Source organism: Colius striatus, chromosome 3 (assembly GCF_028858725.1).
Source record: "Colius striatus isolate bColStr4 chromosome 3, bColStr4.1.hap1, whole genome shotgun sequence".
Lineage (NCBI taxonomy): Eukaryota > Metazoa > Chordata > Aves > Coliiformes > Coliidae > Colius > Colius striatus.
In genome coordinates this window covers 79,502,142-79,622,187 of record NC_084761.1, presented here as the reverse complement: position 1 = coordinate 79,622,187, position 120,046 = coordinate 79,502,142, and the positions used below count along the sequence as shown (strand labels likewise).

At 38.3% G+C, this 120,046-nt stretch overlaps 1 protein-coding gene across 3 annotated transcripts; it reads left to right on the top strand.

Moving 5' to 3' along the window:
* Window positions 1-13,735: 13,735 nt before the first annotated feature.
* Window positions 13,736-83,677, top strand: STIM2 (stromal interaction molecule 2). 3 transcript variants are annotated; one of them, XM_061991994.1, is made up of 13 exons: window positions 13,736-14,080; window positions 50,546-50,676; window positions 61,753-61,867; window positions 66,828-66,939; window positions 67,561-67,676; window positions 68,948-69,125; window positions 69,712-69,889; window positions 70,479-70,646; window positions 70,838-70,938; window positions 71,190-71,428; window positions 75,024-75,225; window positions 75,504-75,652; window positions 76,032-76,167. In XM_061991994.1, the coding sequence occupies exons 1-13, from the start codon at window positions 13,885-13,887 to the stop codon at window positions 76,067-76,069; spliced, it is 1,923 nt and encodes a 640-aa protein (XP_061847978.1). In that variant the 5' UTR covers window positions 13,736-13,884; the 3' UTR covers window positions 76,070-76,167. The 3 variants fall into 3 exon arrangements, with proteins under 3 accessions (XP_061847978.1, XP_061847979.1, XP_061847976.1); XM_061991992.1 differs by lacking the exon at window positions 75,504-75,652 and having other exon boundaries at window positions 13,747-14,080; window positions 76,032-83,677; XM_061991995.1 differs by lacking the exons at window positions 75,024-75,225; window positions 75,504-75,652.
* Window positions 83,678-120,046: the final 36,369 nt, after the last annotated feature.

The following is a 120,046-nucleotide window of genomic DNA, read 5'->3' as shown; positions in this document are numbered from 1 at the left end:
TCAGCTGAACCTTCAATGACTCAATTTAAACTAATTGTTTTTCTTGATCTGTCCCTCCCTGTCTGAAATCAATATAAGCAGACATTTCAGTACAAGAACCAAGTGTCTCCATATTCATAGATAAAGATCAATCTTTTGCTGCTTACCTTAGGATTCTGGCTGTGGTCTGTCAAAGGTTTCTTGTAATGTCAAATAGGATGTTGAAAAAATGCAAAAGTAAATAGACTTGTCTAAAAATGTATCCAAGTTATCTTCTTTCACTACTTCCAAAAATATATTCAAGCTTTAATCTTGATGGCTGGGTAATGGAACAATTGAATAACTAGAACAGTTCCTACTTTTTAGTGGATTTTGTTTTTGTCATAGTAACAAATTTTATGATGAGAAAAGGAAAGAGTATGGAGACTGTAAAACAGCTGGATACCCCAGTAAAGTGAAAAGGCTGGAAAGAGACACCAGTGTTAAGACACATTTCTACTTGTTACAAGAAACCAGCAAAAAAATATGCCCAAGCATATGCCTCTTTTACTGCCTTCTAATGAATTTTATAGAACTCTTCCAACAAGACTGAAGAGATTTCATTAAACAAAATTGCCATATAAAGATCACTTAGAGGGAAGGCAATATAGTGAGCCACTTAGTAACACTAAATAAGCTTTTATTTAAAAGGTACTGAAGTATATTGCAAAATTGGAGGGCTATATCTTAAGCAAGGAAGGGGAAGAGCCTTTTGACATATTTTAACAAAATGGTAAAGTATTCTGTCCAGTATTTTATGTGAGGAAACAGAAGAGGGAGGGGTAGGATGCGGCAGGGGTGGTGGGAGCTGCTAGGCTCTTCCTTTCCCCTCCTTTCCTAAAGGCTGTTCCTGTCCATGCCTGGCTGCTGGCAGATGCTGCTGCACCGGCTGCTTTCATCCCCAAAGCACACACAGGAAAGGCAATTAGTGTATTTGAGATCAACAGAGCTTGTGTTTGGTCGGCCAGCTCCAGCTGGCTTCCTCTGGCCCTGAAAAGCTTGCTTGGTGTAGTTACTGGGCAAGGGAATGCAGCAAGGCCCTGGTCATGAGAAGGCCAAGGCCAGGGCCAGGACCAAAGTGAGGGCCCCGGTATGGCTGGCGGTGGGAGATCCTTCCTGTCCTCCTGGGCTGCATCAGCAGAAGAAACCACCCCGGTGAATAATTCTCCCTCCAGACAGACACATTAACGATACTAGGTTTCAGAAGAAGAGCTGAAAAACAACTGTAATGGGGTTGACTGAGGTTTTTTTACAGCTTTAGGACCCAGTATAGGAGGAAAAGAATATCCTTTCTGGGGGCTTCAGGCTTTTAGCATAAGGCCACACTTGTTGTGAGGGACTGAATGTCTGTAAGCAGTTCTGCAAGAACCATTTGTTGTAGTAAATAACCACAGAATAATCCGAAATCTCTAGGATCCAGAATAAGCTGTGCTGCTAATTGAAATCACTGAAAGCTTTTTTTTTTTTCCCCTGCATACTTCATGCTCAGCCTTTTCAGTATTGTCACAAAAAGCAGGAGGGTTGGACTAGATGACCTCTAAAGGTCCCTTCCAACACCTACCAGTCTGCAATTCTGTAATTCTGTGGAAACTGTTAATGCAGGGAAAGAGCACTGTGATCCAGCAGCACAACAGATGTGCTCTGCCTTAAAGTAGTGATACCATTTTTTTTTAATTAGGCAATTAATAGTACACCCACCAAATGACAGCCATACAGACCAGTTGTGCTTTTGAGAAGCATCTTGGAATACTTTTGTCTTCTGTGGATGATGTACAGTGCAACAGAAGATGGCAGATGTTAATGGGGATAGAATGAATATGTGGTTAGGATGTTCATCCTGGGTTCACCATCCTTTGTGGGACTGCAACATGGAAATAACTGTAACACAGTCTAACAGTGCTAAATACTGATTGGTGATCATATAGGGTATGGGGGAGAAACTGCTTTTTAGCAAACCTGTTTTTTATGTCTTTCTTTAAGCCCAGGAAGGTTCACTTGATTCTGTGTGTTGACAGATATCGCTGGTTACAGAAGGCAGATGTAGTAGGGCCTCTATTTGCCCCTTTCAAAATCAGTGTGTTGCTCTAGATGTTGGACTACTGCTTTGTGCAAACAATTATCTCTAGAGAACTGGCTTTCTGGAAGACCATAGTGCTTTGCCAAATGACATTGTGTTTGGCTGAACAGTTTGAACAAATTCTTTCTTTTGGGATTATGACCAAAAGAAATGGAATATTTAACAAAGAAGTTAAAGCTTGCAATGTGTGCAAGACAAAGCATGCAACCAGTTTCTGTGCTTTGTTTTAAATAAAAAACTCTGTACCATGTTGCTAAGAGACAAACTGGGATTTGATAGTTAAAGACAAAATATTATGTTTTAGCAACATAATATGTTTTAGTAGGTATCTGACAGTTCATTTCATTCAACAGTTATGTGTTCCATGAATGGTACATTCTATGGTTTGGTTGGTTTTTTTTTTTCAGAAAAGCTGTATTATGCTTTTCTGAAAAAGAAAAGCTGTAGAAAAGCTGTAGTTATGTAGCTTTTCAGAAAAGCTGTAGTTACGCTCTTATTAAGTCCAATTATGAATAGTAACTCAGCGTAAATATATATTGTAAAAAGCAATAATATTTTTCTGGTTAGAAGTACTTATTATCTAAATGTTTGATAGTATGTCTAGTATCAGAACATTTTCTCTTTTCTCTCTTTCTTTTTAAGTACATCTGGGTTACAAAAACACAAGCATTGCTTTGAAGCCCAGTCCTGGTTCGTTAATGTTAACATCAAGTTCTAACTGTGGAAAACTGGCATAGCTACAGTTTGTGCAGGAAGTTCCAGTTGCTTTCAGCACTCATGTTAGTGGTGAAGTAGTTGTCTTCATAGTTTCTGACATAAAAGACATATTTAGATTTTTTATTTTAGTTTATGATACATTTGAGATATTCTAATCATAACCAGTTTCTGAAGGCATTACAATTAACCAACAGATGTGGGAAAGTAGTGTTATCAGTATTAATACCTCTCACCATTAATATACAGGCAGGACAGTCTGTCTCCCACCTCTGCCTCACACTCAAAAAATGTACTTCCCCATGGGGAAAGTGATACTTGAAAAAAAGCCTTGTGGAAAAAGATGCTCTGACTCTGTAGGCTATGATCTCTGCAACACAGAAAGAAATCATTTGCTGTTAGTATATTTAACATAGTAGGTTTCTTCTACTGGCTTTAGATTGCATCTTTATTCAGCACTTAAAATACACATGTTAATTAAAAGGTAAAAAGGTGTTTCTGAATTCATTATTTTTTATTTTGAAAGCTTGAGTAAGCTTTGTTGGTCATATGAAAGAAAAAATGTCTTTTTTGATATGTTTATATAAATTTTGAAATTCACAATTTTACCACTGGATGTTTCTATTCCAGAACTTTATCTTTTCTCTTCTCTTTTTGCAATATTCAACATCCTTACATAGTTTTTTTCTAATCTGCTTTCCCTATCCTTGTGAATTACAATTTACAGAAAATATAAACACTTCTAATTATGACTCTTATCTTTCCCTGAGAAATATATTTCTAATCTGTTATGAAGAAAACCTGGAAAAAGATCTTTAAAGATCTTGTATCTGTCCATTGCTGCATTAGGTGATATGGATATAGGGTAAGTATTATAGTGGAGAGTCAGTTTACAGCAGGTATTATTTGCTTAGGCATGTAATCAATGTTCAGACGTGAAAACATGCAGTTAAAGGATGAAATAGTAGATGTTTGGGCTTTGCAACAAGCTAGGTTAATAAAGACCTAAATAGAAGTTTGAAATCCTAGAAATCCAAATCCATCAAAGACCTTCCTGTCAGTTCAATCCTTCCAAAATGGCAGGGAGTGATGCCTGGGATGTTTTCTTCAACATCCTATGTCATTGTTGGGCATGCAAACACTGGAGGATGTGTGAAGAAGTGTGAAGAACTGCATTATAAGAAGGGGTGTACTACATGCCTACCAGGTTTTCAGTTAGGAGAGATACATCATAATGAATGCAAATTTTCTCAGGCTGGATGTTAGTCTATGTGTTCGCTCACAGTTGGAAAAAAAAAAAAAACAAGACCTTATTGAGCACCTTGGCTTTGAAAGAAGTTACACACAGTGTTTTATGTACTAACTATCAAACAGGTAATCGAGTATATTCCCATTATTGTATGCTACTTGGAAAACTCATCACTACTGCTAGACTTTGCTTGAGGGAAGAGTCAAGACTGTAGTTTGTACAGACAGACTTCTTTGTGGCATTCTTCCCCAGAGGTTGACTAAAATTTGTTTAAGTAAGTCAACTGTGGCATTTTTTTTAATATAAAGAGTAAGGGTCTCTCTGACAAAGCTTTGTCCTTTGTCTATTCAGATGGAATTTTTTAAATCCATTTAATAAATTTATGAATTTATATAAATATGTATTTTCCTAGATTTAAAGCATGATCTCAAGGCTACTATTCTCATAGCTAAGCAATTCCAAATATTTTAATAAAATCTCAGTTCAGTCTGTACTTTTATAAAGGAAAATACCACTTTTTTTTTCAGCAGCACAAAGACAATGTACAATGTTAAAGAAGAAACAGCCCTTCATAGATAGATTTTTTTGTTCACAAGTTCCAAACAGTTCAACAAAGAATATTCTCAGTTAATCTGGCAGGTTTTGTTCCCTTTTTTGTGGCATTTACAGTAGATCTCTCAGAAAACTGAACACAATCCAGATGAAATGTGTATGTTCTCAGCGCAAATGTAAGCCATCTCCAGTTTTCTCTAGTCTGAAATTTTGCCCCTTTTTAGAAAACGCCATGGTGAGATTATTAAATGACAAGTGCAGGATTAATTTATGTTTCCTGACTTCAGTCCAGACATTTAAACAGAGAGATGGTTACTGATACTGCTCAGGAAATTGTTCCAATGCAAACAGGTCAATGCTGTGCACCCTGCTTTTGGTGGGACCAGGCCATTCAAAGGCAGGGTTTTTATGGAATAGAAACATTCTTTCAAGACTCAATGCTGTATTGCAATTTTAGTGAGAGTTAATGCTAGGCATTTTAGCTTTTGGTTTTCTTCATAACATTTATTTGAAATTTTCACTAGCCCCCTTTTTTCAGCGTGAGTTTTCAGGCAATCTGTTAGATCTGAAAGAGAGAGTTGTTGGAATATTAAGTACGCATTGTGCCCTTCTTTCCAGCTCCCAGGGCATGGCAACCACCCACTTTTAAGGAACAACTCTGACTGCCAGTTTGCTGCAATCTCTCTCCAGTAATTCTGAACGGGGATCACATCTACCACAAGCCTTTGTAATTCAGGAGACATGAGCAACCTCACTGTTTTGGTCTTGTAGCTGTTTCTTGAGCTTGTCCTTTTTCAGATTACAGAAATACCAAGATTGTGTAGAAGGTACCAGTGCTAGAGTAATATCAAAACTTTCAGTATTGAACAATGACAAACACTGGTTCCAGGTGAAGGGACACACTGCTGGTGTTAGCACTGCTAATCTCACTGGGATTACATTTTTGGAGACAAATCCTTCTCCAAGTCTCTCTTTAGTCCCTCAAGATTTGTTCTGGAGATATTCTTTGAAGTAACTGCAGTGTAAATACAATGGCAGGCAGCAATTCATTAGGAAAGGTTTACCCGTTGCTACTGGATGTTCGTTCCAACTCTTTATGCTTTTTACATTTCTGGGTCTTTTCTAGGTATATAATTTAAGGCCTAAAAGTTATTAAAATCCCTTGTGTCCCAAGGACATAAAATAAAGCATATGCAAAAGCATCAGGAACATTTTCTATGGGTCATTCTCTAGTAAATAAGAGACAAAAGATAATTCACTTTCTTTTTTTCCTGGAAGTTGATTTGCCTTGTCTCTTCTCTCTTTCATTTTCTTAAGTTCTTCTCAACTCTTTCAGTGTCAAGACATGTAGAGCAGGATCTAGTTTAACTTATTTCAGAAATCTAGCAATTAAATAGCTAACAGTTTTTCAAGGCACCCTTTACTGACAATGAAGAGAAATGAGGGTTTAAAAAGAAAACTTGTCTGATCTTAGGTGCTTATTTTAGTAGGAAATCAACAACCTTCTGGAAGTTCCCATTACTCTCTATTGATTCTAAAGGAATTGGGAGTTGACAGCCTGTGATTTAAATGTCTTCTCTGTGTTTCTGAAAGGGAGTTTTAGTAAGGTGGGGGTTGATTTCTCCAGTAATTAGTGACAGGACACGAGGAAATGGTTTCAAGTTGCACCAGGGAAGGTTTATATTGGACATTACAAAGAACATTTTTCCTGAGAGGGTTATTAAGCATTGAAACAGGCTGCCCAGGGATGTGGGTGGAGTTGCTATCCCTACAGATATTCAAAAGATGCATAGGTGAGGTGCTGAGCGATATGGTTTAATTAAGTGATGGGCTTGGCAGTGTGACGTTAGTGGTTGGACTTGATCTTAAAAGTCTTTTACAACTATTATGATTCTGTGATAATATTAATTACCATGAACAAGTTAAAAAACTGCTAAAACTCGTTAAATAGTAGATAATTAACTGATAATATGACCTGTGCCATACATATGATCTATATGGGACAGGTTATATCCGAGAAAGATGACAAGTGGCACTGAATGCAGATTTTTTTTTTTTTGTCCCACCCCTAACCAAAGTTCTCTCAATTTCATCATGAGAGCAGATAAAGTAATAACAGAAGTCTGGATCCAAGGAAGATCATGAAAGCTCATTCAACTCCAGTGCTCAGGGAAGTTCAGTACACTGCACACAACATTCCAAGTACCACAACCTGCAAAGCGAGCAGGAACAAAAATTACTTACATGCTGTTTCTGAAGATGTAAGCAATAGATGAAGTCTTGTTCTCATGTTCATTTTTTTCCTGAGAAATACAAATTTTTGTAGTAAGTCATAATGGCAAATGCCCGAGGTTGTGTTTGATAGTAGGAAGACAGTCTGTTTCCAGTGACCTTGTAACTGAGGATATGGTCTTCAATGATTTTTTTTCCCTATTACCCAAACCAAAACATTTTAAAAAATGAGACAAAGACAAAACATCTGTTATTTGATTTTCTCAGCTTTTTGGGTGACTTGAGACTAGCTGCCTCTGCAGAATGATGTTATTTACTAGTTGCTGTGTTGCTCACAGTACCTGGCAGCACATGCCATGGATCTAGAGAGCTTCTGTTTACAGGATGTGCAACTTGCCTGCAGAAATTCCAGGAAACAGTCTGCTTGCTGTGACCTCAGAGCAGCCATTTCAATCTACCACAAACCATCTGACAATAGAATTGTATTTACACGAGAGACATGTTCACTAGGCTTTTTATTACTATCTGTTAGTCACAGATCATGAGAAGATAATCTCCTGCTCTCTCAAGCTCTGGCCTCTAAGTGTGATTGCTTGTTCCACTTCTCAATCAACAGCTATTAAAACTACCAGAACCACACTCCAAGTAAAAGCTCTGGTCACTTCCTTCTTGCTTCTTCATAAGGTGATAAATATTCTTTGTTCTTACACCAAATATTTACTTAAAGAGGCAAATGACTTATAAATAATTAATCTGACAGCATTTTTCTGACCATGCTTATTCAGGTAAAGAGCAGCTCTAAATATTTGGAGCTCAGGGGGCTTTAGCTTCATATTTAAACAGGAAAAAAACAACCCTCTGAAAGTCACTATTTTAATGCAACAATTCCTTTACAGCCTCTGACAAGATTACAAGTGATTCCCCCAGAGTGTCTCTACCAGCCTGAATAGGCAGACTCCATCCTGACAGTTGCTGTTAAACACAAGTAGGACCTTTTCCCCCAATGAAAACATACCCAAGCGCACCCCAGGAGGCCCGTTTCAATACTTGCTGCTGTCACTACTATGTGCTGAATTATTATGTCCAAGTGATATATTTTTAAATTGTGATTGTTATTATTATTTTTCCCCTCTTCACACAGTTGGTCAGCATGCTTATCATAAGCTAAAAGTCGGTCACGTGCTGTTGTGACTCTCATCCCCTTGGAACTGAATTATTTTCCCTCGTTTCCTGTCTAGCAGGAAGGGAGGGAATAAGCAGACACAAAGCACTGACTGTCTGTGCTGTAGGTAAGGGTGGATTTAGAGATTTACTGAGGAGGTGAACGAAAGATTATGTACATACTGCTTTTTTTTTTTTCCATATGATGACAGAAGGATCTGTACTCCCTTCTCTCTGAGATAGCCTTTTTCAGTGAGCTGTCTCTATAGCTAGCACTTCTGTGTTAAAATGGGTTGAATTCTCACATTGCTTAAAAACTGAAAGAGATGGCAAGCAGATTATTTTTAGTGTTCAGCTCAGTTGTGTAGTATTGCTGTTCCTTAAACTTCAAGAATAGTTACACTGCTCATTTAAAGACAGCACGAACTACAAATGAACTGATTATGACTTCAGTGTGGATGCAAAATTGCCAACCGAAGTTTTCTTAAAATTTAGTAAGATGTCTGGACTTTTACAGTCTGATGGCTAATTTTGGAAAAAAAAAAATTAGGGAAGTATTCTCTCAGTAGATCAGATTAAGAGAGAGACTCAGCCACATCAAGATCTCCAAGATTGTCCTTTGGCAGTTTTCAAGATACTTCTGATCACCTTAATTGCTAATGTATTAATTTCCACAAGTGTTTTTCTGTGACTCTTAAATGTCCCTTAGCTGTAAAAACGTATATGAACCCATCACTTTGTTGTAATGTGATGTACCAAAAAACATTCAGTCAGATAGCAAGATTCCAGTGCTTCCATCACAAGTAAGATTGTGTCCTGGGAAGCTGTTTGGCTCCTACTACAGCTTCTAGAGCTCAAAAGTCGGCCTGAAATATTTTATTCACTCATTCTGCCATATCTTTTTGTCCAGATTCGGTATCTCCTGATGTGCTTCCAGATCTTGTATAAACAGATTGAGCCTTTGTTTATTTTTGAAATAAATAAAATCCAACCACGGGCTGCCTAGCCAACATCTTCTAGCTGGAATGGTATCTTTTTTCCCATAAAGAACTCAACAAATTGAAAAAAAAAAAAACCCATAAGCAAAGCTTCCATGTGAAGAGGAGACTCAGCTGCAATGAACTTTTGCTCAACATTCTCTATTTTTCAAGACTTTTAAAATATTTGGACTTTATTCTCTCTGTGTTATAGAAAAAATATTCTGCAATGCTAGTGACAATACCGATTGAAAAAAAATCTCTAAAATTAGGAGGCATCATCATAAAGTTCTTTGCAGAACTATAGCTGTAGTTTGCAGTTAGTGATTGCTCTTTCTCAATGATTGAACGAGATTTTTTTCATTTTAGTAACATTTTTGTCTATTACCAGGCAATTTGCTCACTTGAGAGATACCTAGACTTTTAGTCATAAGAAGATTGTAAGTGCTAATGCTCTCATCAGATAAGGAAAATGTTTAATTCTCTCAGTTCCAATTTCATTACTAGACAGAGGTAATACCTATGGCCCACAGTTTCTTAGTCCATTAAGAGCTGGGAAGACAGGACCACTTAAAATACTAAGCACAATTTCCTCGTCACTTTTCCTCCTCAAAACAAACTTCAGTTAACTCTGAAACAACCGGTGAGGGGTTCCTAAACTGATCCTCTCAACCTGGCAAATCTGAAGCCTACAAAATTCCACCTTCATTCAAGATTTTATCAGCACATGCAATCAGAGAACTAGAAGCTTGCAATTAGTACCGTTTTTTTTAAATAATTCAGGTGCAGATATGAGTAATTTCCCTAATCAAGAGAAGACATGTGACTTACTCAAACATTTTCAAAATGATTGTTTGTTTTCACAGCATTTGTAGAAGCAAACACTTTGGACACTTTACTGGTACTCCGGTGATCATCCTTTATTTGAATCTACAGTAACTTACTGTCAGGTTGTATTTACATTATTTTTTTCAGAAATGAATGACCTGTCCCATACAGGTCATATCAGAGATATTGTATTAATTTCCTCCTTAGGCTCTTGCCTGTTTCTGTTTTGTCCACAATGTGACTTCCCACTGTTTTTTTCAGCTTAGTGCTTTGTCTCTAGAGGTTTTGCCCACCAGGTTTCTTTCTCATCTGTTATCATCAGCCGATTTCTTTACCTGGTTAATATTTTTCCTTTTGAGTCCTCACATCTACTCAGAGCATTCACAGCTTGTAGTTTGTAGATATCATAAACAGCAACAAATACCACTATTTCCTTTCTCTCCTTTATTCTACTAATCAAACCTGCTTCCAGGGTTTTTTACAATCAGATCAATGTATGTATTGGAAGGAACTGTGGGCATTAAACAACTCCAGAGATTAATTCCTCTCCCTTTTTCTGTTTAGGTAAGTCAATGTGCACAACAAGGCTAGGCAGATAATACAGTTCCTGACAGAAATAGCAGCTCAAAGCAGTAAACAATATAATAAATTTTAAAAAAACCCACAAAACCAAAAAACCCTAAACAAATAAAACAAAGCCCCAAACTTCCTGCTCTGAAAAATCAATGGAAGGATGGAGGACAGGATTCAAATCTCAGGTTATCCATACAGCAAAGTTACACTCCGGAAATTTGACCAAGACTGTTGAAATGAAACATCTTTATTCTTACACCCTCAGGGTGTTCCCATCCAGCAGCAGGATACCCAAGTCCAGACTTGGATCCAGCATCTGTTACAATTACATGGGGATGATGTGACACAGCTGTGAAGCTCTCCTTTTCTTAGGCTTGGCCACCATGGGCTGATTTTTGGATGTGCCTCTGTTTAGCCTTGGGCAGCTGACAGTTATCAGTATCTCCATCCTGTCCCACCTCTGTGAGTCATCAGGATTTCTTCATTGCTCTTTTTCTCCAGATCTAGATGTCCTGTGAAACTGCATACAGGTGTTCTTGGGTCTTGATGATCTGGGGTCTGCTAATTTGGGTGCCATTAGCATAATCCATGCTGAGAGCCCTTTTGCTGAGTTTCATCCAGTGCTCCCAGGCCCAGACATTACCAGTCACTCTCCATTCACACCAATTCCAGCTGTCTACGCCCTACTAAGCAATCTAAAAACAATTTAAAACAATCTAAATCGTTTTGACTGCAAGCATACCAACCTTAAGAACCACAGGCTCTGCTGCTGAAGGGTGTACATGACCTAGTGAAGAGGACTGGGAAAAGCCCTCTTTTCTTTTCCTTTACTAGTAAGATCAGCCCTCGGGCTTGACAGATCTCTATGCCTCCTGGCAAAGTTTGGAGGAGACTACTAAGCATACCAAAGCATAGAGGCAGATTGAATTAGAGGTGCTTTGGCAAATTAGATGTTTACAGGTCCTTAGGGCTGGGCAGGAGGTGCTTGTAAATGTGCTGAGGAAGCCAGCTAATGTCATTGTCCTCCTTGCTATCACCTTGGAAAGGCTGTAGCAATTAGATGAGATTTCCAGTTACTGGAAGAAACCAAATGTCACATCTAATCATCAAAGCAAGGAGCAGGAAAGTACAGGACAGTCATCCTTACACAGCATCTCTCTCAGAGAAGAATGTGAAGCAAATTTTCCTGTGAGCCATGAATAACAAAGTAAATACCAGCACGTGATGGGCTCTGTGGGTAAGGTGATAAGAGCAGCACACATTTATTTTAGCAAGGCTTTTGCCATGGTGTCCATAGCATCTTTGTAGTCTGGGTAGGGACTGAGTAAGTGGACAAGGTGGGTGAAAAGAGTCTGAATCATTCTACTCAAAAAGTAGTCAACAACAGTCCAAAATGAAAGTGCCACATGGTTATGAGTGGCATTCCTCAGGGTAGAGTAGGATGCTTAAACTGTAGAGATCATACACTTTTCTTTGTGATTCTATGATCAAGCCTTGCAGAGCAGTATTTGGGTCTTTATACTGAAACCACAAGTCATTTAGGTTCCTGTGGATTGATGGGTTAGGCTGCAGCCCAGGGTAGGTACATTCCATGATTCTGAGCTGGTGCAGCTGAGCCTGTATGACATGAAGTGGCAATACATCACAAGTTGCTTCCATTAAATATGCTTTTCCCCGTGAGATCTTCTGCTGAAGTGCCTTGACCAGCAGCGACCTCTCTGCAACTCTGGAACACATGCACTGCTTGAAATCAATCCATCCCAGGCTTTCTGATTTGGGGATGAGTAGTTAAAAGCAAGAGGTTAAAATTACCAGACTTTGTAACAAGGATCATTTTCTGTTTCACACTGGCAGCATGGTCACTGAAGGGCCCTCTCTTAGCGTCCCCATCTCACAGCTATTCTGAGTTATGGCATTTCTGGACAGGGCTCACACAGTCCATGTGCTTTGACTCTGCTGGCCCTCAGCTAAAATACTCCACACTTGCCAGGAACTTTAATTAACTAATTAATTAAATTAACAGATGGTTTGTTTCCATTGGAGAGGGAGAATTTACTCTGCTCCAGCTCCCCTCCCTAAAGTTAAACAAAACTGAATCAGCTGTCCCAAGATGCAGGTATTTCACTGTTCTGTTTGCACAAGAGCTGATCAGATGCTGTTGGTCTTTAAAGGCAGCTGTATTCAGCAACAGAAACGATCAGGCTATGCAGACTTTCCAATGCAAACAGAATTAATTAGGTTTAGACACGTTTTCCAAATCTTTGTATGATAGATGAATACCTTTACAATTTGTTTGTTGTTTTTAATAAAACCACATTTCTGCAGGGATGGAGTATGCATGTTAACTACATTGCTAAAGAAATTATTTCCTGCTGCATTTAATAGTACTGTCACAATTTCGGAGCTTTCTGGATCATTCTAACTTGTGAAACAGCTTGTACCGTTCTGTTTTATGCTCTATCCTATGCAGGCAAAGGCTTTTATCTAGACCCTTTCAAAACACCATTTATGTTATTTCTTACAGGGCTGGAATAGTTAATAGTAAATCTAGTACTTGTGTAGCTTTTACCATCCATGCTGCCCTACTTTCTCAGGTATGGTGTCTCTGAGATAGTAGGTTGAATTTTATCTTCAAAGGCTGCGTTATTCTCAGGAAATGGCCCAAAAGCGAATGGTTAAAAATTCCACCTATTTGGACAGGACAAAGCACAAAACATTTTATTCCCATTCAGTGACTTGATGGAAACAAGCAAAAGTTTTGGGGGTTTTTTTTCCCCCCCCCAAGGTCTTAAGCACGATGAAATCAGGGGTTAATGTCCATGAAGCCTTAAGTTTTTCTGAGTTCAGTTATATGGGACTAGATTTAAACTATCATTAATTGCTGTTGTTTTGACAGGTCTGTAGTACAGGTGGAACGGAAACCTCTTTCATGCTTCCCCTCTAGAAAGCTCTCTTGACGGCATTCGTCGTAGCGTTGGTACGTTAAGAACAACTTCAACAAACTCCAGGGCCTCACTTCCCCCTGGCCGGTAGCTTAAACGTTTTGTTTGAAGATATTGCACCTTTCCCGAGTCCGGCAAAGCAGCCGGGCTCGATCCGAGGAGGGCGTTCAGGCCGCGGGCACACCTCCGCCCCCCGCCCGGGCAGAGCGCCGGCCGAGCCCCCCGGCACACTGGGAGGATGGAACGCTTGCGGCCGGGGAGCATCGTTGCCCCAAGGGGCCTAAAACTTCTTGCGGTGCTGCGGCGCCGGAGCGGACGCCCCCACCTGCCTCTCGCCGCGGGCTCGGACCTGCCGCCCGCCCCCTCCGCGGTGACGTCACCGCGCGGTGACGTGTCGCCCGGGCGGCTCGGCGGCGGCGGTCGCCGGAAGCGGCGGGAGGCAGCGTGGGGCAGGCGCTGAGGCGGGTTCGCGTCGCCGGAGCGGGCAACGGTGCAGCGGCGGAGCTCCAGCCCCTTCCTTCCTTCCTTCGCGCTCTTCGCTTCGCTGCGGCGGCGGTACCGATGAGCGGGCTCCGAGTGCCCGGCGGGCGGCCGGCGGCGACTCCGGTGCTGACCTGCCTGCTTCTGCTGGGGCTGCTCCTGCCCGCCGCCGCTGGCGGGGGATGCGAGCTGGAGGCTGCGGACGTCGGCGGCGGCCGGCGGGGAGGACGGGGAGGTGTCGCCGCCTCTGCGGCGGAGTCGTCGTCGGCTGTGACAGGTAATAGTTCCCGCGCGTGCCGCCGGCGGGGTGGGGGGGGAGCATCCCAACGGCGGTGGCGGCGACGGGGGCCAGACGCCTTCCTGCCGGGGCCCTGCCCCGCCGGGCGGGGTGCGCGGTGCTCCCAGGCGCCTCGGAGCCGCCCGCCTCCGCCGCGGGGCCAGGCGCGATGCGGCTCTGTAGAGGGCGCCGGGCCGGTCTGCGGGGGGTCCGGCTGCGGCGGCGGCACTGCGGTATTGCCCCGGCGGGGGCCCCTCCCCGCCTAGGATCCCGCCGCAGGATATTTGCAGGATCCTGTTGAATAGCGATATTGTTGAGATCCGGAGCCGCCGCTTCCGCGTCGGGTCCCGCGGTGCCGCCCGTGCGCGCCGGTGGGTGTCGGGGGCGCCGCCTGCGCGGCCCCGGCCCCGCGCCGCCCCCACCGCGCCGCGGCAGCCGGGCGAGGTGCCGGACGCCCTCCCGGCGGGGCTGGGGGCTGCGGCGGGGCGCGAGGTCATCCGCCCCAGCGAACTCGCGGGTCGCGCTGTGTCGCGGCGCTCGGGAGACACAGATGCCCATCCCATGCCCTCAGACGGATTTCATTCCTCCGGAAAAGTGGAGAAAGCCTTTTTACTTTCTCTTAAAACGTTTTTTAAAAAGTGAATGTGTTTTTGCCGCCGTGCTTATGGCACATGGTAATGCCTACAGTCAAAAACAGCATCTGCACTGAAACATTTAAAGTGTACTTTCAGCAGGCTTTGATGGCTATGAATTGCTTACACACGTTCTGAATCTATCTTGTAGTGAAGAGTGGGAATCTTAATAGTCTTTACTTAGAAAAATGGGATTTCTATGTTAGGAATTACTGAAAAACATCTTGGAGTTTGTTATGGCTCATAATACGGTTTTTGAAAAGTTCCCTAATTGGAGGGAGAGTGGAAGGTGGGAGAAAGAATGAAAAAGACAAACACTTTCTGAAATGAAGTAGTGTGCATTTCTTAGCCAAGAAAGCTTATGATGCTATTTGGAATAGTATTGACATCCTGATCTAAAATTACTGCTCTTCAGTAGATGAAACACGCCTGAGTCTTCATAACATAACACTTGAAAACCACGATTTTTAATTACAATTAATGAAATTTCAATGGTATTCGTGAAATAACTTTGAGATGGAAGACTTGTGATCTAGTGATCTTGTTTGCGGATAGAGTGTTTCTGAAATCTGAATTATCCAAACTGTTGGCATGCCCTGTCAACTAAGGAGGCTGGAACATCCGCAGTCTGTGAAGCAGCAGTTGTACCTCCCAAGGGTATTGTGAAAATGCTGTATTGGAACAGCTTCTTTTTTTTTTTTTTTTCCAGACTGTAATTAATCTGGTTGTAGGTGGTATAAAATGGTTCTTGCTCTGTATAGTGCAGATGCTGTCTGCACCTCAAGCTTAATCAATTTTGGTGTATCAATCTGTATGAAAAAAGTAATGAAAAAAAAAATTTCTGGACTGTAAAAGTACTGAGATGCTCGTCAGCTGTTGTGATGCCTTCACTGCCCGCCCAGCAGTGAATCTGGGGAAGAAGAAATACCTTTATTTGAGAAATCTAATGGGTTATAAGTGGATTTGTTGCGTTACATGACACTTTGATCTGGAAGATACACATGGCTACAAGCCATCTTACAGTCAGTTTTAATCCTCAGGTTTTTAACATAGTTCCACATTCTGCTTGATAAACATGGTGTTTCTATTGTTCGCGTAAGTTCTTTGCTGTCTAGTAACTAGTCCAATTAATTTTAAGGTAATCTTTGCAAAGCTGGAAGAACTATTGCAGGTTGGGACAAAATCAGATGACGTGTTCACCCTTAAAAGATAAACCTTGCAGATGTGTCATCAAGTTAGGAGGGATTGCCAACACCTCTCTGGAAAGACTAGAATAAACTTTTAGTTCAGTCATTTTGATGGGTTTGAAAAGCATAGAAGCTGCAAGTATAAAATGTTGTACTAGGAAGTGACTGTCAAGTGCTCAAATAGGGATGTATGGGGGGCACAGCTGTAGGAAATAATCCAGGGATCCTAGTCACAAACTGACGTGAGTAAGCAACATAACGCAGCTGGCAAAAGTGAGTGATAGCCTTGGATATGTCAATCCAGTTTAAAGTACAGTAGGCTTTTAATGTTTTTTTTCTGTTTGATTGCAGTTTTGTGTCCAGTCTTGAGTATTAAGCAATCCGAAAACTATAGAAGAAAGTAGCAATGTGGGTTGAGAAGCTCAATCTATGACCGATGCAGAAAAAACAATAATTGAAGTATTGCTTTAATTTGAGGAGTGAGTCTGCAGGAGGGGTGTATATGTGGGAAATACTTCACAGAACCACATGGATTTTTTTTGTTGTTATTTTGTGTTTTAGTCTTTTTCCGTTTTCGCTGTGGTTAGGGTGTAGGTTAAGAGGAAGTAAGTTGTAGTGGGCGAGATTTAGGTTAAATATAGACTGGAAAGTTTTTACCTATAACAGTGAAATTATGTAGATCATTCAACAAGTTCCCATTATTGGCACTTTTTAACGGGTTAGAGCAGGAGCTGGCAAAGATAATCTAGACACTTGACAGAAAAGGGATGTGTGATGAATTTTAGGACTAGGAAAGAGTCTAAGATTCTACTCCTGCCATATTTCACCGGAGAATCAGAGATTTAAATTCTTTACATAGATTATCATTATTGTTGTCTACCTGTGTATATATACCTTTTTAATGGTAGTTTTAAAGTGACAGCTGTACAAGTAACTTCTGACCCTGTGCTGAAGGCATTGAGTCACAGGAAAATCAGATCAACAAAACTGTGTTTGCAAGTGTATGGAACACCATGAGGCTATTTTCTATTCATTCTGGCTCTGCTTGTTCGCTACATAATTTGGTAGAGAGTTTGAAGGAACCTTCTGTTCTGAGCCTGACGATAACACTGGATTCGCACATTCAGTTTATTAATTGACTTTCAATTAAGCGGCTTTGTGATTCTAGATAATTGTGGATTCTTTTCTTGTTTAAAGGTCTAAATTTAATCCATGATCATGGGTTAATGTGGTTGCCTTTCAGGCGAGACAGAGAACCTGGACCTGTATTTGTCTAATAAATTTCTCTTGAATAATGGCTTATAATTTTGAGGTAGACCACTTTGAAATACGACACTACATTATATTTACTGAAGAAACAGTGGACAACATAACTTTTTCCTGAAAGGTGTTTTTTTGTTTTTTTTTTTTTTTCTCTTTTAATTGGGTTTCTCTTGTGGAACTTATCCATCATCTTAACACTATCATCTCTTGAAATTAATCAGACTTCAGCATTTGAGAAGTGAGGGTTTCTAGAAAACATGCATTTTTAGTTGCAACTTCACAATTGGTTTAAGCCATTGTCATATGGGTGGCTGTTGAAGGGTGGCTTTCTTCTTCGGAGTTGACCCCAGCTGGCCACACAAGCAATATCCTTATCACAAGGGAGCTAGTAGGAATAGGCATGCTCCTCCCAGTACTTGTAACCCACCAAGAGTGGGAGAATTCCTGCTCCCTTTCTGCATCCTACTTTGCATTGTGATGAGCACCTCAGTTGCTTTAGCTTGTGGGAAAGTGAAAAGTAAGCAACAAGAGAAAATAGTGCGTTTATCAGGCTCTTTTTTGCCATGCTTTAAGCACTAGCACCTGTGCAACCAAGGGGAGGGTGAGACCACGCAGGTAGGGTCAGCAGTGGGGAAGAAGGGTGGTCTGCATGCTGTGTTGGCAGTCAGTGATCATCTGAGTACCGCTGTCCATAGAATGGCGTCACTACAGTGGCTGTGAAGCTGTGGCAGTGACTTTTCCAGGCCTGTCCATTTGGAAATTGGTGGTTCTATGTGAGGTGTCGTGTGGCAGACTAATATGAACAGTGCAGTGATTTTGGAGACGTAGCAAAATGATTATTTGCATGATTATATTGGCATGCACTGATCTTAAGGTTGTGAGCTATGAGACTCCTTTCACTTCCCTCGCAAACTGCTTATTAAGGCCAGTAGATTTCTCTAGTAGTGAAAACTGAGCATTACAGGCTTTTTGTATTCCATCGCATCTGTTTCTCTCTAGTTAAGCTCTTCATGATCTAGTCTTACCACTTGTGTTGAGAGAACAGAAGTTTCGAGTCCTTTCTCTACTGAAGGATGTTGACTTCAAGTTATTGTTTCTGTCTCTGAAATCTACTAAAGTTTCGTGCTCTGCTCTCAGTTTCATTGAGGTTTTAGTTTCTTAGCTTATTCTCTGTTTTTAGTGATAAAGAATAGAAGAAACCTAGCAATAGGAGAAATCCAGCAAATATCTCAACCAGCAGTTATCGAGTTGTCCTAAGTACTAGATATAGCTAAAACACCTGTAGTTGGCTGGATTTATAGAGATTTTTTAAACAAATATTAAAAACCAGGGAAAATCTTGGCCAGAAAAATCTGCTCAGTGACACTGGATTTGCATTCAGAGATAAGATCTCAAGCACTTGTGATTTTCTTTACCCATAGATGAGTATTTTTGCCTTATAGCCTTCCATTGTGTTCATTGTAACTCTTCAGTGCCTTCTCTAGTGCGTTCTGCACCTTCTGGTGTCCTGTGAGATTTCTATTTTTTTGAATGTCAGCTTCACCTTTTCTCAAGACTTCTCTGGTCTCACTGTTGGGATTTAGCCAGATTATTTAGCTAGTGTTTTCTTTTTCTTGTCTTATAGTAGCAGTCTGTAGAGACCCTTTCTTAAAACCCTTCAGTGTCTTTCTCTGAATTTGACTCAGTATCATCTGTCCATCAGCAGGTATTTGTATCAGCAAGTATAAAAGTTCTGCTTTTCTGGGGACCTCCTACCAGATTCTGGCTAGCTGCTCCTACGCAGCTTTGGCCTGACTCACTTGCTTCTAACTAACCTCAGTGATAATTATCTATCATAACTAGGTTGAGCTGCCATTTACTTGGCAAAGGAGGACTGGACCCAATGGCAGAGGCAGTTATCTTGATAAGATTTCCCATGATGCTGCTGTCTCTATGAAAAACACTTAAAAATGTAGTTTCCTTTTAGAGAAGTTTGTATGAAGGAAGCAATTAGATACTCTTTTAATTGTTTGTCTTATTTATCAGCTTTCTGTGAGCGTCGGAGGAGAGGAACATACTGCAAAGTGCTGTACTGTTATAGGAGAACAAGGAAGTTACTACAGCTTTCACTTTCGGGGCAATTTTTAATGCATTGTCAAAACCTCCTCAGAAGTCAAAAATATGTTAGTTTGCATAAGAACTGACTCTAATTTACTGCAGGAGTGCTGGTGTATGAGGAGACTTCGTTTGGATTAGTTTGTTACATCCTTTCTATGAAACTGACCTTTTAAAATGCAGGAACTGGAGGCATTTATCTTGACAACACGTCTTGTTTTAAGAGTAAGTAACCACTCCATATTGTCCTAAATTAAGCACATATACATTTACAAATCAAGGTGAGTTTCAAGTTATTACATAAGTTACTTGGTATTCTGCCTTTGGATACTACTAAGTCTCTCCTGTTACCATGGGAACTATCTTTGCATATCTGAAAGGGGAAGAGGGTGAATAAAATGACAATGCGCTAAAATTTGGAATTGGCGTAAACAGAATGAGAGAATTGTTTGAGCACTGTAGAATTTCTATTTTTTTACTTCATTTCTGTGACCATTTCAAACTTAGCTAAAGAGGATTTATTTTACTATATATTTCGTGTTTGTTTTGTTTTTTTTTTTTCCCCCCCTGTTCTGGAACTTGCTTGTTTTCTTTCTGGTCCCAAAACCACAGCATTTTCCAGAGACCTGTTACAGAAATCTTTGCATCTATATAGTGAAAAGTACTCCAGAGTTATATCTAAAATCTGTCTTGGGAATTGAAGGTAATGTGCTTCAAGAGTTAGGAATTTGAGTTAACAGCACTAGTAACAGAACTGTTGACTCATTTGAGTGAATAGAATTTGAATTAGCAGCTAAGTACCACTGACCTTTCAAATCTCCTTCCTGTGGTGTGTAGCAAAGATTCTTAAGTATAACATTTCCTTTCTATGCAGGTAATGTTATGCTAATGCAAGACGAATCTTGCTTCTCTGGTGATTTCTGGGTGCAGAGAAGGGAGGGAACCTATCCTTAACTATTGCAGCTTGTATTGAAAACCACAAGCAGCAACACAGAAACTTGTGTAAATTGGCATGGTTCTTGAGGCTACTTGGATTGTTTGAAGCTTTAACTTTTGCAGTCACACAGGATTTGTAGGAACACAAAGATAATTTTGATTCGTTTCCTGTAGGCAAGGTATTATGTTTCTTACCTTTTCTTGTGTATCATGAAGCGTTTGAAAACTGTCAGTAGCCCAGCCCTCTGGTACTGTATCCCTTTAAAATTTTAATACCTGGTTTATGGTGGTTATTTTGTACCTTTTGTTTGTTGTTCATTTGTAAGAAATTTTCATGTGCTCAGATTATGAAACTGGGGTGAGCAAAAAGCAGTAGTTTGTCTGAACCTATCTGAAGTTCTGTTTAAAATCAAACTTTGTAGTAACGTAATGATTTAATCAAGGGTTGTTTTTTTTTTTTTGAATAAAAATCTGGTGAAGACATTTTGGATTTCTAAGCTCTGTGTAGTTTCCCCTTAAAAGGGTAAGTTTTCCATATGTCGAAGTGTGATACGAATGCTCTTTCTTGCTTTGTGTTTTAAAATAAGGGAAGGTGGTATGTAATGGTTAAGAATCTGTAATAATGTTACACACACAGAGGAACAGTTTTTCTCAGTTTCGTCAGATGACTGTGTGAACTGAATTAGTTGAAATTCAGAATTCTCTGCAACTTAAATGTTATTTAGAAACAAAATTGTCATATTAATGGATTCACCAAGGGGAAATCCTGTTTGACCAACCTGATAGCCTTCTGTGAGTGCATAACCAGCTGGCTAGATGAGGGGAGAGCAGCAGACATCAACTACCTTGACTTCTACCAAGGCTTTTGACACTGTCTCCCATAACGTCCTCATCAGTAAGCTTGAGCAGTGTGGCTTGGATGAGTGAGGTGGATCAAGAGCTGGCTGAATGACAGAGCCCAGAGGGTGGTGATGGCACAGAATGGAGTTGGAGGCATGTGACTGGTGGAGTTCCACAGGGATCGGTTCTGGGGCCAGTCTTGTTCAACATCCAGCAGGCTGTGCTGCCATTCAGCGGGATCTCGACCAGCTTGAGAGGTGAGCAGAGAGGAACCTCATGAGGTTCAACAAGGACAAGTGCAGAGTCCTGCATCTGGGAAGATGAGCAGCTCTGCAGAGAGAGACTTGGGAGTTCTGATTGATAATAAACTAACCATGAGCCAGCAATGTGCCCTCATGGCCAAAATGGCCAATGGCATCCTGGGATGCATCAAGAAGAGAGGCCAGCAGGTCGAGGGAGGTTCTTCTCCCCCTCTACTCTGCCATAGTGAGGCCTCATCTGGAATCCTGTGTCCAGTTCTGGACTCCTCAGCTCAAAAGGGACAGAGAACTTCTGGAGAGAGTCCAGCACAGGGCCTATAGGGCTGGATCTAAAGCAATTAAAAAGACTGTCTTATATTTTTTCTCTTTATAGCCTGGAAATGACAAACTTGATGATTTTTTCCTCAGTTTGAAACATCACTTAGAATTTTACTCTTAACAAATAAACCAAACCACCTAAACCATATTGTTTGTGATAATTTTGAAACAAAGATGAAGATAAGTTACTCTGTATGGGAGAGTTCCTTCTACTCTAGTTTTAATTCTGGATTGCTGTATGTAGAAGGTTGCAAGGTAACTTCTTGCCATAACATTGAATGCCTATATGAAGAAATACTGTTGGATTAAGTTATTGTTGCTTAAAGACTTGAAAATTATTTTGAAATGAAAATGACATGACTTTTTTTTTAGTGCCAAGTATTGTTTATCGGTTTACCAAATATAAAAATTAGACTATATTAGTGTAGCTTCAATACTTACGATGTTGACAGGAAGGGTGTATTTATACCCATTCTTACTTGGAATTTTTAGTTGCACATGGAATGCATCAAGACAACTACGTCATCTCCAAGGTATATTTTTACTTTTTCTTTGAAAGACTTAACTCTGACAGTTTGTGTGTTTGGGGGTTTGTGTTTGTTCGTTGGGTTTTTTTTGAACATGACTGATTCAATTTCTTCTCTCATACGTGGTTCGTGTTCCCTGAGCATACCTACTGAACTAGTGCTGTCAGAACCATAGAGGGTATTGTAGTTACTTTGGAAACAGCACAGTAATTTCTCAGACTAAAGTACAGATAAGAGATAATGAAATGAGTTCCATTGACTTCAGTCAGTTGAACTTGTATTATGTATTCACTGGCATTTCATTCTAAGATTGTTTTTTAAGTAAATGGATATTTTGGTTTTGATATTACAAAACTGCACTCCTAATAAATGGTCTTATTGTGGTTGTGTTGCAGGCAATGCAACACCTGTAGCTCCACAATGTTTGAAGGATGTTGCTTTGTTATTAATTTAAACTGACCTTGGTGTAGGCTGTTTCTGCAGAAAGTGGTGCTTGTTCTTTGTACTTGTTACTTTCTGTCCCTGCCTGTCTATTCAGCATGTTCCAGCTCCCTCAACATTACTGTGTCTGGAGGTGAGCTAATGGGGAAATTGATTGAGATGGAAGTTAGTGTTAATTTTTTATCAGGATTAGACCCTTACTTCAGTACACAACTGCACAAGGGCACCTGTGAGAAGGTAACAGTTCTGGAGGGAAAGGTAGTGTTAATTTCACTTTAGTAGAAGCCCCCCACATGTCAAGTGCATAGTGGTTGAGAATGGTAGGCAAGGAAGGTACAGCTAGTCATGAAAAGAGTGTGTTGCACACAGATATTGCCAGTGGTGAAGCTGAAAAATGCTGTTCAAGATTATTGTTAAGAATAAAATTGTAGAAGGGCTTCTTAAAGATATTAGTTAGTGTACAAGGTAGTAGCTTAGAGAAAAATCCATGTTTTGGAGTGAAATGTTTCTTTCAGGAGTTAATTTGTTTTTTACCAATTGATTTGTTGTAAGAGAGAGTTCACATGTTAAAATAACTTGCCTGGCGTAACTATTTATTTGTGTAAAGCAAAACTAATGAAATGGGATTTTATTAATACAGAATAATGAAGACATCTTCCATTCTGATTTAGCCGTAGATGTTTGAAAGAAAAAAACCTCCAGCTATCAGCTCTAAATGCATAGAGTTAACTACTTTTCAACTTTGTTATAAAGGAATCCAAGTAAAACTGGCTTGTTTCCTTTATGAAATAAACATCCTTCCTAAGAAACTATGCATCTGTGATGTGTTTCTTTTTTGTCACACAAAAGCGCTCAGATGCTTGTTTTATGTTGCCTCATGGCTGTTTATAGTATCCTATGAACAGTAGTCAAGGCTCTAATTTTAGTATTTCTTGATGTTATTGAGTGGTAAGACTTCCTAATTTCAGCAAAATGGAGGCTCTGTATGTAACCTTGGCTGTGGTCAGGTCCACAGTTTGCTGTTTCCATGAAGAAGAGCAAAAAGCAATCACAACTAAAACGTTGTCTTAATGGGAAGAAAAAGAATGCATCTTCCTGATACTATGTGGTTACAAATAGAACATATACGTTTAGCTTAGAAGCAAATAAAAGTTTGATGTGTAGTGGGATGATGAGAGGGGACTCGGCTTAAGCTGCTGTTGCCTGCAGAGATCTCTGATGTTATTTTGTGGTATTGTATGACAGAGTGCTGAGATGGTAGTGTCGAAGTACACAAAAATGGGTTAGGGAGAAAGGAAGCTTATTCAGTACTTTCATACTGTTAAGTGTATACTGGAATTGGATTTAACTGAATAATTTGCACACTGATTAGCTGTTATACTTGAGATTTTTGGGAGTAATAGTGGGTTGTTATTCATAAAGGGCTTGGTTGTTGATCAGGAAAAAATGAAGAAAGGGAAACAGTGGAGTAATCACTGTCCCTTGGAAGGATATGTAAAACTAGAAAAGATTTGAATAAAGCTTTCATGTGCTTTTGAATATATGTTTTTGGGTATGAAAAGAAATGAGGACTTATTTTTCTGTACTAATACACCTGCCCCGTGGTCATAGTTCTTAGGAAGCTAAAGCTAACATATTTTGGCAGTTGTGCCTTAGGCCTTCAGCCTATCCTCTTCCTCATACTGAGCTATTTCAGTTGTTAGGTTCATTTTCCACTGCAATAATTTGCTCAAATTGGCTAAGCAAAGGTTGAATGAACTCTGGGCTAGAAGGAAGGAAGGCCAAGAAGAGGGAAGGAAGAAGGGAGAGAGGCAAGGAAGAGTGCTGTGTCAGCTAGATGGATGTTAGGTCTCAGAAGGTGATAGTATTGCAAAGGAGGCAACTATAGGAAGACTGGTAGTTATTTTCACGTAATGAGACCAGGAAGCATTCATTGAAAATCAGAAGGTTTACAAGTAGATGTATCCCCCTTCTTTCCATTTTCCTGTGGGAGGAGGGAGAGCACAGTTGTCTGAACAGATAACCTCAGTGCATCATCCTTTGCACTGCACCATTCGCTGCTGACTGGTGCTGTGCAAGCTGAACTTTACAGGTACCTTTGAGTCAGGGTGGACAATTCATGTGTATTTGCTAGTTTTCTTTGAAACTGCAAGGTATGTTGTCTTTGAGACAAAACAGTTTGAGAAATATGTGCTGTTTTTAGTTAGCAAAACCATTTTTTGTTTTGTGCAACTGGTTAAAGTGACTACTAATGCAGAAGGAGTAAAATACTTAAAGGAGAATGTCATAATGATGATATGGTAAGTTTTTAGAGTGGTGTTACTAAGTTGGGAATTCCAGCTTGAGGACTGGCAAAATTTTTGCTGGCATTGACTCGTTTTGTAAATTCATTTTATTGATCTGTGCTGCATCTGCCGATTTATATTGGTTTGCAGTCTCTGAAATGGTATTCTAAGGCTGAATTTTCTTTCCTGCCAGCAGTTAGTAAAATTACAATGACTTTTTTGTTCTTGATGGTTATTTGAAACCAGTTTTAGTTTTCTGTGCCCAAAATACTGTTAGCAGCAGATTAACATTCTTACAGAAGCTAAAGAACAAGCCAGATATTGTCTTGTTCTGCAAATTATTGCTTTTAGTCTTTAAATGTGAAAATAGTAGTTGATTATTCATTTCAATAATTTTTTAATAAGTTTTAGCACAAATGTTTTAATAAGTGCTTCTTTAAATGTGGTCATTTCTTGTTCTCATACTGTATTTTTTGGGTCAGTGAAGAGTTTGAGAAGGCTTTAGGTAGAGGACTAAGCATATCAACTGAACTTGTTATCTGCTGAATGTATTGAATTTTCAGACAACTATAATAGTGTTAACTTGCCTAAAGTCTAGATGTAGTGCTTTGCTATCTGTGAGGAAAAAAACAGTCTCTATGTTCAGAGATCTGACTGTGGGTAAAGTAGAATTTTTTAGGCAGCTGTAGTGTTTCAGGTAGTAGCGTGGCAGTTTTGAAGATCAATCAACCCATTTCTGAAGTTCAACCCCATTTGCTTTGGAAAATGGGCTTTCACACTGTAGCTCCTACCAGGCCAGCCTTACTTGCAGGATGTTGAGAGAAAATAACTTGAAATATTTTATCAGACTTTGTGGCTTCTTGTATTTTTATTTTTTTCCTCTGAAAAGTTTTGAGACTTGTTGGAAAGTGAATTATTGTTTCACTGCTGCTTGTATGATAGTTTTGATTAAAGTACTCACAGTCTGGTCTTGCTATGGGTCCTGCTCTCAAAACCGATTACAGAAATGTTTCATGAGTGTGTCTTGTTCAGTTTGCCTTTTTCAAACTTCCTTGGTGTACACAGTGATGAAAGTGGACGTGAAACGTTGCTACTAACAAGGACATTTTGCACATAAAGAGCAATATGGCATTATGAGTCAAAACTCAGCTTGCTTTTCTAGGTCCATTCAGTGATCGTAAAGGACAAGCTTATTTTTGGTCTGTTTTACTGGGAGTCAAGCAAGAGACTTGTTAGAAGCAGGAAGGAGCATGTATTTCACTATCAAGACAGAGATATGGTTACATTTTCTTTGACGAGTTTTGCATTCAGAATATTCCTTGGTGCTTTCTGCACACAGATAAGAATTGGAAACATTAACTGTAAACTGCTGTGGAAAACAATGGCAAGTGTCCTGGGATCACCGCTGAGGCTGCCATTTGTACAGCTGCTTGAATATTCCAAAGTGCTCCTTTTGTTTGGCTGGGTAGTGAATTTAAGATCAGAACTTGACTGTAGAGCATTCTGTTGTACAGAACTAAAGCCTATAAGGCATTTCTCTGAAGGATTTTACTGAACACCAGGGTGGTTGGATACCTAGTGGAGAGCATACTTCCTGGATTTTTTTTTTTTTGTTACTAAAGTAAGTGTGAGTTTGAGACGTAGTAGAGGGTGAATTGTGATGCTCTTACTGGTGACAGGTATAGGTGCCAGCACTAATAACGAAGTTCTCAAAAGTATTGAAGTGTTAGGGTGAAGTAAATTATGTACTTTACCAGTGTGTCTTGTCCAAGAGTTGCAAGTAGTCTGTTACATTTGCATGAATAATGAGCCTTTGGCTCTAGCAGGTTGACTCATTTTGTGAAATAGACTCACCTGCTGGTCTTGGATTTCTCACTTAGAAGTATTTTGAAACTTGCTTCCTTTTAGCCTATCTCAAGCTTATGTTAAATTACTTCAAAGTGCAAATTCTAGTTAGTTTCTTAATTGAGCAAATAATCTTCATTTTACTGATTGCATGTTAGTCATTTTTTGGTTACTAATTAAAATGGATATGAAGTTTAATTATAATGAAAGCAACCTCAAGTATTTCTTTCGTAACCTAAAATATTTTAAAGATATTTGGTTATATGTAGATAGCTGAATATGGGTCAAATACATATGATATCAGAAGTTGTATTTTAAGGCGATATCATCCAAAGGACAACTTTGAGGCATCTTCCAGTTCTTGTCAGGTTGTTACTCCTTGCAGAGTAAATAGGGAAGTAACGATTTGCATTTGGCAGGGTAGGGAGGAAGCTTTGCTGTTGGCCTCAGTGCTGTTTTCAGAAGGGGCTGAAGCACGTGGGATGGTTACTGGTGGGATACAGGGCCCAGTGTGGACGGAAGCAGCCAGCCCCAGTAGCAGCTGTTAGTGCCCACACTGGATATTTCCAGCAGTAAGCCTGCTTCCTTCTGCTTGGGTTTTCTGCCTGGCAGTTACTCATGCCAAGGCTATTGTTATACTGGACTTTAGGAATGTGACATCACTTGGGACCTGGTGTTCAGACTGTGCAAACTTTAAGATGTGGTGGGAAAAATGTAATTGCTACCCAAGTACTAATTGCAGTTTCCTGCTTCATCTGTTCATTTTTTTCATGTGTTCAACACTGAGTTTGTAGGGCCCAGAGGTGTTAAAGTGCATACCCATGTTGTTACTTAATCAGAAGCTTTAAGGATGAGATTCATTTCAAATCCCTTGAGATATCGGCATCTGGGCTAGGAATCTGGGCTCCTTCTATGACAGAGTAAACTTGTTTTGCCATGAGATAGAAAGCCCTGTTTGGACATGTGGATTGCACCAGTAACTCTACTTGCTTTGACAGATTTCGTTGAGTGTGGACAGGGCACTTCAGATACAGTGAGAAAATGTTGCTTCATTGACTTGATATGAAAACTGTTCTAGAAACAATGCCTCATCCTGTTTGAGGAGTCTTTAACCTGTTTAAGTGCAGATATAAGTTTGAATGCTTCTTGAGTCAGCTATTTTTGCCATGTTTCTTAAACATGTTAAAGCTTTTTTGACTGCTACAGAAGGAATAATTACTGCTCAGGTTGGGTGTTGATTTGCTGTTTAAGTTTGTAGTGCTTTTTAAGTGCACTTAAGTTTTGTTTTCTATGTCATTTGGTTTTAAACTGTTGCAGGATTAGATTTCAGCCAATCAGTAATACTACCTAGGAAGCTATAATTAATATGTTACTCAGGGAGGGCAGAGTGATGTTAACTCCTTCTCCTCATCTTTGACAGCGTTGTTACCTGTAATTTATTATTTTCAGGGGGTTTGAGACTTCTCAGTAGATGACTTATTTACTGGAGAAGACGATTATGCTTGAATTCACTTCATCTTTTGCATTGTTTTACAGACTTGGTCTGAATGGTTGGATTGCAGTGTGAGAAAATGAATTTTTTTTTTTTAGGATGTTGTGTTTAATAGTGTTTTCTAAATATTCTTTTGAGTCTTACCTGTTGAGTCATGCTGTTGCATCTGTCTTGCCTTGCCGCTTCCACCCTAGCAAATCTTGTGCATTTTATGCTTATGTACCTCAAACTCCTTAACAGGCCTTCTCACCTCATTTGTCTCATCACTTTTTTTTCCAGTTTAAGATTGGAAAAGGAATATCGAAAAGCTAAACCAGCCATTCTCTATTGCCCAATTTTTGGTGCAGGAATTGTGTGCGTCTTGTGAAATTCTGTGTACAGCAGCCCATAACTGAAAATGCCATGTAGGTTCCAGGAGGAATCCCCATGCTTTATTATATTTTTTGTTTATTTGTTTAGATAAGATGCTCATCTGGTTTTAGACCTAGATCTTAGACCTATCTGCTTGTATTCATAAGGAGTACCAGAAGTAGACTGCCATCAGTTAATGTGGTTCTGTAAAGCTTAGCAGAAGTATTTTAGATGTGCAGATATGACTGGAGCACAGCTATGGAAAAAGGAAAGAACAATTCCACCTCTGCATTAATTGCATCTGGGAACTTCAAGTAACACGTTGTACTTCATAGCAGAATGTTGTGCTAAATTAGAAATTGTGATATTCTCGCCCACAATTGTTCAGTATCATGCAACTGTGATTGGTTTAGTCACAGGCAGAATACTGGTCTGCCTACTCAGGCTTTGCAAGCTACCATAGCATTTGCTCTTAGTGGTTCATTATTTGTAAGTATTTTGCAGTAGGAAGGATGAGGGTTGTGGGCAATGTCTTTTCTTTTCCTGATGGGATAGACTTGTCTTTGAAAGATATCAGAGACAGAGATAACCCAAAATCTTGGAATGCTTGGTGACTCATAATCTGCAGCTTGTTAGGAGGCTACAGTTGTCCCATGTTTGAGGATCTTTCAGTAGTTGTTCAGAATATCTGATAGGATTCTCCTGAGTTTCTGTTCCTTTTGGACTGACACTGAAATCTGTAGACAACTCTAACCTGTCAGATTTGATATGGAAGTTGTAATAAATCAAGAGCTGTGCTTAAGTTCTGTACTTCTAAACACGCCTGAATGTGTTTCATGTAATTAAGGCTTCTAGAAATCTGCAAGGTAGCTCTTCATATGCAAATCTTTTAATAACTAAATCATATATATAGTAGTGATTTGTCTAGTATAGAAGGACTTATTGCATCATGCAGTTTTGAAAATGAATGTCTTTTTTTCCCTTGGGCAAAACTCTGGCTTTGGATGCCTGTCCAAAATTACTTTTAGTTTTGGTCATACCTGTTATTTTCCTCCTCAGTTGACTGTCCAATGGGACTTTCTAGGTAATGTGTTCAAAAGAAAAAAAAACAAAAGCACAAGTAGATTTCTGTGCAGCTTTTGCTTTCATGTTTTTTGTAAGGTGGTTCACTTCAGATAGTGAATGAATGATAAGAGGGTGAGTCCCTGAGAAACCTATATTAATTAAGGCCTGATTACTATTTGAATTTATTTTGACTCTGTGTTTTCTGCCTAATTATTGAATACCTATATCATTGCTTTCAGAGTTGATGACTGACCCAGCACTTGATGTTAGTAATGAATTAGTTTTTTAACACACTTAATATATGCAAAAAACCTTTGTATGTGGTAGTGTAGTGTTAATGTCTCCTCTGAACTGGAATCCTTCTTGTCTATAGTGATCCTAGTAAATAATTGAGCGTTCATTGAATACGAAATATTCCATAATTAAGGTAGTCAAATTTCAGCAGAAGTGTGTCAGAATTAGCAACTCCTTTCTGTCCATGCATCTGCTTGGCATAGTGTTTAATGTGCCAAGCAGTTTGTAAAAGAAAAAAAAAAAAGAAAAAAAAAAAGAAATAGGAAAATCAGAGGCAAATAAGAATTATTAATGGGAGGATGCTAGTATGTCCTCATGAATGTTCAACAGATGATGGATACTGACTGTACATGGGTTAAAAAACTAAATAAAAGCTGTCAGGGGAATGAAGGATGGGCCAGAGAAATGCTCTGTCAAGGGAGGGTGGCAAAGATTGTGCATGCTGCACAGTGCGTTATAAAAATACTGCATCTGTCTAGAAAAAAATACCTTGGCGTTAATGGCATTTAGACATACAAGTCATTAAGAATAGCAGTGGTGACAGATTTGTTTTGTGTAGGGTGGAAAGGGTTGCATACACAGATTCCCATTGGTAAACAAGTTGGGGAAGCTGGAAAATGTTGCTTTGGGTTATTTATTGTGTCTCATTCTTTTGGTGTGTTTGTGCATGTAAGTAAACAATATTTTATCACAGCTGTTTAAGAAACAAGTATAAAGCAAAACAGAAATGCTAAGTTAAGGCAAATCTTGAATTATGTGGTTGGTTCTTATGAGAGAAGTCTAGTGATTCTGAAATTTTCCATTCTGAGGATGCCTGGCAGGTTACAGTGGAGATTCTTTATTCCACCCAGGACTACTGTCTTGCACTACTTATGTGATTGGAAGTTGGTAGCTTATTCACTGATAAAGCACTTTTAGTTTTTAGGGTAGGGTTTAGTAATTGGTATACTTTTTAATTCTTTTTTAAAATAAAAGCCCACCAAAAGAAAAACCCCAAATCAACAAAACTTGGTTTAGCAGAATTTGTGTTAGTGTATGCATAAGAACTGATTGTTAAAAAATGAGTACTATGAAAATTATGCCACAAGAAACACTAAAGGCTTTCTTCACTTTACTGGAAATAATTTAGCCTTACTTATGGTTACTTGGTTGCTTTGAAAGATTGGATAACAGACAAGGAGGACTGTATGCATGTATCACATTCATCTGTTACGTCTGTTTTTTTAAAAAAGAATTAATGGAATAAAATTTTGGATGTGGCCATAGATGTTTACAGACCGCTAAAATATTGTATTTCGAACAAAGTGATCATGGGCAATATTTTTTTACTGCTTTTATAAAAGAGCAAAGTTACTTGCACTTCTTCAGAGCTTCTGTCACTGTCATCTGTTCTTCGGAAACCTTTTGCTAAAATTTCACTTTCTGATAGGGGAGAGGATTCAGTTCCCGTGGTATCAACTTTTAGTAGAACACTGGTGTTGTCTTCTTTGAGAAAAGCCATATATATTGTCCCTGGTGGTGTAATGTGGGAATCCATGGAAGTGCTTTAGGGAGTTACATTTTTTTTCCAAAGACTGATATTTCAAACAATAATGATGTTATTATTCAGAAATATGCTTTTAGGCATGTTGTGTACTTCTTCCCCTCATTGGTCCAGAACTGACTGGTTAAAACCTTATTTAAGAACATCATTGTTATTGTACAAAATTGGAGAAGTAGCTTACCTAATGTCTTGAAGTAACTGTCTACTGGGGGCACGAGAAAAGATTATTCCAAGAAGACTAGCACAGGAATGATGCAGTATAACTCTTCCTGACTAAAAAAACCCATTTACTAATTTTCTAAAGTCCTGAAGTGTGAAGGCTTGTTCCAGGCTGATTGATTTTTATCTTGCCTAATATAAATATGGCTTTATGTTCCATCACATAGATCTCACTTTGAAAAAGATTTGTTGTCTTGGAGATGATCAGTAGAACTCATTGTCAAAACTGTATTTACACCATTTAAAGGCTATTTGTTTGTTTTAGCTAGTAGCTTTTCAAAATACTATCAGTTGGAAAAAAACCAAACCCATTCAGTTTATTTTTCTGTACTTTTCCTGTTGTATGCCTTTTGCAGATGAAGATCTGTCCTTTCCTCCTTTGGAATTATGCTCATGATGTTTGGAGGTGAGCAGAACAGCATGCAGCACTCAAACAAGGAAGATGTAATTACCTCTGTGTTTCTCTGTTTAGTAACTTTTAATAGCTGCTTATTAAGCAAATAACTTAATGGAGTTAACAGGGATTAGAAATCTTTCTGGTAAGAAGTTCTCTGCTAAAACATTCCAGTGTGTATAATTACCTCAGGTGACTTACTGCACAGATCAGCAATGGTCAGATTTTCTGCACCTTCCTCTCTAGATCTACCCATCTGCAGCTCAGGCTTGGATTTCTCTTCAGATTGTTGTAGATAGCATTTGGTGTTAGCATGCTCTACTTTGTCAACAGCAAAACTCATTAGGAAGGAAGAAGATTGTTATACTTAGTATTATTTCTGCAATTAAACCTGCAAGTATACAGCATTAACGGGGAAAAAAGGAAGTATCAGTTTTTGTTTCAGGTATAAACTGAGCCTCTGGGTATAAAAGGTCTGTGCCACACATTGTGTTCAGAATTTTTCTCCTTCATTTGTACCCTATTGGGTGCAATAGCTTATGAAAAGGTTTTTATACAATTTGTTAACTGTTGAATTTGCCTTCAGGTAAAATACTAGATTACCTGCAAGTAATAAAGGCAACGCTTTCAAGACATAAGCTGAATGTAGCTGTTTTTCTAGTTGAACAAATTTGTTGTATTGGTAAGAAAAGAGGAAACTTGAGGTGCTTTGGTAGGCTGAGTAAAAGGAAGATTTTAAGGAGAAGTGTAGTTCTTCCTTATTTGGTAAACATTTTATGTTAAACAACAAATAAATGGAGGACATTCTATCAGGAACCGACTGTCTACAAATAAACTTGAAATGAAGGAGGTAAAATGTTCTTGATTTATGGTAACAAAATGTTCTACCTACCGAATGTACTACCACCTTTTTCAGAGTAACGCCTATTAAGTAGCATTGGTTTGTTTACACATGATGTGCACATATTTTACACTTTTATCCACAAATCTTTGATGTTGCTTAGATTTTAATGAGTTACATTCAATATGTAGTTATGATAATTTTATTTTCTTTAGTTTCATTGCATTTCTTATCTCTTCTGTTCCCTTTCAGAAGGGAAAGTAGCTTCAAAAAAACCCACCAAACAAATGAAAACCAACCACATATAAACACATTTTCATCATGCAGACATGAAATTGTCGTTTTTTGAAAAAACAAGAACAAATAGGAAAAGTAAAATGATTACAGATCTTCCTGTTTGATATGGTTTCTTTTTTTGGTTACACTGTGGTCTGGTTTAATGGAGGAAAGTTCTAGGTGGGATAAACAACAGTCAAGACTGTGATGTACTTGTCTTTTTAACAAGAATTCTCATAGCATCTTTCACCAGAAACATTAATTTGCAATGAAAGAACACAACCACTGTTTCAGAGTGAAAAATAAGTGTATTAGGTTTACAAGGTATGATTTTGTAGCAGGGAGTGGGGTGTATAGGGGCAGCTTTTGTGAGAAGCTGCTATAAGCCAATGCCAGCCAGCTCCGAGACAGACCTGCCTCTGGCCAAGGGTGAGCCTATCAGCAATGGTGATGGAGACTCTGTGATTAACATATTTAAAATGAGGAAAAAGTTGCTCTGTGACAGAATTGCATCTGGAGAGATCAGTGAGAATGTGAGAACAGCAACTCTGCAGACACCAGGGTCGGTGAATAAGGAAGGTGGGAGAGGAGGTGCTCCGGGTGCTGAGATTCTCCTGCAGCCTGTGGTGCAGCCCATGGTGAGGCCCTGCCCCTGCAGCCCATGGAGGCGCAGAGATCCACCTGCAGCCCAGGAAGGACCCTGTGCCAGAGTAGGGGGATGCCTGAAGGATGCCATGACCTTGTGAGAAGCCCATCCTGGAGCAGGTTTGCTGGCCTCATTGGGGAGCCCATGCTGGAGCAGTTTGTTCCTGAAGGCTGCACCCATGGAGGGATCTCTCCCACCGGAGCAGGAGTGGAAAGAGTCCTCCTGTGAGGAGGATGGATCAGTAGGGACGTTCTGATAAACTGACTGCAACCCCAATTCCCCATCTACCTGTGCTGCTGGGTTGAAACAGGTAGAGAAAATTTGGAGTAAAGCCTGAGAAGGAGGAGTGAGGGAGAAAGGTGTTTTTAAAATTTGGTTTTATTTCTCATTATCTGTCTCTGATTTGATTGCTAACAGATTATTTTTTCTTGACATTGACAGCAATTGGTGAGACCTCTCTGTCCTTATCTTGACCTGGGAGCCTTTCATTATATTTTCTCTCTCAAGTCCAGCTGAGAAGGTCAAATGACAGAGTGCCTTTGGTGGGCACCTGCCATCCAGCAGGGTCACCCCACCACAATGACGAACCAATAAGGGAGTACTTTGCTGAGATCTTGGACCTAGTGTGAATTTCATAGAGGAACCTGCAGAGAACTAGGCAGTCCTAACTGCCTACATGCATAAAATCTTGAAAGATAGGGCTTTTAGTCCATGTACAGCACTTAGAGGTGAAAAACCACTGCGAGATAGCTTGGAGTATCACTGACGTTTTTGCCTTTGTTTTCATCAGTGTCTCTTGCATAAGGATGTTCCTCTGTCAGCAGTGTTGGTATGCTTGTACCAATTCAAGATGATCTTCCTTCACAATATATGACAAGCAAATGCTTATAAAATGAGAAGCTAACCAGAATGAACCACTGTAACATTGCTCCTTGTGAGAAGGATAAAGATAAATTGTTGATAGTGCTTTAAAAAAAATTGGTTCAGGAAGTCAAGAACTGAATTTTGAGAAGGAGGAAAATAACACTCTTTGTAATCAAGTAAGAGAACTGAGGTCACTACATGTGACAAATTATGTTTAAAAAAGTTTAGGAGGTTCAGTAAGAAAATGAATTTGATATAAGAACATAAAAACTATCTGACAATTGTTTAATAACACTTTTTTGACAAATAGGCAGATTGGTGAGAAACTGGAGTGGTAACCTTGTGACTGGAATTGGAGCATGAAAACATAGAAAATCTGGAAGTGGAAGAATAGGAAGAGCTAAGTAGGGAATAACCACCTGTGTGTGACGTAAAAGGGAAAAGTGACACAAATGGGGAATGCAGGAATTTATTGTAGGTACTGAAAACATTGAAAGCAGAAAGCCATATTATAGTTAGTTTCCTACTAATTTTTAGACGTTAAGTTTGTGTAGGAATAAGCATTGTGTGCTTTTCCCAGTACCTTGATTTAAGTTAGAATACTTGTCAGTAGCTCTAGCTATCTGGCAGTAAACTTGTATTTATACTACATAAAAAGTTCGGTGTGTGGAGTACTAAATAGTTCTGTAGTTTGTTCAAATTAAGCGGTTTTCCTGGCTGTGAATTGAGCATACAAAACCACAGGTTGATGGTTCTAGTCATAGACTCAGTGGTGTGCTAAAAGTGATTATGTTCGCTTTGTAAGTCCTGCCTGAGGCATGTGCAATCCATACAGAAAGTCTCAAGAGTTACAAAATCAGCTTCCTATTGTCTTCCTGATTAGTTAATGACATACCACAGAGGCTGCTGCTTCAGGTTGCACTGGGCTTGTGCTGCAGTTTGTTCTTCTATCTCTCTTGCTCATACAAGGGACATTGGGGTAGCTGAGTAGTGAAGCTTAGGTCGGTGAAGGAAAGATGCTAATGATAAGAGAGTTTTTTTCTGTCAGTTTGCCATCTCGGAGGCAGCAGGAAGACATGATGTAACAGATATGGCTGAATGTTTGGCCTGATTTCCGTGGCTCTGTTAGAAGCCACACCTCAGGTTTCAATCAGCCACATCTTCATGTGGGTGGATGTTCTGTAGACTACAGAAACTGATTGCTCAAAGTTGTGTACATTGTGCAGGCAGAGCTGGGGTAGCATGCTGAGGCTTGGATCAGGATAGTGGGGGCTTTGGCATTGTTTTGAGTAAAAATCTAGCATTAAACTATTGTCCAGATTTGTAATTTTCAAATGGCCACCAGGCTTTATTTAAACAAGGTTGGAAACATTCTCAAATTCTTCCTCCTTTGCAAGTTGGACAGGGCTACTGCTGGAGTAGATCAATGTGCTTAAGCTGAGTTATTAGAGGGTGATGGAGCAGTGGAACAAGGTTCCCAGAGGGGTTGTGGAGTCTCCTTCCTTGGAGGTCTTCAAGACCTGCCTGGACATGTTCCTGATCTAGGTTGACCTGCTTCTGCAGGGGGGTTGGACTAGATGATCTCTAAAGGTCCCTTCCAACCCCTACCATTCTATGATTCTATGAACTTAGCATATATTTATGTGGTCTGTTAGGTATCAATACGTATATGATTAGAAATAAAAGTATTGTGAGAAAAGGTAAAGTCATCATAAAGTGTTCTTTTATCACGGTGTCCCCGTGAAAAACTGTAGCTAAAATCTTACTTGTCTTCATTTTAATTTTATCTAGTTAGTTGCTTTTTGGTGCTTTGGATATCTTTTCTTTAGTAATGATGTACACACTTATTTGCTCTCATTTGAGTGTACTGTTTTTTGTGCATACAATTCTGACAAATGCTGATCTAATTTGAAAAGTGCAAGTGGGTGTTTCAGCATGTAAAAGATTATCTCGTTTTATGACAGCCCTCACTGTTTTGCTGTCTTTTTTTGGAGTCGTTTCAAATTGGCCTGCAGGTACAAAGCTCTTTCAGGGAAGAAAAGGGTGTTCTTGTGTTCACTTAAGTTGTTTTTTAAAAAAAAAGTGCATATATGATGTTACATATCATAGACTGTGGGCAGAAATTACTTGTTACTTGTTTTTAGAACAAATGAAATACTTGTCTTTAAAGTATGTGAAAATGCATATTCTGGAGCTGGGTATTTCATTTGTCATCTGGTTTGCATTTATGATATTTCTTCTTAATTGACATCTGATGGCAAAGCACACTTAAATGATGGTGAAAGGAATGGTTCTTTGCAAGTCATTGCTTTGGTAGGATCACTGGATTGCATTTTAGTAGCATAGATTGTTTTTTTTTTTTTTGTCTCTGCAGGTGTTTTCAGAATTCTGTTGTTTTAAAGACTGTATTTGTCTTTCGACTTGCCTGTTTTCAAAGTTTTGTTGTTTTGGGAGTGGTTTATCTTTGACAATTTATGTAAGTTTTTGGCATTCTGTTTTTGAAATAGTATATACTAGAGTTATACCTCAGTCTAGCAGTCTTGCAGTTTTGTTTATAGCTTTAAAATAGTAATGCAATATTTATTTTAATTGCTAAGCTAAAATAATTCTATTGATCAGATTTTGCTACAAGGTAATGCTTTGTAAGGGATCCGTAAATCAATTTCTCCTGAAATAAGGAAGAATTTCTTCCCTATGAGGGTGAGGGATGTGAGAAACAAAACAAACTTTCTCGTGAAAGACTCAGGTCAGACTCTGCAGTGAAGCACTTTTATTAAGCGTTCTTGCAAGAGAACGTCCTAGCTAGTAGGCACCCCTGACAGGTACAATATTCGGCTTTTTATTCCCTTGCAAGGTCCCTCCCTCGTTTCCCCATTGATTAGGTACTCCAAGATTTACAGCTTCTCGAGGCGCCTACAATCCCCTCAGGGGATGTCTGATTTTTGTATATTATCACCCATTCCTCACAGTCCTGAGATTTAAAGCTCTAGTTAACATTACAAACAAACAGATAACAGTCTTATGGTCAGTCCACTGATTTACATTACACAGAGGCAGATAACAGTCGAAATTCCTTGTCTTAATTTCCTTCTAATTCTGCAAAAGCAACATCAACATTTCTCACAGGGAGCACTGGAACGGGCTGTCCAGATGGGTTGTGGAGTCAGCTTCTCTGGAGACATTCAAAACCTACCTGGATGAGTTCCTGTGTGACCTACTCCAGGTGGCCCTGCTCTGGCAGGGGGGGTTGGTCTAGATGATCTCTCGAGGTCCCTTCCAACATTTAAGATTCTGTGATTCTGTAATTTATAGAATTATAGTGTTTGTTTATTAACACCTGTGTTGAAGTAATAATACTTTTTTTAAAAAAAACCCAGTTTCTACAGTGCAGAGATTAAATTTTACTGGCAGTAATTTACATTACTTACTGACTTCTATATTGTTATGACTTGTAGATCTAAAAAACCACCAGAATGAAACTTCAAGTTGTTTATACCAGTAAATTTAGTAATCTTAATATTTGATACATTGGTATATTTTTGTGTCAGTTTGTGGCTTGAGACATATTAATATTTTTAAGTAACAGTACTTACTCACTTTGCTTACTAGGTAAGCTATTCCTGACAAGTGTTTGAGAAAAGGTTTTGTTGCATTAAAGCCCATCTTGCAGTATAAAATTCTCAAGCTGCATAAGCAGTTACATGGAAGAGGTCATATTCAGAAAAGGTTGGAATGAGTTCTCTTTGGCATTCTGTTTAAACCTTGAATTTGCTGGAGGCTTTGCATCTTCTCTAAGGTGATGCCACAGGTGGTTATACACAAATTACCTTAAAATTTCTGCTGTTGAGGTACAACTTCTTTCAGTTTGTGAACTGGACTCTATTGGAATAGATCTGGATACCTTTCCAGGGTGTTGTCTACATTAATTCTTCAGATTTCCTGAATTTCACTTCAATTTATCTGATTTTTGTTTTCATACATACAATAATTCTTGCAGCTTTCCAATAAAAATAAGGGTAAAGACTCAGGTTACAAATTCTTTTTTTTTTTTTGGTGAATAAAATAAATGTTTTTTCTCCAAGGTGTTCTTGTTACACTGCTCTGAGTAGATCAATAAAATTGACAGTAAATTACTGTCTTATCTCTTTTTTCTATCATTTCCTTTTCTTTCCCTTCCCCCTGCTGTTGACTGCAACTTGGATAACAGCATCTTCATTCTTTTTTATGAAGATTGCAGTTGTAGTGCAGTAACTTATGTAACAGGTTTTTCCTAAATTACTTTTTCTGCTTATAAAAACATTGAACAGATTTTGAAAGAGCCTTGTCGTCTTCCCTTCTGCATATGAAGATTTTTAACCCTTCTCAAAACCTTACCTTTATGCTTGGCTCAATAAAGCCATGAAACCCTTTTTAGGTACTTGTCCCTAGGGAATATTAAATGCCTCAATTTTTATATCACTGAAAGGAAAGGTGAGGCTTCTTACCAAACAATACTGGATCTTACAGAAGTTTTAAATAAGTGACAGAATGTTCTTTGCTTTGGCTGTGGTACAAAGATGTAGAATTTTGAAGTAGATTCTTCACTTAAAAGTACAGGTTTTCCTTTATTTGGGGCTAGATGTGTCCATGTATATATAGTAGAATTTCAGCTTATTTGCCTTTATGAACTTATGCATACAAAATGTCTCAATGTATAAAGAATTTCTTATGGAGCTACAGGACATAATGTTATACAACATAATACTGTAGCTTAAAAAAAAAAAAATCATTCTGTTTTCAAGCTTTGACCTTCTGCAGGCATACCAAATTTTGACACCCTCTTGTCTTTATCAACTTTTAAAATGCCTTAATTTCTGCTGAAACTCGTATCTCTTCATTATATCCAATGTATTGCTTTGAACTGATATGATGGTAAAAACATACAGATTTTGCAAAGGCATTCCTAAGTAGTTTATTTGCATGCAGGAATATAAACATTCTTACTGTGGACGTGAGAAATACATACGTACATACACACATTGAAAGGTACTGAAACCAGTGCACAGATGTCAGTGCTGTAAGATTGTGTTTGGGATTTTATCAGGATTTTTAAAGGGTATCTTGGCGCTTGACTTGTTCTTTATTCTTTTGTCGCTAACTATTTACTTAATACTTTGGGTTGTAGATGTGATGGATTAACAACTTTTCCACAAAAATTTCTATGGACTTCACATTTTAGCAATGTTAAAATTTAAAAGATCTTTGTACTTTCTTTGAGCTTTCTATAAGCATGTTTCTGGCCGTTTCTTCTCTTCTGAAAACTGTTGTCTTGTGCTGCCAATAATAAAGAAAATAAAAGCCCCTAAACAACAAAAAAAAACCCCCAATAACCACACACAAACTCACTAGCTTTATGTAGCCATCTGTCATACATTGTCAACTTAGAGGCAGGTCCCATAATATTTCCTTTTTTATGGTCCCACGTATTGAATTCTTAGTGCATCTTTTGGCTCCTAGGTTTTGGGAACTGGTCAAGAAGTTTGAGCTTCAGATGAAGGGACTACACAAATTATTGCAATATTTGTGACAAACATGCACTTAGAAAACACCTTGAGCTTGCTGGTGTAAGTTTGTAGAGATGAGATGTCTCTGAAGACATACTGTTGACTGAATGCAGCCAAAGTAGGCTACATCAGGAGTTTGTGACTTCTCTAGACTTGTGAGAAGAGCTGAAGGACACATTCTGAGCTTACTGGAAGTCACTATTATAAACTGTTTTGTCAAATCTTGTGGAGTGTTTTATTTGTTTGCTCTTATTATGGCTAGTGCTATAATGTTACAAATGTCTGTTTTAGTTTTATAGGTTGCAAAATCTACTTGAAAAATTGCAGAATGCTTCAAGCAGAGAGTTCAATGTTGTATTTAAAGTCCAGCCATGATGTGAGCTTGTTATACATACGTAGTTTTTCCACTTGATAGTTGTTAGTTGCAACAAGTCATCTAGGACACAGCCCTGTCCTGTGCCTCCTTATAGAAAAAGCAAGAATCTGAAAAATTGAGCTGGAGTTTTCTATTCAACTAGCATGTTGTTCCACTGTATTAGTTCAGTTTTTCAGTTTATTGCTTACCTTTTGCTGTCTAGATTCATTTGTAACATAGGGCAAATCAGGACCAGGGTTTAGCAGCAGTAATATTGTGAACTGCAGTTCTCCCTGATTCTGCATGAGTTTCCTCCTCCCCTTGTGCTTTCATTGTTCCAAGTGTTTGTGTAGGCATATAGAGAACCAATTCAGGCAGAATCGGTTTCCTGATCCTTCCTGCAGCATGATTGCACAAATGTGCTTATGTTGGTACAGGGCAGGGAACAAATGGTGGGAGCGTGAACATTTAGGAATCCTTTTGACATTAATTTTTGGCGTATTCTGCTTTGGAACATATGTGAAATAATTATTTTGGCTCTTCCTTGCATTGTGAACTTGCTCATGTTGTTGGAGAGCAACTATTGGTATCTGAAGCCTAGTAACTGGTATTTGGCAATTTGTGGTGTTCAGACAAATGTACTTGGAAACTTTACTGTTTTCTATGTGGCTTCTTGAACTTTGTCTAGAGGTGCAAGTTGTATGTGACTCTCTTTGCTGATGAGATATATTTCTAGTATGATTTTTTTTTTTAATTGAAAACAAGCTAGTTCTGTCTTAACAATACAGGACTTACTCTAAATTTTGACGTTCTTGTTTCTTCCTGTTCCACATGATTCCAGTGCATGACTTGATGCACAGAGTGTGTGTGTGCAGTGTGTGCACTTTGTGTAAGTTCTAGCTTCCATTTTATTGACTAACAGATAAGAATATATGTGGAATAAGAATACAAGAAAATGACACCATTTGCTACCATTTTTATGGGCCTTGAAGTACAGTTATCAAAATGGTATCTAACAAGATATATCTGTGATATGTGCAACTGATTAATTCTAACATCATAATTTTAAATATCATTATCTGTGTTGATTTGAGCAGTATCTTAATTGTAGTATGTTATTTCCAAAGATGTACAATTTATGTCTGTTTTTGCATTCTGGGTTTTTCTTTTTAAATAAAAGGACTCTTTAGATTTTATTTGCATAAAGTAAGACATGGTGAACTGAGATACCATCAGTAGATTTGTCAGCCCGGTTTATCACTTGGTGAAATTCATCAGGAGAGAAATATTTAGCAGCATATTAGTAGGAGCAAAACTGTCAGTTGTGCAATCTGAAGTGGGATGTGAGTGCTAACTGCAGAGCAGTTCATGTAAGCCGCTGGAAGTAGGACAGGCCTTCACTAGGCAGCAATCTGCAATACTAAATCTCACATAAGCTAATATGACTATTTAAAGAAACTGGTATTTAGAAAATCTTAAAATTATTGATATCTTGAATGGTGCTAAAGGGAAGTGTTTCAGTATGGTATTATTGATGAAATAAAATGAAAAAGTGCACTCAGTGCCTTTGTGTTTCTGAAAGTCTAAACATGACATAGACTGACAAATTTAATACTCAACTGTTAGAATCTTATAGATTTGTGTATTAAAAAGGTGCTCTGATGCTAAACTCCATTTATTGTAAGTATAGTGTTATATCTTTTAAAATTAGATTTCAGTTGTTTAATTCTGATATGTTCTTTAAAAGTATAAATACATCCTGACACAACATGTTGTTACAGGAACTCTGAGAGAACCGATGATGCTACAGATGGTGCTCACAGAGGATTAAATTTGATTCCTTGGTTAGAACAGTTAATAATATACATAGTAGATCAGATGGTGTAGAAGACTGGAGTAATTCAGTAATGTCAGCAATGTCATGCTTACATGCCTGATTCATGGATATAGGATATGATTATGAATCACATGTGAAAACAAATATATTGGAGGAAAAACTGGTTGAAAGTAAAAAGTTCAAAGGTATAGGTAATTTTATAGGAAAATAATTAATATTAATTGAATACACTCCTCATGTATAATTTTAACCTGTTTCAGTTTATTTGTCTGAAAGCTTAAGGGTTTAGGTCTTCAAAGATGTTATTTTAATCTTAAAATCACATAAGTTAAACTTTTTATGCCTTTTACTAAATTTTTAAGTAATTACGTGGTAGAAGCTTTTTCAAGTGCTTCCCTTCCTTACGTCTGCTCCCCTTTCGTTGCTAAGAAGTTTTGAACTACCTTTTCATCATGAAAAAAAGATGATGGTTGAATTTAGCTTAGCTCTTGAGCCCTGTCTGAACAGGAACTGGTCCACTGAATGATGATTATATACTTTCACTAGGGTGCTGAGGATCAATCTTCTAGGTTCATGCACATCAGAGATGTTAACAAGGCTGGAATATGAGGTTTTATTTAGCAAACAGGTACTAGGAAGTTTGCTTCAGAAATCACATGTAGCTGTATTTTCAAACATTTGAAAGGTCACCTGTAATTTGTTTTTCTGATTTCCTGACCAAATTAAGGGAGTAACTTAAATGCTGGGCTACTATTCTTCCTTAAGAGCTGACAAATTCTTGGACAGGTTAAAGTGTATGATCAGAGATATGCTGTGTCTTTCCCAGCTTCCAGCTGTTAGAAGGAGAAAGTTGTTAGAATAGCAGTAAAGAACTAGTCAAAACTAAAATACATAAAAAGCTTGGATACATGCTGTTATATGTGCTTAGATGTATGTTTTGCAAGTAGTCCCTGAATATATATTAATGTGTTATTGGTCAGCTTAATGTTCTGTTGACAAATGAACTCAAAATAGTAAATTCACAGTTCTGTTTATTCAGTAGCTGTAACTGCTAAACATATGTTGGATATATAAGGCAACAGTACTGATCATCTTGTGCATTTTGCAAGAGTTAAGGATGTATTTTTATTACAGATGAAGTTATGAATTTAAGTCATCTTTGGACCTGTGTAAAATTTTTTTTTGAGATATTCTAGTTTAAGATATGATTAACTGCTATAATGTGCAAAGATCACATCTTCGATTTCTAAAGGTGCATTAAATAGTTCTCACTACCAAATCAAGATGTATGGATAAAACTTGGATTTAGACTGCATTAAGTATTTCCCTTCTTGGTGGTGGTGTACTAATATAAGTGAGACTGTCCTGTTGCTGAGAGTAGGTATCAAATGCATTTTTTTTTAACTGAACTTTTAGATGTGTTTGTAGGTTTGTATAGTAAGCATTGGTAAAGTATAAGTAAGGTTGGAAGGAGGAAAAAGTGAGAGTTTTTTGATGATTTGCATAACATACATCTCCCAATTTCCTCTCACCCTGCTTTGTTAGGGTTGACAGGAGTTCCTCTTCTACAGCAGTCTACTTGGTCAATTATTGTATACAGTGGTCAAAGTTCCTCTTCCTTTCAAACTGTGTCATTGAGGGAGGGTGTGACAAAGAGATGGAAAAGCCATAACTCTATCTTTTTTTTTTTTTGAGTCAGAGCAATGCTGTAATTTCATAATTTCCTATCGGTCTAAATGAAGTGTTTATACTGATATTTTGTCAGAATAATCCTCGACATGATTAATGTATTCAAACCACTTTTTGCAACTTTTATTTTACACAAGCATTGCTGATTTGAGAGAACTGTTTTTAATGCAATTAAATTCAAGTAAAATTAGATCCGACATCAAATTCAATTCTCTAGAGAATTCTTTTTATATCTCTTGAGTAAATGTTGCTGCTACTGAATTGTTCCTAAATAGTTTTGTAAGATAGTATGTGTTGTTTTAAGTGCCTTAACAGGTGATCTGAAAGTTGTCTGCTGCTCTTCAGTTTGTTTTGAAGCTTTCATCTAGGAAAGATTAGAAAAGCTTTAATCTGTGTCTTAAGTCTTGATTTTATTAATGATGTTATTTGACTTTATTTCTTAAGCAATGAACTGTGATTTCATTGATTATTTTTTTATTTCTCTTTTCTCTGTGTATAAAAACCCACAAATTTAAGTTCAGATTTAGACAGCTTTTTTGTGGGTGTGGAAGAAGGCAGAGAGATGAGCTAATGGTGATTTAAGGAAAAATCTAAGCCTCACTTGCTTCATCAAGTTTCTATGTGGGAGAAAATCAATTTACATACATAAAAAGATACTGAAATGGCAGAGTAAATGGACATTTCTCAATAGTGATTAAAACAGGTTTAGGTTTTTCATGCAGAGATCACTTATATACATGTTCAAGTGATTTGTTTTAACACACTTTGAAATGTGTTGGTTGGTTGTGTTTTTTTCTTAAATGAATTATGAATTTAAGAGAATTACAGCAGTTTTCATGGAGCTGAGACTGCAGATAGTTTTGTTTTTGTTACTTTAACTGAAGTGTGACCAGTCACTAAGCTTTCAGATTAAGAAGATGTATTCAGAACAGGTGCTTCAGAGACCATACTTTGGGTTAAGGACTTTGATCTCCGAGTCTCTACTGCTGTTACTGCATGCGTTTGTAAACATCATTTCAGAAATTACCTGTATTTCTAATATGGAGTACTGGAAAAGCCTGAAAAAAACCTTTACATTTTAAAATTTGTTGGAGACCGTGATGTCTTGAATATGTCCTTTTCCATTGTACCCCTTCCCCTTGCCCTGATGTATTATTGCATTTTCCTATTCAGGAAGCTCATTTAAGAAACATCAGTGTTGTGATTAGAAGATAAGTGTATTCTGCCATTTTTGTCAAAATTTTGTCTGTTTTTCAAAATGTTTTTAGTAGAAAGATGTGCTGCAATGGTGAACTTTATTTTCTCAGTCTAATAATTTAATAAATGTCACAAATGACGTTGTCAAGTTAACTGTTATATCCTGCTCAGCCTACTTGCCATATGGAGGAGTTTAATTATTAGGAGTAGGAGTGATTTACTTTAGAGCTTTTAATTGAAAGATTAAATGAAGCTCACTCTGAGACTGTCTCGTCAAGCATTTGAAGATTTTAATGACATCTTATGTAAGGATTTAAGGTAAAAGCAACATGTTTGTTGTCTTACTATGAATAGCTCTTTTGAACATCTGATGAAATTCTTGTAAACACTTGTTTTTCAGTAATTTCAATATCCCTACTGTAACTGATGCTCAGATTTGTATGGGTCTTTAAAAGTTGTTCTCTTAACAGGATTTTTTTTACCTTGAAGGGAATCATACTGAATTTGTGAAGAAAGTGTAATGTATGTATTTTAAAGTACACTGTAAAAGTAAAGCAGAAAAGAAGTGAAAGAGAAACCTAGTTAAATTAAGATGCATTTGGGGGTAAGGATTCCAATTGGAGATACTGTGGCCACCTGCGTTGGTTGTGAAAAATGCAAAGAAATCCTACTTCTGTCATCATGGCTTGCTGAAACATAGTTGTTTTATTTAAGCTGAGAGTATATACCAAGGAATCTGACACTTGAATGTTTCTTGCCTTTTCTGTGAGGTTTCCTTTTATCCCAGATGGCTTCTTAAGAATGAGGAATCATAGAATTAGCAGAACATGGTACGCTCCTGAATTCATCAGAAAAAAGCAGTCAGGGAAACACTGCAGGCTTCCATATGTTAGTGTAAAAAAGTGTGCTTCCTTCTTGGTGAACGCTGAACATCCTCACACAGAAGTGATGTGTAGTAGGTAATTTCTCTAAATAACTCTCAGCTGCTAAGTTGCTCTGAATGAAACAATGGAGAAATTTAAAAGCATTTACACTTAAAATTTGGAGGTGTGTATGTGTTTCCAGGTACCTGTGAAAATCATAAAGGTTTTCTGTGTTCCTGTATTCTTAAAAAGACTGAGACATCAAACAGATTTAAGGACTCTGGTGCTTTGGATGCCAGGTGGGAACTGCAAACGCCTGGCTATGGTCCCTCTGCCCCAGGCTTTGTCAGAATCATAGCTTTTATACTCCAGTGTCCATAAGCAAAAGGATGTGAGATAACTGCAGGACTATTAGCTATTTGTTGATCTGTCTGTCCTTTTCATTCTGAAGTCAGTCATGCTTCCAACAGTTTAGGGAAAAGTAAATGCAGAACAGATCACAGTGTGAAATGCATACAACCTTTTGGTTTGGAAACATTTCTCATGATATATTCCTGAAATAAATTTCAAGAACTTTGCTGATATGAATGCTTAACATATAGATGTAATTAATTTTCATTCCTTGCTCACATTGACAGTGTTACTTTGTAAGTTTAACTCCTGTTGCCTTCAGGAAATGGGCTGAAAAAGCTATGATTCTAAAGTTTAGGATAATTTAAAACTAAAGTTTTTCCCGTAGTCTTGCCTTATTTTAGCCTGATGGAAAAGAGGAGAGAAAGGGGAGGAGGAAAAAAAAAAGAGGGAGGAAGTGCTAAGTGTTACTCTCCCATTATCTGTAAATACAAAGTTTCCTCTGTACTGAGTTGGGTAACTCTACTCCATTATCAAACTGTCTCCCATATGACTGGTCTGTACCAGTGGTTTTGTGCTGCTCCCTGGACTAGTGAAGACTGCTTTCTCCTCTTGCCTCAGAGCTAGGAGGCAGTCACAGAGCTACTTAAGGCAGAGAGAAGGTTTGATTCAAAACTATTTGTAGTGTAGTTATCACTCTTTGGGTAATAAATTTAGATTTAATATTATCCTTAAAAATTCCCTCCTTATCATGGCCAGAAGTTCTGAAACTTTTGTTGTGAGCAGTGCTAGAAACTGGGGATGTAAAATAACTCCTGCCTAGAGTGACTTACCGTGTGCTTGTGTGTCTGTTGTCCACCTCTTCTGAACTGTCTCTCTTCTGTTTGCTTTGATAGTTCTTCTGTACTGTTTGTTAAAGGGAGGATCAAATTCTAAGCTATCTGTGCACTACCTTAGTATCATCTCTGTGCTCCTTCCTGTGATGATTTTGGACTAAGTGTATTTATTATAACATGCCAGACTAAGGAAGGAGAAATTGGCCCAGACATGAAATGAGGTTTGTCCTTAAAATACAGTACAAGGTTTGGAATTCTGAAACACCTTCAATAAGGTGGATTTAAAGTTGAAAAATAATCAATTAGTCTTGTAATTTGTTGCAGGACCTCAGGCCTGTATTTATGGTGTTTGCCATATCTTGAGACTTTTCCTATTGACTTTTATTTTAACTGATTGTCTGAGGGGTTTCTAATAATTTTTCATCTAGCATTAATTTGAACTGTTTCTGCCACGCAAATGTGGCAAAATACTGCATGTTAGTGTCCTCTGCAGAGCTCCAGATGATTCATTTATGTCAGCTTTTATTTTGTTTGGTAGGGCTTCATAGGCATGCTCGTGAAACAGTTTTTACTTACTCTTTAGGTTGTGGCTTGGTAATTTCTTTCAAGTAGGAGATTGTTCTGTGAAGAGGAGGATGGCAAATATTGTCAGTCTGGGAATGTTTTTATTTCACCATATGAAAATAAGCTTGAAGGTAAATCTGAATTCTGTTGAGAGTGAGTTCATTTTAGTTACAGTTGACATGTCGTCCTACTCTGTGTTTCTCAATCCCAGAATGAGCAGTTATTGTTTCTTGAGACTCAAAGTGTTGCTGGAGTCAGCACATGGGACGGAGCACAAGCAGCCTGTTAACTTTCAAGAAGAGCTTTGTCTTTTTAAAGTACCTTCATGATTAAATAACCCGAAAAGGCATGTTTAAGGTAAAGAAGTACTTGGCTAAGAAACTGATCAATATTGGTTTTAGAAAATTCCCTCTGAGAAAACCTTTCTGGTATGATAAGCTAGACTTTCAGCTGAACAAAATGGAAAAAATCATTTGAGTGGGTGCTTGCAAACTGTTGATACTATTTATCTGATGTTTTTGCCTATATAAGAATAGAATTAATAATAATTATTAGAATTAAACAAGTTGGGTGTATTTGAGATCTGTTTACCTGTTTTAGCAATTATGCTTTTTTCTTAAAGCATAGTATAGATCTAATCTTGCAGCACGAGATTTTTTCTTCTAGTATGTGACTAAATTTAATTAGTGTTATATTCTTTGTTTATGGCTGAAATTTAGTTATTAGCAGAACTTTGAAGTGTTCATTACTATTGCAAGAGAAGCATTTCTACACCAGGCCCTCTATATTGCAGAGATAGGTCCTTTAACCCCCAACAGTAATGATTTTTTCATTGCAAGGCAAAAATCTAAAGTCTGTGTATCATACAAATTAAAACCTTCTTGAATGAAACAAAAACGGATCAGTAAGACATTTTTTTAAAAATGTTAAAATATGTTTCACTTTTTTCCACAAAATATTAGGTGCATTGCAAAGTTGAAAATTGTTTTGTGATTGACTTCGTTCAATGTTTAGCACTGTCTTTAACTTATGTGAAGCTGGTCTACCATCCCTCTGTTCTGTGTCTGTGTTATTGTGGAGTGCTTTTGTGTCGTGATTTGTTTGTTTGTATTAGAAAAATCGCTACATGGGCACAGATAACAGGTAACTGTTAGCTTCTGCATAATAAAACTGGTATAAATTAAGACTCCATTGACTCATGTTTAATTGTAGGTACCAGTCCCGTTAATATGCATCTGAGTTTCCAGCTATGCTATGGTTGCTACCTTTGTACTTCTGCTTTGAAGAGTTATGCAAACTAAGTCTTATCGGCATCCATTATTTTTTATTATTGTTACATTTATGATAGAAGAGCAGAATCATGCCAACTCAATTGATATGGAAATGCTAAAACGATAAATTTATCTTTGTGTGCAATCTCTTGAGCCCCTGTTTCTCTATGTGCTTCCTTTTGTTGCTTACGATAAATTAACTTTTAGTAAATTCTGGAGTAACATGAAAGCTTAATCCTTTGATAGGCTATAAGCAACAAACATTACTTATATGCTGACTTAGTTTCTATTTGCATTTATATGATTAAAGTGGAGTGTACTAGTTTATGGCATAAGCCTCTGCATTATTATAACATCTATTAATGCGGGAATTCAGTGTCTTGTTGAAGTTAACTTTCGAAAAATGATGTCTGTGTCCTTCTACACCTTCTGTTCTTTGGTGTTTCAGTACATCAGAATTAATGAATTAATTCTAATTATTAGTTAATGTCAAGGTCTGTGAAGGACCAGTCTTTAATTATAGTTGATTATCACGCATTTTGGAATTTTGGAGCATTTGGCATGTGCCTTGTGGAAGGAAAAGAACAGAGATGTAACAATCTGATGTGGTGGAAGCAGAGCCATCAGATGTACACAAATCATGAGCCATCAGTAATGAATGCAAAAGAAAATGTACTAGTTTTGACCTGGAGTTCTTCTCACTGGTGACTCTACCTTTTTTGATCAAAGCATACAGGACTGATAAATCATGTAGTAATAATAATCATTAGAATTTTCTTTGCAATGTGTTTTCCTTTCTTACAGTCCTCAATATTTTGCACTCACAGTTTGAATTTGGTCCGCAAGGTGGTTACCATCTGTTGGTTAGCTCTTTCTGAAACTATGACTTGTAGGACATGATGGTTCTTTTTCTCTTCCTCCACCACACTGTATTTAGCCTTGGCTTTCAGAAATATGATTGGGAAATGCAATGACTTTATTTGCTATTGCAGTGGCTGCATTACTAAAGGTGGATGATAGATAGATGAAGATAGCAGCTACTGGGGTGGAAAAAAAATAATCCAAGTCTCAAACTCATCCAGCCTATTCTTTGATCTTTCTTCCTGGATAATAATAAAAAGTTGAGAATTTCCTTGCTCTTCACACATCCCCTCACCCACCCTTCACTTTTTTTGGGTAATTTTATGGCTAAATTGTAATATCTATGACCTTGTGGCTATGTGCAGTGGAGTACATATACACATAGAGAAATTGAAGCTCTTTCTCTTCCTGAGGAGCTTTATTATTCTAGAATGATAGTAGCTAATATTTCTATTTTGTCTTCTTTTTCCTTCCCTTTAATCTAGATCCCTGCAGTTCACTCAGCCCACCGTGCTTTACTGAGGAGGACCGATTCAGCCTAGAAGCTCTCCGCATGATCCATAAGCAAATGGATGATGACAAAGATGGTGGTATTGAAGTAGATGAAAGTGATGAGGTAGGAGTAAAAAGCCTTCACTTGTGCATACATGACTTCTGTCTTTTTTCCCCTCTTATATAGCTTCTCTCTAGCACTTGAGTAGTAGATGCTTTTCTTTTTTTCTTAATTCAGCCCTTGCCACAGCCACATGTGGAAGGAAAGTAAAATTTCTAGAATTGTCTGAAATGGAGTGTTACTGTCCATTGTTCTAGCCTGAAGGACTGTTTTATATGGCTGTATAAAAGCTGTTACTTCTGTGATTACTGTAAAAAGCAGGTAAATGGTGTTGGTTAAGCTTATAGGAAGGTGATTAAGAGTTTGTGATATGCCACATGCTATTTTAGTTTTTGTTCCAAGGTCTTCTTGCTTAAGGTGTTTCTGGGCTTTCCTCCTTACCTTAGATCTATTCCAGGCACTTCGTGGTGCAAAACAACACCTGCTACAGACAGTGGTCTAGAAAGCTTTTTTTTTTTTTTTTTTGTATTTTTGCTTGCATTTTAAGGGCAAGCAGTAAACACATCCAGATGTAGGTTAAATGGTTGATTAAGTTCTATGAACTGAAGAAACTTATTAGAACTACTTGAAGTTTTTTTGAATATGCTTGAATGAATTTAGGCCAGGCTAGCTCCTAGTGGTCCTGGCAAAGGGCTTGCCCTTGCATGTGCTCAAATTTGCCAACAGGGTTCTCAAGATTACTGAGCAAGAATGGAAATATCCTTGTAGTTTCATTGGTTTTCGTTGCTTATTTTGCCTTCTGGCTGTTGTATAGGCTTGAGAAAGGAAGTGAAGATGTCTCCTCATCTCCTGTCCCTTAAAAAATGAGGGTAGTGCCATGGGATTCTGAAGCTCGTTCTCACTGGAGGTGAGCGAGAGAAGAATCTTACACTGATTTATCTTCCCTGTTTTGGAACATCTCAGGGAAGATTCTTCTCCCTGGATGAGCTAAATTGTGAATTATCGTTGTCAAGTTTAACATGATGCTACTTAGTGTTCCGTGTGACTGTACAGACAGCATCACCAATGATTGATGCTAGGTTGATAAGAGTTTTCTGGAGGAATACAGTAAGTACAATGGAGAGAATGTACCTAGAATAATGTACCTTTTAACTTTGAAGGAAAAAAGTATGCTCTGTACTTCAGAGTGTGTCATGGTGAGGTAGTTCAGACACTGGAAATACACTCTGCGATAACCGAGCTAGACTTTGATTGTCATTAATGTTTGAGAAGGGCACAATTCTGTCTGTGAACTGAAACATTAAGAAAGTTAAATATTGCAATATTTATACATTGGAGACTTTATTATTTGAAAGATCTTGGTTTCCAGTGGACCATCTTTGTATCTAACCTTGATTTTCTTCTTGCGCCAGGGGAATGTTGAGATAAATCCAAGCAACAGAATCTACTTTTGAAACGTGTTAAAATGACTGAAATTAGAACAGTTCATGAGGGATGCTGTTATTGCTGGGATAATGAGAGGAGTGAAACTATGTACTTAAAATACTCTGTGCGTATGATAAAATTACTGTGAGGGTAGCCCTTTTTTCTGCTATCTTCTTTTTTTTAATGATTGAAAAAATATTTAAGACCCCCCCCCCCCCCCAAATTAGCTTTTCTCTACATAGTTTCCATGCAAATCAGTGAGTAATAGGTATTTGTGTAGAGTGCTTACTTTCTAAGACATTACAAACAAACGTGATATTAATGAGAAATGCAACTTAATTGCAATTTCAACTAGTAATGTGTATGTTCTTTTTGTTAGCGCTCTTACTGGTTCTTTACCATAATCCTAAAACATCTGACATTTTAACAACATAGTTACAAAGTTACCTGGTTACAGTAGGTCTCAAGGTATTCTAAATATGTCGAAAATTTTTTTTTTGTCACAGTTGGTAGTGCTGCTTGTTGTAATTAAGAATGAGGACTGATAATTAAAACCCCTACTTTATTAGAAATAAAGCTTACGTGAAATACAGGGATTTTACTTAACAGCGGGGTAATGGATTTCCTGTTTCATGCTGCCATGGTTTTTGCTGACAAGAGCACTGTATTGAGTATGTTAATTAGATATTCATCAGATTTTTATTTGGCAGGAAAACGTGACAAAGTACAAGATCTTTCTGCTATTTTACCAGCACTGAAACAGTTTCACAAATTACAAGTCTGTATTTACAGCAAGGAATTCAGTTTTTGTAAATAACATTTTGAGAGGAGAAGGTAACAAGGGCTAAAGATGTTGATCTATTTCAACTGTTTTAATTTGCTATTCCAGTTGAGAAACTCCCAACAGCGATCCAGACATTTCAGCTACATGCTGTCCTTTTCCTAATGTGCCTTATGCCCTGATTTATGTTGTAATGTGTTTTTCCTCTGTAAAATGAAGTCTCAAATAAAATCATTCTGAAGAGAGAGTTTCTCTAGGATATATAGAAATTTGAATAGTAGTAAGAAAATAAACTATCTGGTACTGGAAGTCTTTTGGATCCTCTGTGTGTGGACTTGAAAGAGGCTTGTATTTGACCTTGAAGAAGTTGATGTGGGGAAACTTGATCTAAGTTTTTATCATGGGATTTATTAGTCATTTGGAACACATGAGGGATTTGTTGAAGTCTTCTAAGGAAGCTACAGGGGCTCTAGTTTGAACATGGACTGGTTAGACATTTTTTTCATATACTTTTGTCTGTTATGTAACTTAGACTAGATGATGTAACTTACAAAGATGGAAAATCTTGAACTTTTGAATTAAAATACAAATTTTAAATTCACTTTTTTGATTCTAGTTGGTACAAAATATTTGGAAAAAGGAGCTTTTGTCATAGCTATTCATATGCATTGATTTTCTTTTTTTTTTTAAATTCAGGAGTCATGTAATTTTCTAGTATTTGCCCTGAATTTTCAATGTAAAATGATGCACTTCAAAACAAAAAGCATAACTTAAAGAAAAAATAAGTTTAGGTAATAGATTTGTGTTATACTACAGAATATATTTTACTGGGCAGCTACTGATTTCTGTAAGTAAGGCTATCATAGTGTGAAAACCGGACAATGTGGTACAGCAGAGAAAAGGAAAAAGGAAGTATGTGGAAAAGACTACACATAGTGTTAGGGCAGGCTAATAGGACTTTATCAAATCTGTCTCCTGCTATTATAACCTTATTGTTAACATATAAAAGATAGCAATTGTTTAAACTGGTTTAAATGGTAGGCTGTTAAAGGATAACTGAAAGAGAAGAATGTATTACTAACTGGGGTTTTAGTCATGTGTTGTGGGAGGCTATCTGCCTCAGGAAGCATCTGTTACACCACGTGTACATGATTCGTTTTAATGATGAAGAGACACCAGCAGTAAGGCAGACTTATCATATGTTCACTATTTTTACATTGACTTTTCTGGTTTCCAAAGAACCTCTATGTGTAGATTCCCCAACAAATAATTTCCTCAAGAAATCTCTGTGCGGAAACAGAATAAGTTGATATCTTTGAAATATTAATATCTTGTTGCATATCTAATGTCACAGAAAGCTAATGGCATGAGCTTAGAGCTTTGCATGGGATCCTTGAGTAGATCAGTTATATCTTGATATTTTCTTTGAAGTTTTTTGAGTGCACTTCCATAATTACTTAAAAAAACCCAAGCCAGCTAACCTCACATAAGCCCACTACAAAAAGGAGTCATACAAAAAACACTATGTGAAGAGCAAGAAACTGCAGGACTGCAAGCATGAAAGGATCAGAATATGGCTTTTAAGAGTGTACTGGAAGAAGTTGGAACCTCTGGGGTGATAGTGGCCTAAAACAAGGAGCATGTTTGTGTTTCTATACAGCAATTAAAGCAGAAAAATTAGCTGTTAGAATCTAATCTGGAATAGCAATAGTAATATAGCACTATGGCTATACTAAGTTTGCAGGTGCAGAATATTTGACAGCCCAAGATCTTCCTTTGAAGCAGCCATTTCTGAATGGATGAGCTCTATTAAGTTATTGTTTGAAGTCTTGAGGTCATATTTGCGTTCATGCTACATATAATCCAAGAGAAGTGGAACAAACATAATGTCTTGAGAGAGTATGATGTGTTTTTTGAGAGAAGATGAAGTGGAGTCCAAAATGAAAAAAGTTAAAGAAACCAGAAGGAAATAAAAATGGAGAAGATAAAGTCAAGTGTAAACAACTCAGTTAAAAATAACTTACAGAACTATAGTGAGTTTAGAAGTGTATTCTTCAGTATACCCTCTTTTTAATGCTTATTTGGGATTAAAAGTTTTGTAATAAAGAACAAGCTCATGCTCTTACTATTTTTATTATGGAATTATTTTGTTAGTTATATTTGTGGTTGTTGATGCATTCTTTAGGAATTAATGGTTCATGCATCTACATATCACAGTCTATGTTACAAGCTTGGGAAGCTATTATGCTTCAGTATGTTAGGGAAGTCTATAGAAAGACAAATTGACATGGGACTTTTCAATATGAAATAATTTTCTGAATTATTGCTGATGTAGAGCTGCCTATTCAATTTGTGTAAAGATTTGTTGAAAGAAGTCTCTGGGTAGCTTTGTTCTTCGGTTGCTTAAGAGAATGAAACATGATTTACTATTTTGGACCAGAGGGCTATTAATTTAAATAATCTGTTCTTGACAGTAATGAGTACTAAATACTTGGAACAAAATTGCAAGAAATTCCATGACAGAAGAGCTAAATGCCAAGAGTGCTCTCCTTTCAAATGTGTATATTTTGGATATTGGGAACATCACATGCAAGATGAAAATACACTTTAAGTATTTAATGTTAAACTCAGGAGGATGACTGATTAAAGAGACCTTCTGTATTCTTGAACAAAAGCAAATTTATGTACAGTGTTTCTCTTCCTTTTGATTGTCACATCTTTTGGAGGCTGTGAAGATTAAGCAGAAGATTGAGGTGTGGAGGAGAGGAGTACAACTGTGTATAGAATAGATGTTAAAAAATAATGGGAAACGTTGTTCAAAAACTTCATCTCCATTTAGTGCATCTTGGATCTTGTTAAACTTGAGAAGCATACCCCAGGTGTTACAATTTCAGTTGGGAGAGGTTCTGTTATAGATTGAACTCTTGCCTCATTTTGTTGTCTGCAAATACACATTCGGCAAGATGTTAAACATCCTTTAAAGTTCCCTTAGAATTCTGGCTTTGTCCTTGCCATTTATAAATGTCCTTAAACTGGTGTTCATATTTGTGTGAACCAGAGTCAGCTGGGTATGCAAAATTCTGCATGGTAAAGAAATATCTGCTGCAGTCGTTCAGAAACTGGAAACATAACTGTTTTGCATAATACTGGGATAGTTCCTCATGTGTTTTACATCTCACTGTGTGAGAACATTCTGTTATGAATGCTATTATGAATCTTTCAAACAAGGATTTTGAGCTTCCTAACCAGCGTAGCAAACCTTTTGCTCCAAAGCTATTAGATTTATTTCCATTCCCTCAGTTTATCATAGACCTGTTAAAAGATTTTTTTTTTTTTACATTGAATTTTTTCATTGAACTGTTAACATATTTGTCCCCAGGCAGAGTATCTTTTAGCCTCCTGAAGTTTAAGAACCTCTGAGCACGTCTACGTGCTCTTTTTTTCAGAGCAGGATAGGTAGGAGCCACGTCTTGTTTGGAAATATCGTGACTGGTAGTCTCCGTCTGTGTGCAAAGAGGTCTTGTAGAGAGATACCGTGTGTTATCATGGGTACAGTTGCATAGAAACCTGTTCCAGTGTGATTTGGATCAGACCTACTTCATGCCTTGCACCCTTGAAGGTGCTTAATCTAGTATGTAGCTGTCTGCATCTGTTTGTATAGCACTGCAGGCATTTAGTCTTGCTACAATGAAATGCCTTCTTGGAAATTCTGACTTTGTGACTTGGCTTAGAAGAGATTGCAGAGGTTACTTTGCTGTAGAATAGCCACAATATTGTTTTGAACATCAATAATATCTTTTTCAATATACTTAAGATATACTTGGTAACACTTTGACAGCCATGTTCTACATTTTTCTAGTCATGTTTTTACTATGCTTCAATGAATTTTCTTAGTTTACTGTCTAACATCTGTAGAAACCATTTCTACAAAGTAGAGAGTTGTGAACACTGTCATACCTGAGTCATGGTATGGTGACTTTTAAAAGCACATTTACCATCATAACTTAGTCAATAAATGTGACATAACAAGCTGCAACAAGTTTGGTAGCAGTCGATGGGAGGGAATGTACTAAAAGATTGTCTGGCAGTGACCAGCTATATCTGAAGGCAGGCTTAAAGGAAAACTGAAGTTGTAACTTTTGTAGATTTTCATTTGAAGGACTAAAACTGAAGGCAATAAAACTGTTTAAGGAATAGATACTCAAGGAACACAGTAGTACATAGCCAGGAGATGTTACTAATTGCTTGTAAAGTAAACTTGTCAGAGAGTCTGTTTTAAGTTGGTGAAACTGAAAATCATAAACTTGAGCCTTCATGCAGAAGAAAATATAAACATAGCATGAGTACTTCCTTCTGCACTTACTGAGTGTGGTTAATTTTACTTTTCCACTGGTGTTTGCAAAGGTATGCAATTGTTTGCAAGGAGAAACTGTCTTGGAGCTTCCATATTTTAACATATTTTTTACTTTATGTATTGTTGCACGTGGCTTCATTTTGTAAGCGCTTTCTCGGTGTCAAACCAGTATTGCATTTCGGTGCATCTTTTTTGTTTGTTTGTTTTGAAGGATTGCAATTTATTTTTGGTGGTTCTTCAGGTTGGTGTTTGGTTATGAGTTGACTGGATGTTGATATTACTGTACTACAGACTTTCTGAAGAGTAAGGTTGTGGCATACCTGACCTTGTAAATCTTTTCTAGGGCTCTACAAATCCTGTCTCCTCTGGGGAGATGAAAGTTTCCTTAGGTAACGAGTGATAGGACAGGAGTAAATAGCCTCCAGTTGTACCAGGAGAGGTTTAGATTGAATATAGGGAAGAACTTTTTCACCAAGAGGGTGGTTAGACGCTGAAACAGGCTGCCCAGATTGTTGGTGGAGTCACTGTCCCTAGAGGTATTTGAAAGATGTATAGATGAGATACTGGGGGACATGGTTTAGTGATGGGCTTGGCAGTGTTGGGTTAGTGGTTGGACTTCATCTTAAAGATCTTTTCCAACCAAAATGACTTTGTGATTCTATTACATTGCTGAACCTTGGTCATTGGGGTGTGAATCTTTGTAGAGGCACGATTGTTATGGTATTTTTGGGATCGCAACTCAAGTTTTGAGTCTAGGTGTGGTGGTTTTTTTACTCTATACTTGTTTTTTTAAGTAACTGACAAATGTTTTAGGTTTTTTTTTTTCCACAGGGAGTTCTTAGGTAACTAATCTGTTGCTTTCTTGGTTTAAAATTCATAGTCTTAAAAGGCCGTCTGTCTCTTAAGCAATTACGTTGGCTAAGATAATCCTTAGATGTTTTTCGTTAGAGCTTATTCTTTTAACCTCCCTATTTAGAATTATTTTTCTAACCTTTTCTTTGTGTACTTAATGACCAGGGCAACAGAAGAGAGATTAGCTGCCATGACAGGGAACAGAAAAATCCTCTCTTTTTTTACCAGGGTGATTCTGTTTTTATGGCTTACTTCAATTTAGGACACAATTCCTTTCCTTAAAGGAGAAGTTCCATATTAGGCCAGTTTTGAAACAAAAATATTTTAAATAAAAGAAAGATGTTTGATCATGTCATATCTCTTTTCATTAGTAAATACATTCAGTCTTTGAAATGTGACAGCATCTTTCAGGCTATGCATGCTGTAACTTTACTGTTGCCACTGATGGATGTTTGAGAACCTCGCTGAGGAAGTCATCGTGCTTATTCTCACAGGGTATGGGAGTAATATGGGGAGGATTGAACAGAAAAGAGGCACTTCTCTCTTCTTGGAGGAATTTCCATGCATGCATAATCTCTCCCCTCCCCTGAGAAGTAGCTGCAGACCTATTACTAAACGCACACTGCTTCCAAGTTTGTGTGTGGTGGTCCCCTTTGAAAAAGGGACATAGTCAAAGACTCTAAACAGTCCCTTAGTATACACCAAATCTTTCCACTGTCATCCTCATCTCCCGGGAAATCATGTCTTTTGAGCTTGAATTTGTTTTCTGTTTTTATGCCGAAATTTCAAGTCGAGCTTTTTTCCTTTTTGGCGCTGCCACCCGTCCGGCAGCCGGTTGTGTTGGGCAGCGCCGGGAGCGAGAGTCCGCACGGGAACGGCTGCTGCCCCCTCTGCGGGCGCTCTGCGGAATGACACGAGCAGCTGAAAACTCTTGTGTTGCTTTTCGGGGTGCCAAGGTAACCTATGTCCATTTTAAAAATCAGAACGCTTTCTTATAGTACTTCATAGTGTTTTGGGGTGAGATGTAACACCTTGAAGCTTTTTTGTTTATCATTTAGCATCTAAAATTTACTCCTTATGCTGAATGTAGTACTGTTTACAGGAATTGAGTTCTTCCTTGACAGCAGCTGCAGCTGTTCAGATGTTCTCACCCTGAAGTACTATACAACCTGAACAATCCTGAAGTACCATCTTTACTTACAGTGAAGATAAAAGCAAATTTATTTCTCATGAGCAAAACGGATCTGAGATACGAGTTTTAGCTGAGGAGATGCAAAATGTGCTGGAACTTTTACATACAACACGTATTCCTTTCTATATTTTTTTTCCAGAAACTTGATCAGCTTACAACATGTGTTTTTAAAACAATTTGGATTGACATTTGGACTCTCCAAGGGCAGTGTATCACCAGTCAGTAGAAAGCTAGGGAGTGAATTAAGATGCACCTTAACCCCCATATGAAGGGAGATGGTATTTACAGGGAGTGACCTATATTTTTCACTGTTGTCTTGGCACATTTTTCACAAGTTCCCAAAGGACACGTTGGAAATGTTACTTGATATAGTAAGTACTTAAAATCTGAAGGGAAAAGGTGAGATGGGCAGACACTTTTTTTCCCTACTGCTCTAGCTGTGAGACTGTACTTTAATCTGGAAAGGCTGAGTGACATTAATGAATAAGGTGATTTTTTTTTTTTTGTTTTCTTATTGTTTAGTTATTCTTCTTCATTTTACCGTTTAAAAAACAGGGAGTGGGAATGCATAAGCCAATCTGCCTTTGATTGCATGTTGCGTGTTAACTATGGATATGACCAGTTTCATGGTAGTTGGGCCAGTTTGAGAAGTACTCAGGAGTTCATGCTTGGACTATGGGATATGCAGCAAAGGTTATGTGGCAGATACTTTTACATTTGCATGTAATTACTCTGATCAGTCCTTCTCTATGTTTACTGTTCCTTTTTCTAATAGATGGTCCATGGTGCTTCTGCAGTTCTGAACTTGCTTTGCCCTGAACAGACTGTTATTTTCAACTGTTTTCATATATTTAATAAACTTGCATATTTCTTATGGATATACTATGTGTGTTTATATATGTATATTTATGCTTTTCTCATATTCATAGGGAAGAGGAGTTAAAAATGCTTGTGTAATTTTACAGGCTAAAAGGAACTATTTTAGGAATCAAAAGTCTTTAGAAAACCAAAGCCTGACAATCAAAAAAGTTTTGAAATGGTAAATTAAGGAGAGAAAGTTTGCATCCAATCTGTATTTGGAACCAAAAGACATGTATGGCTTCATGATTGGATTGGGGAAGACATCCAGCAATTAGAGGAGAAACTTGAGTATCTTCCTGTAGTTTTAGATTCCCTTCCTAGTAAGAGTTAAGTTTTTAATGAGGAGAAATGGATAAATGTTAGTGCTTTCTTGCATATTTCTGCTACTAGACACTATCTCTTTTTATGAAGAGTTAATGTCATGGTTTAATGTTGACTGCTTTGCAGTCTCTCCTGCAATTTCTTGAATGACACAATCTTTAGATGTGTTAAAGCGAGACCTACGCAAGAAGCTCTGCAGATGAATTATTACCAGGACAAGTGGGGTCTTCTGCAGCACACTGCTAGCTTGGCCTTCTTTGTCGCCTCTGTTTGAGGTGGTGATGACATATGACTAGCCAAATAAAAACTGCAGGTTTTTTTGAGCTAGCTGTCATGACTATCTGTAGCTGGTTTTGTTTGAGCAACATTGTTCTCCAGGAACTGAAGAAAGCAAGCAATCTACTGTAGGGGATTGCTTGGCTCTCATGTTAGTTTTCTGGTGCTATTATCAAGGTCTCCATCCACAGAGACTGGTCATGTCGTGCTTTTAGGCATTGATATCTATTGAAGGTTTACTCTGTTCCTGAGAGGTGATTTGCCTACCAGTGTTCCAACCTGTCTAGACTTGTGGGAAATAAAAATAAGATGGGCTTTAGAATTCCTTGCTTTTTTTCTAAATGTGTATTTAAGAAATCTGTTTGTAGTGACTTGTGAAACACTGCTATGTATGATTTAATTGCAGGATCTTCGTTTTTATCATGTTTACTAAAAGGAAAAGAATGGTATTTTGACATAGGCTCCCTCTTAGTTACTGAGAGCGAAACAGCTTTGTGTAATTCTTTGGAGTGTAACCACTGAGGAATGCTTAGCAAGAAGAAAATTGGCTCCAAAATGACTTTTCATCTGATGAAACACAAGTCAAAGTTCTGTCATCTAATCAAAAGACTTAATACTTAGTCAACACTTTCTCTCATTCCTCAAGCAGTTGAATTTAACTGGTATAGCAGGATTCAGGCATTATTCATAAAAGATTGGTACTTTTTCAAATCTTAATATGGTCTTCAAGTAGGTGAAGTTGGTTAAATGTCTTCAGAATAGAGAAATAGGCAGTGTGACTTGTGGTGCATTCTTGTAATAACTGTAAATCTAAGGCATTTTAGTAAAAGTTCTTAAACCTAGTATACCAACAACTGCACCCTCATGTTTTTCCTAGGTTTTAATTGTTGTGAAAGTAAAATCCTGTAAGAGTATTTAACTTGCTTTCTGAGTCTTTGAGGTGGTCAACTTACATGAATTGTGTGCTACTTACATGGAAAAGAGGTAGTTGAGATTCTTCTCTACCTGATTTCTTTGTTGTTTCTGTTAAGAAATTACTATTTTGGTGTTCAAGATGACGTTTTTCCCTTTCTTCAGTTTCTGAGGGAAGATATGCAATACAAGGATGCCTCTAATAAGCATAGTCACCTGCACAGAGAAGACAAACATATCACCATTGAGGATCTGTGGAAACGCTGGAAAACATCTGAAGGTATGTAAAGAACAACTAAAAATGATGGTGGTTGTTGAAAACAGATACAATTCAGTAATTCTTCCATCACATAGTTTAGAGTAGTAAAAGGATGACCTCTTAAAGCATCTTCATGAATCTGTTTTGGTGTTGTGGTTTTTATGTGTATGTAAGTCTGACAAAAAACTTCGTTAGTCCAGCTAGTGTTAATTTCCCGTTGATGTGCTGTGTGTATTGTAAGTAAACTAAGCTAGCTTACACAGTGGTCTGTGGGAAGCTTTTGAAGGTGACTGCTGGAAGTGCTGAATTAACAGTGATCTGGTGGTTACTGGGAAAGTGTGAAGGCTCTTAGATAATAAAGTGCCTTCATTTAATATTAGGTAACACTGGAAAATCTGTTTTTCCTTTCTCGGTGTTTTAGGAATTTTCATTTATTTGTTTGTGCTGCTGATTTATAGTGTCAGTTTAATGCAGTTTGACAGTATTAAACAAGAGAAGGGTGGTAGATAGTGTAAATGATGGTATCAGTAATTTGAAACTTTGTTAAGTAGTTTGTTGGAGTATCTATGAGAATCACAAGCTCTAAATAGTGCCCTTGACGGTGCCCATTAGTGCTTATGCAGAAACATCTTCTGGATCTATTGCTGCAGGGTGGAATCAGCCATTTCTTTCCATAAAGATTGATTTAAGTGTTTTTGTCGAATAATGTAAAGTTGCTTTATGTTTAAGATATTGGTGATATGAGACATAGGATTCAAGGGAAGAAAGTAAAAACACGGTTTATGGTATACTAGATGGGCTATTGCTGTTTGGTGTCTTTTAGGATTAAGGAAAACGGGTTATTTTTAAGTAATTGCTTGAGACAAATCTTGCACAGTTAATGGAACCATTAGGATTGGCTCCATTCAAAGCTTTAAAAATTACCTAATGAAACAAAAAATAGCAGCTTTGGAATATTGCTTTTTAATATTTCTGGCACTGGACAGGCTTTTGGTATCGCCACCTGGTGTAGAACCGTTAAGGTGACTCTGTAGTGTTGCAAAGTAAAGACTACTATAGGTTTTAGCTGCATGGAAGGAATTGTATCGTAGCTCAGATTGTCACCTTAACCTATCCTTGCTGTGTTGCCACATAGTTTCGATGAGTCTTTTAGTACAAAACAGGACTGTCACTTATTTAGGTGATGTTACTTAGCTTTTTGTGACCTTTTGGATTTTTTAATCTCAAAATCTAATTGTGCAGAGTTTAATTTGAGGAATGGCTAGGAACTATATTAGCTGTTTTAAGGCACAGAAAACACTGCTTTCTGAAAGTCCTCTGACTTACATTGTTGTGTATCGTTTCTTTAAGTGGCAGTATATGCTTCTTGTATGTTATTTGCTTTGACACTCTCCTTTTCTTTCTAACTAAGCAGTACTTTTCTATATACAGAGCCTTTCAGCTCTTCTCAAGTATCAAGCTTAGCAGTAAGGTGCATCTTCAGAGTTTTTTTTCTGCAAGGGCGTTGAAGAAGTGGTAATTGCAAGTGCAGCAAAGGGGACAAATGAACATTTGTTTTGATGTCTGAGCACAGCAGTCTTTGTACAACTATATTTGAAAGATCTGTGTCTCTAGAATGCCTATCTTCTCTTTTTTTTTGCCCCTCTAATAGGCTAAGAGTGTATGAATTTGTCTGAGGAGAGATGTGTAGGTATTTAGTCTCAATAGTAAGGGAGTCTGTAAAAATTGTTGCAGAGGTCTTCAGGTGGGTAGTTCTCTGACATATATCTTGATGAATACGTAGGGTGTTGCATTCTTAGTGATGTAGCATTGTCCTTTGGGACTTGATTTTGTAGCAAATTAAAATTCCAGTGATCAAACCTGAAGTTCATGAATGATTTATTATTGACAGACTAATCTGAGTCCTATAAAAAACTAGTTATTACAAACTACCTGAAAGGTAGTTTTCCTTTGACCCTTGTGGCATTTTGACCTTTAATGTATGGTATGTCCTGCAGGCTGCCCTATAATACAAAAGAGCAGCTCTCCTGTCCTGTGTGTGTCTGTTTTTCAAACTCTTCTTCCTTATTTGAGGAAAGTAGAAGGTGACCTGAAGTCTTTTACCTTATTTGAGAGAATAGATAAATAATGTCTTTATGTATGATAACTTTTTGTATTCTGAGGTAAGGTTACACAAGTGTTCTTGCAGCAGCTGGGACTAAATTGTATACCATAAAGATGTTATGATTACCCTGCAGTTTCTTAACTGTTTGCTGTTTGGGTTTCAAAAATCCAGAGATTGGAAATGCATGCTAGTGGAGCTTGGCTAATGAGCAGTCGTGTAACACTTGAGTGTTCTTCAGCGCAGTTCTGCAGACTGTACCGTCTGTGTGAGAGGAACAAGAATCATAACAACTCTTGAAAAGACAGTCCAAATCACTTTTTTTCACTTTTTCCATGCTATGTAAATGCAAACCTACTGGTGACAGTGTATTTCATACTCATGTTGCTGCTGAAGATTTTGCTAAAATAGAATGGACTTTTTTTAATCCTTGTGTGTGCTTGATACAGCACAGTCTTGGGTTTTTCTATATTTCCTGGTCAGCCTATTCTCAGATCTAAGCCTGACTGTCACTTCCTCCTTGCCTTGAAATACTCTTATCGAATGGAATTTGATTTCTGAAAGCAGTAGGAGGCATGTAGGAGTACTGAGGCTGATATTGTAAGGTTGTTTTACTTAACGCCTCTGTACCCTGAAGCATTGTGCTACATGATAAATTTAACACAAAAAAATGGATATATAGCCTGATCTTCTAATTGGTTCTTAATGTGGGTTAGTAAAGAACACCTTTCATGCAGAGCCAGTTGGAAGCTACTTTTGCTGTTCTCGCCTTCAGACATGTTGTTGTAGCTGTTGAAGGTAAAAAAATCCAAAACAACTCAAACTTGTGACCTGAAATGGAACAGTTGATGGAAGTTTAGAGAGTGAGTGCTGCACTGGGATGTAAACATTGGTTTCTATTCCAGCCTGTCCAAGGCATGCTGCTGACATCCTCTCACTCAAGATCTGTTTGTGAAAATAGGTAGAGAGGGAACACATGCTATATGTGTTTAACTTACAGTAATTGTCAGTTGCTACTCCACTGTCTGAAGTACTAAATTCTTTTTGGGTGATTAAAATAAGGGCAAGTTACACAACCTCAGCTAATTAGCAGAAGCTGTTGTAATATTCTAATTGATAATGCCGGTCAAGATGACTTTCAGCTGGCCTGTTTGTCTCTTGGACATCAGCTGAAACACAAAACGTAAATGGTTTATTAACATTCACTTAAACATAAGGAAAAGCTCTTTTACTGTAAGGATGAGGGAGCCCTGGCACAGGCTGCGCAGGGAGGGTATGGAGTCTCCTTATCTGGAGGCTTTCGAGACACACCTGGACACATTCCTGTGTGACTTGATCTAGCAGAGGGGTTGGACTGGATGATCACTAGAGATCGCTTCTAACCCCTACCATTCTGTGATTCTGTTTACTTAATAAATCAACATTTCTTCTGAAAACAGTTAAGAATCTTTGCAGTGTGAAAGGGATTTGTTTACAAATCAAAAGTCCAGACATTTTGCATAAAAGCTTAGAGTAATATGGCAGAACTACCTGTTGTGATATCAGTACCTGGAAAGAAGTGTCTCAAAAGCAGAGGAAGAAATGGGACAGCATGCTGGGAAGGAGTTATAGCCATTCATATGGATAGAATACAAGTGCTTTGAACTGTGAGTTTATTTTGTAAGGCTATAAGCAAGTCTGTAAAATGTGTTTTGTCTCTGGTTATCTGGAATGATGAAAATTTGAGTTATTTAAGCCTAATTTTCAGCTACGTTAGTGTAGACAAGTCCTTAGTTTCAGTGTCAACTGAAGTATGATTTTGAAGTCATAAAAAATTTGAGTTGCCTGCAGCTTACCTGTCAAGCCTTTAGCAGGTCTTTGTAAAGTATCATTGTCAAAATTTACCACTGAGAATGTGTCCTTGTGACAAGGTTTCTAAAGAAATCCCTGCCTAGTATTGTCACATGCAAGTACTTTTATTTATTTTTTTAAATTAATTTGATCATACTAAGATTTGTCTGTCCAGAAGGTGGCTGTTACTTCATTTTGATAATGTGCAGGCAAACTTTGGCAGGGTTCATAAGTGGAGGGAGCGATTTCCCTTCAACTTTGTCAGTGCAAAGTTGTGAGCTGTAACAGCTGGCCTGTAAGGGAAATGTTACTATTTATTTGTAAAATCAATGGGTAGTAATTCCTTAGTTTCGTAGAGCATCTGTAGCTATCAAAGGTTATCTAGACTGTTGTTGCTGTACAGGAAAACTTAATTATTCTCTACATATTTAAATAAGTTTTGTTAGTGGGAATATTATTGCGCATAATAATATGCGCTTTGAGTGTATTTTAGAGAGATTTAATTGTTTTCCTGGCAAACTTATTCTGTCTTTTAGTATTTTCTTTCAATCTCTGCTCCCATTTGGTGTTTAGGAGACATGAGCCTCTCTGAAGAGTCTTGAGAAAACAAGTTCTTAAGCCATCATCCTGTGAAGGATCTTGATGCATTGCCTTAGAAGGCTACACCACCTGCTGACTTGTGTTCAGTTCTGCAAGGGTAGCAAGGGCAAATGATCGAGGCTGAGATCAGTTTAAGCAGATAGAAGTCACAAGATGCTGTCCTGATTTCAGCACAAGCAAAACACTGAATTATTCTGTGGAATTTTTAATAAAGAAGTGTTTCTATTTGTTCCATGCTTATTTGTTTATAATTTGCCTAAACTTCCCCTGAGAAGCATATAATGAAAAGGGCAAAATGCCAGAAACACCTTTTGAATGTTAATTTTTCTGCAATTATATTTGGTTAAACCCTCTTGCTCACTGTAACCTGCTTTTCTGTTGCTTGTCTTCTATGTCTTGCTATCAATTTTTACAAAAATAAAGGTAATTAAACTGGCTTTTCTCTTCCAGTTCATAACTGGACTCAAGAGGACACTCTTCAGTGGCTGTCAGAATTTGTTGAACTGCCTCAGTATGAGAAGAATTTTAGAGACAGCAATGTCAATGGAACAACACTTCCCAGGTGAATGTTTCTTCTGGATTGGTTTCAAGTAATTCCCTTAGGTTGCTGCATTCGTCTATATGTGGGAACAACTATACCAACCTAAAGTCTAAGAAGATATGGTCAAATGCAGGAGAAGACAAGTGTCCTTGCAGTTTTGAAGAGCTGGCTGCATTTTTCTTGACAATTATTTCAAAATATAAGTGCTTCTTGCCACTCCGTTCATCTTAGTTTTGTCTCTTGTTTCTTTATGGTTGTGAACTTTCTTTTCAACAGCTTTCAATCTGTTGTACAGATGTACATCAAAAACTGTCTGCAGAACCCCTCTTCTTGAGCATAATTACTAAGTTGGAGTATTGCGTGTATTTCAGAGAGTAGATGTCACAAGTCTGCAAATACACCATTACCTTTAACTATGCCAAATGGATTTATTTCATGATTGCTCTAGAAAGAAAAGAACAGGGAAATGACTGAATGTTCTTCCTTTGCCACAGACTTTTTTTGTAGCACTACTGTCATTGCATCTCTCACTGTAGTTCCATAACTATAGGTAACTGTGGGAAATGCTATTGATGTATTTCTTTTCATAGACTGATTTTGGGTATAGCTTGTGGAATGGGTAATGTTTTGTCTTATTAACAGGATAGCCGTAAATGAACATGCTTTCATGATTTCTCACTTGAAAATAATTGACCGGAGCCACAGACAGAAGCTGCAGCTTAAAGCCTTGGATGTTGTTTTATTTGGACCTCTCACACGTTAGTATAATTTTGGAGTCTATTATTTATAAGAGAACCTTTTAAATTACACTTGATACTGTAGTTTCTGTTTTGTGGATGTACTGATTGTTTGGCATGAATTGTGGAACTGGGCAACGTATTAAAAAAGTTTATCAGGATGCCCAGATTAGGATGAAGGTTTAACTCTGTAATGTTACATAGAAATGTTAGTATAACCCCATTTGACAGATGAATGTAGGTTTTTGTGGCATAAGAATTAATTATTTAAATTACACTTACAGCTAATGATAAATTCATATCCAAATTAGCTTGGACAATGTAAGCTGGGATGCTGAAATGAGAGGGGAGTGGTGTTCCCCAAGGAAGGAAAAAAGAAATGGTGGTTGTAAGTGCAGTTGAATTTAATGCAGCAGTTCTACATCTCACCCAGTTTAGCATACACAGACACTTCATTACCACATCACCAATGGTCTGCGTGCTTGCTTGTACACAGTTACAGATCTGCTGTTGTACTGTGCATGTCATATATTCCTGAGCTAGGAGGCCCTGGCAGAGCTTGGTGGTCAGTTTGAAGATTAGTGTAAAACTTTGCACAAGTCTGACCAGATCTGAGCTGACCTGAATGATGTGAGTTAGCCTGAGAGCTCTGAGCATAAGATTTTTAGGGAAAAGAAAAGAGCACTTTGTGTTTATATTATGACTTTAATGCTAGTGTAACTGTCTTTTGAAAGCTTGTTTTGCAAAGGTGCAAGTGACCATAAAAGTTGTACTCATAACAAAGAAATGTGTGTGAATCTTTGATATCATACTTTAAGAATCCAGGTTTTGCTTTTAAAAACTGCTATTAGCTACTTACTCTCTACTTCATTTTATATAAGTGCATTTTTAACTCAACATAGGGTATTCCAGAGGGTGAAGACTGCGAAGAACTTAAACATAACTAAAGTTCCTGCTGGCCTGCTAAAGTGTAATTGGGGAAACTTCTTTACTTATTTAAATAAAGACAGAGACTATGTGCCGTAAAAGCTTAGTAAGCTTTCCTTAATCTACTGTGTGTTTTAGTACAGATTAAGTAGATTGTATTAGAGCAGATTTGCTTGTGTTGTGTGGAAAATGGTCTGTAGTTCATTTGAAAGGTTGAAAGGTAGTTGTTGGAGATAGTTTGAGATAAATGAGCTGGAATACTGTTGAACACAGGGTTTTGTAACCTTTTTAGGCTGTGGGGAGAAAAAAGTCCCCAGTCTGTTGTCTGCATCCATGAACTAATTAATGATTGTGTTTCTGCGCAGGTCCCCCTCACAACTGGATGAAGGATTTTATATTAACTGTTTCTATAGTTATTGGTTTTGGAGGCTGCTGGTTTGCATATACACAGAACAGAACCTCACGAGAACATATCACAAAAATGATGAAGGACTTAGAAAGTCTTCAAACAGCAGAGCAAAGTCTTCTTGACTTGCAGGAAAGGTATAACTATAAAATTTAATGTTTAGCTGTCCTTTAGTTTTGGGGTTAAATACGAATACAGATCCTTTACATAAATTGTTTACATTAAGCTGCCTTTGGATTTTGTTAATCTTAGTTTTTCGTTGTGCACTTTTATCTCATTACACCATTAATGAAGGTTCACATGTGTTGTCTGACATGGACATCACATAGTATAATGTAATTGCTGCTGATTTATAAAGTTTGCACAGTCTTTATTATCACAGAATGATTGAGGTTGGAAGGGACTTCTGGAGGTCATCTTGTTCAACCCTGCCTGCTCAAGCAGGATCATCTAGAACATAATGCCCAGGACCATGTCCAGGCAGCTTCTGAATATGTCCAAGGATGGAGACTCTACCACCACCCTGGGCAACTTGTGTCAGTGCTCAGTCACCCTGACTGTGGAAAAAGTGTTTCCTGATGTTCAGATGGAACCTCTTGTGTTTTGGTTTGTGCTCATTGTCTCTTGCCCTGTTGCTGGGCAGATTTTCTTCTCCTGAGGACTGCAACTTTTAACAAATGTGCTGTGTATTTTCTCATATTTTTTTTTTGTTCGATTGTGAAGGCTTGAGAAGGCACAAGAAGAGAATAGAAATGTTGCTGTGGAAAAGCAAAATCTGGAGCGCAAAATGATGGATGAGATCAATGATGCAAAACGGGAAGCTCATCGCCTAAGGGAGTTGAGGGAGGGAGCTGAATGTGAGCTCAGCAGGCTCAAATATGCCGAGGAAGAGCTAGTACAGGTATCTCCGAACTGCTTATAATTTTAGTCTTGACTTTAAACTGGTCCTAGTTTCATTAAATCTTTATTAGTTTTTAAAGCAGCGTTCTTATGCTAGATTTGATTGGAAAAATTCATTGAACACTTAATGACTGTCTGTCAGTCATACCATTATCTAATAAAATCCTGAAACTATACTTTGTATAAAAACTGTTGTTGGTTTCATGAAACAGATAGGTACAAAAGGTTTTCTTCCTTATCCTGTTAGGTGAGAACCTTGTTGCTTTGTCTCACTCTTCTGAGTAGCAATAATAGGGTTTATTTTAAATATTTTATTTATTCTAAATAAAAATGCCATCTTACAAAAATATTTAAGCTTCAAGTTAGGGACTATATAAATCGTAGGAAAAGACTCTCTTGAGTATAATACGGGATGTGGAAATTCATAAGCTGTGTGGCAGATCTGCCTTACTGGCAGCAATTCATGCACACCAAAGCTCTATAAAGCCGTAGTATGTTGCTGTGGAGTATAAAGATGGTTGTATTTCACTTCGTTCTGTTGTTAGTTCTGATGATACTCTTGGTGACTTTTATTTCTTCTTGATTGCTAGGTTCGCATGGCTTTAAAAAAAGCTGAGAAGGAGTTTGAGCTGAGAAGTAATTGGTCTGTTCCTGAAGCTTTGCAGAAGTGGCTTCAGTTAACCCATGAAGTTGAAGTACAGTACTACAATATCAAAAGACAGCATGCAGAAATGCAGTTAGCAATTGCCAAAGATGAGGTACTAACTTTTTAGCTAGTTAAAGACTCTTTTGTTAGATTTCTAGATATATGAAATGGTAAATACAGACAACTCAGATAAGCATTTGGGTATTTATTTGCTGCTTGTCAATATTGCTTAGTAATCTGTCATCTGTGTTAAATATATAACTCCTACTAGTTTGAGGCATATCATTTTATCTTTCTTTGTAGGCAGAAAAGATAAAAAAGAAGAGAAGTACTGTATTTGGAACATTACATGTTGCACACAGCTCCTCCCTGGATGAAGTGGACCATAAAATCCTTGAAGCAAAGTAAGAATATTACCAGGATGCATCTTGTTTTATGATTATTTATTCCTGGAACAATGGAATTTTTTGAGAGTTTGGGAATTTAGTCTTAGTATTTTTGTGCTTTTAAATAAAACAGTTACTCAAGATACTTAAGTGCAAATATTTGGACAGTCTTAATGGATCTTCTGGTGTTCTGGAACGACTGCACTTGTGTTGCTTTGCTTTGTCATTAGTAACAGTTGTATGTAACTTTAATATGTGCTTTTCTTCAGGAAAGCGCTCTCGGAGTTGACAACATGTTTGCGAGAGCGTCTTTATCGATGGCAACAGATAGAGAAGATTTGTGGCTTTCAAATAGCACACAATTCTGGACTACCCAGCTTGACCTCCTCTCTCTACTCTGATCACAGTTGGGTAGTTATGCCTCGAGTTTCCATTCCTCCTTACCCAATTGCAGGTGGAGTTGATGACTTAGATGAAGATACTCCTCCAATAGTTTCACAGTTTCATGGTAAGTGGTGAGCTCAATAAAAAGAAAGGGGAGAAGTTGTAAAGGCATAGGGTTTTTAGGTCAAGTAGGAGAATAATACTGAAGTCAAACAGATTGGATCAAAGTCAAAAGGACCAAAATTCTGTCCAGAATCTCAGATGGATCATTTGGTACTTGCATGTACTGAAACCTGGATTTTGCAATAAAGATAGCATGAAGGAAAAAAAAGCCTTTCTTCTGTTTCAATGGAGGAGTGGGGAGCAAATTTAGCTAAGTTATTGAAAGTCTGCTTGTCACACTTGGATTGCCACTTAGGCAAATATTTACAACATGCAATGCTATAATTCTGTTAGCACATGTATTCTTTCAGATGGAAGGGATGGAGTTAATCTAAAGTCCCTTAAGCTACTAGGAAGATTGCACCCTTTGAGAGGCTGCATGCTACATAGCTTTTCAAACATCCTTTGTTAGCTGGAACAAAATTTTGTTGTTGTCCAAAGGAAGCTTGCAAGCAGAATGTTTGTGTTTGGATACAGTGGATTGTTTTGAGTGTGAGGCAGAGAGTCCAAGAGAAGGAAATCCAGCTTTAGTTAAACTATGAGCAGAAGATACACACTAGGGATTCAGACCACCCTCGTATGTTGAGTCATTGCGTCAATATGAGACCCTGTTTCATAGAAGTTTGATGAACTGCACTCTAGAGGCAACTCAAAAAGATGAGCTTTCATGTAGCTATTCAAACACCAATATTAAGCCGAGAGGGCTTATGAGTAGGGAAGAAAACTATGTTGTATATGTGTGTTTTTCTCCCAGGGCTGGGATTCTCAGAAGAAATTTAAACTGTATCTTAAAATAGAATAATGAGAGTGGTCACCACTTTGCTTCATTTAGTGTGCCTTGGGCATATATTGGTCTTTAAAAATACCAACTTTTTTTTTACAGGCCACAGTGCAGGGTGATTAAAAAACTTTTCAACAATACTCCCTGAAAGTTCTGATGACTTTTAGAGAATACTGTCTGTTTAATTTTCTTCACTGTGGAGGCTTTGATTTAAACCTTCATAACCAATTTCTTGGATGGCCCAGTCAAATGTGGATGCCTGGAGTAAATCTTCCAAGTCTGTGTGGAGAAACCTATGATCTGATTTCATACTGAAGAGCTCCATTTATTATCACAACTTTCCAAATGGTCTAAAATGACAAAACACTTAGATACGTATATAAGACTTTAGACTTGTGATTGTTTTTGTAGTCACTCTTCTCATTTAGGTGTTGCATAGAAGTGAAGTCAGAGAGCAAAGTGCAGTTGATTCAGAGGAGCTATGATTAGACAAAGACTGTATGGTTTGTAAGAGTATACTTAGTTGAAACTTTACTGTATGCTTTGCAACTATGACTTCATTTTTTTGTTTAAATTCAGTTCATTTAGAAGTATTTAGCTGACGGATGTTGTCTCAGTAAGTGCTGAAAGTTATTTGAATCTTAGTAACGTTACAGAGACTTTAAATTTGTTTTTCTGAATTTTGGTAAGGCATGAGAGCCTGTTTTTTGTTAGTGATCACATACAGGGAGTAGCTTACCTTTAATTTACTAGGTTTTGCAATTTTTATGTAATAAAATCCCTGGAAACACTTGGGAGTAGAAAAAGAGAGAGGCAAATATGCTGAAGATCTCTTGTTGAAGAATCATATTATTGTAGGTCAGTTTGGTAAACTAGCTGCTAAATTGTTCCCATCCTTTAGTGAAAATAACAAGTGCACATGAGGAAGGACAGAGGCAAAATGGCTTACAACATTCATGAGGCTTCAGTCAAAATGCAGTGTGCAGGCGAGTTAGTTGTGAGCAGGACAGTTTCAGTCTCTGGACCCAAGCTGAACTCTCTGGCCTGTTACCTTGCCCCAACATCCTTTTATCTCGTAAGACTAAGAAAATTCTAGGTTTGACAGACAGGCTTCTTTATGGCACAGCAGTTGAGATGATAGGCTAAAATGATGTGAACTTACAGATCTGTTAATTCAATAATAGGTGAAGAACAAAGGGGGATATAGAAATAGATGTACAAGACTAGAGCTAAGTCATTACAGAAAGGTGACAGTGAAACTTCTTTTCTCTTGATTTATTAGGATTCCTCTGATTCTTTAATTTATAGAGTTTCATTTGCACTAGAAAATCCCAGATGTTAAATTGACATAGCTTACATAGCATTGACATCCTTCACAATCCTGTGTATATACACCTACAAGGAGTTAAAATGTTTGTAACTTTTCTCAAAATTCACTGATGTTGCAATCTTCTTTTTTACACTAGTGAGCAGGATGATACCTGATTCACTTGAACACATAGTACATGTTTCCTAAAGAGATTCTTATTTTCTTCACATTTGTTTTTTTAGGAATATTTCTGTAATGACACAAACTTGTTTTTGAGCTGCCAACACTTGATTTTTCAGGCCAGTAGGGAGTTTGTAAAAAGTCGTGTAACTCAAGCAACTGTCCGATTGACTCTTCTAAACCTTTCTTTCTGCTCAGCCTGTCAGGAAACAGTCTTTAGTGTTGGTGAAAGTACAGATACTTGCTGTTTGTGAAAGTAGTGATTTACTGTATGAAAAGCAGAATGACAAATCATTCTTTGTTGAGATTCCATGAAGCTGTAATTTACCTGCTGCTAAATGGATGTCTCAACATCAAATGCATTTTGTCAGGCTAGTCATTCTTGTCTACAAAAATAAATGATTTCAGTTTCAATGTATTGTTTGGTAAACATTTTGAACATCGGTAAGGTTATGACCTGTCTTAGCTAAGCAGTGATTCATTCTGTGCGATAGTTTGAGGATGGGTATGAGAAATCCTGAGGCTCATAACAGCTAGCCTGAAAACAGGTTTATTTTCATAGAAATATACCTAATCATCTTTTGAGGGAGGAATTGGATTAGGAACATATTAGTTTGTCACTTCCTGCTATATACTTTCCTGGTCAAATCTTGTGTTACTGTCTCCACCCATTCTTAGTAGTTTTGTTTCCAGAAATTCATAGTAAGCCTGGCAAAAGGAAAAGTTACCAGATAAGAAATTTTTGAGCTTAAAAATGGGCTTGAACTATATGTTTTCTATCATGTTATATAAATTAAATTTGTCTAACGTAACTTTCAGCTAATGTTCTGTATTTCAGTTGTCTGTTTGATCAGGTACACCTATATTGCAAAACTTTAATGTGTTTTTTTTAAGCTCCAAATCACCACACAAGTGAAATACAGGATATTGTGTAACATACTAATTCCAGCACTTCTATTTTTAGTTTAAAAAGGGTTGAGAGTTTCATTAGAATCTTTCTCTTTGTTCTCATGAGAGCATTGTAAGCCAGAGCTTTGGTGCACATGGTCAGAGTAATATTTGGCAGTCATAGAACTACTGCAGTTGCATCTTGGTTAGCTGCTTCAGTTAACGGTGGAATGTGTAAGGTGATGCCAGTCTTTCTTTCCCCCTAAAGAGCCAAGCAATGTCAAAGTTGTGTAAGAATCACCATAGTTGAAGGAGATAACTACTATTTAGTCTTCAGCGTAGGTATCGTTAACATCAATGTCACTTGGAGGGTTTTGGTTTGCTTTTTCTTTGCCTCAGGGTCCATTGTAAAACCTCCCAGCACACTGGCAAGAAGCAGTAGCTTGTGTCGGTCAAGACGCAATGTTGTGCCATCATCTCCACAATCTCAGCATGCTTTGCACTCCCCTGACCCTGACATCCTTTCTGTGTCAAGTTGCCCAGCTCTTTATCGAACTGAAGAGGAGGAGGAAGCCATTTACTTCTCTGCTGATAAACAATGGTACGGAGATTAGCAAACAGTACTTGGAACTCGGATAGGATTATTTGAGACTTAGTAGTTTAGAATTAGAGGTCGAGCCAAGCCAAAAGTTAAAAGTAATCTGTTAGGATAACATAAATTAACATAGTCCATGGGGAACAGAGAGAGTTCTTGTCTGGTGTGTGTATGTAAATAGCTAGCATGTCATATACAGTTAAATAATGTTACAGTCCAGGGTGCACTGAACTAACCCTGATTCTCCATTACAATATGTTACTGGCTTTTACATCTGAAACTAGGATCAAAAGCAATGTCAGCTACTGGGCGAAGAGAAGATGGATGGTAACACAATTCTTACAGCATGTTGAGCGTGTACCTACTCTTGTTACATGGCCTCATAGGAAAAGGTTAAATTCCTTTTGGAAGGAGCAAATGAGCTTGTTGAAAGGTAGGGACACTTGTCCTGAAGAAACTTTTTTATATGATAGGCTTAAATCTCCTTCTTTCATTTCATAACTTTTCTGACTTCACGTGCCAGAGAGATAGCTTTTGTTCTTTGCAATGAGACACAAATGACTGATTCTGGGCAGAGGCTGCTGCCCACAAAAAGACGACTGCACAAATTAATTACCTTAAGTTTAGATGATAAAATGATGTAACACAAGTTGTAACTTAATGTTTAACTTACTGTTTTGTTAATTAACTACTGAGGAAAAGTGGGTGGTGCTTTTAGACTAATGTTACTGATCCTAAATTAATTTCGTTTTTAACTGCATGAAGGAAATAGTTGTTTCACCGTGTTTTCTGCTCTTTTTGCTCTGACTCAGGGAAGTACAGGAAACAGGTTCGGAATGTGACTCCTTAAATTCGTCCACTGGAAGGAAGCAGTGTCCTCCAACAAGTCTTGAGATGTACCAGACACTTTCTCCTCAGAAGGTATCTCCGGAAGAATTCTCGCTGGAGGAATCATCTACGGGAGACTCCTCTTCTCTAACTGCAGATATTTCTAGAGGCTCTCCTGACTGTGTAGGCATGGCAGAAACAAAGAGCATGATCTTTAGTCCTGCAAGCAAAGTTTATAATGGAATCCTGGAGAAGTCCTGCAGCATGAACCAACTTTCAGCTGGAATCCCTGTCCCAAAGCCTCGGCACACCTCATGTTCTTCAGCCAGCAGTGATAGCAAACCCAGCCATGAAGCTGCCTCTGTCCCTCGGATAGGCAGCATCCCCCAGGACCTGTACCAAAATGGGGAAAAAAACAAAAAGCCATCAAAAATAAAAAGCTTCTTTAAGAAGAAGTGTAAGTGAGGTGGGCTGAAGAAACCTATAGCATAAGAACTCCATTTTTAAAATCTTTAGGAATGTAATTCCATTGGAGCATTCCAGACTGGATGCCCTAATGGAATGCTCTCTAGGTCAACTATATTTAACTGACTGTACTGTCAAAGGTTGTGCCAGCTGTCAATGAGAAATCATTAAAAAGTTCAGACAGTTTACATTAATTTCTGCCTATTTATTTTATTTCTCCTTTTTTAGTTGGTCTTTTTTAGTATTTTGGGGGTTTTTCCATTTTTTTTTTTTGTTGGGTTTTTTAAATATATATTCATGAATCATTTTTAAGCCACTTTGGACTTCTAAGCTTTAATGGACTAGTAAGCCTTCCTGGGCTTGCCAAAGTTTCTTGTTTACCAGAGCATCTTCCTATCTTTCCATAGAGCTAGGACGTTTATCTACTGGACTTTAAGAAAAATAAAAGTAGAAGAACTAATTGAATTGCACTACTGTTTTACAGACTGGAAAAGTCTCTCTGCAAGTGAAACTGAAAGACTTGTATTTGACTGAAGATGAATCTTTTCACTTTTAGATCTTTTGGGGTTTTTAAGTAGAACTTAGGATTTCTAATTGACTTGATTTCTGGAAATGGAAATGCCGTGCTTTTATTATGGGAAGCTTTGTTAGTTACATTTATTATTAGGATTATTCAAGTCCTGCTGTAAAGATCATGTTTTTTCCAGGACTTTCACTGTGATTTTACTTTACTGCAGGCTGTATGACAAAAAAAAAGTAATTTAACAAGAGGCTCTTGATTCCTTATGCAAGTGATGGATTTGAAACTTCACTGAGGACTGAAAATATTCACCCTCTTAAAATGAGGAGGGAGGATAGTAGCTTTTGTTTACAGACTGACAGACGATGGACATTTGGTTTGTGAACGTTTGTACTGTGGGTAAAGATAATAAATTGGAAACATTATTGTGCTTGGGAATGTTCCAATTTTAGCTGATGCTTGTTTCAGACATGTTTCAGAGGTCCTGACAATTGAAAGCTGTTGCAGGCTACATTGCTTATGCTTACTGCTGTGTATAAGTTATTATATTTTTTGGATTAGCTGTTGTCTTAATGTCCTCCTTTTGTAAGATTTCATACACTTTATTTTTGTATAGTTCGAAGATTCAGCTGTTCAACCATGTCTGAAGTAAATAGTATAATTTTATAATGCATACTGTTATACTAACTCATAATTTTAGATACAAAGATGTAAAGGTGAGACTCAACATTCTTCAGATAAAACCAGTTTTCCTGTTAAGCTTTTGTATGGTGAGATGAAATTACTACGAGGTAAAAGGAAGCTTTCTTAGGACAACAGTAGCTAGTTGTTCAAAACCACTTTTTTTTTAAATGGAGACAACAAATGTACTGCTTGAGCAACAGTGCCTTTTATTCAGTTTGTTTGAAAACACACTGAGCAGGAATTTCTTTAGAGGTACATTCCAAAGAAATACTTCTTGCTCTAATGAACACAAGCAATTTACCCAGTGATGATTAAATAGTTTCAACTCTTCCATAGGGTTAGTCTAGTTGCCTCAGTAACAGGTGCCACTGCCAGGGACCTGTGAAAAGGGGCTCACTTCTTGCCAATATGTACATGCTGTACTGTGTGAAAGAATTAATTCACCGACTGCCTAAATTTTTTCTAGTAAGGAGCCTTCTAAACCTGTAGCTAATTGAAATCAAGTGGTACATGTCTTTTCTATCATTTTCTATTTAGATTCTGCTGTACGTAACAGATCTGTTAATTTGTCCTCAAGAAATGGTGGTAATGTTAACAGAAGCATTTACTGCAGCTAGTGAGATGGTTAAAAGAGAGGATTCGAAAAAGGGATGGAGACCTTACATGTGCAAGTACTTAAAATTCCTGGTGCATTGATTAATTCTTTAAGAATCCAGAAGGAATCCAAAGTTTTACCGACTAACAAAGAATTATTGTATATCTTCTATACAGAAAAGCATAGGAGGAATCACCTGTTAAATAAAGTTTGGAGAAGAAAAATTGGTGTAATAGAGAATAATGAGAATGTTGTATTATTCCATTATTCTCTGAATCATCAAATTGAACAACTATAGCTGCAAAAAGTCATCACAAGGTTAACAATAGTCTCTTTAGGCAAAGATTGTACCCTCTGTACATGACAGACAAAAAGCAGTAATGCAAAGAGATTTGTGCGAGAGAGCCACCTTAATTCTAAGCCTTCAGAGTGGTAGTTAAAAGCGTGATGAAGTTCTTGAACATGTACAAAAATAAACAAGAAGACACCCTGTAAGAGTAGGGAATTTATTTTGTCTCCCAAACGTAATAGAGAAGGCTACTACTAGAAAAATCTTCAATTTTGGTATCTGCACTTGAAAAGGCTTTAGCAATCATCAAGGTTAAAGTAGGAGCTGGGACTGGATAGTAGATCTTGCAGTGTGAGGTCTGAAGAACTCAGTCTCTGTCATTACCAAAGAAGTTGAAGCAGCATTTTGATACAGAAGAGTAAATATTTACACATGGAAAAAAATACCTGGTACTGAGGGGCTTCTAGATCCCGGCTTTGAAGTCAGGCAAGCTCAAATATTGAGAAGCCAAACCAGACAAATTCCATTTTCTCTAGTAAGTATAAGTAAAAATTGAAACAGAGGAGTTGTTGGACTCTTCATTGACTGTGAGTTTAGATGCTAATTGTATTCTTAAAATACACAATATAATTGACTTCTGAAAAAAAAAAAAGGTTATGTTGTTATATAAACAAATCAGATGAGACTGTTGTATTGATAGATTTTGGTTTCAAAATAGCAAACCTTTGGAGCACAGATCACTCTCAACACTCAGTTTATCACCAGCTGTCCTGTAACTTTATAGCTGCTACTTAATTGATATTATAGAACTAAAAGCTTGAGTATAATCAGAAATAGTAAGCATTGTATGTTGGAGCACCAATTGTAATTTGAAGTTCACAGAGTGGGTTTTTTAAAAGATATATTAATAGACATCTTGCACATCTTGCCACCTAAACTTGTCCACAATCAAAGTGACTGGTAGTGCTCCTACTATGGCTGTCGTAGAAATGCTCATCTTCAAACTGTTAGCATCCTTTTGCTGAGGTGTGTTGAGGGCGCTGACTCTAAGGTAGGTCCTCTCTGGCAAACATCAAGTCCAGTGTTCATGTTGAAGTGACTGACATATGTCTGCATCTCAGAAGTGGGACAGTGTGCTTTAAAAGGACCTTCTTTTTTTTTCTTCTGTGTAACTTGACCTGGCTGCCAGTCAGCTAGTCTTGCCAGCATTCCAACCACTAGGATTTCTGTAAGACACATCAGGTATTTAAAACAATCATGTAGTGTCATCATCCTTAAACAGCTGAGGACTTCCTAAGCTCTAAACTCAGAATGGTTGTGATCAGAGTTGTTTGGGTTTTAGTGCTTGTTTGTTTGGGGTTTTTGTGTTTTAGCTTTTATAGCTAAAATCCATGTTCTATTTTAAACTCTCTGGTATTTTCAGAAGACTAAGATCTTTGCATTCTTTAATATTTTGTTATAGTCCTTTATCAGGACAGCAGCCTCCCTGTTAAAACTGCCTGAAACGCTTCTCCCTGAAGAGGTTACTGCTTAAGTCTTTTACCTGTAAAGCAAGGAAGTGTCAGTAGTTCCATACAAAGAAGAATAACCCCCCAATTCTTGCAAAACCCAAACCTTTCCACAGTTCTTACTAAAACTGTGACACATCTTTCCTAATAGTGTAAAAAACTTCAGGAAAGGCATTTCTAGTTGCCATGGGAAGTGGTTTTGACCAGTTTATGGTGGACTTTGAGATTAAAACAATTGATTCTTTTTCTCTAATTGGTAATGGAATTCAAAATTTCTCATTAGCAGTTCCAGGTATATATCTTTCCCCATTTCACTGGTACCTGAGTAGCAGATCACCTTCTGCCTTCTGATGGGCAGTTTGCCAAAAGAGGGAAATACTAATAGTCAAAGTAGTAACGTTATAGTAAGAATAGAGTTTCTTGTCCTCGAAGATGACAAATCCAAGGATACTTGACTCAAATATAAGAAAAGCTACAGGTGACAGCTTGAGTTAGACATTAATTTACAGCTGATTTAGAGCCTAGGAAGATAACCTTAATTAGAAATTGAAGCCTTCAAGATTTTTCCCCTTTGCTTTCCAATGTACAGGAAAACAGCTTGCACAGGAAAGAGATGAATTAGTCTCACCAACTTTTAGAGCTTCAGGATAGTTTCATTCCATTTCCAAGATAGATTGCTGGAGAGGGATTACGACCTGAATTTATAATGTATGCAAAGAAACATTTACTTTTCATACTTAAAAGTGGTAGGGAGGAATGTAAAGATGCTTTTTTTTTAAGCCCAAAAGAGGAATTACTAGTTCTTGAACATCTTTATTATTTGCTTCTCTCCTTGTACAATACGTTAAGTAGGGTGAGCATGATTTTCTAATCTGTTCTAGTTGCACTGACTAAAGCAATGCATCATTATCTCATGTTTGAAACACTGCTTGCTCTGAGTTGGTGTAGGCATTTTAATCCTGGATATTGCATCTTGATTGAATAATGGTTAAGCCTACTAAAGCTGTTTGAAGTGCTGATAAACATGTCTACTAGTGACCTAAAGACAGATATGGTATAACTAGTAACCAAAAAGGGCTTTTGCCAGTAGAATTTGGGTGCTTGACAGTGTGTAAATGTTTAGGTAACCATTCTTTGAGGCTTCAGTAGCAGTTAAACAGTGTCATACACATTTTCAACAGTTAGATTTTTTCTTCCAGCCCTGTAGAGATGGTGCTGATCTCAAACTCCGCTTATTCCTTTTTTGCATAAAGAATGTACCGATTGATCTAAATTAATTAACAATATTAACCTTTCAACTGCTATTGTCAGTTGCTCTTGAATCTGACATTACTTAAGCAAGATGACCATGCTTACAAGTCCACTTGAGTCTTTCAGAAATAAACTCTGTTTTTGTTACCTTTCTTTTGAATCTAAAGTTTACCAAATTGTGTGTGCTGTGTATTTAATGCTTCCCTGACATGGAAGTGGGAAGGTTGGTCTTTGCTTAGCTGTAAAGGAAATCACATTTCAGCAGAGTAAAAAGATGTTCCTCTTGCTCATTACAGAGGATGAAAAAGAATTCAGAGGTATTTCATCTGCTCCTAAGTCAAAAGACTAAAGAATCCATATGACTTACGTTGCTGGAGATGAGAGGTACATTCAATCACAAAGCTTTCAGATTAGTTAACTCTTTATCCAAGAGAAGTCTTTCTTCTCTAGGTATACTCTGCAGGGCATTACGTCCATATTTCTGTTCCATTTTTGACCCAGAATTAAATTTGGTAGTTATAGCACTAAGTTACGTGATTGCCAGACTTCAGAGCAGTTTCAGGTAATGATCTCAGTAGTGTGTCTTAATTTCGATTTAATATGTGCTAAAGACATCTGATTAAAGACATTCTCCTTCACATTCCATTTGTTTTAATTCAAATCAGTTATTCGTGATCCCTCTACGGCTAAAAAAATATACAGGTACTGACAGTTGATTCATGTTCACATTTAGAAGATAGTATGTTTTTCTTCATGTGCGAATTCCTAATATATAAGTGGTAGAAGTTGCTTTTTAAAGACTAGATCATGTTTTGATAGTATTATGAAAACACTGCTGTACCTCAGTTGAACTAGGCACAGCACTATCAGGTGCAATTTGTGTATGAGTGGTAAAGTTCTCTTTCTTAAATTCTCCTTTGTTTTTTATTTGTATTTTAACTGCACAGTCATTTTCAGACTTGAATTAATTTAAAATTGAGGTCAGTGTGTCCAGCCCTAAAAGTCATTCTTCAGTTGTCAGCTGTCAGTCCATTCTTACTGAAAGGAATTAAAAGTCTTGAATATTTGTACTTTGCTTATTAGCTTGTTAGGTGGCAGAGTGGGTTCCTGGAAATCTTCAGGTGGAAGGCAGAGAACTTCTGAAGCAAACCAGGTGACCTGTGTTCATCAGCTTTCAAATCTATTTCCCAGTAAGACCGAGTCTACCCAGGGGAATGTAGATGTACTTACTGCTTGGAACTTTGTAGTTAATTGTATTTGGCTATCTAATTCTAGTAACTTGCATGTGCGCTATGCTTGCTTGCTTTCAATAGCTGACAAAAGCTATAGGAGATCTTGGGGGTTTGTTTAAAAAAAAAAAGCTGTTAAAAAAGACTGGCAAGAGAAATCTGTCAGGCTGTGAACTGACTGAAACCAATGAAGATCTTAGCTTTTGGTCTAAAATAATTGTTTGAATAGTCCTTAATGAAATGAATTGGGTAGCATGTGTATTTCCACAGTGCATTCCTCCAAGCAACAAAAATAATTAAAATACTTTACATTTCAACAAGGCTTTTTGGGACATGTCTTGCTCTGGTTTTATTTTTAATTTAAATAACATTGAGTTGTAGTGAATGTTCAGCGTATTAATGCCTGACTTAAAAGATTAGCGTCATTTGAATGACTTGTGTTGTTTTGTTTAATTACAGCTTTATAAAAATGTAGATATTTGCCTAAAGCCCATCACTAGATCTAGGTATGTTTCAATGACATAGCAAGAAGAGGACCAAGAGAAATAAACGTGCACAATTTAAATCTTACTTAAGATGCTTTACTGTTCTGGGAAGAGATGTTCTCCATGCAGATTCTGCTCTTCCTTTGTTTGTTTTTAGCTTCTGTTTTTAGTTCAACTAATGAAAACAGTAAGAAACAAAGCCCTCAGACTGACTAGTTTCTGTCTCTCTAATATATACACACACTGTACTTGCTTTTAACCTCATCTACTGCATGTTGTTAATGCTGTACACAAATGCAGTTGGAGTATTTCTTTGATGTTGTACAGCATGATACATTTCATTCCCCTTTCTAGTTTACCTCCCATTAGCTATATATTGCTCTACAACTGGAAAAAAATGAGTTTTTGGGAATTCAGTCTGTTTTGCCTATAATTTTTTTTTTCCTGTGAGTCTTATGAGAAATGTCCTGCTTGGAGAGTCTCAGACAGTATTTTCCCGTGTTTATTCATGTTACTTTGCTTTATTTTATAAGTGGATATTGGTTTCTGATGTGTTGTTACACTTAATGTTGAATAAATTTGACTTCCATTTTGAAAAGTGAAACTGTGTTAGTGAAAATGTTATGTAATGTTAATTATTCTTAGATTGCTCCTAGGGTATATAAACTTGGATTTTTATTTATTTAAACTTGATATCAATTTTCTTTTATCTGTTTAACATGAAGCAAAGAACTGCTGGCCAGAATCCCATTATCTAGGTTTAACAGCAATATTACTGGGAAGGGAAAGGTGGTAGCGGTTTAGTTTGGCAGCTAGGGTGCTACAGTTAGGCTTGGAAATCCTGAGTATTAATGCTTTTGCTTGAGAAGGCCTTTCTGGGTTTAAGTTGTTTCATGTTTTGAAGATCTGGGATTATGTTTTTTCTTCCAAACAAGGTGAAGTGCGTTTCCAAATGACTGCTGGAATAATGAATAGCCTTGTGATTTTGAGCATGAGGATTGTTTTGAGAACCTATGGCTCTCTACCAAAAAAACCCCAGAAGTCCTTGCTTTTGTTTAATCTTCCTTTTAACTTGTAGCTACCCTGAGAAGGCAGAAGCACTGGTTACACATCAAGAAAAGGTTTTCAAAAGTAACATCTCTTAACCTAATCTGGATATAAATTATTTTCAATTGTAGTTGACTAATACAGCCCTTTCCAGAAGCAGTAACTTGATGTGTGAGAGTTGGTTACTGATTTCACTTCAACTAGTCCTTAGTGTTCTTGATTATACAGTGTTACATGTTCATGAATGGAAAAAAACATATAGTCTGGCAAAGCCTAAATCAGCTCTGCATCTTCAGAGAGCTAAATAGTTTTCTATTGGGGACCTACTACTAATGTCTCCTGCAAATTTTGATTGAAATTTTGATTGAGCTGTTACAGCTTGTAAGAAATATCTTACTTTACTGCAAGACTTGGCACCCAAGCAAGTGGAACACAGAGAATTCTAATCCCATGGGATACTAGTGAGTTTTGTTCAATTAACAGCTTCATCAAGCTGGTATTCAGTCACTGAAGTCAGGTTTTGTGGTTTGCTTTTTTTCTGAATGAATTGCTTTTGATTACTGTTGAATTAAAGTCTATTTTCGTACCCTGCCAAATTTAGGCTTTTGAACTGTTTTGTCAATTCCACTGGATGATGGTGTTCCATGTGGAATTCTGCAGCATCCCACTTGCTCTTGGTGAGTTGTAAAATGTGGAATGGGATTGAAATAAGACAGGTAATCTGTTGTAAAGTCCTTTGAGTGTTAAGCTATTAGGGATAGGGTTGTCGTGGATAAGCAGATTCTGGGTCAGCTTTATAAAAGGTCTCCCACACTCCGTGTTCTTTTTTAGTGCTTTGTACAGATGAGCTAAATGTCCAGTAATGTGACTATAGAGCAGAAAAGATTTCTTTATTCAAGAAATATATTTGTCAGATACTATAAAAAAATCTAAGTATGTTCAATGAATATTCACTGAATATTTCACTGAGATATCTTGTTGGGAAATCTGTGACACAGAGCATACAGGCTTTTTGGTCCTCTACTCCTATTCCAGCCTCTCAGTCTTCCTTATATTTATTGTTATGAGTTACAAATGTAACAATTTACAGTAATGTTTTAGAAGTAATGCTTACCTTAGTTTCCTGTCAGCTTAATGCTGCAGCATTAAAATGCTGCAGCCTCCTAAAGATGATTGTGAATTAAAATAGAGGTTTGTGGAATAAAAAATACCCATTTTTCATTCTACTCAACCTATAGAATGTGTTAATACTTTTGTAGCAATTGCAGATAAAATAATTTGAGATAAATAAAACATCATAAATAACCATTCAGTCGCAAATGATGCATCCAGTGTTATCTGCCAAGAATGCTTGAAGATAGATGACTCCTAAATCTCTACAAGTAAAAAAAAAAAAGGCCAACTAGCAAATCCCGTGGTGTGTTTAAAGTGTTTTTCTTCTTCTAGTATGATGTTGCCTAGTGAGAGTATATAACAGCCTGGATAACTGTGGTTTATATTGCCAGAGATTTTATTTAATTTCTGTCTAGAGTGGAAGAAGCAGCAGCGATGTAAGAAAGAAGGAAACACTGGATTTTATTAAAAGTTGATGAAGTTTGTGTCACCAACATGTAACAAGAAAAAGGCTTCTGAATGTGCACTTTTTTCTAATGAGCTTTGTGATGCTTAAAAGAGTCCTTGGATTCAGATGTCTAGCCATTGGTGATTTCCTCAGCCAAAGATGTGATTTAAGTGTGTTTCTACTTTGATGTGTGTCTTCAGACAGCAAAACCTCCAAATTTAATATATAGAAGTTAAAACTCCTGAGCCCAAAAGCCTCAGTTGAGAAACTTCAAATAGGAAAGAATACATCTAAGACAAGTGTTCTATTGTAAAATAGCTAAGTGTAGCAATTAGTTGTGTATCATTCTCTTGATTTCTTTTGATTAAGCAACTCAGCTTGTCACTCCTAGCATCTACCTCCACATGAAGTTATGTTTTGTACTAAATCTGACTTCTTTTTGTCTGGGGTTATGCAAAGAAAAGTTCTTACAGTGCAGTTTATGCCCTTAGGCATGGCTCTGCAACCTCCATTGTCTAAATCATGCCTGGCATACCTTTGCTACTTTGCTGTTGTCAATATATCTTCTCACCTTACAGGCAAACCTAAGTTTTTTGGGAAGTTCAAAGTTTTCTGTTGTAATTTTGTTTCACTGAGCCAGAGCTACTGGGTGTTAGGAATCATATGTATGAGGCAACTCTGTAGCTACTTAGTGCCATTGCTACTATTAGCCATAGACAAGAACACTAGTTTATACTGGGCAGGGTGGGGAAAAAATTATTCACCAAAATATTGAGACTTCTTCTATCTAAATCATGCCAATACAAATTGAGAAAAAGCCTTTGGGGCTGTAGTTGCTGCAGTGTTGAATGAGGTTTTCTTTAAAAGAAAAAAAATTGTATTACTTTGTCCTTCCACATCCCAAATTAGCGTGAATAAAGGAAAACATACTAGTTCCTATGGCAGAGTGCTACAAAAAAAAGTGCTCATGACACAGCAGCCATGAGTTAAGAAACTAAAAGGAGTGTTATACTTGCATAACTCATGGGAACAGCAAAGGCATCTCAAAGCTACTACATTAGATTAATTGGTATTTAACTTCCTTAAAGATCAGAAAGAGAGAATGTGGATAAATGTGTAGAAAAGTAATTAGATGATGAATTTTGATAAATGTGTTAGAAATGTCAACTCTTTTATCCCTAGAATGCTTTAGATGCAATTTAGAACTCTAGAAAGAGACTTGTCACCCCAAAGTAGAGTTTAGTGTTGAGCTGCTAATCAACTTCAGTGTGCACAATGTCAGAATTGGAAGAAGTGTGTAGAAAATACAGTGATAAAGACATTTAAAATACGGCCAAATGCGTGAGGTAATCCTTATGTGCTGTGATGCAAATTTCTCTTAGAATTATCCTATAGAATTATCTGGAGATCTTGTAACTTAACAAACCTTTAAAGATCCCATAAGAATCCTCTGAAGGGAAGCTGCACAAAAGCAGAAGCTTCTGCTGGCATTTTCTCTAAGCACACCTAAAGACCATATTCTTTTCTATGCCTTGCACTTGAGTGTAGAGCATGAAACACAGTTCTTCTGCTTATGCCTCTGTTTTATCTAGAGCTATTGAAATTAAATATGAGCTCCCTCATGACACATATTCATTCCTTCCTCTAGACTCTCTTAGAGTAGAGCCTTTGCCATACTTTGGAAGAATATTTGCCCCATGCTGCTTATCTGCCATACACACCTACAGGTAAAAGGTGATGCATTTTGGTTCAGGTGATCACACAGAATCACTGAATGGTAGGGATTGGAAAGGACATCGAGAAATCATCTAGTTCAACTACCTGGCTAAAAAGTAGGTTCACCTTGATCAGGTTGCATAGGAATGTGTCCAGGCAGATTTTGAAAGCCTCCAGAGGAGAGACTCCACAACCTGTCTGGACAGCCTATTCTCTTGTCTTTTTGACTTCTGTCAGATATTTCAGTACCCCTGTGAAACCAAACTGCTCTGAGATTTGTGTGGAAATAATTCAACTGTCTTTGGCACTAATTTGCTGCAACTGCAAAGACTATTTTGGAGTTTTGTCTACTGTAGCTAAGAATTCTCAAGTATCTTATTTTCCAGGGGAGTTCAGACAAACCTATTATCAAAGAGCTGTGAGTGATTTTATTGCATTACAACCAAACATTAATTTTCTTCTTTTGTTCCAGAGGGAGAGGAGGGTATAGGTTTTCCATCCTTTAAGGATGCTTTTCATCTCCACATACTGTGTAAGCTGGCATATGTTAAATTCTGAACATCAATGGAGAAAGTAGCACTGTAATTCACACATTTGATTTAAGAGCTAAGTTGCAAATATGCTAACATTCAACTTGTTGGTTATTATTGCTGCTCCTTTTCACAAGGGAAAATTAGTATGCACATTAGAGGATCACTTCTCTACAAAGAATTATATAAACTAGGCAGGCAGTCCAATTTCTTAGCTGTTTGTGAAAATGCCTTTTATTTCTTACTGTATTCCCTGTCTGGGAGAAGTCAAACATTGATTTGAACAGAAAGACTTGGAAATTAAACAAATAGCTCTCTCACTTTAAATGCAGCCTGAGCTCTGCTGGAAGACTGTTTCCTCCTTTTTTTTTTTTTTTTTTTCCCTTGAGGGTCTTGCACTGGTGACTCACTGTTTTAGTGCTGAATTAATGATATATTACATTCCTAATTTGCCTACTGAAGACTTCAGGGAAATCTATGTCCTACCAGTGGATGGCTTTTCTGTGCAAGAAGATGGGATTATAGCAGTAAAAGACATCTGCATGGGTCAATATTCTACTGTAGACTGTAGTTGGAGCAATGAAGAATTTTTGGGAGAGAAAACAATAGAAAAGACAGGAGTTCAGAGAGTGCATCAGTAATTTTTTCAGGAAAATACTGCTGGATTGCGAATTTGTAATCAGAAACCTCATTGAATTCTTCTAACTTACTGGGATCTACACCAGAAAGATTTACAAACACTTACGGGTTTTAGGTTTGGTTAAAACAGTATCCTATGTATTTGAAACAAATAGTGCTCCATCAGCTTGCCAACTTGAAATTATAGCTCATACAGGTTACCTTGGGCATTCTTCTAAATTAAACATCTTCCAATAAGATCATTACTTACGTTTCTGTTACTCTTCAGCCTCCGTCTCTGGTAGTATGATATGGTCAGCTGAAACTAGCAAATTCTTGCTAAGTTGTGCTAGAAATGCAACCAAAACCTTAGTAGCTGAAGTTTTTACACTTTCCCTCTGAGCGCTATAGAATTGGATTGTAGAAATACGTACATGTCTGTTATACATGAGACAGACAGCATTGTGTGTCTTTATAGCATAAGAATATGACTGTTACATATACTCTGCAATCTTGCAAATCATTTACCTGTCCTTAGTGAAAATGAGCTAGTGTGGTGATCTTTGTTTCTGTTTTCCAGTGATAAAACAGAAGTTATGTCTTGCTCATAACTGTGGAGAAGTTCGCTTTGTGAGCTTTTCTTTACACAGCCATCATCTATTTGGTGAAGGCTGCTCTGGAAATACTCTACAAGACTACAGGTCTTTCAAAGCTGCTTTTAATGAAGCAGTAGGACTTTGTTCTTTTCTGTTTCGGCAGCTAGATGAAGCAGCTCAGGCTGAACTTTCTCAGTGCACTCCAAGTTAGTATTTGATCGCTCTGCCTAGACTGCTCCTGATTGTGCTTTGTAAGTTTTGAGGGCCTTACCTGATAGAACCCAACCCAGAGCAGCTCAGCTGGGTTCAGTCTAAATGAAATAGCTACTACCTAGCGCAGCAATCTTCACAGTAAAAAGACAGGAGGAAAAAAAACCCTGAACCACTAAAGTCCTCCACTTCCTTAAAAGAAAATTGATGTCTGCTTCAAGCTCAGCGTCATCTAACTGTGTATATGTGCTTTTATATATATATAAGTATGTAAAAATTAATATATGGCTAAGGGTTTATACATTCCCACTTACAAGTGAAAAATTGAATTGTGTATTGCCACTTTGAAATCATAAGATCATAGAATGGTAGGGGTTGGAAGGGACCTTTAGAGATCATGTAGTCCAACCCCCCTGCAGAAGCAGGTGAAATGAAAGATCTGTGTTTCTTTCTGACTCTTCCAACACAGGTACAAGCTTTTGATATGTAATGAATGCAAACAGATAACACATTTAGTTAAGCTTCAAACAAGAACTTGAAGTCTTGCTGTCATTTATTTACTTGTGAATTTTAATTAGACAATTCAGTTGTTCTGTAAAATAAAAGTCAGTAGTGACTTAGTGACTAGCTTCCTGCAAGGAGTTGAATAAATGTTAAGCTTCTGTTAATTGAAACTAATATTCTGAATTCCAGATAATATTAGTAATTCATCAGATAAAGGGATAAAACTCTTCTGAGAGCTAAGCATTTTCTCTTGCAAAGAGAAGTGTTGATTTGCAAAGCTACATGAAACTCTGCTGTATCTTTCAGGATACTCTAACTTACACATTTTCAGGAGGAAAAAATGAAAATGAGTGGCAAGAAAAATGAAAAGCCAGGAGAGAGTGTAATATAAAAAGCACGTTTGACCTTTCATCTTAAACAGGGAACTTTGTAAAGTAACATGATGCAGGAAAGGAAAAGACACAAATGCACTGAAAATGTGAAGCTTAAGTGGTACGGAGCCATCGTAAAGACTTCAACAATATATATTTCACATCCATCCTGCTAGTTTTTGTAAAAGCTTCTGTAAATTAATGACATACACACAAATAGGAGAGGAGAATGCTCAAGCTTATCCTGTCATTGCTGCTCATTAGTTGAAGATGTTAACATATGTACTCTCTTAAAGCTTAGTCCCTGTTTCTGGAGTTTGTTCCCTTTCCTGAAAGAGAGAGTCTTGCAGCTTGACTTCATTTGAACTCAGCATGTTTAGTTACCCCACCCAGCGTTTCAAAAGTGTTCTGAGAACTTACTGTGAGTGCGATGAGTGATGGCTCAACTTGCTGGTGGACTGCAGTTACTGTATGTTTCCTGAGAATGTCTAACAATCTCTGTTACCATTCCATATGCTGATTTTGAAACATTGGGGAACAGTGAGTTCCTCTTGCCTTCTATTATTTAGTCACGTGGGTCACAGTATTGCAGAGCTTCTAGGATCAGAAGGAACTGCTGGAGACTAACCTAACACTCCTAGTGAAGGCAGGGTCACCTACAGCAGTTTGCTCAGGACTATGTGTGTATTATTTGTTTTTTAACATCTCCACAGTATCTCTCTGGGCAACCTGTACCAGTGTGTAATCAGCTACGGTGTAAAAACAGTATTTTTTTTGAATGAAAGTTCCTGTTTGAATTTATAGCTATAATTACCTTGTGTCCTTGTGGTTTAGTCTTGCTCTCATCAGGTATTGATGTACATTAGAAAGGTTCCCCCTGAGCCTTCTCTAATCTAAACAATCTCAGATGTCTGAGCCCTTCTTCAGCTGTTCCTGTCCTGTAATCACCTTCATGGTCCTGTGGTAGAACTACACCAGTTTGTCAATCTCTGTACTAGGGAGCACAGGACTGTGTGTATCAACCGTGGAAGTATGATCTCCCTCTGCATGCTGGCAGGCTCTTCCTAGCGCATCCTTGGAAGACTGTTGTTTTTTGTGTCAAGGGTACAGTTCTGACTGATGTTTAATTGCTTATCCACCAGGATTTCCTGGCCCTTCTCTACAGAGCTGCTTTTCTTCCAGTCGCCCCTCACCCTGTGCCTAGTGCTTGAGGTTATTTCTCCCTAATAACAGGACTCGGAAATTTCCCTTTCCTGGACTTCCTGAGTTTCCTCTCGGTTTGTTTTCTCCAGGCTGTTGAGGTCCCTGGGAATGGCAGCACACTCATCTGGTGTTTCAACCACTGCTCCCCATCATTTGTCATCTGCAGTCTTGCTGTTAGAGTGCTCTGTCCCATCTTCCACTTCATTAATGAAGATATTAAAGACTACTTGCTCCAGTACCAACTAGGCTTTGTGATGCTGAGCACAGCTGGTTTGAGCTTGAGCCTGGCAGTTCAGCCAGTTTCCATCCACTTTATTGTCCCCATATCTAGACTGTATTTTGTCAGTATGTCTATGGGAAAATTATGGGTGACTGTCAAAGACTTTGCTGAAGACAAGATAAACCATAGTCACTACTTTATTCTCACCTGCTGAGCTCATCACTTTATTGTAGAAGGCTTTCAGGCATGATTCCTGCTTTGTGAATTCATGGTGCCTCATTACCTCCCTGTCATTCATGTGCTTGGAAATTGCTTCCAGGATTATTTGCTCCATCACCTTGCCAGGGTTTGAAGTAAGGTTGGTTGGCCTGTAGTTCCTCAGATCTTCCTCCTTGCCCTTTTAGGAGATGTGATGCTTGCTGTCTTCCAGTCCTCAGAAGCCTTCCTCAACGATTAAGATCTTTCAAAGATAGCTGGTGATGGTCTCACAGTGACACTGGCCAGCTTCCTCAGCACTTGTGAGTCCATCCACTTCTCAACTGACAGTAAGTTTTCCTTCCTCCAGACTTTTCCACTGATTTCAGAGACCTGAGATTCCTCGATGGCAGATCTTGCCACTAAAGGAAGGCATTGAGCACCTTGGCCTTATCTATGCTGGTAGTCACTACATGTTGTGGGTTCCAGTCAGCAGGCCCACAGTGACCCTAGTCTCCCTTAAACTGATATGCTTGTAGAAGCCTTTCTTATTGCCTTTCATGTCCCCCAATGGGTTCAATTTCAGGTGGGCTTTGATGTACCTAACTGCACTTACTGCATACTCAGACAGTGTCTCTGTTTCCCCTGTATCACCTGTCTCTGCTTCCATCTCTTGTTGTGCTTCCTTTGGATAATGAGTTTTCTCAGGAGCTTCCTGTTCATGCATCCAACTGTCCTGTCTTTCTGCACATTGGGATGGCCAACTCTTGAGCTTGGAGGAGGTGATCCTTGAAAAACAAAATCGGCTATCCCAAACTCCTTTTCCCCAGGACTGTACTCCATGTGACTCCTCCAAGCAGATCCCTGACCAGGCCAAAGTCAGCTTTCCTGGACTTCAAGATCTGACTGTGATCTGACTGTTTGCCTTGTTCCCTGCATTGTGGATCCCAAACTCTACACCTCATGGTTGCTGCAGCCAAGGCTGCCCCCAGCCTTTACACCACCTGTACTGGATTTGACTGGCCTGGAGTTAATTATAGCCACGTGTATGGTGCTGTATTTTGGATTTGTGACCACAGTGATGCTGAAAACACACCAATATTTTTACTGTTGCTGAACTGTGCTGACAACATCAGGCCCTTCTCTGTTTCTCACTCTAGTTTCCCTATAAGTAGGTTGGAGGCTGGGAGGGGGCACAGCTGGGACAGCTGACCCCAAGTGACTAAAGAGATATTCTGTATCATACAGTGTTGTTCTTCCAGTGAAATTGAGGAGGGATTTTCCAGGGCTTACTGTTGCTTGAGGAATAGCTGGACAACATTTGACTGGTGGAAAGCAATTGCTTTTGCATAATTTCTTTCTTTAATTTGTTATTGATTTCTCTTTGTTGGACTTCTTCCCTCTCCATTCTCTCCTTCATCCCTCTTTGGAGGCAGTGAGTGAACGTCTGTGTGGGGCTGAGCTGCCTGTGGGGGTTAAATCACAACTCCCCTGACCAGTTCTTTCTTTGTAAATATGAAGTCCAGCAGAGCATCTCTCCTTGTTGCATGGTATCAGAAAGTCATTAATGCACTCCTGAAACATCTTCACTTGCTTGTTCTTTGCTTTGTTGTCCTTTCACCAGATATTGGAGTTGTCAAAATGTGCTTGAGGACCAGGACTTGTGCATGTGTGGCTTCTTCAATTGCCTGAAGGTGGCCACAAAAATCCAATACTTCCTCCCCATCGGGTGGTTGGCAGCAGCCATTCGCTGCAGCCTTAGCAGTTTTGATCTGCCCAATGACTCTGACCCATAAGCTGTCTGCTGGCTTAGCTCCCCTCCCCAGGCACAGCTCCATGCATCCCTGCAGTGCTCTCACACGGAGGGCAACTGCACTTCCTCGCCATCATGCCCTGTATGCACCCATTGCAGCAGTTGTGTGAAGCATCCCACCGTGTTTCCGTGGTGCTGATTTGATCCTAGCTGTGCAACTGCATGCAAACCTCTAAGGCTTAACATCTGTTGTACGTGCTGTATCTCAGAGAGGTGCTCAGTCCTGCTGGCTTCCTGGTGATACTATGACTTGATACCACAGAGACCCGTCATGACACAAAGTGGACTAATTCTTGAAACTGAGGACATGTCCTTCAGTTGTCTCTGCTTTAACGGAGATGAAAAAAAGTAGTGGAAGATAATGAACACTAGTGTTTCTCATGTCTGCTTTCAAGATCCCACCTATTTACTCCTGGATCCTAGCAACAGAAAGTGATTTGCTTTTCAGAGAGTCAGAAATGATCAGTGTTGTATGAGAAATATGGTAAAGGTTGGGGGAGGGGGAGGAGGAAATGTTCTCTGGCTTCTAGGGGTGGAATGTCAAGTGAGAGAAGGTGAGGGCTAACTTGTTTGGAGAAAATATGATACTCAAAGGACAAATGACTGGAAGTAGGTCAGGACTAGCAGATTGGAAAAGAAAGTAAGAGATTAAAAAACCACAGAAATTGTAATAGGACTGGGAGATATTAATAATATATAATCTCCAAAATGACAAGAAAAGAAAGAATAGTCTGAAGAAACAGTACTTTTAAAAAGTGTCATGTAAAAATGAAATGCTGTGGTCTCAGTAATCCTTGACTTAACTTTGTCCTGGAATGTATGTAGGATGATGTGATCTGTAATGGAACCAGAGTCATTGTGCTTTCAAGGGCTTGCTTCCCTGTACTTTGCTTCAATGGCTTTCTTTCCTGCATCCCTTGGGTGTGATAATGGCATTCTGTGAATCGTAACAGCAGTGCAGAGCTTAATTAATGTTTGCAAAACACTTAGATCCTCAGATGAAGTGTGCTATGTGCATCCGGTGCAATATATTATTGCCAATAAGCACAGGTTATTTTAATTCCAGCAGTGACTCTTGGTGCTTGTTGCAAAAACAACCGCGTGAGGATGGCTGTGATGGGTCATGCCAAGGTCCAACTATCTCACCATCTAGTCTTCAGGATCAGCAGGTGTTTCAGGAAGAGAACTGTGAAAAAAACAGATGCTTTATCTGGCAAACTGTCCTGGCTTCTAGCAACAAATATTTTAAAGACCTCGTGATCCACAGGTTACACATCCAGAACCTGCCTCTGAAGGGAATTCTTGTCCATGCCTTTTCGAGCAGTGTTTGGTGAGCTGGGGGATTAACCTTACATACCCTCCACAGGGTGTTCTCTGTCCGAGACAGAACCTAGAGGAAGAAAATTGTATTTTTAGTCTGTTTAGTTGGAAATAAATCTCCATCTACCATGATGACAAATGTATTTCAGTCACTAGAGGAAAAATTATGTGCTATTTGGTCCTTTGACATAGCTGAGCTCTTCCGTGAGCAGTTATGTCCTTTCAGCCCTCAGAGTAGGATGATTTATTGCTTTAAATTTCTCTGAATCTTTAAAACCACAGATTCCTATCCAAGGAGACATTAGTTCTTTACCCTTGTGAGCTGGAGAACTGGAGGTAGTTAATTAATTAATACTAATAAGATGCTAAAATTGTAGCTTTTATTTAAATTAAACAGCTTCAGCTCTTTGTAAGAGAATGCTTTGCCTTGCCATTAACTCACTTTTCCTTTCCCAGTTAGTGGACACTGTTTTACATATCAAGTGACAGCAGTTTTTGGCCTCAGAAAATAGAAATATTTGCAACTGAGATACATATACATATATATATATATGAACTATTAAATTGGGTTATGATTTCCTGATTTGCCTAGATAGACCAATTCCTAATTTAAAACCTTGTAAAAGGACTTCTATCCCTATCCCATATAAATAATTTGTGAAGTTTTAGAAATATTTGGAAAAATGTGTAATGAAAGAGCCAATAAAAATGTAAATGATCTCAACTGTATTTATCATATATTTCACCTAGTTGTCTGGTCATGTTGCTGATTTTGATAGCAAGCAGCCTACTAAATATTTTATAGCATGATTTAAGAAATGAATAAACCCATAATATTTGCATTTAATTATCTGCCGTGGAAGGTCCCTTCCATTTCAAATTAATCAAGCAAATAGTGCACATTCACCAACATATTTTAATTGTCCTGGATCTTACTCTAGGTGGCAGAATTGTTCTATCTATAGTACATGAAGAACAGAGCAAGAACAGAGCAAGAAACAAAAATGGTTAACGATGTATACCCTCACCAGTGTGAGTAATTCTTGTTTCCTAAATCAGCTGCCTTATTTTTCCAATACTGTCAGATTTATCTGTAAGCAGGTAGAGTTCATAAACAGTGTTTTTTTAGGGGGAGCGGGAGAGGAAAGCCTTTCTTCATAAAAACTGCCTGACTCAATTAGAAGCTGCAGAATGTTTTGTAAAGTAACATTGCTGTGAAACGCTGCTACTTGGAGCAAATATTTGGGAACATGTATGATCTTCCATGTACGTATATTTTTCTAGGAGGGATTGAGGGAAGAATTAATCTTTCACACGGTGTTATGTCAAATTATTTGCATGTGCAGGAGTTAAAATTGAACACAAAATGCATGTTAAACAGGGAGCTGGGACACTTTAGACACATTTGTAAGGAAGCAGCTTTTTTTTAAGACTAAAATGTATATGCGTACACAGAGCAAGTGTGGATTCTCGCTGTCAGGTGTGTTACAAGAGCCTAGAGCTGGTCTGGTCCGATGGTTAGATGGTTACCTAGATTAACTTTGTGACAGAAGCTCCACCCTAGTTCCTCTAAAATAGTTTTATTTTGGAAAATTGTATATAAATTCTTTGTTACCCAATGTAATACACTTTAAGCATGATCTGTTGTGTCATCCTGACGGTATATCTGAGCTTTAGATTACGGGGGGGGAAGAGTATTAAATGCTGTCATGAGAAGGTCAGTCTGTGTCTGGAGCTGTGGAGGCGAGCAGAGAATTGCAAAGATGTCAACTCTAATGTTGGCATTTCTTCTGTTTGGTATGTGTGTTCACTGACCACCCTTGGCCAATATTGCTACTCTAGACAAACAGTTGTCATAGTTTACCTAGGAGCCACTTTTGCCTGGTAACAGGGGGAGGGGGCTGCAGTGCAGACCTGGTAAAGAACTCTTGGACTTTCCCCCAGCTCCTGGGTTCAGACCCACCTCTGGCCCAGCTGGGGCCAATCTGGTGCCTCTGCCATTTGATGAGGGGAATTTGAAGTGTTTGGGAGGAGGGATAGGAGTGGTACAAGATGGAGAGGCCAGGCAGACCCCAGAGTTAGAGAAGGAGGAAGGAAGGAGGAGCGACAGACCAGAGACCTCTCTGTGGTGAGAACACAGGCTGTGCCTCTGCAACCCATGGAGGACAATGGCAGGACTGAGAGCCACCAGCAGCTCCGTGTGAGTGCGCCTGGATGGCCGAGGGACTGTGTGGGGAGACGGCCATGGCACAGGCCGTACTGGAGAGCCTGTGTGCTGCAGAGCAGCCCCACACGAGAGGCAGAGAGGAGCTGCAGCCCTTGGGATGAACGCACATTGGAGCAGCCCGTGCAGGGCTGTGGGATGTGTGAGTTACCCCACGGAGGAGCAGGAAGGACTGATGTGGAGCCCGCCTGCCCTGAGGAGAGACAAATGGCAGAAGCCATCAGGAGTAGACTGACTGAAACCGCCATTCCCTGCCTCCCTGAGCTGTTCAGGGGTGGGGGGAGGAGGTAAAAAGATCGGGATCAGGGCTCTGAGCCCGGGGAGAGGTGGGGAGTAGGTGGTCTTAAAGGGCTGGTTGTGGTCTTCATCATTGTGCCACTCTGTGTTGATTTCTGTTTGTTGTGTTTGGGGATTTTCTGATTATGTTTTAGTTGATGTTGCATTAAATTATTTTCTGTTTTTTTCCTCAAGCTGAGTAGCCTGGTCTGTTTTGTCTGGGACCACAGGTGGCAATTAAGCCTGCCCTGTTCTTTGGGAGTTCTTAAAGTCTGTGGTACTTGAGTCTAGTCGTGGTCTTTTGTCCTTGAATGGACCTAAACCACAACAACAGAATTGAGAAAAAATCCTCCCACTGTGCTTACCGTTTGTTTTAAATCTTGTAGTAGGGTTGCTGTTGTGTAATTTTTAAGCACTGTTGTGTAGTGCCACTCCAGAGACTGGTGTAGCCCTTCTTTGTGAAGCGGGAAAGAGTCAGCTGGGCACATAACTATTGTGACATAAGGGAAACAAACAATAAGCTTTCTTTCAAAATTGTGCTATGTTTGACCAAAAACTTTTTACATTTTTAGTGGTTTAGAAGAGAGTAAAGCAGCCATTTCAATTGGCTTGCAAACCTCCCCTCCAAGGTCGAAAAAGTGTAGTGTTGTTTTTTTCTCCTCCTCACAAAAAAGCCGCACTGTTGACCAAAGCTTGCCTTTGGTTTCTGGTTTGTTTCCTCTGAGATTGTCTTAATGCAGTATAATCTAACTTGTATTTTGAGGTGAAAGCAGCCTTTACTCACATTGAGTATAACTTTTCTCCCTGAAGGATTCTTTGAAATAAAATGGAGCCATTTTGTAGATACAGTGAGTATAAATTTTCTACACAAGTATGAATATGATCTTTGCCTGAGCACACCAGAAGCGAGAGGTAGGAGGTAGAAGACTCCCATGGCAATATACCCATGGATACTTTTGAAATTCATTTTTTACTTGACTTCACTTAATGCCAATCAGAAGTTTGTAAGGTTACGTGAGAGAGTGTAGGGCTATGCCATGCTAACTGATAAATCATGTGGGGAATGTTTATTTCTGTCAGATTATGTGATCAAAGACCTTGTCAAATATGATGAAAAGGAGAAGAGGGAAGCAATAATCAAAATACAGATACACAGACCCGACAGACAAACATAATGGGACAATGACAAGACACAAAAGAAAATTAATGGGCTATCAGGAGAACTGAAGGCAAACTGGGACTTTGCATCTGATAAGGTTCCAAACCTGAGGGTCTAGGATGTTGCAGGAGTTGGTGATACTGCACAGACTAGGGGGAATGTGCAAGAGAAGAGGATTATGAAGGAACAAAACAGGGACAGAATGGGGTATGAAAGAGGAAGGTCACTTGTAAAACAGAGCTGGTCAGTGTGCTTGTCTGGCTGAGCCCTGAACCCAATTACCACGGTCTGTCCAATTCTCTGATTAAATCCTTTCTTAGCGATCTCTCTGTGTACTCTCACTGTGTCCTGTGTGAGTACTGCAAGGACTCCCTGCCAGCTGCTGGGATGCTGGTGTGGATGGCTTTGAGTAAGCTGGAGTCAGACTAGGGGTGCAGGCACTGCTGGCATGTATGTCAGCTACTGGAGCAGATGGGAGGGATGTCAGCCCTGGCCATTGTGACAGGAACAGTGTGAGAAGAGTGAGAGTCCTGACCTAGCATCTGGAGGGGGACTGTGGGTCCAGCCTGTGTGTCTGGTGCTGGCTGCTGTGAGGAAGCGTGTCTCCACCAGATCAGGTGTTCATCTGCATTCACTAGCAAACCTCACACAGAACCAGCTAGCAAGTAGGGGAACTGTGATGCAGAAAAGAGAGTCCAGGATCTGGACAGGGGTGTTGGAAGGGCAGAGGGGCTGTGCTGGTACTTAGGGGATGTACAAATGTGTGTGTGCTTGTGAACCTAGACCGCTGTGCCATGTGTGTGCATTCACTAGTGATCTCCTATCTACCAGCTGAAGAGGAGGAGCAGACTTGTCTGTCTGGGCTTGCGTTTCATGAGATCTCTTCATGTAGGTGCTGCCTTGTTTGTGTCAGCCTGTGTGACCAGTAAAGTCAATGTCCTCTGCGTGTGTGTGTGTTTGTAGCTGCCTGTGTCTCTGGGACATGTGAGCAGCTTCACCACTGGTTAAATGGGCAGGTGTGAAGGTGTCAGCTGTGTCCCTCAGGCTGGGCTCAGCAGCAGGCAGGAGGGTCCTGGTGGGAGCTGCTGCAGGCAGTTGTTGCTCCCAAAGTCCCTTAACAAGGCTCCTGTTCTAGAAAAAAACCTAAATCATAGGAAAACCATGCTGTCAAGGGTTTTTTTTAACCATGAGAAGCAAGAGGAAGTGCAAATAGCTGAAATTTTTTAATGTAAAAGTTGCAGGAAAATGTGAATATTGGAATTTATGAAAAAACTGTCAACTTGACTCAAAGACTCTTAAATATTTTTTACACAGGAATGAAAGAATACTCTGCCTGTTTTTGAGCTTCAACTTTATTTATGTATAAATCCTCAAAGCCTACAAGTTTAGCATTTCTATAGACTATAAAACCTGCTTTTTATTGACGAAAGCTGGAATGAATTTGTTCTCCTACTGCTTCTAAAAAAATAAATCAACCCGATTACTGAATAAAATTGAAGACTGCCTTCAATTGCTCAATTTGTTTGTAAGAAATCTGTTGTGTTTACTTTACAAAACTGTAATCAGAAATATATGTTTGTGGGAGTATTTTAGCTCTCAAGGGATTTTGGCACTCTGCATGCTAACTAGTGCTACCGCAACGTAACCATTTATCATTAGGGAGTCTTGAAGGTCTTCAGCATTAATGCTGCTATGCACTGCTTGATATGACAAGACTGGTGTTTCTGTAGATTACTCATACCCTGTTGTCAATGGGAAAGGTCATATGAAACTGAATTCTGCTTAATGCATTCATATTTCTTAATTTGTAGTTTCTTAATTTTAAACAAAATACTTTCTCCTTGCTATAGGACTATTGAACTAATCCTCTTTAGGTTGTAGCTGCAATTCTTGTGCTGTTCTATTTTGGGAGAATAGGTTTATATTATCACTTCACTATAAAACTATTCAGAGGTCACCTTTGGAGACATCATTTTTCTTCTAGCTTGCTCTAGTCACCATGAAGAGATTCTGTTCTCTGTGAAGTGGGAAGCTCTGTGCTAATATTGTTTAATGTGTTTTCTACAGGGGTTTGCTATCAAGTAACATAAAGCGATGTTCAGGAGGTGAGGGTTACTACCTTTGTAGCTGCTCTCTGTACTAGAAGAATGTCACACTTTTACATCTTTTTAATGTTAACTAAGCTATCTTACAAAAGGTTTTTGACTTTGTATTTTATCCTGGAGAAAGCATAAGCAAAACCTTTACACCCCCTGCTTTACCAAGGATTGCACACAGTTTTATTTATGAGCTGCAAACAGTATCAGTAGCTATTCCACCCTTAATAACATGGCAGTAAGAAAAATTGTCCCCGCTTCTCTCTGAGACGTCACTCTGTGTGCTTTGACCTTCCTCTACATCAATGTTTCCCTCATTCTCCTTTAGCAATATCATTTCAGTGTTTTACTACTCCAGCACAGTGATTGAAATGATTTGCCTTGTCTCTTGAAACTGAGGTGCTGTGCTTACATCTGCCTGCCTTAGTGAGCCTTCTTGCTGCTGCCGAGCCTGTCAGGGGAAAGCCTGGTGAGGGCTGTTTCCAGAAGCAAAAGCTGTCTGCCCAGTGGGGCTGCTGTACTGTACCTAAGGAAATCTGGAGATAACTTAGTAAAAAATGTTTGCTCAAAGTTTTTGCAACTCAACCAAAAGAGGCAAGTCAGTTTTTAGAGGTTTTCTCCATTTGAGGCTTTTCTCTGTGGAAGGCGTATTTTGAAGTGTAGGCCATTTTAGGAAATGATTGTAACATTTCATGTGGTGTGACCTGAAAAGGAAAGAGAGCTCTGAGAAATCTGTGATTGCAGAAGAATACTTTAGTATGTGTAATATAATGATTTGTAGGTCTAATGATTTTAGACCTACAAACAGCCTTGAAGGAGATTCTGTTGCCAGCTGACAGACAGAAACAATAATTCAAAGTTGAGTAGCTCTCAAAATATTATCTGAGGAAAGATATAGTCTATGCTGCATCTCAAAGCAGTAATAGAGAATACAAAAATTCGGTAGATGCTGAACCCCCATGCATCAATGGGAGTTACTTGGAATAAAGGTTAATATTTTACTATTCAAAGAGGTTTCAATGAAGTTTGGATACTGGAATATTGCTTAGTTATGAATTGTAACATTTAATTATTGTTGGATTACTTAAAAAAAAAAAAGTTACCTTATAGCCTTTCCCTTAAAGTGCTTGTGGACATTAACTCTCCTTATCTTTCCAAGGAGAAGAGGGTCTGATCTTCCTCCTGCAGCCACTGGACTCTGACGAGTCTTTTCATTTAAGGCACTACTGAGAATCAGACAGTTGTTCTGCTAGTGCTGCCTGTCCTTCTGCCACACAATGGAGATATTGCCTAGACCTTGAATGTCTAATTTGCCTGTGTATTTTTAGCCTGAAGTGTTTTTCTCTATCTGGGAGAAAAGAGAGCAGGTGGCTGTGTCTTTAGTTACATTTTAAGGGATAGTTCTTCTTTAAAGGGAAGTAGGATAGGATTTGTTCTGTGTTACAGGGTCACAAATTTATCAATTTACAACTCTTTAAAAGAAAGTAAAGCTGAGAAAACAAGTTTCCAGGGGTAGATAATGAGTCTTGGGATATAGCTGGTATGTTCTTATCCTCATGAGGAGGAGAGGTGTCAAGGATTTGCTTTAAAAGGGCTAACTGTGATTCCTTGACTGATTTAAGAGATCATTTAACTGTAAGGTAGCAGGTTTTTAGGAGGTGGGGATCACCTTGCAGATTCAACCTTCTGTTTCAAAATATATGCAGATGCATAATTTATGTACTTTTGAAGAATGATTAATGGTAGAACTTTATTAATGATTGGACACAGCAAAATTGAGATTTGAATCCTTGAACAGATGGATTCATTTGTAGACTGGATTTTGAGAAGTTACATAATTTTCTTTCTCTTTTTTTAAAAGGCAATTCAAGTGATGATGCTGCCTGAAAATGAAACAGGTTTAAAATTTTACTTCTCAAAACAGATTTTTCCTGTCTGAGAGAGGCATTTGTGCTTGCCATCTTACTTAACAGAATTGTAATAATGAGCCTTTAAAATCCAGCTCAAGGGGAAACTGCTTCTCCTGATTTGCTTAAAAATTAACTTCTGGGGTGGAGGGAGAATGAGGAGAACAGCAAATTACATGGAAAAAAGACTATTCCATATTAAGTCATGCTTAGGCACATAAAGCTCTTATCAGAGCAGCCTCTCTAGCTGCAGGGAGTAATTTGTGGGTTTTTTTTCTACAAACAACACAAGAGTGGGATTTTTAAAGTTTGTTCAGTATGCTAAAACTCTCTGCATTACATGTTGCAGTAAGTTTTTAAGCTTCTTTTGATGTAACTTGATACCAATTTGCCTGTATTTCAGTAGTTTTTTAGCATTTCTAATGTCTGCTCATGTAATACATGTGAATACCTGATGTTTTACATGAAGAGGCCTATGGTAGTGCTTGAATCAACGTGGGGGGAAAAACCTCCTCGAACATTTCAAGATTGGATTACAAAAATAATTTCTATGCTCTTTATCTGAACAGATTCTTAAAATAAGATGTTTGTTCATAGTAATTTGAGTGGAAGGATTTTTAGACAGCAAGGAAGTCTATCTTCTGTAATATTTAGGACGACTGGATTTGTTTCAGGCACTTCTGGCAATGAGGCTCTACCTGCTCTTCTGCAGACCTAGATTTGTTATTTTGTTAGTTTTCCTTTTGTCTATGTCAGTGTTTTTCTTGTTTTACTTCCCTCCCTGTATTAGCTGCAGGAATGCGGAAAGTGAATGAGGACAGTGGAAAAAATAAAGCTGGCTGATGTGTGCCTCCCAAGCAAATCCCCTGACGGGGGTAACTGATTTCTATGGGTCTGTGCTTTAATGTACTGAATTTATTCTTGGAAATGTTTTGGGGCTACAAGTTTATATAAACTGTTTTAATTCCAATATTTGCAATATTACTTCTCTAGGTGGGAATGGTGTTTAACCTGCAGTTCTTTGTTTTTCTCAGTTATGACACCCAGAAAATGAGCAACAGGGAGAACAGAAACAGGATGGAAAAAGGGTCTAACGTGTTTTTAACCTCCTGTGAAGGTCAAGCAATCATCTGTAAAGTCTCTTTTCTCCTTTATACCAATAATTTGGGCACCAACACTTGTGGTGAGGTTGTACTCTAGTCGAACCTAGTCAGCATTGAAACATATTGTAAAGCAATTATGTTTACTTGTTGTTTTAAGGTATTGCTCTGTCACGCTGTGCCAGGAGTATAAATACTCTGATGGAGAGAGGAAGGGAACAAAGAAAATTGCTTTACATGCCAAAACCTTCTTAAAATTTGTTCTTGTGGTGTTTTTTTTTTCTTTTGCTTGATACTGGACACGTGATTTTCTATGCAATTAAATCTTTTTGTCTAAGTAGGAAACGATTTTTAAAAATTACTTGTGAAAGGAGAGGAACCTGGCATGTCTGCAAAGGTAACTCCAGTGATGTACCCAGTCAGACTTTTGTGTACTCTGTTCATCCATGTGGTAGATGTGGTACATCAGCCCATGGACAGAGCAGAAAACTGCAGTCAGTGTCATTTTCTGATGACACCAGAGTTACCTGATTTCACCGAATTAGAAAAGCTCAGAAGCTCTCACTGTGACTCCTCATTATTTAGAAAGACTCTTCAGAGTTCTGGAGACTGTGCTCTGGTATTGTTAATTAAAAAAAAAAAAAGTCCTCACTATAGCCAATTAAAAAAAAAAGGGGGGGGGGAAAAAAAAGCTTATGGTAAGCATATTAAAGACAGCATTAAACACTGCCTGTGGCAATGTTCCCCAACATCGCTGGCCTGGGGGTAGTGATATCGAGTGAATCATGTGCTGCAGGCATGCTGTACTTCGGTCTTTCCTTCAGCTTAAATCCAACTTTTAAATTTCCTCTGCCTGTGAGCAGTGTTGGAGGGTATCATGGGCAAACAGCACTTGTGAGCAGTGGGGATGGAGAGCTGGCCTACGGTGCATCTCCCTTTGTTGCCTCTTATCTGTCACATTTGTGCTACTCACTATGGAATTATTCCCAGAGTCAACCAAATTCTATAAAAAGTTTCATAAACTGAAAACTAAGCTGGCAGAAATGTGTGCAGTATGCTCAAGAGCTGTCATATGATGATGTTACTAATGCACACAAGGGGGCACAGCTATGCTTTCCCAAGCAACTTTCATGTCTTAATCTATAACGTCTCAGGAATTTAAGCGAACGTTCTCTTGTTCTCTGAAAATACTGGGATGTTTACTACAATAATATACTAAGCTGCTCCAATTCTGAGTTGGCATTTCTAAGATGCTAAACTATAGTTTAAACTCTATCTCTTTAATTGTCACCAAAAATAGATTTTGGATCTTCAAAATACATCAATAGAGTATATCTCATGTAGGTATTGAACATTAACACTTGCACACTAATTGTGAATTATGTGTTCAGTTCTGAATTGTTGGGTTTTGTCCACATGAAACAATTACAGCTGATTTTGGTAACAGCTTCCCTTTCTCATGGGCTGTTGGGGCAAGTTAATTTAACAATCTGTATCACCTTAACCTTCTCCTAATAATTTTGTGTAGTTTTATACTTACATAGATCAAAATATCTGCTTTTTTTCTCAGGTTCTTTGCTTTAGAAAATCCCAGCACTAAGCCAGCACAATTCTTCATGGTCTGATGTAGAGCACAACAAATAACTAGCTGTCATGCTACTAGAAATGAATTTGAAACACCGATGCCTAAACAATAGAATAGTGTGAACTCTTTGGAAAGCTCATGTCCCATTAATGTATGCCACCATTTATATGAAATATTGGGTGAAACTGGAGCTACTAACATTTCTGCTTATTTTGCATGCCAAAATATGCTCCCTGAGAAAACCATTAGTCTTGATCGTGTTTGTGATAATTGAGGCCAAAGCAGATGTAGTTTCTAGTTAAGACTCAATGGTGCCCATATCTTTCAAATGTTAAGATAACTCAACCCCAAGTAGTGGAAAATAAGTAATAAAAATAGTATGGAATTTAATCTTCAATCAAAAAGTAAGGATGGCTACTTCATGAGCACCATTTAATTGTTTTCTGCCTTCACTAGAGAATTGATTCAGATAGGAACAGACTTGGGCATGAAAATTTGATCGTGGGTGCTGAAGTTTTTAGACAGGACATATTTATATATATAAAAATATTTTTTTTTACCAGTTCCTATTACCCTTGATTCGATATCTTGTTTTCCAAATAACAGCAAAGTGAGATTTTTACATTTACTGAAGAAAAGTAGTGCCTGAATTGTCTCTGTGGCAATTTATACAAGTATGCAATTACTATCTTAAATGCTTGTTAGTAGGGCTCAATCATGTTCGAGATGCAAACACAAAGCAATAATTAATCCTCATCTCAGAGATGGCTATAAGTTAAATGGACCTGATGGGGATACAAGAAGTGTAAGCAACATAGTAGTGGCAAGTGTTCATGCTAATGTCATGATTATTTAATGATGGAATTTAGTTAAAGCTTGCTAAATCAAAAGTCAAGACAAGGCACCAGGTGTGTGTAGCCATCCTAAATATGTTATGGTCATGAAGATGAATGTTTTGCTAAAATTTTAAAGTTTGGAAATGTGGTGAGGGAGGGTTAAGAGTGCCCTCTTACTATGGGTTGCCTCAGTTTCCAAGAGTTATATGGTCATACAAGAATGTCCTGCTGTTTTAGAGAGCTGCTTCCCCCTAAAAAGAGAGGGATGAACACAGCCTACCTGAAGTCTCAGCTTGCCAGTGCCTGGCCAGAAGACTTGCACTGTAAAACCAACTGGACTACTGCAGCGGGTTTGTGTGGTCAGGTTTTTGTAGTGGCGGGGCTATAGTGGTGGCTTCTTTAAACAAAAAGCTGCCAGAAACTTCCCCTGTAGCTGATAAAGCCAATGCCAGTCAGTTCTAAGATGAACCTGACACTGGTCAAGGCTGAGCTAATTAGTGATTGAGGTAACACCTCTGTGAATAACATATTTGAGAAGGGGAAGAAGTTGCTGCACAGTTGTTAAACTGCAGCAGCAACAGGGAGTGAGAAGGTGAAAACATCTCTGCAGACACCAAGGTCAGTGGAGAAGGAGGGGGAGGAGGGTGCTTAGGTCCTGAAAGAAAGACTCCCCTGTGACCTGTGGTGCAGACCATGGTGAAGCAGGTTGTCCCCATGGAGGTCACCAGGGAGCAGAGATCCACTCACAGCCTGTGGAGGATCCCATGCCAGAGAGGGTGGATGTCTGAAGGAGGCTATGACTCCATGGGAAGCCCACATTGGAGCAAGTCTCTGGCAGGACCTGGAAGCCTGTGGGGAGAGAGGAGCCACCCCAGAGCAGGTTTGCTGTCAGGACTTGTGACCCTGTGAGGGACTCAGGCTGGAGCAGTCTGTCCCTGAAGGACTGTTCTCCGGGTGGGTGAATCACGTTGGGGCAGAGTGTGAGGAGCTGCCCCCATGGGAGGCCCCATGCCCGGAGCACTTTGTGAGGAGCTGCAGCCTGTGGGAAGGACCCACACTGGAGAAGTTTGTGGGGGACTCTCTCCTGTGGGGAAGGACTCCACACTGTAGCAGTGGAAGTGTGATGAGGCCCCAGTGCTCAGGCAGAGAGATTCCCCTGTGAATTGTGCTGAAGACCATGGTGAGGCAGCTGTACCCCTTCAGTCCGCAGAGATCGATGGGGGAACAGAGATACACTCTGGCCTGTGGAGGACCCCACGTCAGAGTGAGTGGATGCCTGAAGGAGGCTGTGATTCTCTGGGAAGCTCACACTGGAGCAAGTTCCTGGCAGGACCTGGGAACCCATGGAGAGGGGAGCTCACGCCAGAGCAAGTTTGCAATCTGGACTTGTGACCCAGTGGGCGATTCATGCTGGAGCAGACAGTACCTGAAGGACTGTTTCTCTGGGGGTGACCCATGTTGGGACAGTTCATGAAGGACTATCTTCCCCGGGAGGGACCCCACAGTGTAGCAGTGGGAAGTGTGAGGAGGCCTCCTCCTGAGAAGAAGCAGTGGCAAAGTCCATCTGTAATGAACTGACTATAACCCCCATTCCTCATCTCCTGCGCAGCTGAGGGAGAGGAGGGGGAGAGTCCTGGCAAGGAGGGAGGGGTGGTGGGAAGTGTTTTAAGATTTGGGGTTTATTTCTCATTTCTCTACTCTGTTTTGGTTGATCATTAATAAATTAAAACCAATTCTTCCCAAGCTAAGTCTATTTTGTCCATGATGCTGAGTGCTGATTGATCTCCTTGCCCTTAACTCACAAACCTCTTGTGTTACATTTCTCTCTCCCTTGTCCAGTTTAGGAGGAGGAGTGATACTACGACTTGGTGGGATCCTGGCACCCAGCCAGGGCTAAACCACCACAACCACTGAAACCAGCAGCAGAGATTGTGTAAGCTAGGTCCTATGTATGCTGTTGAAACACTACATTGATGCTCTTTGTAGTTTCAGGCTGTCCTGAACATGTCTTGAGACACATAGACCCTGGCCAGCTGTGCAGCTTCATATAGTAGATATCGACTTACTGGAGGCCAGCAGTAACCATTTCCCTCACCCTTGGTGTTTCACTGCATTCATTGGGAAAACAAGTTCGTATTTCTGGGCTCCTCAGCGCAAGAGGGACAGGGAACTTCTGGAGAGAGTCCAGCACAGGACCACCAAGATGATCAGGGGACTGAAGCATCTTCCCTATGAGGAAAGGCTGCAGGAACTGGTGCTGTTTAGTCCGGAGAAGATGAGACTGAGGGGAGGTCTTATTAACACTTACAAATATCTAAATGGTGGATGTCAGGAGGTTGGGACCTCACCTTTTTCTGTTATATCCAGTGACAGGACAAGGGGTAATGGAAAGAAGCTGGAACACAAAAAGTTCCATTTAAATGTAAGGAAAAACTATTTCACTGTGAGGGTGAGGAGCCCCGAAACAGACTGCCCAGGGAGGGTGTGGAGTCTCCTTCTGTGAAGATTTTAAAGAGCTGCCTGGATACGTTCCTATGTGACCTGAGCTAGGTGGATCTACTTGAGACAGAGGAGTTGCATTAGATGATCTGTAAAGGTCCCTTCCAGCCCCTCCTATTCTATGATTTTGTGATTTCACTCAGAAATGAACTGGAATACTTTTCTGTGAACCTGTCACAGAAAGGACTATTTCTGCCTGTTTTTGGAAAGGTTGACATACAATAGAAAGATTTCTTGCCCTGGAAATGTCAGAACTTTTGTTTAAAAGCAAAATGGTTTTGCTAAATGTCTTGATTTTGTCTGGGATAATTTTCTTTTTAAAAACTGGTACAGTGCTGGCTTTTGGATTTAGTATTAGAATAACTTTGATAACACACTGATGTTTTAGTTGCTGCTAAGTAGGCTTATCCTAAATGAAGACTATTCATTTTCTTATGCCCTGTCAGAGTGGAGATGCAGAAGAAACTGGAAGGGAACATGGCCAGGACAGCTGACCTCAAATAGCCAAAGGCTATTCCATGCCATAGGATGTCGTGCCCAGTATAGAAACTGGGGGGAGTTGGTGAGGATGTACTGATCATTGCTTGGGGACTGGCTGGGCATCAGCCAGTGAGTGGTGAGCAATGGCAATCGTGCTTATTTTTCTTGTGTTTTATTTCTCTCTCTTTTTGTTACTTTCATTTTCATTGCAATTCTAATTATTATTACTATTATTATATCTTATTTCAATTATTAAACTGTTTTGTTATCCCAACCCACACATTCTACTCTTTTGATTCTCCTCCCCATCCCACTGGGATGGCAGAGAGAGAGAGAGTGAGCAGCTGCATGGGACTAAGTTTAACCTGACTGAGCTTAAACCATGACATCAATATAGCTGGTGTAAACCAAGCTTGGGTTCAAAGGTGCCTGAGAACCTAGGCCCTGCCAGCTCCCAAGTGCTTTGCTGACATAATGTTGTAGTATTGACTTAGCATAAATATGCTTATACATGCTCTGGCACAGGCATAATGTCTATGAGAGCTAACTGGAAACCATTGTAATTGTAGGAGAGGACTTATATTGTATGTTGCTTTATATGTAAATTAATATCATGAAAGAGAACCGTTTTATGGGTATACTTGTTTTCCAGTATATACACACATGCAAACACTTGTCAGTGCAATGATATTAATTATAGGCCAGCTGTGCCGGTCTGATCTTACAACCTTACAGTATTCTCAGGTGTAACACTTCATGTGTTCTGATGATGTGAATTTCAGCAATAATGTCTGTATTTCTTTTGAGAATGCCTCTGCAGAGCTCTGTAAGAAAGTCTAAAGCTACTGAACTTATACTAGCCTACTGTAAAATGTCACTATTAATTTTTAGGGAATAATTGAAGTAAATTTTACAAAAACCTGGACAGACCTACGCTATTATGACCATACAGCTGCAAAAAAAAAAAAAAAAGCCCTGTAAAATCAACAGGTATCATTTTGAACAATGGACAGACATTTCTAATTCCTTTGAATGCAGTAAATTTTGAATATAGGCTGACACACAATGGAGTTAGCGGCCTAATTTTCAGGACTGTTGAAGCTAAAGCTTTTCTGTTGTTGAGCAAGTAACTTTTATATCACAAAGATGCTTGCGGTTTCATGGAGAGCAGCTTTGTGAGGGGAAAATGATTAACCCATTTCCATCTGCGATCAATATGAAACTGACACAAAGTCTTTGCTTTAGCAGTTTCAATGGAGGTGATGAGCTGCTAGATGAAGGGTTTATACTGGTGTTATTTTTGCTCCTTCACTTGTGTATTATGTGTATGTGATATAAAAGGGGCTTGAAAATTTTCTTTGTTTCTTCCTCTCTACCTAGAGGAGCTTGCAAGCTTAGTTTTTTCTGTATGACAGTCTCTGGCTCCGAAAGCTCTTTATTCACAGAAAATCCGAACCATGTCTCCCAGAGACTGTGTGTAAATTGATATTGTTGCCTGACCAAGACTAGCTGAAGATGGTTTTTGTTTATGAAATAAATACCTACACATTTTGTTGAATCTGAGATTATCTCTGAAATGAACTTCATGTATCATGATTGCAAAACCACATTCATAGCTTGGGGAGAATATAGAGACAAATTCTTCCTAGCCATAACAACCAGTAGTCAGATAAAGAAAAAAGCCACACCCAGAAGGGCTGTGTTTTTTAACACTGCAGCCAAGAACAGTGAACTTGAAGATCAACAGTAAGTATGGATTTTGGCCTTTATGGAAATATGGCTAGGTAGGAGCTGTGAGGAGCTAGGTTTAGAGATAACAATGTGTAGGAATCTCTGACTTTAGGTTGAGGGGACAAAAATATCTTGGGGGCAACAGATATTCCTTGCTTCCAAAAAGGCTTTTCTTTTCTTGTGGGCAAATGTTTTATGAGAAAAATGCCTCACCCTTCAACAGTAGTATGTTGTGACAGGCTTTAGTGAGAAGAAAGTCTAAGAAGGGTTAAGGTAACTTCTCTAGATGGAGTTGAGAGAAGCTGTTGTGTCTGATCAAGAAATGATCAAAGGGAAATGATTTCTGGAGATGGAAGCTTTCCCCGTCTCTGTAAGTAAGCCAAAGAATGCCTATATTGTCTAGTTTCTGAGAAATATAAGTCTGGACGTGTTGTTAAAATGGATTTTGCTAGCGTTCACTGATCTTATTGATCTTTTTAGATAGCCTTCCATGCTGTACAGACTAATGCTAGAAACAAGCTTCCACAAAAGCTAGAAGACGCCATCTGAAATGGTGGAAGGGCAAGTTTTACCTGGTGACTCTTCACTTACTGGAAAAACTTTTACTGAAGTCCCGACCTGTCTACATCGTTGTTGACTATAATAATCGAGTATCATAGTATTTAATCAGCTTTCCTCATAGAATCTGTGAAGTACAGAATAATGTTTTATCAGTTTATAGATTGAGGCTAGGGGGAGGGGAAACAAGTTGCTTAATATTTTTGAGCACCTTACTTTAACGTTCTTGCTGAAGAAAATAGCAATTTGATTCTATTGTGAGGAAGAGGTCTCCCAGGTGTCATCAAATTCTTGACACACATGAATGGACGTGTTGGAATTAATGTCTTTCTGGGTCCCAACTAGAACAGCTTTCATAAAGCCATTAAGAGCTTTCTGTGCATGGTTTTCTGTGAATGTGAAAATACTAGCTTTCAGAAGTTTTCCAACTGGTTGATGCTCATTAGATATTAGATACTGTGATGGATCTGGCAAACATTTAGGAAATACTTAATGGTAAGACTGTCTGCAGCTGTGAGCTAGGACTTGGGAATTAGCTCCATAGCTTTGTCCTGAATTGGCAATCTTATCCTGCCATCTAATTTCTTCTCTTTGTTACTCTGTCTTTTTGTCTTTAAAGTGGCTTTAGTATCTCTCCTACTGGATGTTCTGAAGGCTGATACATATACACTGCCTTAAGGCTTTCAGATGAACAGCAAAACGGAATTGCAAAGGGTTACTAGTTTTACTATTTGCTGGCAATCTGGAAAGTGCTGTATTCCTAAGGGTTAACACAAAAATAAATTTAGCTTGGCACAGTTGTCAGCCAATTTAAGGTGAGGATTTTAGAGATTAGTTCTGACAATCCTGTGGAACACACCATATGTCATCTTTTGAAAACTGAAGATAGTATTCCTTCTGGTCTTTGTTATGAACTTAATGAGGTTAGAGAAATGTCCTCTGTCTTTTACAAGACACGAGGGTAGAAGGCCTCGATTTGAAAAATACTGCTCAACAATGTATCTTTAGTGAGAAAACAACTGAATTATGCTACTGGTTTTGTTCCTATGGTGCCTCTCAATAAAAGTTTAATCACAAAATGATTTAATTGTAATTGCTCACAAAAACCACAACTTGTTACAAACCGGAGTGAAATCCAGTAGGGATGGCTGACTGCTTCTTTTGAGCGTGCTTACTGTGTTTTAGGATATCTCAGCCTGATGGGATAAACTAATAGCTCTAACAAAGGTGTAGGAGCTCCTAGCTGCAGAGCTGTTTCTGGGTGGCAGTCACTGAAGGAACAAGCCACAATCTTCCTTTGAATGAAGGAACTGATATGCCCTAATGCCAACATCGCCCAGACCAATTACAGCATGATAATATTTTCATTATTTCACTGATCTGTTTTTATTGTTTCACTGCTGCAAACATAATGAACGCTGCTGCTATGACAGGGAAATAGATTTTAATATGAGAAAAGAGACTGGAAATTGTGCTGCTTTGCTTGGCTGTATTTTTTTGCTATCTGAATCTGGTAATTTATAACTTGAAGACTATCTAGTTGCTGCATTGTCTGCTGTGATCATTTTGGACATATGTATCTGTTTTGTCTATCAAGCAGTTAGCCAAAAGTGCTTCTGGAAAAAGTTTTTAATATTAGAAGATTCTGTAAACTGATTCTCTAGATTTTGACTATTGTTCACATATAGTTATTATTCTGTACACCAAATTGAAGTCAAATGCTTGTATTCTATATCTATCTTTAGCAAGTTACAGTTGAGAAATACTTGTAGGTATTTCCCTTACGTTTTCAATAAAAATTATGTCATTTTAAACAAAAATTCCACACTTTCTGCTGTCTATTTTATCTCCTTTTTTTTTTTCAAATCAAACCTATATTTTGAAATATAGGGTTTAGAGATGATGTTAGGTTCTCTTTTTTAATTCAAAACTAAACAAAGAAAATAAAGGAGAGCTCATCATGTATTTTTTTCTTTCACTGTTGAAACTATTTCAAGCAACTGGAATCAGAAATATGTCATAAATGAAACCAGGGCAATGTAAGAAATAAAGTATGATTTTGAGACTGTCTAGGATTTAGATCAAGAGATTGTAAGTTTTTCTGACTTGCTATTGATTTGCTAAGGGAGAGTGTTTAACTTTTCTGTATGTTTCTATGGTTGCTCTTATCTCATAAGATTTTCTTACATTTTGGATCCATATTTTTTTATTAACTGATATGTGGAAGGCGGGGAAAAGTAAATAAGGTACAAAGGGAGACTCTGATTCCTTACTTATCCAAACTATAAGAAACCTTACCTTCCAAAAAGAGTAATAACCTGCAGAACACAATGCTGATAACTCTAAATGGATTGAAGCCTGTGTACATTTAAGAAGAATGATCAAAAGAGCCAAGTGGCACAAAGCACAAATGGGATGAGAAACAACAGTAATAATGAAGGCAATTAGTTTACATTCTCTGAGAGAACAAGATGCTTGCTGCCAACTGAATATCAAATTGCATGGCAGCTGGGGACTGTGCATGAGGGGGCAGGAGCAGAGTGGTGAATTGGCAGCAGTTATCCTTTCCTCTGGTTCCGAAAGAGGTTCTGGGGCTGGAAGGGATAGGAGGAGGACATTCCCTCCTGGACAAGCAGGGCTAACCTACCTTCCAGGACAGATGGAACCTGTGCTGGTGAGCTGAAACTTGCTGCAGATAGCTCTACTCAGGAGGTTCTTCTGGAGGTGCCTGTAGCCCAGCCCTGAGGGATGAATTAGTGCTTTCCTAAACATTGGAATATCAGTTTTTAACAAGGTGTATGAGGTGGGGAGGGTTTGGTGAGTAGAGGTGGAAATCTTCCAAAACATGAGATTTGGTTATCTGATTTCTATCTTGAAAATGTAGCCCAGGGTGATGGCAAAGTCTGCCTGTGATATGAAACAAGAAATAAGAAAGAAGTGATGTACCTGCTGAATTGAATAACGATAGAAAGGCTAGAAATGGAGCCCTATGGCTGTTGGCCTGTAGGAATGGATTACTAATAGCTAAATATCAGTGGAATTTAAATTACCCAATGAAACTATCCTTGGACAGCTTTGTAAGAAATACATTTGGATCTTAAAAGGCAACTCTAAACTAAGTCATCGTCTCATACTCTAGAAGTTAGCATGTGATGGAAACTCTTGATTGAGGAAAGCTACTGTGAATACCTTTGGTTTTTTGCTGGTAATGCTGCTGTTGGTGAAGTATGAGTGCAAGGTATGGGTTTGTTTTTTTGTTTCTCCTTTTTAAATTTTTTTTTTTTAATTTAAAAAAAATATTTCACATATCATTATAATGAAATCACTCATAATTTACAAAGTTCAGAGACTTTGTAGCCTGGTTCAAGGAGTCTTAAGTAAATGAAATACATAATGAAATACATAACCAATGCCTGCTTAACAAAATCCTTTTCTTATGTGGAGTTATCCAAATTAAAAGTACTTGTTTGTACAGAAAAAGCAGAAACAGAGATGAGCCTTTGCTTTCACAGCATGTATATGATTTATCAGGCATTGCATTCCTTCCCTGGGGGAAGGTAAGTCAGCTGAAACATGCAGTGGGGGATGTAAGGGTTTTTGTCTTTGCCTCCTTTCTGTTACCTGCAAGAGATGTTTTGTACCCGTGTGCCAAGGTAGCTTTCATTAAGATTGCTTTAGAATTAGCACTATTAAAGCAAAGTATTGGATTAAAAATTTCTGTTTTGCTAGGATGAGTTCTCTGTTGTGGTAAAAAATGATAAATTATTTTCACAGAAAAGACAAATGCATGAAAATACTTGTTACTGTGAGAGACGACAGTTCTACGGTATTATATTTCGAAAAGCTGCCAAAAAAATACTGTATGAATAACTAGCAATGCTCTGAAATGTCTAGTGCTGTGCCTGCAAATTGCTCCTTGGCATGAAATGTGTTTTGCAGCTGTTATAAAGGTACATCAAAGCCTGGGCTGAGGGAAAATTCAAACTGGCGGGCAAAGAAAAAAGTCCTGGGTGCAAATAGCTGATCTGCCCAGAGTGAGATGAAGCCAAATATTGTTTGCTCTGCATTGTTTGACAGAAGCGTTGAGCAAAAAGTACACGCAGGCCAAATTCACTGCTTGCATAAACAAGCTGAATGTCACTGAAGTCAGCTGTTTGCACCAACAATGAATTTGCCTTCCAGGTTTTAAATGATCCTTACATCCTTTAATGTCAGAACATAAACCAACATTCATTACAGAGTTTGAATTAACTAATTATATAAGGTTCCCGTTTCTTGCTTTAGAAGTGGGGGAAAAGCTCCTTGTTTAATTAAGGAGCCTCCTGCCCTAGTTTGCATCACTTGGATCTGGCACAGGGAAGTTCTCTGTGGAGCTGCTCTAGGAAGATGGATATAAAGAGTAGAGGGTCCTTGCCCAAATGCAAGGAGATGCCACAGGCAAGACTCACGGGGAGTCAAACTAGGGAAAATGAATGAGCTGTGAGGCTGCAGTGGGGAAACATTTTGTCTGGGTCAGACTTTCCTGCTGCTTCTCACCACTTGTGTACATGTTATAGCCCTTAGCTCTGCACTATCTATTCAGATCAGTCCTAGAGACATTTTCAGTTGACTTCAGTAAGGACTGCCTTGATTTTGCTTGTCTTTTAGCCCTCTTGTATTGTGATGTTGGGAGCCTACAGGGGGGCTCAATTAGAGACCCATCAGAAGCAGCATTATAGCCACTCATGCCAGCTTTCCCTCCCTTCTGTTCCATCCTGCAAGCAGGGGAGAGACCTCAACAAGGAAAGCACTTGTAGGTAGCTAACACTCTGCAGGATGCATCCAGATATAAGGGACTCGATCCTCACCGGATACAGAAATGTATTGCTAATTTAAATCAGTTTTATTATTAAAATCCCTAGATATGATACTAACACATTGACTTGATGTGCAAGCAAAGACAGTTTTGCCCCATAACAACGGTGTAATATACTATCCACATCTGTTATCTGTTAGTAAGACTCTCTGAAATAATCTTGCTTTCACTGTTGTTGGCTTTTATTTGATTACCCATCTTCCAACAAGGGCAAAAATGAATATTTTTTCTTTTACTGATTCAAAATGACTTGATATTCTTGAAAGACTGATTGTGAATAAAATAAAATAATACTTTAAAAAACCTTTCTCCTCAAAACAATGAAACAGTTTAGGATGTGTAAATAGCATTTACAAGCTTGTTGGTTTATTTTCCATCTGGCCACGTGCAGAAGAAAAATGTGATTCTTGTTACTTTTTGAACATAGCTAATTTTCTACAGAAAATTTTAAATTTATAATATTATGTATTTTGCACAGTAAAATTGAAACATTTTGTTTCAGAAATAGAATTGATGACTGAAACGTTTTGAGATTATTCGACTTAATCTTGTTCTTCTCAGCTGCCTCACACGAACTAGAGGTAGCTCATGAGCTGGATTGCCCTGCTTTGCTGTGTTTTCCATGCTGCAATGTCCTCCAGGAGAGAAAACCAATAACAAAAAATATTAGAAATACTGATGATGCTGGGAAAACCTATTTTTTCTGATTAGCTTGACTCTGTTTCTTAACCTTTTATTAGTACATTTACTAATCATTGATGTACTCTGTGTTTTACAAAATGTATGTGAAGACCATGCTGTCTGATTCAAAAAGCAGAAGAAAAGGAATGCAGCTTAATAAAAGTTCATTAGACTTAGTCTCCCACAATCACATGTTTAATCAAGATTGATTTTTAGGGTGGATTTGAATGAGAAGTAGTAGTTTGATAGCTGTGGAGTGCTAACGAGGGGAATAGCAGTTTTTAATTTGCCTGATAACAAAAATTTAAGCTCCTGAGTGAAAACTTGGCACAGGGGTAGAAGTCATCATTTATTTGAAACTGATTCTGTATATAGTTAATATATTTGTTGTAAGGATTTAGCTTCAGTAAAAGGCAAAAATTATCTGGCAAATGAGGAGCTTTTGCAATATTAAATAGCAAAGGTTACTGTCTATGCACTAGTGTCTTCCAACCTGTTAGCAGAGCCTCTATGGTTGCTCTGGTTAATGTGACAAAGCAGATTCCCATGTCAGTGGTGCCCTAAAAACAATGAAGTCTACTTGTGGAACCTGGAATAGAACTTAGAGGAACAGGCAATTATTCTGTGATTTGGGTTTTTTTTGATTTTCAACATAAATCACACGAAGTCAGTCCTAATACTGGTTTCTAGAAATGATTCCTTTTGTTCTATATGTACAGACTTTTCATGCTTAGGTGCCCGATCCAAAGCTTACTAATAACAGAGGAAAGACTGCTGTTGAGTTTGAAATTATTTGGATCAGTCCCTTAATGTGATCAGCTCTAATGAAGAAAGATATTGAACTATGTGGAACAATGACATTTTGAAAACCCTGTTGTCTGTTAGTAGGTCACTTCTGGAGCTATGCATTTTAATTTTCAGACCACTACGGTCAATGTGTTTATTTTCCTACTGGCTGGCATTAAACCAACTATATTCCCCAACTGTTCTTTGCTACAAAGTCGTATAAGAGAGCTTTAAATTTTTGTTATTGGAGAAGGAGGCAGGACTGCTGGGAAGAGGGCAAGGAGGCAACTGTTAGAATTTCACATAGGAAATATGAAATCAGTTGATAAATAACAGAGGACTTGGGGGCTTTAATCACTATATTTTCTGAATGAAATTTCTCTCTTGCTTTATTTTAAAAGTAGTACTGTAAATTTTAGGAGAAACTGGAGACATAACTTCCAGATTACTGATATTTTGTAAGGAAGCTGTGTTCTCTTTAATATATATGCAGTTGGATTTTTATAAACCAATTCAATATAAATACCTTGTAGATCTAGATCTTAAAGTTTCATTTCCATGTGCAGTGATTACTTTAGTACATCTTTGGATAAATGTCTAAAGAGCTTGGAAGGCAGAATAAGGATTTGATCCTCTGAAATCTTCAGCTTTCTCTCAGAGAAAGATCAAGTTATGAGCAAATACTATTTTTACTCCTGCTTTCACGTGTATGAATATTACTGAAAAGACATCTATAGTAATGTCCAAGGAGAATGGCTGTTGCATCTATTATGCAAGTATTGTAATGTTTCTAAACCAGATAAAAATAATGTGCTCAATAGACACTACAAAATGAGCTCAAATCTAATTGCTCTCAACATGATATTATATCAGTCCCATTTGTACCTTGCTAATGATTTCAAATGTTCAAACAACCCATTTTTAAACTGATCAAAGTCTATTGCAGTTCTAACACTGATTCATTTCACCATCTAATCAGGTCTCTGACAAATTCCTAAGTACTCATTTCCTTGGAAGTAATTTGCGAGTGGTGCTACTCAGAGTATTATGAATTGGTGCAACATCCAGCTGCTGGTTAAGAAATACAGCATACAGCCTATATTTAAAAGAGCATAAAGGATAAGCTCAGTTGGTCAAACACATTCTTCATGTTATGATGACAGAGCAGAATTCACACATATCCTTGAATGAGGCTTTGCACCCGGTTCTTCATGTCTCTTGTAAGTGTATAGCCGTTATCTCAGGATATGAATGGATTAACATTCCTGCTCTTAGAAGTGGTTGACCACAAAGACTTGCTCAGAGGAGGGTTGAGATGAGGCAAACATTTCTCTGGCACTGTATTGGTCACATATATGGCAGGTGTATGAAAGCCTAGCTTTAGTGGACAGGAAGTGGTTTCTGTGTTTGCAAGTTTCCAAACCTTCTAAGACTATTGCTAACTAGAATTTTCTTGGGCTTCTACCATTCCTTGTGCCAAAACCTCACATTTCTATTTCCAAGTACTGCACTTGCACTGAAGTCTCAGGATGTTTGTATCATGGACTCGGGAGCTACTTCTCATCCTGCCCGCAGCAGTATCTTAGACAACAGCTTTGGTTTCTACAATAATTTCCTGAAGGAGTGTTTATTTGTTCCCTCGACTAAATGGATTGTCTAGTGGCTAGGGATTGCCATAGATCACACATCTGTTTTTTTAATAGAAACAAAGTGTTAGTTTGTATACAGCAAAAACCTCTTAACTTGACCATGGAATTAACTAGAGTTGTAAGGCTAAGGCTCTGGTAACATTCAGTTTGTACAGAATGTTATCACCTCTTGTTTGTCTTTTACATTGTGTTTACCTCCACAGAAGACTGTTTAGTTATGCATATCGAAGAATTTGCAATGTTAGGCTGGACCATGTTGTAGAGATTTATGGATTTCTGGGAATTTGATGTTGCTGCTTTTCCAAGGAAACTGAAAGTACACTTTTATTTTATTTCTCGATTCTTCATTGTAATATTTAAACTTTGAATTGATTTCTTTTCACATCAGTTTTGCTGGTTTTATTGGACAATGCAACTTACAGCTTTTTAATTGGTCTGAAATAAAAATCTGCTCATGGTACTTACTGGTCCTTTGTAAGCTTGCAGTGCTGACTGATGTCAGAGCTGAGCTGCCATCAGCAAAGCAGTGTTTGCTAGTGTACCACTTCTGCTTAGGAAAAACGAATCAATTAGACTAGAACCACCTGGGATTCCTACATGCAAAAATTCTTGCTGCTCTTCATCACTTGTTAATTTAAGAGACAAAA

Excerpts from the sequence above, each read along its gene's own strand:
- STIM2 (XM_061991992.1), top strand. The coding sequence starts at position 13,885 with ATGAGCGGGCTCCGAGTGCCCGGCGGGCGGCCGGCGGCGACTCCGGTG. Across the intron at positions 14,081-50,545 it reads GTCGTCGTCGGCTGTGACAG|ATCCCTGCAGTTCACTCAGC; the intron begins GTAATAGTTCCC and ends CCTTTAATCTAG. Across the intron at positions 71,429-75,023 it reads AATAGTTTCACAGTTTCATG|GGTCCATTGTAAAACCTCCC; the intron begins GTAAGTGGTGAG and ends TCTTTGCCTCAG.